This window comes from Solanum lycopersicum, chromosome 12 (assembly GCF_036512215.1).
Source record: "Solanum lycopersicum chromosome 12, SLM_r2.1".
NCBI classification, from domain to species: domain Eukaryota; kingdom Viridiplantae; phylum Streptophyta; class Magnoliopsida; order Solanales; family Solanaceae; genus Solanum; species Solanum lycopersicum.
Genome location: NC_090811.1, coordinates 59822693 through 59966871, shown reverse-complemented (window position 1 = coordinate 59966871; position 144179 = coordinate 59822693). Strand labels below are relative to the sequence as shown.

The window sequence follows — 144179 nt, the reverse complement described above, 5'->3', positions numbered from 1 at the left end:
CTAGTATCCAAGAATTAAAAGTTTCACACATATTGTTTTTAACAATGTCACACTTAGAATGCTCTTAAAATATGCTTTGCACCAAGTAGTTTTTTCATAATGCAACAAGTCCTCACAAATTTTATTACCTAATTTGTTGAGTTTATCCATCTCATCTTCAAATTTCACTTCAAAACTTGACTTAGCACATCTCCAGAACTGTTTCCTTCTTTCTTCACCACTCCATAATTGATGCCAGTTGGACCAGATATGTCTCGCACACCTTCTCTGCTCACTATCTGGTAGCAACTCACATAAAGCTGGTACAAGGCCCTATGTAAGCAGTTGTAGCACAAACATTAAAAAGTATTAGCAACACAAGAAAAAAAATAATAGAACAAGATACAATGCAAAAACCATCTAACCTTCTGCATATCTGACATAACAGTCAGTCCATGTCCTGTGCCTAAGTTCAGATCTTCTATCACGTACTTTAGAAAAAAACTCCAACTATGTTTTGTCTCTGTGTCAACAACAGCCCATGCGATTGGAAACATCTGTTGATTTCCATTTCTACCAACAGCAACCAACAATTCTCCCTTGCAAGAACCCTTCAGAAAACATCCATCAAAACCAATAATTTTTCTGCATCCTTCCAACCACCCCCTCTTCAATGCATCAAAGCAAACATAGAAGTAAACAAACAAAGTTTTTCCTGGCTGAGACTCTCTATCTGTCCTCACCCAACAGGAAGTACCAGGATTAGTATATTTAATCATGTCTGCATAATCACACAATCTTGAAAAATTCCATCTTCCAATCACCTAAGAACTCCTTGACAATCCTCTTTTTTGCCCTATGACAAACAGTTCTTCCAACATATAACCCAAATTTTTTTCTCACTAATTCCTGAATTTCCCATAATCTTATATATGGTTGACAGGTTATTTCATCCTTGAACTTTTCTGCAACAAACTTAGATGTACACAACTTGTTCTTGGTCGATTGAGGACATACATGCATAGGATAATAATTTTTGACAACAAAATCACCAGAATCTTTATCTATACTAGCAAACAGCAACCATTTACATTTCTTGTCCTCACATTTAACTCTAACTGTTTTTTTGTCATTAGGCTTCAATTTTAACCTAGTTTTATATTGACAAGAATAGTCTGCAACAGCTTTTCTAAATTGTTCAGGACTTTCAAACACCATACCAAGCTCAAAAATTGCTACAACACAATCAGGATCAAATCTTACCTTTTTACTTTTTCTTCTTCTTGGTAAATCAACACCCTTCACAAATTCTGAATCCAATTCATCCCTACTGTCTTCACTGTCCAATTCTGAGCTATCTATATATTGCTCATCACCCCCTAGTCTTCCAGTGTATCTACCAGCCTTATTCCTTCCTATGTCTTCAAAGCCTCTATCAACACCAGCTGTTCCAAGCTTTATTTCCTTAGTTTGAGTAGGTTTTTTTCTTTTTCACTTTGTTTCTCCTTTCATTTCTAAGAGATCTTAATTCTTCATCAACCTCAGAGTCATCCACATCAGGAATAGCATCCTCTTGAGAGTCATCACTATTTTCTTCATTTGATCAGTCCATTCCACATCTAGATAGTCATCACTACTTTCTTCATTTGATTCAGTCCATTCCACATCTAGATCTGATATATCTCCTGGCTCAACTTCCACATTAACATTTTCAGATTCAGCCTCATGATTCAACCCTTCACTTGCAGTCACATTTATATCTTCTTCAACGACAGACCCACAAAGCAAACCTGTTGTGACCACTTCTACATCATCCACCACATGCTTTACATAAATATCTAAAAAGTCACCATCTTTTAGGTCTTTGATGAGATTTACTAATGTTATATCAGTGTCCACCTCAATAAAGCCATTTTTTGTGGGGTCTTTAACACAGAACCCACCAACAGTAATATACCCCAATTGTTTAGTATAAAAAAGTAACTCGATTATTGAGAAGTGGTCCTTGTCGATATTAACATATTCCACCTCGGCTTCCCCTTTATAAGTAATTCCAGTTTTGTCCTGAATAAACTTACCACCATGATGAAAACGAGTTATAATAATGGCGTCCATAAGATTCCCTGAAACAAGGCTCCAAATTTTTCTGACAGTTATGAACAATAAAAACCAAAAAACCCTAACTTTATCTAGATATTAACAACAACAACCACATTGATACTAAAACCCAGTATATATCAATAAAAAACACAGGATAAACACATATATTAAAAACACACAACCACAACAATATGCTCGTCACTTACCTCACACTCGTCAACTCGAAAATCGCGAATGAACTCCAAAATCGTCTTCAATCTTCGATGATTCCTTCAACAAAACACTCGAAATCACTTTAAAATGTAAGAATTTCAGCTGTAAAAGTCATTGAAAAGGAGAGATTCTTAGGGTTTTCTCGTTTAGAAACGGGTTAAAAGTGATTTGGGGGAAAATTGATTTTTAGGTTTGGTGACATAATATGTGGCACTGACGTGTAATTTGGTTGGAGTGTATTGGTCAAAATTTCCACGCGGGGAAGGTTCATCTCACGTGCCTAATTACCAAAAATAATTTATTGAAATTTGGCTCCACATCAGCCAAAAATATTTAAAAGGATCAAATTATAGGGGTTAAAGGATTTAATAGGAATCTTGGTTAGTTGAGGTACCTGGGGGAAAAGCGCGAACAAATTTAGGGACCTGCGTATGTATTTGGCCTTTTTTTTTGTATTAGCTAAGTTATACTCGTGATCCTTTCTTCAAAATTTTAATGTTTTGCGTAGAAATGAAAGTTTTGGCTATCAATGACATGAGCTTGAAAATTATAGGTCTTGCTAGAGAGTAATTAATGGATGTGTTTTAAATTTAAAAGAGAAATGAAGAACTACGTATATCATTGCGATCTATAACATGATGATGTGGCATAATTTTTTAACTCCTGATATTATATTTTCCCTTTTATCTATAAAAATGAGAAATTCATAATTTTAATTTCAATTAATTGATTCACATTTGTTACTAACTTTTTATTCCATTCTTTATTTTATCATTTAGTATATATATTAATTTTGAGAAATAATATAGAACAAGAGAACAATATAAAATACCAACTTTATTCTTTCTTCCAAATGTGCATAACATCATTCTTTTAGTACCTTTACTATATGATTACATTGAGAAATATCAAAAGATAAACATGACATAAATCGTTGAGAAGATAGGAAAGATTATAAGGTTGTTAATGATCAATGAGGAGGTGTTGGAGGTTTGCGTATTACTATTTATAAAAAAGAAAATTATACGTAGGTTAGTTAGCAAAAAAAAAAAATTATATGAGCTAGCTTTGAGTTTTTGAGTGAAGATTGATCGAGGGGACTTTCATCATGTACCTGACATTTAAGTACAAATAAAAGGGTTATATTTCATTAATATTAATAAAAAGTTAAGTGTTTTACTTAAATACTATTTTTTGTATATGAATTTTGTGCTACAATAATGTTTTTTTTTTTTCAGATTACGTAATATCATCTAAATTAAATACTAACAAAAAAACAAATTTGTCCTCTGGATCCATGAAATAGAGAGGTATGGGCCATGGGTCATGGGCCTTGGTCCAATAAAGATGAATTTGGGCTTGGAGTATCGTTAGGGTTTTAGGTTTTTGAAGCCTACAATATAATATCGCAAGCTTCTCACCATCTGCATTCCCTCCACACTGCTATCGCATCGTCTCTTCGCTCTCTCTGTAAGTTATTCTTCACTGAATTTATATGCTGTATTTTGCATCTGCATATTAATTTTTTGTTTTGTATATCTGTATTTGTACACATCCGAAAAGATGGATTCAAGGGCTATATGTTATGCAGACATTTCAATGTGGATGTGATTTTCTAGGGTTTATCTGTTGAATCTTGTTGATTTTGAATTTTGTAGAGGTTTCAAGTGTTAATATTTGGATTGTGAACTTAATATATGTACATATTTGATAAATTTCTTAATACAAAGTTGTTGGATTTAACTGAACTCGTATTCGGGCTTCTAGCTACGCCTGTGGAATTAAAACTGCTTCACTTAGGTTTAGATCCCAGTAGAGATAGAAAAACTCTATGTGATAACCTCTGTCATGTATGTGCTGTTATAAGTTAGTAGTATGTACTTGGTGGATTAATTAATTAATTAAGGCTTACCAGTAGGCAAGTCTCACTTATGAAATGAAGGTTTAAATTCAAATTGAACAGGTAAAAACAATTTTAGTACTCATTTGGCATTACTCATCGTCCTGTATTCGGTTGGGATTTATTTTATATAATGATCCTACATGACTAGTCCATGCATCTTAAGCAGCTCTTATTTGGTTTAATAAACTACTTGGAATGATCTTGAATGGAGGAGTCCTATTGGTGCTCAGACAACTCTAATCTTTTTAACTACATGATGCATATTATCAAGATTAGTTGTTTTTCAACCTTTTTTGATGCTTGTGTGTTTACAGTTTTTGACTGTATTTTTGATGGTTTATGTCAGGTTTGGCTTGTATCTGGTAATTAGATTCAAGAAGAGAAAATGTCTGGGTAAGTAGTTATAGTATTACTTCTATGTATTTTAACAGCATTAGCTGATGTTTACTGTCATGAAAATAACTTCTTTTACCTGGAATTTATATGTTACTATGATCCATATGAGGTGAATGTTTTTTGAAAAATTACATAATTGTAATTTCATATTGGTTGGCATCAGCTCTCCGATAATAGGGATGTTGTGTTCTTCGTTGGTTTCTTTTGCTTTGGATGCGATGGGTTGCATACTTTTCAGTTGATTTAGATTCATATGGCACTACCCCTACCCCTACTGATCTTGTCTTGTTTTCAAAATTTTGATTGTCTCTTTTTAAACATCCTTGCTTGATGACATTTCTCTTGTAGTTTTATTTATTCCTTGATTTATTGTAATGCAGTGAAGAGCCTGTTGCTGCTGAGACTCCAGCTCCCGCCCCCGCTCTTGGGGAGCCCATGGATATCATGACAGCATTGCAACTTGTCCTCAGGAAATCACGGGCTCATGGTGGTTTAGCTAAAGGTCTTCATGAGGCTGCTAAGGTTATTGAGAAGCATGCTGCCCAACTTTGCGTTTTGGCAGAGGACTGTGACCAACCAGACTATGTGAAATTGGTCAAAGGTCTATGCGGTGATCACAATGTTAGCCTGATCACTGTTCCTAATGCCAAGACACTTGGTGAATGGGCTGGTGTAAGTAACAAACTATTGATTCTGATGAAAGTTTTAAAAGAACAGTTATTTGCATCTCTTATTTCTGCAGTTTATAAATAGTTAAGTCTGTTTGTTCGTGTTTTTGAAGTTATATTTTGAACTAATTTTCTCTCTATATATTTGCAGCTGTGCAAGATTGACTCTGAAGGCAAAGCTAGGAAAGTTGTCGGATGCGGTTGTGTTGTAGTAAAGGTAAAGAATGAGATGAACCTAATATTCTTTAGTATGAATTTAGGTCCTTTTAAAAAAGTAATTCTTGTGAGTGAATTTGTTGATCTATAGCTATTTTTTTCTTTTTGCTTTTCAGGATTTTGGAGAGGAAACTGAAGGGCTCCACATTGTTCAGGAATATGTGAAGTCTCACTAAGTGAAATGTTGAATTAGAGAGGTTTAGCTTGTTTTTGGTTGTGACATGAAAATTCTTGATTGTTATAAAACCAGATTTTGATAAATTTCAATTTGTAGTCATTTGTGATTCTGGTTATGCACGGCTTCTTGAACTTTATAGGTCTTTTGGATCCCTATGAATGAACCAATTCGATTATAATCTGTTCTGGTAACATTTTGCAAGAATGATATCAGGAATCTGAGGTGAAATTTGATTTGATCATGTTGATTACATGGCGTTATTACATTTGTCGTAGTTTAACTCATATATCTCATGTTCAGAATTAGTACAAAGATGAGGTAAAACTGCTGTATGATAGAATCTTATGGTAACTTTGAATTTTGTGTTTCATTAGAGACGTATTAGTTGTGATGTTAGAGTTCTTATCACTTTTGATCAGTACATAGTAGACATCGGTGATAGAGTAGGGTGCGTTTCAATAAGCATTTGATGATAGCTTAAGTATGGAAGAAAATTATTGGATAGAGTTTCCACAATTAATGAGTTTGAGTTTAACCTTTTCTGCTACTAAAGTATGCTTAATTAAATTTAAGAAAATCATACCATATAACATTATTGCATGTCTTGGTATTGTCAATCAATATGAAACCTAATTAACATAAAGCTACATCTCATAAGTAACTGTTTCTTCCCTAAAAAAAAAACTTTACATGTTTCGTTCAGAAGAATTTTGAATATGTATGACTAAACAACATACAAAATAGTCACTATAGAAGTTCGATAAGTGAGTTCAATTGTATCTCTTTCATTGAAAAATTATACTAGAAGAGCAAAACTTTCTGTATAGGCCAGACTTAACGATCATTAACAGCTCCATAGCGGCAATGAATTTCTTCACCTTGAAGAATCATGTCAACACACCCTGCAGGAAGACCAACCATTTCCATAGTCTTATCCCATATTTCAAAAGAGGTTCTCTCATTATCTACTTGTTTGCTAGGTTCACTAATTCTACAATGGCAACCAATGAAGGCACAACCAATACACCCTTCTGCTTTCAACACACCACAATAATCCAAGATCTCAGCATCAGTAGCTGCAAAAAGTGCACTTCTTGAACCCTGTTGAGCATCGAACATGAAAAAGAACATTTTCTGATAAAGAATGTTCAGAATTCTTGGAAGATCTCGCGTAACATTTGTACGTACAGCTCCTGGCTCTACACACATTACATGAATATTAGTATTAATTAGGAGTTTTTGAAGTATACTGCTAAACTTCATTTGTGCCAATTTGCTACTCGAGTATGCCTTTCTACTTGTGAACTTATTCTTCTTGGTTAAGAAATTCATATCTTGAGGATCCACAACGCCAATTACATGCATAAGGGAATTCATATTGATAATCCTGCTTGGAGAGCCTCTTTTCAAAGAAGGCAAAAGCAGAAGAGATAGTAATGCAGGTGCAAGATGGTTCACTTGTATATGTGTTTCATATCCGTCTTTGGTAAATTTTTGTGGTTGTCCTATAGAATAGATTCCAGCATTATTGATGAGAATATGAAGAGGTTTTGATCTCGAATTCCATTCTTTTGCAAATTTTACAACTGACTCGAGATAAAAGAGATCAAGTTCTATAACATCGATGCTTAAGGGCCTCGATACAGTTTCATTTCTTTGCCATTTTTCAATGAGTTGATGAGCAAGATTTGTGTTTCTTACAGCCATAACAAGATGTGCACCTGACTCAGCCAATTGTTTAGCAATTTCAAGTCCAATGCCACTAGTGGCTCCTGTGACAATGCAATTTAGGCCATTGAGAGGAGGTAAAGGCAAAGGTTCTTGTAAATGTTTAGCATGAATTTTCTGAAACAGTGTCTCATATGTTAAACGAAGCCATCCTTGTAACCATTCTTTCCATTCCAATCCTTTCGACGATGAATTCATCGTATTTTAATATTATTTTTCCATCAATCTTTTATAATCAAGAAAATTTTGTTGGAGAAATGAAACAAATGACTTTGTATGAACCAACAAGAAATTTGAATATGATTTTGAGATTGAGAAATAGACCAATACTAAAATTGCAAAATTTGTTAATTGTTGATTAATTGTTCAAATAATGATCGATAGAGAGAACCAATGGATTGACGTAGATTCCGGAACAGATTCTTTTTTACTTAATGCGTTAAAGCCAACAAAATCACATATATATTATCCTTTTAAAATAAATTGTCCTTTTCTTTTGGTTAGAGGTTTTAAATAAATTGTTAAAATATATAATACCTAAATATCACTCTAGATTTGGCATAAGTTAACAATTGCACATGTCAACTACATGTTGTCTTTGTTAACCTTGTACTATCGGATGGTTTTAATAATTCTTATTCTTGGGAAAAATATTCTTCAGTTTTCAAATTGATTTTGTTATGAATGTGCACTAGTCTTTATATTTTGAGACTACTGAGAGGAGCTTAGGATCGTGCTGTTTGCCGATCAAAAGCTATCATCCCTTTTTAATTTAAATTAAAAAAAATGGTCACTACATAACTTTAAATTTTCATTTTGCTTTACTTCAGCCGATAAATTTGGGCCCCTTCTTTCTCCCTATTCCGCTTCTTTCAATATGCTTTAATTCCCATTTTTTATTTATTTGTGTCTCACAACTTATTCTTTAGTTTTTAGCAAATTAAAATTTTAAAATTAATTACTCCATTTATTATATCTCAACTACAAAATATATTAGAGGCACAATCTTTTCTAAAAAAAATGTAGTTAACTTTTGAAACTTTTTCAGTATAAATGGAATAACATATAAGATTAAAAGTTTATTATTCTGTCCGTTTTAATCTATTTATCTTACTTTTCTTTTTAATTTTTTAAAAAAAGATTGATAACTCTTTAATATTATTTTTCAATTTGAAATCTAATTACTCCATTTATTATATTTTAACTACAAAATATATTAGAGTAACACCTTTTAAAAAAAAATTATAGTTAGTTTTTGAAATTTTATCAGTTTCACATGAATTTAAATAAATGGAATAACATCTAATGTTAAAAGTCATAAAAAAAAACTATAAATCACATAATTAACAACTGAAAATGTTTTCAAATCATATGAAAAAATTGATTCACTCTCTTATTCCATATGTATCATTTATATTGAAATAAAAGAAGTAACATCTATTAGTTGAAGATGACATCAAAATTTTTAAAATTCACAATAAATTAATAATTGAAAATATTTATTATTCATGTAAGTTGAAATAAGAGTAGCATATATATTTAAAAATAACACAAAAAGTATTATAAATCCCAACAAACTAATGACATCAAATAACTTTAAAAAATTAGTTGATTCTTCAAACTTAATTTGCACATAAATTAAGATTAAAAAATTATGTATGTTGGGTCCATCCTGCACGGATACATAATATCTAGTATATTTAATAGAAATAATTATTTCATGTAAAAGAAGATGAGAAAAAAAAACACATTTTTTTATTAGTAAAAAATATTATTGCAACTAAATTAAGAACACTTTAATATATGATGTAGCAAAAAAATTTATACTATTAAACATGAAAACGATGTGATGAACTTTAATTATAATTTTAATAATATATCTATTAAGCAAAACAAAGTTTTCCTCTTTTACCTTCTCTTACATTCAGTTGCCATTTCTAATAATGTAATAATTATAAATAAAATTGATATTAGAAAATAGATAAAATTTAAAAAATAAATGCATCAATATTATAAATACGAGAGATTATAAACTTTTTTTCCACGTAAAAACTCAAGAATGAATTTAAGTCTTCCATTAAAAAATAAGGGACTATTTTCGGTCATTTCTCGTGTTTGCTTCATGGAGATCCAATAAAAATGACATACACGTGGCTAGCATGTGGATTTTTCTGTCCACTTGATACTTTTATAACTAAAATTAGATCGTCAATCAAATATTTATTATGTATTATTTATTTTTAAATTATGTTTTAATAATAGTAATAATTAATAATATGATTTATAATATATTTTATATAATTTTTAAATAATATATATAATTTTTTTATTTTAATTTATGCGATACTGATAGAATCTCGAAAACTAATAAATATTTTATATGTATATTTTATTTTTAAGTATAATAACAGTTCTAAACCATTGATACAATAAAAATGTTATGATGAATGATGATATAAGCTAAGGAGCACGTTGATCCATGTGAGCAAACTTTTATACGAAAGCTACAATAAAATATTTGTTTCATAAAAAATGATCTAATTGACTAGATAAGGAATTTAAGAATGTAAAGAAGACTTTTGAATTCTTTGATTTTAAATTAAAATTAAGTCAAATATATAAAATTATTCTTTAATCTTATAACTTTAAATATATCACGTAAAAAGCTGAAATTAAACGTCGTCATTCCTTTTTAAAGGAAGAACGTACTATTTTGGCCAATAATATTATGTGGCTATTGGAAAGTTTACAAAAATACCTTGAGGGGCCCATAGTATAAAAGATAGGACATACGTGGCATTAAGTAAAAGTTTTTGATAGTTTTGTCAACAAAAGAGTGAAACTCAATTGTTCAATCAAGTGAATGCACAAGAACAATTTAGCTTGAAATGACCATGGTACCTTTAAAATGAAATCTGGATTTTCAGTAGCAAAATACAAAATTCAATTTTCTAAGAATAGGATATTCTTTTTAATGACTCTAAGCTAACATGTTGATCTAGTATGTGCTTACTCCCTCTTATAAGATAGTAGAATAGAAGGAAAAAGAAAAAGAAAGAAAGTAGAATATACTTTCTTTTTAGATTCATTAATATGTTAGATAATCTTTTTAGGGTTAAATTTAGATATTTTTTTGCATTACAACTCCATATTATTTAGGGTTAGCTTTTTTCATTTGGTTTAAAAGAAGGGGAAATTTGATGTGGATGATAAAATATATATAAGTTAATTAGCTAATATAACTATAGTTTTTATCAAATATCACTCATAGAGATATAATTACGAGTTAATATTTTAAAAGGTCACTCAACTTTAAAAATATATCTAGCAAAATTATTGAACTTTATTTTATATCAATAAAATCACTCAATTTATACATTTTAATATCAATAAAATCACTTAATTTATGCATTTGTATCAATAAAACCAATCAACTAAGTTTGACAAGATTATAATTTTTCTATACCATAGAAACAAATCTCACTAGTAAATAAAATTAAAGAAAACTCATTAAGAAATTTTAGGAACAAAATTAATTAGTGAAATCGATACTCTTATGGCATTACAATAAAAAAATATACAAAAATATTATATTAAATTTTCTGCTCTACAATTATTATTTCTAGGGGAAAAAAGTTAAGTACGTATAATTTTCCATGAAATTAAAGGATTTCACAAATATTTTCATAAAAAAAGCATTAAACCCGGAGCAAAATAAAAGTTCAATACTTATTTTTTTTTGATATACTCACCAATACAAATGCAATATGAAATTAGCCAGAAACAGAGCAAAATTTATTTTTTTACAAATTCTCACTACTTTTTGAAATCAGAAAAAGAAAAACTCGTAGACAGAAGTGGGAAAATAAATTTGAATTTCGTGTGCTTCGAGTTTTCGTCGTGAATTTGCTTGAGTATTAGTTTAAATTTGTTTATTGTAATATCATAAGAGTATTTGGTTAACTAATTAAGTTTGTTCATAATTTTAACGAGTTATTAAATTTTATTTACTTGTGGGGTTTATAATTACATGTTATAAAAGAAAATTAATGATAAATTTCAAAGTTGAGGGACCTTTTAAGATATTAACTCTATTATAAGTACGTGCACCTCCCTCCTCTTTTCCCTCTCTCTTCTCTCTCCTGTTTTATACATATACAAATATAAACTATATATATACAATTCACCTCTTTCACCACATAAAAAATGATCATTGACAATTAATTTTTAATTGTCAGTAAATATAAATTTTTAGCAGCAGTTATCATTCTTTGTATATGTCCCTAAAGCTTTCAGCGACAGTGGTTCTTGTTAGGATCGAATTCACGCACACACACTTGATGAATAAAGAACACAAGAACTTTCAAGAGAAAGAGATGAGATATCTAGAGAGAGAAAGAGAAAATCCAATATTTCGTGGTAACACCCCGTGAGTAAACTTCCACGGCGGTGGAATATATTTATATTAATAAATCAGATTATTTTTGGTTACAGAGAATAAATGGATAATAAATAGTAAAGTCATCCAAAAAATTAATCAGGCTCCACAACCTAACAATTCTCCCACTTGGAGACTGATTCAATCATTCAAAAAATACATTCTAAAAAAAAATCTCTTCATCATCAATATCTTTACCGCACCGCAACATCTGTAGCAACAACTACAGAAGACCAACCGAGGTTTTGCATAACCCCAGTTTCTCAACATCAACACATTTCGTCAACATGTCTGCCGGGTTCTTTGCACCCTCTATCTTCTCCAAGCACATATCACTATCCTCCACTGCCCTGCGAGTGAAATGGTATCGCCTTCTGATGTGCTTTGTCTTCGAATGATAGACTGGATTTTTAACCAACTGTATGGCACTCTGGCTATCTGAGTAAATAATCTTCTCACTCTGCTTCTTGCCCAATTCCTCCAGATAATTAGCCAGCCATATCATCTCTTTCCCAGCTTCAGCTATTGCCACATATTCAGCTTCAGTAGATGAAGGAGAAACACACTTCTGAAGACTGGATATCCAACTCACTACTGTTCCACATATGGTGTAAATGTACCCGGATGTATTCTTCCTCGAGTCAACATCCCTACCAAGATCAGCATCCACAAAACCCTGTAGAGTCACCTTGCCTTTGCCAAGAAAAAGTGAAGTGCTGGATGTACCTCTCAGATATCTCAGAAGCCACTTTACAGCTTCCCAATGCTCTTTCCCAGGGTTCGCCATGTACCTGCTAACAACTCCCACTGCATGTGCTATATCAGGTCTAGTACAGACCATAGCATACATTAAACTCCCAACTGCTGAAGCATATGGAACAAGTGACATATGATCACGGTCCTCGGCAGTCTTGGGTGACTGCTTCTTTGATAATTTAAAGTGATTTGACAATGGAGTAGTCCTAAGTTTAGCATCATTAACCCTGAATCTGCTCAGCACCTTCTCAATGTACAACTCCTGAGATAGATTTAAAGTGCCAGCAGATCTATCCCGAGAAATCTTCATTCCCAAAATCTGCTTCGCTGGACCCAAATCTTTCATCTCAAACGCTGCAGACAACCTTGTCTTCAGATTGTTAATCTCCCTCATACTAGATCCTGCAATCAACATATCATCCATATACAAGAGTAGAAAGACATATGAATCAGTGTATTTTTGAAGTAACAACCAGCTTTGCAGAATTCACTCTTGGTCATGAAGGAGTCAAACTTCTTGTACCACTGCCTTGGTGCTTGCTTTAGTCCATACAAGCTCCTGGTGAGCTTTCACACCATATGTTCCTTGCCTGGAACCACAAATCCTTCCGGTTGCTGCATATAGATCTCTTTGTCCAGATCTCCATGCAAAAACGCTGATTTACATCCATTTGCTCTAAATGCAAATTCTCCAATGCAACAATACTTGACAAAATTCGAATAGAGGTTAACTTCACAACAGGAGAAAATATTTCAGCATAATCAATACCTTTCCTTTGTGAATATCCTTTAACCACTAAACGAGCCTTGAACCTTCTTTTGCCATCTGGTTCAATCTTGATTCTGAACACCCACTTGTTCAGCAAAGCCCTCTTCCCTGCAGGTAACTCAAGTCAACACCCATATGTCGTTCTTCTCAAGTGACTCATCTCATCATCCATGGTTTGCTCCCACTTGATCGAATCCTCCGCCTGTAGGGCCTCATCAAAAGACTGGTTCCCCATCATCAGTCAGCAATAGTTAGTGTAATGAAGGTGAATACCTATCTGGTGCCCTGATGGTTTTGGATGATCTCCTTAACACCTGCTCAGGTGTAACTTGCTCCACTTCAGATTCTTCAGTAGGAGTTGGTTGAGTATCTACTTCGACATCTCTGTGATACTCTTCTCCAACTCAACCTCAATTCCCACTTGCTTTGTAATCTCTAGAACCTTCTGCTCTCTGTCCTTGTACATGAAAAACTCATCAAATGTCACGTCACAATGTCTCAGAATTTTCTGTTCTTTTCATCCCAAAACCTATAACCAAACAAATCAGAACCATAGCCTATGAAGTAAGAGTTCACAACCTTGACATCAAGCTTGTCTCTCTTTTCTGGATCAACATGAACATAAGCAGTGCAACTAAAAGTTCTCAAGTGTGAGTACTTGAGTTCTTTTCCTATCCACAGCTCCTCTAGAATCTTGAAACCTAAAGGAGCTGATGGTCCCCTGTTTATCAAGTATGCAATTGTGCTCACAGCATCCGCCCAAAATGTTTTGGGCAGCCCACAGTGTATCCTCATACTTGTTGCATGCTTATTCAATGTTCTATTTATTCTCTCAGCAATTCCATTCTGCCTTGCCTTTCCAGGAACTATTCTCATCAATTTGATTCGCTCAGCTGCACATAATGCCTTAAACTCTGACTTGTCATACTCTCCTCCATTGTCATACCTTAGGCATTTTACTTTCAAACCGGTCTGATTCTCAACTTCAGCTTTCCACTTCTTGAAAATTGCAAACACATCTGATTTATGCTTCAAGAAGTAAACCCATACCTTACTGCTGAAATCATCAATGAGGGTAACATAGAATCTGGATCCTCCAAGTGATGATACTGGAGATGGTCCCCAAACATCTGTATAGACCATTTCCAACCGCACTTCCTTTGGTTCTCTAGGAGTTTTTGTGAAGCTTACTCTTTTCTGTTTGCACATAACACAGCTCTCGCAAAGACCCATATCAACAGACTTCAGACCCTCTAATGCTCCTTTTGCAACCAACATCTTCATTCCTTTAGCACTCATGTGTCCAAGTCTGTTGTGCCACACACATGAACCCGGAGCACCTTCAGCAACAACAACCATGTTAATACACCCTTCAGTGGTGTGCAAGGTTTCAGATTTTGTGCCACGAGCTACTACCATAACATCTTTCACAATCTTCCACGAATCTTTCCCAAACTCTGCTGCATATCCCGTGCTATCCAACTGACCAATAGAGATCAGATTTTTCTTGAGCCTGGGAATATATCTGACATCCTCCAATGTCCACTGATTTCCCGAGGTGGTCTTTATGCAATCATCCCCCTTTTCTTCAATCTCTAAGGCTATATTGTCAGCAAGATACACCTTTCCAAAATTTTCAGATTTGAAATTTTGGAACAACTCCTTGCTTGGAGACGAATGAAAAGATGCACCACAATCCAAATCCATGATTTAACCGGGCTGTTTACACTAAGGATTAGAGCATCCTCAATGTCCTCTGCTGAATTTACAGACTCATTGTCATCTCCAAATTTCTGATTCTGTTTCTTCTTTGGTTTTGTACAGTTCGTCCGAAAGTGCCTTTTTTCTCCACAGTTCCAACAAGTCACGTTTGATCTGTTCAGGAATTTTCCTCAATTCTTTGATTTTGATCGACCATGTTGATTTTGGCCTTTCGTCTTACTTCTCCCCCTTTGGTCAACGCTGAGAGCACTGCCCTATGAATCTCCCACTTCTGTTTGCGAATACTTTTGCTAAGAACAACATCACGAATTTCATCAAACTTCAGTTTCTCAGATCCACGGAAACTGCTAATCGCAGCAACAACAGTATCCCAAGACTCGGACAGAGATGACATCAAAATCAACACCTTAATTTCATCTTCAAAATTAATATCCATAGAATTGAGTTGACTCACAATCATATTGAATTCATTTATACGATCAGAAACGGATCCATTCTCAGACATCTCTAAATTGAAAAATCTACGCATCAAATATACCTTGTTCATTGCCGATGGTTTTTCATACATGTTTGACAGTGCCTTCAACAGACCGGACGTAGTCTTATCCTTCACGATGTTGAACGCCACATTTCTTGACAAAGTCAATCGGATGAACCCTAGAGCCTGGCGATCCTTATGGTTCCACTTCTCCTCCGTCATGGATTCCGGCTTCACCCCAATCAACAGTTCGTGAAGATCTTTCTGGTACAGATAATCTTATATCTGCATCTTCCAAAAACTAAAATCGGATCCATCAAACTTCTCGATTCCAAGCTTTGAACTATCCATCTTCAGTAATCATGTTGAATCTCCTTAGCTCTAATACCAGTTGTTAGGATCGAATTCACGCACACACACTTGATAAATGAAGAACACAAGAACTTTCAAGAGAAAGAGATGAGAGATGTAGAGAGAGAAAGAGAAAACCCAATATTTTGTGGTAACACCCCGTGAGTAAACTTCCACGGCGGTGGGATATATTTATATTAATAAATCAGAGTATTTTTGGTTACAGAGAATAAATAGTACAACCTAAAATTTATATATATTAATCAGGCTCCACAACCTAACAGTTCTAATGACACTTAACTAATGCAGGTAAAGAATTTAACACTCTTTATTAATGTCAATATTTATGGCCACTAAAAGTTATTTTTATTGTAGTGCCTCCGATATCTTCCCTCTCTCCTCCCTCTCCCAATCTCACTAGCCGTTCTCCTCCCTTTTCCAATTCCACTCGCCAGATATACAAATACATTCGTATACTAGTTACATATATATATATATATATATATATATATATGTAGTTATATGACAGACATATATAATTCGTCAGATATACATATATAATTCTTCTCAATCCACTCTCTCGCTCCTCTCTCTCCCTCTCTCCCTTGCTCAACTCTCTCCTCCCTCTCCCAATCTAGCTCACAGATATACAAATACAACTGCAAACGGTCATTGGCTTATCATCTAACGCATCACAAACATCTACTTGAGACCAATCTATTCAGCGGCAGGGTCAACTACTTTATCAAAAATCATGTCACCTTCTTCTAAAGAATAATCAGAGTCAATGGAAAGACACTTAGTTTATTTAACTTAAAGTTAGATGTGTGTAGTATAAAAAGTATTACAAAGACCTAAAATAAAATTAGACAATAACAGAAAAACTAAAAATTCCCATTTTCCCTAAGATTAAAGAGCAAAACTTATTAAAAGTTACTACTTTCGTATTCAAATCTATATGAAACTGACCACACACCATGTGAGCTAATATGTTGCAAGAAATTAAATTTTCTTCTTGTAGCAAAATAATTAAAAAATAAAATAAACTCAACAATATCTTAGTTTACTTTTAAAATATGTAAAAATGAATTTGCAACGTAATAAAGGATATGTAGATTGGGTTCATGGAAATAATAATATAATAAACTATAAATAAAAAGAAGTTAAATAAATTGATGAATAAAATGTAGGTAACCTAATTCTGAAAACATTCTCAATGAAAATGATTTCAGAGTGCTTCAGCCACAACTTTGATAAAGGGTGTTCAAGTGCTAAAGTGAATCTGCTTTTAAAAAATGAAAAAAAAAATTATTACTAGTGAAATTCGAAAACACAAACACTTTAAATTTGTGTATTTTTACTCTTTCAAAACGCCTGAAATCACTATATTACATCATATTATTATGTCAAAAATATCTAAAATATATTATTTAATCACTTATATATTATTTTACTAATATATACGATATAATATTCAAGTAAAGGGTGTCCACACATGTGGCTACACCACTGTTCATACCCAATGACAACGCAATAATTTGATGGATGAGAGTAAATAAATAACTTTATAACTTTGTTAATATCATATGAATTGATTGTTAAAAAAATAAATTAGATGGCCCCTTTTATACAGAAGTGAATGACATAATTTAATGCTTAAAACAATCTACAATTAACTTGAGTACATTGTTGGGTTGACTTTTTTCCCTTTCTATGAGGATAAATAAAAGTCTAATTTGGACCAACTCATTTTTCACCATAGACCCATTCTTATGAGGCAAATATAAGTCTATTTAGATCTTATTTTCATATACACAGAGAGTTTTTTCAGCAGCCAAAGAGAGAGAGAGAGCAGTTTTCGCAGTCAAAATTCAGCTCTAACAACCAACTTCAAATTGCGATTTCCGCTTCGTTTCTTGTACGATTGAGCTAATTTTTGGAAATCATATTATCTTCATCTCAATCTTTGATTAGGAACTGACAGAGTTGGATTTGGTGGCCTGCAACTTCAGTTTTGCTGTCGTGAACAGTAGCTGCGAAATTGGTGATTTTGCTCCTTTAATTCTCTAGATTTGGTGCAATCTTATTTTGTTGTTGCTCGTTGTTTGGCACTTGTTTTGTGGACAATTTTGGAGGACAATATTGTAACTCTTGGTGATTATAGGGGAGCTTTTGGTCCCGTGGTTTTTTACTCTTCACATCGAAGGGTTTTCCACGTAAATCTTGGAGTCTTGTGTTATTGGTTTATTATTGCCTTGTTATATTTCTTTAGTTGAATTACTTGATGCCTTACTATTATATTGCTTGTGGTTGTTTGTCTTCTCTTGGTTCAAATCGAGAAGGGAAAGTATAGACTTAGGTATTCTTCCGCTGTTATCCTGTCAGGCATTCTTTGTTAGTGCCTTGTCTTTCCCAACAAAGTGGTATCAGAGCATTGGTTATTGTTGATTGTCGTTTTGAATGATGGAGGCAAATATGAGAAAAATGGTGTGTTTAAATGGTAGTAACCATCATATTTGGAAAGGCAAGATGAAAGATCTTCTATTTGTCAAGAAGATGCATTTACCTGTGTTTACTTCTAATAAGCCTCAGTCTTTGAATGATGAAGAATGGGAATTTGAGCATGTGCAGGTTTGTGGCTATATTAGACAATGGGTTGAAGATAATGTTAGAAATCATATTGTGAATGAGACACATGCCAAAAGTTTGTGGGACAAGCTCGAGACACTTTATGCTTCGAAGACTGGCAACAACAAGTTGTTCCTATTGAAACAATTAATGAATATCAGGTATAAAGAGGGCACTCCTATTTCTGATCATATTAATGATTTTCAGGGTGTTCTTGACCAGCTGTCCGGAATGGATGTAAAGTTTGATGATGAGATACAGGGACTTTGGCTTCTTAATACTCTGCTAGACTCTTGGGGAACTCTTCGAGTTTCTTTGACTAATTCTGCTCCCAGTGGTGTTGTAACAATGGAATATACTAAGAGTGGTGTCTTGAATGAAGAAATGAGAAGAAGATCTCAAGCCTCATTTTCTTCAGCTTCACACTCCGATGTTTTGGTTACTGAAGATAGGGAGAGAAACAAGTCCAGAGGTCAGAATGATAGAGGTAAAAATAGAAGCAAGTCAAAGTCTAAATACAAGGATATTACATGTGACTATTTCCATAAGAATGGGCATATCATGAAATATTGTTATAAGCACAAGAGAGATATGAGACAACAAAAGAGATAAGGCGATAATGAAAATCGTGTTGCTGTTGTTGCTAATAATGATCTTCTTGTTTCTTGTGATGCAAATTCCATTAATCTTGTTCGTGATGAGTCTAGTTGGTTTGTGGATTCTGGTTCTACTTCTCATGTCACGCCAAAGAAGGAATTATTTTCTTCTTATACTCCAGGTGATTTTGGAACATTGAAAATGGGCAATAATCATGAAGTTGAAGTTATTGGCATTGGGACAGTTTGTTTGGAAAGTAACAATGGTTCCAAACTAGTTCTCAATAATGTCAAGCATGCTCCAGATGTTCGCTTGAATTTGATTTCTGTGTGATATCTTGATGATGAGGGTTATGTTAATACACTTGATGTTGGCCAGTGGAAGCTTACTAGAGGTTTGATGGCTGTGGCCCGTGGTGACAAGTTGTCTAACTTGTATGTATTTCAGGGCTCCATGTCCAGAGAATCAGTAAATTTGGTGGAGAATGATACTTCATCAGAGTTATGGCATAGAAGGCTGAGTCATATGAGCGAGAAGGGGATTGAAAGTTTGGCTAAGAAAATTTTGCTTTCTGGAGTGAAACAAGCAAAGTTAAAGAAATGTGTTCATTGCTTAGCCGGTAAACAGAAAAGAGTTTCTTTTCAGAGTCACCCGCCTTCAAGAAAGCTTGATTTGCTGGAGTTGGTACATTCTGATTTGTGTGGTCCTTTTAAGGTAAGATCTCATGGTGGTGCACTTTACTTTGTTACTTTTAATGATGATCATTCTCGCAAACTCTGGGTATTTCCTTTGAAGTCCAAGGATCAAGTACTTGATGTGTTCAAGAGTTTTCAGGCCTTAGTTGAAAGACAAACAGGGAAGACATTGAAATGCATCCGCTCAGATAATGGTGGTGAATATATTGGTCCTTTTGATAGATATTGCAGAGAGTAGGGTATTAGGCATCAGAAAACTCCTCCAAAGACTCCTCAGTTAAATGGTTTAGCAGAGAGGATGAACAGAACTCTAATTGAGAGGGTTAAATGTATGCTTTCAGATGCTAAGCTGTCAGATTCCTTTTGGGTAGAAGCACTTAATGTTGCTACTTATGTTATCAATTTATCTCATGCTGTTGCTTTAAATGGTGATGTCCCTGGCAGAGTTTGCACTGGTAAGAATGTTTCTTATGATCATCTTAGATTCTTTGGGTGTAAAGCCTTTGTACATATTCCTAAGGATGAAAGGTTAAAGTTGGATGTTAAAACTAGGCAGTGTATCTTTATTGGTTATGATCAAGATGAATTTGGCTATCGTTTCTATGATCCTGTTGAGAAGAACTTGTTAGAAGCCGTGATGTTGTGTTCTTTGAAGACCAAACAATTGAAGATTTTGACAAAGCTGACAAGGCTGATTTTCAGAGTAGTGAGAGCTTAGTTGATGTTGATCCAGTTCCTTTGACTATTGCACCGGAAGAAAATCTTCATAATGATGAAAATTAAGTTGATAATGAATATGGTGATCATGTTCAGAATTACCGGCATGATTTTGTTAATGCTCCAGTGCAAGATGATGTGGTTGTCCAACAACCAATTATAGATGCTCCAGAGAGTTCTCTCAGACAATCTAGTAGAGAGAGAATTCCTTCATCTCGTTATTCTCCCAATGAGTATGTACTCTTGACTGACGGGGGAGAACCTGAGAGTATTGATGAGGCCATGGAAAGTGAAGAAAAAGAAAGGTGGTTTGATGCTATGGAAGATGAGATTAAATCCTTGCATGATAATCATACCTTTGATTTGGTTAAGTTACCTAAAGATAGAAAAGCTTTGAAAAACAGGTGGGTTTTTCGGGTGAAACATGAAGATGGTAATCCAGTTCCACGGTACAAAGCTAGATTAGTTGTCAAGGGTTTTAATCAGAAAGGGGGAGTTGATTTTGATGAGATATTCTATCCAGTTGTGAAGATGTCATCCATTCGTGTGGTTCTAGGCTTGGCTGCAAGTCTAGATTTAGCGGTTGAGCAAATGGATTTTAAAACTGCTTTCCTCCATGGTGACTTAGATGAAGAAATTTATATGGAGCAACCGGAAGGTTTTGAAGTCAAGGGTAAAGAGAATTATGTTTGCAAATTGAAGAAGAGCTTGTATGGTTTGAAACAAGCTCCCAGGCAGTGGTACAGGAAGTTTGGTTCTTTTATGAGTCAGCAGGGCTTCAAGAAGACTTCTTCAGACCATTGTGTTTTTGTGCGAAAGTTCTCTGATGGTGAATTTATTATTGTGTTGCTTTATGTTGATGACATGCTTGTTGTTGGTCATAATACTTGCAGGATTCAGAAGTTGAAGCAAGAGTTGAGTAAGTCTTTTGCTATGAAAGACTTAGGACCAGCAAGGTAGATTCTTGGAATGCAGATTGTCCGTGATAGAAAGGCTAAGAAACTGGTATTATCACAAGAGAAGTACATTCAGAAATTACTTCGCAGATTCAGCATGAACAAAGCTAAGGTTGTCAGTACACCTTTAGCTATGCACTCCAAATTGAGCACGAAACAGTGTCCTTCTAGTGATGATGAGAAGGAAGATATGAAGAAAGTTCCTTATGCTTCAGCTGTTGGTAGTTTGATGTATGCGATGGTTTGTACAAGATTGGATATTGCTCACGTTGTTGGAGTTGTTAGCCGTTTTCTTTCTAATCCGGGAAGAGAACATTGGAATGCTGTGAAGTGGGTTATGAGATATCTCTGTGGCACTTTTAGTCTGAGTTTGTGTTTTGGTACAGGCAAGCCTATTCTTTGTGGTTATAATGATTCAGACATGGATGGTGATGTTGATACTCGCAAGTCTACTTTAGGGTACTTGGTTACTTTTGCGGGGGGGGGGGGCTGTGTCTTGGCAATCTAGGTTGCAAAAATGTGTTGCTCTATCTACTACAGAAGCTGAGCTTATTGCTGTCGTTGAAGCTAGTAAAGAATTGCTTTGGATTAAGAGATTCATGGGGGAACTTGGTTGTGCTCAAGAGAGGTATGTACTTTATTGTGACAGTCAAAGTGCTATACATCTTGGCAAGAATTCTGTGTTCCATGGTCGGTCTAACACATTGATGTGAGATACCATTGGATTCGAGATGTTTTGGATTCTAAGTTGATTGAGCTTGAAAATATTCATACAAATGACAATGGTTCCGATATGATGACTAAATCTTTGCCAAGAGGGAAGTTTGAAGATTGCTGCATGGTTGCCTGGATGGCGGTCTCCTCCACATAGTCGTGAGGGGCAGAATTGTTGGGTTATGGGCCTTTTCCCCTTCCTATGTGGATAAATAAAAGCCCAATTTGGACCAACCCATTTTTGCCCATAGACCCATTCTTATGAGGCAAATATAATCCTATTTAGGTCTTATTTTCATATACATAGAGAGCTTTTTCAGCAGCCAAAAAGAGAGAAAGAGAGCAGTTTTCGCAGTCAAAATTCAGCCCTAACAACCAACTTCAAATAGTGATTTGCGCTTCGTTTCTTGTCCGATTTAGCTAATTTTTGGATAGCATATTATCTTCATATCAATCTTTGATTATGAACTGACAGAGTTGGATTTGGTGGCCTGCAACTTCAGTTTTGCTGTCGTGAACAGTAGCTGCGAAATTGGTGATTTTGCTCCTTTAATTCTCTAGATTTGGTGCAATCTTATTTTGTTGTTGCTCGTTGTTTGACACTTTTTTTGTGGCCAATTTTGGAGAACAATATTGTAACTTTTGGTGATTATAGTGGAGCTTTTGGTCCCGTGGTTTTTTACTCTTCACATCGAAGGGTTTTCCACGTAAATCTTAGTGTCTTGTGTGATTGGTTTATTATTGCCTTGTTATATTTGTGTGGTTGAATTACTTGCTGTATTACTATCATATTGCTTGTGGTTGTTTGTCTTCTCTTGGTTCAAATCAAGAAGGGAAAGTATAGACTTGGGTATTCTTCCGCTGTTATCTTGTCAGGCATTCTTTGTTAGTGCCTTGTCTTTCCCAACATACATGTCTTGTCTATTTTTATCCTATACAATTTTCATTCATGTGTTTGGTTTTTGGAAAACTGACAAGTTTAATATCAGTTTGTCCTCTTGCAAGATTCTTCAGGATTTATTTAAATATAGTGATTATATCAAAAATGATTATTAGTGAAAAGTAATTAATGATCATAGCTTAATAAAAAATAAAAATTATAGTATTTTGCTTTTTCCAATGTCAATATAATACACTTCTAATCTTCTACACATCTTCAATTCATTTGAACACGTGTCTCGTCTATTTTTATCCTATGCAATCTCCATCCATGTGTCTGGTTCTTGAAAAACTAACAAGTTTAATTTCAATTTGTCCTCTTGCATGATTCTCCATGATTTGTTTAAATATAGTTACTACATCAAAAAATGATTATTAACAAAAATTAATTAACGATAATAATTTAATAAAAGATTATATTATTTTCTTTTCAATGTCAATCTAATACAATTTTAATCGTCTACACATCTTCTTACAAGATTAGCTTAACTTAGTAATTAGTTAGTTAGACACTGTTCATTCACAGAATTGGTTAATTACTGTTCATTCACATAGTTAGTTAATTAGTTAGTTAGGAATTTGCAGATTTGGATTTTCAGTAATTAATTGAAGTTGTTAGGATTGTTAGCTCTCCATTCTTGTGAATATATACACATCTACATTGATTTCTTCAAGCTTTTTTTGTGTTCATCGCGAATCTGAAATTGAAGTTTTCCTTCTGCATCTACACTCAGAATTTTCAGTTTTGTACTCTCCGTTGATCTCACCATTGTTTTTCTGGTTTCAATTCGAGTTTGCTCGAGCTCTTCTTCCATAATTTGAATACAATCACATTCTTCCTCACAATTATTTTAATCTTGCTCCATGGGTGATGCTCAAGCGGACGCGACTGCTATGAACACTTCAACTCGACTAGATATCAATAGTCCTTTCTATCTGCACCCCCTGAAAATGCAGGTTTTACTTTACTTCTTGCTATTTTTGATGGAATTGGCGACAATTCATGGAGACGAGCAGTTCTTAGGGACTTACCTGTTAAAAGTAAAACTGGATTCATCAATGGCAAAATTGTGAAACCAAATCCTACAGATCCATCCTTCATGCAGTGGGAAAGATGTGACGATATGGTGACTTCTGTGATCCGAAGTTCTCTCTCCCCAGATCTGCGAGATAACCTACAATATATTAACAATGCCAAGGAACTTTGGGAGGAACTGGAGGATCGGTATGACCAGACTAATGGATGCAATCTGTATCAACTGCAGAAGACAATAAATGACTTGGTGCAGGGCACTTTGGATGTCACTGGTTACTATACTAAGATGAAGAAACTATGGGAGGAAATGAATACTATTGATGTTAATTCACAGTGTAGTTGTGTGTGTACTTGTGGGGGAAAAGTAAAAATGCATAAGGCTGAGCAGGATAGAAGACTTATTCATTCTCTGATGGGTCTAAATGAGATGTACACTACTGTACGAGGGAATATTCTAATGATGTCTAATTTGCCTTTAATGGCAAATGCGTTTGCCATTTTATAACAAGAGGAAAGGCAAAGGGAAATAAAGCCCCTAAATCACATGACTCTGGAGTCTACCTCACTGAATGTTTCTGTATCACCTCAAGAAAATGCAGGTTTCAATACTAATTCAGTTCTCACAGAGGAAGTACAAGTAGAGGTACTAGTAGTTCCAACAACACCAATACTTTTAGGGGAAACTCAAACATTGGAAACAGATCAAATATGTTCTTGTGAATACTGCAAATGAACTGGCCACACCAAAGACAGGTGATACAAACTCCATGGTTATCCAACCAATGCAAGAACCCCAAGAGAAAGATGTAAAGGATCTGCAGCAAATGTGCATACTTCTGAGGGTGATGGAAGCCAATATGAAGAAAATTTTAAGCAAGGAAAACAAGTGCCATATGAATCTGTCCAAAGGCAGTATGAACAACTACTCAACCTACTTGGAACCCTGCAGGTTGGAAATGGAGTTGAATGCACAGGCAGTATGTCAAGTGGAGCTGCAAGCCTAGCAGGTATACTTGCTTGCTATTCTTCTATTACTAAGATAGATGATTTGTCATGTAAATGTGATAAATTGATTGCTGGCTCTTGGATCATAGATTCAGGAGCATCGCACCATATGACTTACACAAAAGACAATCTCACAAACCTTAGAACACAACGTTATCCTTTCTTAATCACCTTACCTAATGGATACAAAGTTAAAGTGACTGAAATTGGTGATTTTTGTTTGAATTCAACACTGACTCTGTACAAAGTATTGTTGATACCTAGCTTCAAATTCAACTTAATATCAGTTCATTGCTTAGCTGTTCAACTTAAAAGAATAGTTAAATTTAATAGTTTTTCTTACTTACTGCAGGGCCTTTCTCTGAAGAGCCCTCTGGAAATTGGTAAGGCAAAGAACGGTCTATATATCTTCTGTCCAAAGTGTCACATTCCACCTATAAATGGTAATGTTGTTTTTCATTAAAAGTGTCAACCAATTTTTCTTCTTAACTACTGTAAGAAAGTTTCAGTTGGAAATGAATGTTAATCTTTACCACCAAATGTAAGATACTCTCATTAAATCAATAAAGAAGCTTGTTCTATTGATCATGTTACATGTTCAGCTGTTAATTCTTCTCTTAGTCAAGACAGTGAATTGTTATGTCATGCTAGATTAGGACATGTACCTTTTGTAAAAATGAGAAACATATCTACCATTCCTCTAAAACTTTCCAACAAGCAACCTTCCTCTTATACAATTTGTCCATGGCCAGACAGACTAGAATGTCATTCACAGAAAGTATAACTGCAACTAGTTCAATATTTGAGTTGCTTCACTTGACTTATAGGGACAATACCCATGTACCAACACATGATGGATATCACTACTTCTTAACCATGGTGGATGATTACAGTAGAGCAACTTGGACACAACTTCTTAGGTACAAAAGTAATGCATTTCATACTATAAAAGCCTTTATATCCCTCATAGAAAACCAGTTTCATACCAAATTGAAGCCCATTAGGTCTGAATGGCCTGGAATTCTCAAGCACCGAGGCAACTTGTTTCTTTCAATAAAAAGGCATAATACATTAAAAAATCATGTTCTTACACACCACAACAAAATGGGGTGGTGGAAAGGAAACATAAGTACCTTCTTGAGACAGCAAGGGCACTCTTGTATCAGTTAAAATGCCCATGAGATATTGGTGGAAATGTGTCCTAACTGCCACTTATTTGATCAACAGATTGCCTACAAAGCTACTACAAGATAAATCCCCATATGATGTACCTTTTGCACCTAGAAGAACAACTAGGTCCCTTCACCCTCCAAGCTACCTAAATGATTACACTTACTCATTACCCAAGCTACATCCTTCTCAACCCATAAATGATGTTTCTAATTCTCAACACTCTCTCACATCATTCATATCTACCCTGATCATGTATCTTTCACTGCATTATGTTATGATAGTCAGCAGTTAATTCATAATGTTTCACATAATATTTAACCTACATCTTATGAATAGGCAATTTTGAATCCTGCTTGACAAGTAGCAATGGACACAGAAATTTGATGTATTGTATGCCAATAATACTTGGGAGCTGGTTAAAATGCCTAAAGGAAAGAATTATATTGGGTGTAAATGGGTGTATAAGATTAAACACAAGGCAAATCGTAGCATAGAAAGGTTCAAAGCTAGACTAGTGGTGAAGGGGTACAATTTACAAGCTGGAATAAACTACAATGAAATATTTTCACCTGTGGTCAAGATGACCACAATCAGAACTCTGATTTCCTTTAAAGTTAAGAAGGGTTGGAACTTATGCCAATTGGATGTCAATAATGCCTTTTTCCATGGTGATTTGAATGAGGAGGTATGTATGACATTACCACCAGGCCTGGCAGTGGACAATAGTGACATGGTTTGCAAATTGAAGAAGTCATTGTATTGTTTAAAATAAGCTAGCAGACAATGGTATGAAAAGCTGGCCAACAATCTTTGCTCAAAGGATTACATTCATTCAGAAAATGATTATTCACTATTTTTATAAGAAGAATGACAACTCCTTGGTGTTTATGGCTGTATATGTTGATGATATTATCCATACTGGTACTGACATAAAGGAGATTGATTCTTTGAAAGTTTTCTTACATGAGAAATTCAGAATAAAAGATTTAGGGAGACTGCATTATTTTCTTAGCTTAGAAATATTGTACAGATTGGATGGTGTCCTCATTTCACAAGGAAAGTTCACTCTTGATCTTCTAAAGGAGTTTGATTCTTCGCATTATAAATCCACCACCTCACCATTGGACTCCACTGAGAAATTGAAGCTCACAGAAGGCACACTTTTATCAGATCCTACTCACTATAGAAAACTAGTAGGCAAGCTTAATTTTCTTACCAAAACAAGGATGGACATAACATATAGTGTCCATCACCTTAGTCAATTCATGCAATCTCCTAGAGAGCCTCATTTGAAGGCAGCTTATCATGTGCTCAAATATCTGCAACAAGACCCTACTTTAGAAGTTTTTATCTCTAATAAATTTGATCTTACCATCAGTACTTATTGTGACTCAGATTGGGCCTCCTGTCCTGATTCAAGGAAGTCTGTGAGTGGTTATTTGGTTCTTATGGATGATAGCCCTATCAGTTGGAAGTCTAAGAAACAACCCACAATGTCACTATCATCAGCAAAAGCAGAATACAGAGCTGTGAGAAAAGTAATGGGTGAAATAGTATGGCTGGAAAAGTTACTTGGTGAGCTCTCAGTGAAACAGGTTACCTATACATGTATTTTGTGATAGTCAGGCAGCAATGCACTTTGCTAAGAACCCAGTTTTTCATGAGAGAACTAAGCATATTAGAGGTTGATTGCCATTTTGTCAGGACAAAGCTGCAACAAGGACTGATTACACTTTCAATATATTTCCACAGATTCACAATTGGCTGATGTTTTCACTAAAGCCTTAACATGAGTCAAACATATAATTTAATTGAGCAAGTTGTCCATAATTAAATCACCTCCAACTTGAGAGGGAGGGTGGGGTGACAAGATTAGCTTAGCTTAGTAATTAGTTAGTTAGACACTGTTCATTCACAGAATTGGTTAATTACTATTCTTTCACATAGTTAGTTAGTTAGGAATTTGCAGATTTGTATTTTCAGTAATTAGTTGAAGTTGTTAGGATTGTTAGCTCTCCATTGGTGTGTATGTATACACATCTACATTGTATTGATTGAAGCAACTTTTTCATTTCTCAATAATATCTTTTTTTTCTCTGATTGTTGGTGAAAACTTAATTTTCATTAATGGAGGAAGGAAACTGTTTCTCAGCTTATACTGCTGGTTTCATCATCTTCAATTAATTTGAGCACGTTGGCTTGTCTATTTTTACGCGATACACTCTTCATCCATGTGTTTGGTTCTTGGAAAACTCATGATTTGTTTTAATATAATCACTACATCAAAAATAATTATTAGCAAAAATTAATTAACGGTAATAGTTTAATAAAAACTAAAAATTGTAGTATATTTTTCTTTCTTCAATGTCTATCTACTATAATTTTAATCATCTATGCATCTTCAATTAATTTAGCACATGTCTTATCTATTTTTACCCTATACAATGTCCATCCATGTGTGTTTGGTTCTTGGAAAACTCATAAAGTTTAATTTCAGTTTGTCCTCTTGCAAGATTCTCCATGATTTGTTTAAATGTAGTTACTATATCAAAAATGATTATTAGCGAAAATAAATAAATGATACTAGCTAATAAAAAATAAAAATTATATTATTTGCTTTCTTTAATGTCTATCTACTACAGTTTTAATCGTCTACTAATCTTCAATTAATTTGAGCACGTGTCTTGTCTATTTTTACACTAAATAATTACTAGCGAAAATTAATCAACTACAATAATTTAATTATCGTTAAATATTTATTTTAAATGACAATTAACACTTTGTATATGTCATTAAAGTCGTTAGTGACATTGATTCTAATGACACTTAGTCACGTCGATAAAAACATTAGCAATATTTATTAATATATATATATATATATATAATTATTTTTATCATAATGATTATATAGATCACACTACTCATCAATGAATTATTGATGCTCATTGCCAGCTATACACACAAAAAATAGTAGCCTCTTATATTTTTGGCCAAATACATACGCAGGTCCCTAAAGTTGTTCACGCTTTCCCCTCAGGTACCTTAACTAACCAAGATTCCTATTAAATCCTTTAACCCCCTATAATTTGATCCTTTTAAATATTCTTGGCTGATGTGGATCCAAATTTCAATAAATTATTTTTGGTAATTAGGCGCGTGAGATGAACCTTCCCCACGTGGAAATTTTGACCAATACTCCAACCCAATTACACGTCAGTGCCACATATTAAGTTATCAAACCTAAAAATCAATTTCCCCCCAAATCACTTCTAACCCATTTCTAAACGAGAAAACCTTAAGAATCTCTCCCTTTCAATGACTTTTACAGCTGAAATTCTTAGATTTTAAAGTGATTTTGAGTGTTTTGTTGAAGTAATCATCTAAGATTACAGACAATTTTGGAGTTCATTCGCGATTTTTGAGTTGACGAGTGTGAGGTAAGTGACGAGCATATTGTTGTGGTTGTGTGTTTTTAATATATGTGTTTATCCTGTGTTTTTTATTGATATATACTAGGTTTTAGTATCAATGTGGTTGTTGTTAATATCTGGCCAATATCTAGATGAAGTTAGGTTTTTTTGGTTTTTTTTGTTCATAACGTGTCAGAAAAATTTGGAGCCGTGTTTCAGCGAATCTTATGGACACCATTATTATAACTCGTTTTCATCATGGTGGTAAGTTTATTCAGGACAAAACTGGAATTACTTGTAAAGGGGAAGCTGAGGTGGAATATGCTAATATCGACAAGAACCACTTCTCAATAATCGAGTTACTTTTTTACACTAAACAATTGGGGTATATTACTGTTGGTGGGTTCTGCGTTAATGACCCCACAAAAATGGCTTTATTGAGGTGGACACTGATTTTACTTTAGTAAATCTCATCAAAGACCTAAAAGATGGTGAATTTTTAGACATTTATGTAAAGCATGTGGTGGATGATGTAGAAGTGATCACAACAGGTTTATTTTGTGGGTCTGTCGTTGAAGAAGACTTAGAAGATATAAATGTGACTGCAAGTAAAGGGTTGAATCATGAGGCTGAATCTGAAAATGTTAATGTGAAAGTTGAGCAAGGAGATATATCAGATCTAGATGTGGAATGGACAGAATCAAATGAAGAAAGTAGTGATGACTCTCAAGAGGATGCTATTCCTGATGTGGATGACTCTGAGGTTGATGAAGAATTAAGATCTCTTAGAAATGAAAGAAGAAACAAAGTGAAAAATAAAAAACCTACTCAAACTGAGGAAATAAAGCTTGGAACAGCTGGTGTTGATAGAGGCTTTGAAGACATAGGAAGGAATAAGGCTGCTAGATACACTGGAAGACTAGGGGGTGATGAGAAATATATAGATAGCTCAGAATTGGACAGTGAAGACAGTAGGGATGAATTGGATTCAGAATTTGTGAAGGGTGTTGATTTACCAAGAAGAAGAAAAAGTAAAAAGGTAAGATTTCATCCTGATTGTGTTGTAGCAATTTTTGAGCTTGGTATGATATTTAAAAGTGCTGAACAATTTAGAAAAGCTGTTGCTGACTATTCTTGTCAATATAAAACTAGGTTAAAAAGCCTAATGACAAAAAAAAGAGTTAGAGTTAAATGTGAGGACAAAAAATGTAAATGGTTGTTGTTTGCTAGTATAGATAAAGATTCTGGTGATTTTGTTGTCAAAAATTATTATCCTGTGCATGTATGTCCTCAATCGACCAAGAACAAGTTGTGTACATCTAAGTTTGTTGCAGAAAAGTTCAAGGATGAAATTACCTGTCAACCATATATAAGATTATGGGAAATTCAGGAATTGGTGAGAAAAAAATTTGGGTTATATGTTGGAAGAACTGTTTGTCATAGGGAAAAAAGAGGATTATCAAGGAGTTCTTAGGTGATTGGAAGATGGAATTTTCAAGATTGTGTGATTATGCAGACATGATTAAACATACTAATCCTGGTACTTCTTGTTGGGTGAGGACAGATAGAGAGTCTCAGCTAGGAAAAACTTTGTTTGTTTACTTCTATATTTGCTTTGATGCATTGAAGAGGGGTTGGTTGGAAGGATGCAGAAAAAATATTGATTTTGATGGATATTTTCTGAAGGGTTCTTGCAAGGGAGAATTGTTGGTTGCTGTTGGTAGAAATGGAAATCAACAGATGTTTCCAATCGCATGGGCTGTTGTTGACACAGAGACAAAACATATTTGGAGTTTTTTACTCAAGTACTTGATAGAAGATCTGAACTTAGGCACAGGACATGAAGTGACTGTTATGTCAGATATGCAGAAGGTTAGATGGTTTTTGTATTGTATCTTGTTCTATTTTTTTTCTTGTGTTGCTAATACTTTTTAATGTTTATGCTACAACTTCTTACGTAGGGCCTTGTACCAGCTTTATGTGAGTTGCTACAAGATAGTGAGCAGAGAAGGTGTGCTAGACATATCTGGTCCAACTGGCATCAATTATGGAGTGGTGAAGAAAAAAGGAAACAGTTCTGGAGATGTGCAAAGTCAAGTTTTGAAGTGAAATTTGAAGATGAGATGGATAAACTCAACAAATTAGGTAATAAAATTTGTGAGGACTTGTTGCATTATGAAAAAACTACTTGGTGCAAATCATATTTTAAAGAACATTCTAAGTGTGACATTGTTGAAAACAATATTTGTGAAACTTTTAGTTCTTGGATACTAGTTGCTAGGCATAAGGCTATCATAACTATGTTAGTGGAGATTAGGCACAAGATAATGGACATAAATATTGCAATGAGGCAATTTGCTGAAACTTGGATCTCAGATATCTCTCCTATGGCTAGACTAGTACTAGAAGAGAATAAAAATCTTACTAGATTTTGTGAAGTTATATTCAATGGTGATATTGGGTATGAAATCTTAGATGGTCAATACAAACATATTGTTGATATAAGAAAGAAGACATGTACATGTAGAACATGGCAATTGAGGGGCATACCATGTCAACATGTTGTGCTTGCATATCAGCACAAAGGTATAGAACCTGAACATGAAGTGGTACATTGGTATAAGAAAGAGACTTTTTTGAAGGCTTATAACCATTTTCTACAGCCAATACCAAACATGAAAATGTGGCCTTACACTATTGGTGTAGTGATTGAACCTCCTGAACCAAAAAGTCATGCCTGGTAGGCCACCAAAGTGTTGAAGAAAGGCAAAGAATAAGCCTAGAAAAAAGTATGGAAAGTTATCCAAAAGAGGAGTAAACATGACATGTTCCCTGTGTCATCAAGTAGGCCACAACAAAAAATCTTTTCCAACATTGGTAAGTTATTATTCTCTTCTAATACATTTATAATAAGCTTCAATTATTTACAATAATCAATTATTATTACTGTATTAATAGGCTGAAATGGGACAACCTGGAGGCTACCCAAAAAGGCAACCAAGCTCAATCCAACCACCAATGTCTAGCCAACCATCAAGCTCAAGCCAGCCACCATTGTTTAGCCAACCATCAAGCTCAAGCCAGCCACCATTGTTTATCCAACCATCAAGTTCAAGCCAGTCACCACTTTTTAGCAGACCATCAAGCTCAAGTCAGCCACCAGTATTCAATTAATAAGGCAGTTCTATGTGTTTTCATTCTTCAGCTGTTAGAAGAGAGCAACAACCTGCTAAAAGCAAAGGCACATGCAGAGGCAGAGGCACTAGGAGAGGTACTGACAGAGGAACTAGTAGAGGCACTGGGAGAGGTACTGGCACTGCCAGTGAAGTTGGAAGAGGCACTAGTAGAGACATTGGAGGTGTATCAAGTCAGCAACCTGATCAACCAAGGGCTGTGGAAGCTTCAATATCAACAGGTAGACAAAAAAGGACCAAAACTATAGGATTTGGCATCTATACAAATGCAAGTGGTAGTCAAACCTTTAATGTAAGTGTATACACAATTTTGTTTATTTCTTACTCTACTATATAAAGTCTCATTTTTAAGATATTTCTATACAGCCTGGTACTTCAGGAGAAAAAATTATCAATTCGAGATTTTATAAGGATGCATCTCCAACAAATATTGATATTGGTTATAAGCCTCGAGGACTCAAGTGGAAAGGTGGAGATTCTGTCACTGGTTCACAGTTGCAACGTATCACTCAGTCAAGGAAAACAAGCGTAGAACATCTAGTGCACCAAAGAATGCCTAATTTATGTAGAAAAGTCACTTTTTGGTTGTGGAATTAGCAGCAAAAATTTGTATTGACAACTTTGAAACTTGGAGCTCACTAGAGAAAATTAATGGCATGAATGATCAATTTTTACTGCTTTTGAGGCACAAATTATCTTCATTCCTTCAATTAAATCATTACAATAAAAACACAAGGCATTTACAATAGAAAAATTGATCTAAATTGCCCATAAAGAACACTAGAATCTACAATACATACTTTTATGAAGGAATCTAATAGAAGACAAATGAATCAACTAAGATTATTTTGTTATACAAATCCAAGTAGCCAATATCACCCCTACGATGATGCATATCACCTATACTTTTCTTGATCGATTCCTCTCCAATTCATATGTTTTGACTCTTTTCAACAAACCCCATATCACCCTCCTAGCTTGAGCAGACACTTCATCATCATACCATCGAAAATATCCACATCCACCTCGTGCCTACAAAATTAAAGAAAAAAATTGAACTATAAATAAGGTGATTCTTTACTATATTGGACAAAAAAATGAATTTGATGTACCTTTGAAATTTCTCATACAGTGTTTGAAGCTCACATTAGAGCTATGAATAAATTTGAATTGCACATTGCAGGGTCCATTTTGGGTTGACACTTATTTTTCCATACTCAGAGCTCTGATGTAGGCCAAAATACATATTTGAAATCATTATTTGTCTTACATTTATTATTTATATTTATCCTTTTATCATGAATTTTATGAATTATACTAAATAATATATTTTATTTGTAGAAGTAACTTGATGTAAAATTGAAGAAATTTAAAATTAAAACGAATTAAATGTGAAAAGTTGAAAAAAAAAATCAAACAAACAACTTAATTGATTAAACTTTATAAAATAATATAAACGATGGTTGAAGTAAAATTAGAATTGGAATTGGAATATCAGGTCGCATCATATGAAGAATGAAGAAGCATAAGGTTGAGGCGGCGAATTTAATTTCGTTTGGTTTGGATTTCTAATTTAGTTTCGATTCAATTATTTTATTCAGCTTTTCTACGTCTATATATAATCCATTAGAATACTTATAAGGCTGAAGAAGAATGTAGAAAATAACATTCTATTTAGAATTTTATGTTTTCTTTCTTTTTTATTTATTTTATATTTGAATGATGAGTTGTAGTTGTTCTATGTCTATATGGATTTAAATTTTTCGTTTTTGAGTTATATGTACTTTAATATGATTGTTTAGTGAGTTTTGATTCGACATGATTCTAATTACTATATACTTGATCACTATTGAAATAAACATATTTTTCAAATTGAACTCGAGAGAGGAATAAGAGGGTAAAACGTGAAATATAATTAGGAGCATGATTTTCTGTTAATAATTAAGGTTAATTTGTATCTAGGATAGGAATATACCTAGAATTCATGCTTGGTCACTATACAATTAAACATCATAATACTCGATATTTAATTCATCCTATTCCCGCTCAACGTTGTAATTAGGGTGTTATTTATCGTAGACGATTAGAGGTCGGGAGATCATGGTCATACTTGTAACGTTGTGAATCAATAACTAAATAATCAAATAAGTTGATGAAATTGATGTTAAACATAATTGTTAGTTCAACTATAATCCTAGATCGATTCATTCATTGATTGTGTAAACATCTATCTTTTTTTAGTTAATTGTTTTTTAGTTATTTTCTCATTATTTTTAATTTAGTTTTTATGTTCATCTTTTGAAATCTTTCCTTAAATAAATAATTAAAATTAATATAATTTAGTAAGAATAATTAATGGACAAGTTTTTTGGGTTTGATAATCTGACTTTTTTAGAGTCACTATATTATTTGCGCTATCACGTACATTTGTGTGTACAATTGAAAGCAACAAGCTCAAACTGAAGACATTTAATTAAGAATAAAATAGAATCAGCACTACATTATAACCGAGATTGATCATCCCTGTCATTCTTGAATGATAGACAAGTGCGGCCTCCAAGTAGCCAAAATAAAATATAAAATAAAAATATACAAACATATTTATTTTCTTTTCCCCCCAAGGCTCTCTTTTATGCCTAGTATTTTCATATATAAAAACACAAGCCATACTAAAACATAGGTAACACAACACACATATCAAAATGACAAATGTTACTCGTGATGATGAGCCACCACATTTTGTATTACTTCCTTTTATGGCACAAGGCCATACAATACCTATAATAGACATAGCTCGTTTATTAGCACAAAGAGGTGTTATTGTCACAATACTTATGACACCTTTAAATGCCATAAGGTTCAATAATGTCATAGCCCGTGTGGTCGAAAAAGGACTCAATATTTATATAATTCACATCAAGTTTCCAAGTTTAAAAGCAGGGTTACCACAAGATTGTGAAAATTTTGACATATTTTTATCAATTGACATGATAAAGAAGTTCTTTAATGCTACTCAAATGCTGGAGACACAAGTGGAACTGTTGTTGCAAGATTTGAAACCAAATTGTCTAATTTCTGATTTGTGTTTTCCTTGGACAACAAATGTTGCTATGAGGATTGGCATTCCTAGGATTGTTTTTCATGGGATGGGAAGTTTTTCTTTGTTATGTTTGCATAATTTGAGAGATGTGAAGTTGTTGGAGAGTGTTGAATCTGAGAATGAATACTTTTTTGTACTTGGACTTCCAAACAAAGTTGAAGTGACTAAAGCTCAAGTAAAAGCATTGGTGGATCCATGCAATCCTGAATGGAGAGAACTTGGAGACCAAATGAAGGAGGGAGAGGCTCAAGCTTATGGAATTGTGGTGAATAGCTTTGAGAAGTTGAAACCTCAATATGTACAAGGAGTGAAAAAGGCCAAAGGTAATGTTAAAGTCCATGACTATCTTATCTCAAAATTTAAAAGTTGTCACATCATATTATGTCTTAATAAGTAGGGAAGGTCTAGGAAGGGATGAGGGCGTTCACCTGAACCTCTTTAGTATACATATAGATTTCGAACCCCTTAACACAAGACTAGAGGCTGACTCAGTAATAAATGGGTTTAAAATGTACTTGAGGTTCCAAGTTCAATTCCTAGACACTCTATTTATATTTTCCGTACCCTCTTAATGAAAAATGTTAGATCTGTAATGGATAGTTGTTAGGATCGAATTCACGCACACACACTAGATGAATGAAAAACACAAGAACTTTCAAGAGAAAGAGATGAGAGATCTAGAGAAAGAAAGAGAAAAAAACAATATTTCGTGGTAACACCCCGTGAGTAAATTTTCACGGCGGTGAGGTATATTTATATTAATAAATCAGAGTATTTTTGGTTACAAAGAATAAATAGAGAATAAATAGGAAAGCCTAAAATAGAGAATAAATAGGAAAGCCTAAAATAGAGAATAAATAGGAAAACCTAAAATTAATTAGGCTCCACTACCTAACAATTCTCCCACTTGAAGACTGACTCAGTCATCCAAAAAATACATCCTCAACAAAAATCTCTTCATCATCAACATCTTTACCACACCGCAACATCTGTATCAACAACTACAGAAGACAAACGGAGATTTTACATAACCTCAGTTTCCCAACATCAACACATTTCGTCAACATGTCTGTCGGGTTCTTTGCACCCTCTATCTTCTCCAAGCACATATCACCATCCTCCACTGCCCTGCGAGTGAAATGGTATTGCCTTCTGATGTGCTTTGTCTTAGAATGATAGACTAGATTTTTCACCAACTGTATGGCACTCTGGCTATCTGATTAAAGAATCTTCTCGCTCTGCTTCTTGCCCAATTCCTCAAGATAATCTACCAGCCATATCATCTCTTTCCCAGCTTCAGCTATTGCCACATACTCAACTTCAATAGATGAAAGAGAAACACACTTCTGAAGCCTGGACATCCAACTCAATGTTGTTCCACCTATGGTGTAAATGTACCCGGATGTACTCTTGCTCGAGTAAACATCCCCACCAAGATCAGCATCCACAAAACCCTATAGAGTCACCTTGTCTTTGCCAAAACAAAGTGAAGTACTGGATGTACCTCTCAGATATCTCAGAAGCCACTTCACAGCTTCCCAATGCTCTTTCCCAGGGTTCGCCATGTACCCGCTAACAACTCCCACTATATGTGCTATATCAGGTCTAGTGCAGACCATAACATACATCAAACTACCAACTTCTTAAGCATATGGAACAAGTGCAATGTGATCACGCTCCTCGGCGCTCTTGGGTGACTGCTCCTTTGACAATTTAAAGTGATTTGCCAATGGAGTAGTCCTGGGTTTAGCATCATTAACCCTGAATCTACTCAGCACCTTCTCAATGTACAACTCTTGAGATAGATTTAAAGTGCCAGCAGATCTATCCCGAGAAATCTTCATCCCCAAAATCTATTTTGTTGGACCCAAATCTTTCATCACAAATGGTGCAGACAACCTTGTCTTCAGATTGTTAATCTCCCTCATACTAGATCCTGCAACCAACATATCATCCACATACAAGAGTAGAAAGACATATGAATCACTGTATTTCTTGAAGTAACAACAAGGATCCTTTTTAGCTTTGCAGAATCCACTCTTGGTCATGAAGGAGTCAAACTTCTTGTACCACTTCCTTGGTGCTTGCTTTAGTCCATACAAGCTCCTGGTGAGCTTGCACACCATGTGTTCCTTGCCTGGAACCACAAATCCTTCCATTTGTTGCATATAGATCTCTTTGTCCAGATCTCCATGTAAAAACGTTATTTACATCCATTTGCTCTAGATGCAAATTCTCCGACGCAACAACACTCAACAGAATTCAAATAGAGGTTAACTTCAAAACAGGAGAGAATTTTTCAGCATAATCAATACCTTTCCTTTGTGAATATTCTTTAACCACTAAACGAACCTTGAACCTTCTTTTGCCATCTGGTTCAGTCTTGATTCTGAACACCCACTTGTTCAGCAAAGCTCTCTTCGCTGCAGGTAACTCAGTCAACACCCATGTGTCGTTCTTCTCAAGTGACCTCATCTCATCATCCATGGCTTGCTCCCACTTGATCGAATCCTCCACCTGTAGGGCCTCATCAAAAGACGCTGGTTTCCCCTCATCAGTCAGCAATAGATAGTGTAATGAAGGTGAATACCTATCTGGTACCCTGATGGATCTGGATGATCTCCTTAACACCTGCTCAGGTGTAACTTGCTCCACTTCAGATTCTTCAATACTATTTGGTTGAGTATCTGCTTCGACATCACTGAGGTTACTGTTCTCCAACTCAACCTCAACTCCCACTTGCTTTGTAATCTCTAGAACCTTCTGTTCTCTGTCCTTGTACAGGACAAACTCATCAAATGTCACGTTACAATGTCTCAGAATCTTTCTATTCTTGTCATCCCAAAACCTGTAACCAAACAAATCAGAACCATATATGATGAAGTAACACTTCACAGCCTTGACATCAAGCTTTTGTCTCTTTTCTGGATCAACATGAACATAAGCAGTGCAACCAAAAGTCCTCAAGTGTGAGTACTTAAGTTCTTTTCCTGTCCACACCGCCTATGGAATCTTGAACCCTAAAGGAACTGATGGTCCCCTGTTGATCAAGTATGCAGCTGTGCTCACAGCATCCACCCAAAGTGTTTTGGGCAGCCCACAGTGTATCCTAATACTCCTTGCACGCTCATTCAATGTTCTGTTCATCCTCTCAGCAATTCCATTCTGCCTTGCCTTACTAGGAACTGTTCTTATCAATCTGATTACCTCAGCTGCACAGAATGCCTTGAACTCTGATTTGTCATACTCTCCTCCATTGTCAGACCTTAGGCATTTGACTTTCAAACCAGTCTGATTCTCAACTTCATCTTTCCACTTCTTGAAGGTTGCAAACACATCTGACTTATGCTTCAAGAAGTAAATCCATACCTTCCTGCTGAAATCATCAATAAAGGTAACATAGAATCTGGATCCTCCAAGTGATGATATTGGAGATGGTCCCCAAAACATCTGTATGGACCATTTCCAACTGCACTTTCTTTAGCTCTCTAGGAATCTTTGTGAAGCTTACTCTTTTCTGTTTGCCCATAACACAGCTCTCGCAAAGACCCATATCAACAGACTTCAGACCCTCTAATGCTTATTTTGCAACCAGCATCTTCATTTCTTTAGTACTCATGTGTCCAAGTCTGTTGTGCCACAGACATGACCCGGAAGCACCTTCAGCAACAGCGGCCATGTTTATACACCCTGCAGTGGTGTACAAGGTTCCGGATTTGGTGCCACGAGCTACTACCATAGCACCTTTCACGATCTTCCACGAACCTTTACCAAACACTGCTGCATATCCCGTGCTATCCAACTGACCAACAGAGATCAGATTTTTCTTGATCCCGAGAATATATCTAACATCCTCCAATGTCCACTGGTTTCCCGAGGCGGTCTTTATGCAAACATCCCCCTTTCCTTCAATCTCTAAGGCTTTATTGTCAGCAAGATATACTTTCCAAAATTTCCAGATTTGAAATTTTGGAACAACTCCTTGCAAGGAGACGAATGGAAATATGCACCAAAATCAAAAATCCATGATTCAACGGGGCTGTTCACACTAAGGATTAGAGCATCCCCAATGTCCTCTGCTAAATTTACAGAATCATTGTCATTTCCAAATTTCTGATTCTGTTTCTTCTTTGGTTTTGTACAGTTCATCCGAAAGTGCCCTTTTACTCCACAGTTCCAATAAGTCACGTTTGATCTGTTCAAGGATTTTCCTCGATTCTTTGATTTTGATCGACCATGTTGATTTTGGCCTTTCGTCTTACTTCTCCTCCTTCGATCAACGCTGAGAGCACTGCCCGATGAATCTCCCACTTCTCATTTGTGAATACTTTCGCTAACAACAACATCACAAATTTCATCAAACTTTAGTTTATCAGATCCACGGGAACTGCTAATCGTAGCAACAACAGTATTCCAAGACTCGGGCAGAGGTGACATCAAAATCAACGCCTTAATTTCATCTTCGAAATTAATATCCATAGAATTGAGTTGACTCACAATCATATTGAACCCATTTATATGATCAGAAACGGATCCAGTTTCAGACATCTGTAATATGAACAATCTACGCATCAAATATACCTTGTTCATAGCCGATATTTTTTCATACATGTTTGACAGTGCCTTCAACAGACCGGACGTAGTCTTTTCCTTCACTACATTGAACGCCACGTTTCTTGACAAAGTCAACCGGATCAACCCTAGAGCTTGGCGATCCTTGAGTTTCCACTTCTCCTCCGTCATGGATTTCGGCTTCACCCCGGTCAACGGTTCGTGAAGATCTTTCTGGTACCGATAGTCTTCGATCTGCATCTTCCAGAAACTAAAATTGGATCCATCAAACTTCTCGATTCCAAGCTTCGAACTATCCATCTTCTGTTATCGTGTTAAATTTCCTTAGCTCTGATACCAGTTGTTAGGATCTAATTCACGCACACACACTAGATAAATGAAGAAAACAAGAACTTTCAAGAGAAAGAGATGAGAGATCTAGAGAGAGAAAGAGAAAATCCAATATTTCGTGGTAACACCCCGTGAGTAAGCTTCCACGGCGGTGAGGTATATTTATATTAATAAATCAGAGTATTTTTTATTACAGAGAATAAATAGAGAATAAATAGGAAAGCCTAAAATAGAGAATAAATAGGAAAGCCTAAAATAGAGAATAAATAGGAAAACCTAAAATTAATCAGGCTCCACTACCTAACAATAGTAATATTTACGAATAAAAATATGTTATGCTTTCGAGTGGAAGTGTGACTCTAAAAACAATTATCTCTAGAAGCTTACGTTGTTATAGTGAGCATATAGTCGTTATTAACTTAACTATTATGTCTCAACAGGAAACAACATTTGGACAAATTGGTCATGTTTCCTTATGCAACAAAGAGGAACAAGACAAAGTTGAAAGAGGAAACAAGGCTTCAATAATAGATGAACACCACTGCCTAAAATGGCTTGATTCTATATTGAAGTATTACACGAATAACACTGACCAAAATGAGCTATTTTAAAAATCAATTTACCTAATTAATACGTTTTTAATTTTTTTTACAAAAATAGTATAAACGTACTTTATGGTAACGTTTTAGGCTTTATTTGATTTTTAAAAAAAATTAATGCCGTTAAGTTAATGAACGTTACTGGCAGTAACGATTTTAAATTAAAACGTGACAATGCCCCATCCATTTCACTGAACGACGTCACTTTGTTATTAACTTTAATGTTATATGGCTGCTAAACCCTTTCACCCCTTTCACTGTAAAAAAAAAATTGGCAGCCGCCATTGTCACTTTCTAAGCCTCCATAATTCCATTTTCGATCGGTAATTTGTGGACGAAGAGGAGGCGTGAAAGAACAAAAACACAGAAAGACAATGAATGGATCAAAACCTCGTTTCGTGGATAAATGGTAGCTGTAGTTTTTCCAAATCAATTTTGGGGATTTCTTGTTATATCGAGTTTCACGATAAATTGCGGCTATCAATCTTCTGGAAAGCTTGGAATCAAGTTAATTTCCTATGTTAGAGCCTTGAGGTATGTTTTTTTCCCTTACAAACTAGTAGATGGAATGCTTGAATTTTAGAATTTCTATCTTCTCGTATTTATATCGTTTTAGTTATATAGAATAATCACTCAAGAAATTCTAATCTGCATGTTCTGTTTTTATTTTGAATTCATGCATCTTTTTGATGCAAAGAGAAACAATGAAAAGAAAAACAAAGAAAAAAAATGTTCACATGAAAATGGAAGGAAGACTATAATAGGTTGACCTGCAATGCGCTTCTACTAAAATTGAGTTTATTTTTCAATTTTTTAATAAAACATTTGGTGACAAAACATTACTTTGATTTTGTTGTTATATTTTGGACTAACAATTATATTTAATTTACTTTCATATGGATTTTTCAGTTTAATAGATATGTATATGACTGGTTATAGTGCATACCGATTGGATCCTGGTCCACTTGAACCATCGGTACTAGCTCAACAACTTACCCATAGGTCACGGGATATATGGAATGAAAGTGTTAATATGATTTTAAATACGAGGAGGTGTGATGAAAAATTTTGGGGACCTCGTAAAGAAATATCTCATTCATCCACGAGTCTTAGAAATGATTGAATTATCAAGACTATATGGTGTTTATAGATCAAATCGACCTTCTATTGATCGTAGCTTGATCACTTCACTAGTAGAGAGATGGCGTCCTGAGACTCATACATTTCACTTTAGAACGGGTGAGGCGACAATCACCTTGCAAGATGTAGAAGTGTTGTATGTCTTACCTGTGAATGGTGATCCAGTACTTGGTGATGAGTCGATAAGGACCATAGGGTATTGGCAAAATATTTGTCAAAGATTGTTAGGTTTAATTCCACGTCCTCAAGACTTCAACCGTAGTAGCCTCAAGGTAACTGCACATATGCTCGAGCAACTACAGTTACCTGACTTTACAACACAAGAAATGATCGATCAAATGGCTGGATGTTACATGTTTTGGATGATTGCTGGTATGATGATAGCAGATACATCTGACAACTATCTAAAGCTTATGTATCTTCCTATGCTCGAGGATATCAATGTAGTTAGCTCTTATAGTTGGGGTAGTGCGACCTTAGCGTGCTTGTCTCGCTTTCTCTGTAAGGCCTCACAGAGTAACCGAAATGAGATAGTTGGCTTTCTACCACTGCTTCAGGTATACTTAATAATTACATCAATTCTTTATAAATATTTCATCTAGTTTATAATATCATAATTATATATTTATATATTATGTTTAGATTTGGGCATGGGAGAGAGTAACCATCCTCAGACCTCAGGTAATAGCACAAAGGAACATCCAAAATAATTTTCTTGCTTGTTTACCTAGGGGTCCACGTTCTACTAGATGTTTTGCACATTTTAGTTGGACTGATACCACTAAGCATGTGTTGAAAGTTTTTAGGGATGCACTTTGATTCCATGACAGAGGATCAGGTATGATGTTATACTGTTTTTCTTTAAAAAATTATGTATATATTATAGTTGAAACTCATGTATTTTTCTTTATGTAGTTTATTTGGGAACCATATTCGGATGACTTAATTGAGAGTCTTCCTGATTATTGTCGAATTGAACGAGACATATGGCGTGTAAGAGATCCAATTTTTTGTTGGGATATCATTGAGGTTCACTTGCCTGATCGAGTTATGAGACAATTTGGATTAAAACAAATGATACCAACTCCATTTCTATTTGACGCCACACATTTTCACCATGATCGTAGGGGCAGACCAAATACAAATTGGAAGTTGGAGCATGCACAATGGTTGCCTTTTTGGAACCAACGACTTCAATATGTTTGTGATGCTCTGGTCAAACGTGAACCACTTTGATATGACGACCCTTACCTTATTTGGTTTAGACGCATTACTCGTCTTGTTATTGGTAATCCTACTCAGCGTCCTCAACAACAAGAAGGTTATGTGCCCAATTGAACGGCATATGAAACAATGGTATCTATTTGATTTAGTGTGTTTGTGATTTATCTTTTGAGGATAATATTTCTTCTTCTTGAAAATTGTGACTTGAAAAATTGTTACCTATGTTTTTTCTTAAAAAATATAAAATAAGTGCTTTAGTTTGATCTTTGTTTGAGCATCTGTTAGAAAAAAGAATGGAAAATGTTTGTAAGAAAAAAAATTGATCTTTGTGTAGGTGCGTCATATTTATTCCATGGTTGATAGAGCAAAAGCCCTTGGTAATCAGCCATCAATGGAGGATTTATACATATTTCGTGCAATGGTCCGAAATGAAGGAGAAAAGTGCTTGACATATGTGCACGAGGCTACTAGTATTAATGTACAAGCCGATTATAGAAGAGATGAGGTACATGATGATCATTTACATCATCCGGTTCGTAGGCGAGGAAAAGGTGGTGTTGCCGGTAGGAGGGCTCGTGCTGTTGAGAAAGGACGAGTCTCCGAAGATGATCACACAACTTGTGATTTTGGTTCCATTTCAAGGGGCCAAACTCAAGAATTCACTCCCAGGGCATCAGGTATGACATATCAACCAACAAATACTGATATTATTCCATACATGACATCACAAATATTAAGGAATTCTAGTATTTCATCACTTGAGAATGTGTTTGGTGGTTCTAGACCTCAACATTTTGAGAATGCCCCCAACTTTAATTCATCACCTGGGCTGCCAATGTCCATTGAGACCCCTGGTGTTGTTAATCATTTAGAGGACTCCAACGATGAAGTGGGGAATGCAAACGAATGTGGTGAACCATCAATGAAGGAGAAGCGTAGGATTTTTCGTAAGTGTTGTGGGACTGGTACTATTAACATTTTTATTTTATTTTTTTAACATAAATTCTCCTCTGTTTATTCGAACAACTGAAAATTATTCTTGTTTGTCAGGGAGTCACTATCTTTACCAGCATGGTAAAAAAAAAAGCAACGAGAAACAAAGAACTGTAATTGAGAGGTTTCAGGTATCCAGATGTGGTACTCCTTGTTAAATTATTGTTTCTTCCATGTTTGGAGTATGAGGAAATTTAGTGTTTTGTGTGTGTCTAAGGAATCAATCATATTTTCTTACAATGACAGTTCTCTTTTGGTTTGAAACTTTGTAAACTCGAGATCTTTCAAGAAGAAACGTTCTAATAGTTGTACCAGATATTCTTTCTAACAGTTTATGAAGAAAAGGATGACACATTCAATAATGTTATATATGAATCTTTATACATATGCTGGGATAGTGCTGATTTTTTTTATAAAACAATATCCTAGCCATATTAGAATCTCTCGAACCCTATAAGACTTATCGCTTATGTATAGGCTTTTATATATGCAAGAAGAACTTTGACATAACTCTCAGATTATTAAGAGAATTTTTTGATCCGAGTTATTTTAATGTTAGTGTCATTTCATCACTACATAGAAATTGGAAAACTAATTTGCATTGATTTTTAGCCTTTTAGAAACTACAACAATAGTAATAGCTACCAAATCTGAAATGCTTCAATTGTTCCGAGTTAATTTAATGTTTGTGTTGTTTCATCTCTCAATAGATATTGGAAAATTGATTTGCGTCGAGTTTTAGCCTTTTGGAAAACTGAAATTCTTTAGTTTTTCCAAGTTATTTGAATGCTTGTGTCGTTTCTTCTCTGGAAAAAAAATGAAAAAACTGTTACTCTTTCAGTTTTAGCCTTTTAGATATCTTGGAAATTGTTGCTTTTTGTGTGCTAGCATATATAAGTTTTAGAACCATTGTACTCTACTGCTACTGTACATCAAGTTTCCATCCATATACAGAATCTCTGTGCCTAAATTCTAGAAAATAAGAGATTTCAGTTGCACCTTGATCTAGTTTAGAGGATAAAGTAACTCGCTAAATCTGAATAATTAGAATTGCTTAGCAGACCATTGCCTTCTTTATCTCCTTTTAATTTTCTATACGTACAGTTGCAGGCACACAATTTGAGATTGTTTGCCTTCTACAAGGATTAATGATGAGAAGAAAACAATGATAACTTGTTTGTTTCCCCTGCTACAATAATAACCTGTTGGTTTATAGTTGAAAGAGTGATATGTATCATGCTTGTTTAGTTACTCTACAAGGACTTGTTACCCTAAAACATAATATGAATCTTCTTGCTGGACAATTTCTCCATTTATGCTAGCTTGTGCCACTGAGTTTGTGCTTTCAGTATAGATTGAGATTCTTGGTGAATGTAACTCGTCAATGTTTTCTTAATCATTTTTTCTTAGGTTGGTGCAGCTTGTTGATATTCTGGATAACCCTTGGTGAATAGTAGAGATTTTTTGTGAAGAATGAAGCTACTAGTTATTATTTTGTAAAGCAACATGTTCTATGAATACATGAATGTTTAAATTATTTTCTATTTAGTTTGTGTTTTTCAAGTATTCCTTAATGTAACTTCAAGTTTGTGAAAAGTGATGGGATAATGCCCAAGTACCCCCTCAACCTATGCCCGAAATCTCAGAGACACACTTATACTATACTAAGGTCCTATTACCCCCCTGAACTTATTTTATTAATAATTTTTTACCCCTTTTTAGCTTACGTGGCACTATCTTGTGGGCCCAACGATGGTTGACTTTTTTTTTTGAACTAGTGCCACGTAGGCTAAAAGGGGTAGAAAATTACATATAAAATAAGTTCAGGGGGGTAATAGGACCTTAGTATAGTATAAGTGTGTCTCTGGGATTTCGGGCATAGGTTGAGGGGTACTTGGGTATTTTCCCAAAAGTGATAGATAACTTTATGCACTAATAATTGAAATATGAAATATGAAATTTTGTTCGGAAATCACCAAGGTTGGCAGCTTGGGAATCACCAAGGTTGGCGACAAATATGAAATTGTGTTCAGCTGCAAACCTCTTGAGATTCTGAAAGAGGTGATTATCAAATATTTCGAATTATTTGAGTATTAGTAATCTGAGAATTTCTAAGTTAAGTTAGTTTTTTCCTCTAAGATTCTAAGCTTATGTATTAGATAACTTTATGCACTAATAATTGAAAGGAAATTAATATAAATGGAAATTTGGAAATTAACATTAATAATTTTCCTTTATTAGCGATCTGGAAAAATTCACATTACATTAGATAACATAAAGAAAATTAACACCATTAGACATTGACCCACAATTATTCACTTAAATTTAATTACGATTGGGACATTGCCGCCTATCATGTCCTGTCTACCTGCATACTCATACACTGTACAATTACGATCCATTTCATTATGTATTCTAGTTGTCCTTGGCCGATTAGGACGATGATAGAATTCATTACTTCTCATTGTAAAACTTGGAGATGGCCAGTATGACTCATGACCAATTGGTGAGAATGACCCGGAATATGTTGCAACATAATTCTCTATTGTGAATTGCTCGCTAACAAAATGTCTAGCTAGGCCTCTCATTCTATCAGTTACCTTCATGACATGTGAACACGGGAAGTGCAGATGAACCCATTTTTCACAATCACATTTTCTTTCATTTATTGAAACACAATGAGGATTACCACCAGTACCATCAACTTGTATAGATCTAACCTCGTATACTCCTGTAGGTATATTCCAATCAAAAACAAAGTGCCTCTTTGAACTTTCATAATTCTTCTCCCACTTAATTTTGAACCTCCCGGTCCATAATTCATTTTGCTCTGCAAGCTCGTGTGCTATTTGAGACCTAACAGTATACCATTCAATAGTTGCTCCAATGAAAGTCTAATCATAGCAGTGACAAGCAAACCTCGTGCTTTTTTCAACACTCCATTGAATGACTCTGAAAGATTTGTTGTCAACACTCCCCATCTTTTTCCATCATCATGGCTAACAGTCCATTAATCCAAGGGAATTTCCATGAGGTATTCATGTGCTTCGATATTTTCTTCTTTAATTTGCCACATCATGGACTCAAACTTCCTTACTTGATGGGCTGAAGCAGCCCTCCACATCAATCTGCTGAGGTCCTTGTTTGGAAATTTAGATTGAAAATTGCTCTTAAGATGTCTTATGCAAAATCGATGGAAGACTCGAGGCTCTTGAAATCGCCGCAACTCCTGCAAACTAGTCAAGATTCCTTTTGCCCTATCAGATATAACACATACATTTTGTCTACTTTTTATCACATGTGCACTCAAATTTCAAAAAAAAATATTTCCATGTCTCTTTTAATTCTTTGTCTACAATAGCAAACGCTAAAGGGAGAATGTTATCATTTCCATCAATTCCAACAGCAATTAATAATTTGATCTCATATTTTCCATAAATATGAGTTCCATCTACTGAAATAATTGGGCGACATGTTTGGAATCCATCAATGCATGGCTTGAAAGCCCAAAATACAAATTTAAAAGTTTTTACCTCCGATGAACTCATAGACTTTTGGTGTTTTCATTCCACAATTGTTCCATGGTTAAAGTGTTGAAGAGCTGCAAAAAATTTAGGTAGGTCACTAAATGATTTCTCAAAGTCACCATACACCAATTCAAATGCGCGTTGACGTCCAAGCCATGCTTTTCTATATGTCACTTGATTTAGAAGTAGTGATGCAATCAAATTGGTATTTAGGTTGGCGTGACCGCTAGAAAATCCCTCAGTCTCACATCTATGGTTTTCAACATATTTTCATATCTTCCAAAATTTATCTCCAACTTATCGTCCTCGAAGAAACCACATGCAACCCAATAAATTATAAAACTTACATCTCACAACCCATAGACTTTTGGTAGATGTTACCACCTTGAACTCCTTATTTTTGTGCAAACTCCAAATCGTTACAACCATTTTCAACTTTTCTTTGCTACTAAAAAGCAAACCTTTTTTAAATCTTTTTTTGATTGCTCAGACCAAACTGAACAACATTTCATCTCAGATTCACATGTAGACATGAAAATGTCTTCCTCATTCTCTAATGTCCTGAAATAGGGTATGTCATGAGACACACCCTGATCATGATTATGAAGATTTACACCATTTTGAGAAAAATCTCTAATATCATCGATATCTTCATCAGGTTCACTTTCATCACCATCTTTCGGAGGTTCATCTTCCTCCGAACTTTCATCACTAATTTCAGCATTTACATCATTATATAGATCAACATTGATATCAATATCTCTGTAAAAAAATATTAGTCAAATTCTAGCAAAATTATAAATATACAAGCTTGTTTTAAAAGCGATAATAAATATTCTAAAATATTATTTCTTCTATTTATAAGAGATAATTTGTGTATACTGACAATAAAAATTATCTTATTAAATTGTTGGACTAAAATTTAATAAAATAAATATTTGTTGTTTACCTAACCTCATATTCCATGTGACTATTATCAATATGCATTTGACTACTTGAGCCTTCACCAAATGATCGATGATCATGCATCAACAATTGTTGAAATGGTGGTTGAACAATCGGTTCTACAAAATGAGGTTGATTGATCGTGGTAAAGCCATAATTTTGAGCCAACAAATTCATGTGATAACCATGATGACCACTAACTTGAAATGCAACATTTTGGTCTGTCGATACAGTCTTTACATACGGCTTCAAAACATTTATATCAATCTTATCCGCAAATTTTTGAGGTATGAAAAGAAATTGTAACAAAGATTGGTCGTTCTCAATTTTAAACTCAATGAACTTGTATTGTTACCTTGAATTGAACATGGATATTTTCCAGAAATATGCATATGAATATTTTCACTATATGTTCCCATTTTCTCATGCAACAATCCAACCAATTCAACATAGGTAGTTGAAGTCGACATGCTAATAATCGTTCTAGCACATTCAGTATACCTAAATCCGTTCATATCCGTAATTATTTCTCCACCCCAATACAAAGCAACCATGACATTATGTTCAAAGCTCGTCATCTTAATCCTACACATAAAGATAAAATATTTTTTAAAACAATATTATTAAATTAGAAAGATAATTTTAAAACTATAATAAGAACATAACAAAGGATAAACTTCACTTATTTAATTCATACCTGATGAAATTTTGTGAATATTATTTTTAAAATGGACCACACAAGGAAAAATTTTGCTGCATTATATTTGAGCATGCAAAATATTACAACAACATTTATTTATAGTCACTTTGGTCAGTTTGAAAAATGGAAGAATATGACTTTAACAGAGTGTTGTAATTGACAGCAACGTTTTTAAGGTAAAACATCACTATGAGTAACGTTTTATAGCTAAATATATTCTAAATTTGCAGAAGTCGAAGGTCCGTGATTGGATTCTTAAGAAACGGGACTCAACATAACATTTTAAGTGTAAAACATTACTCATAGTAACGTTTTACAGTTGAATGATTTGACTCCGCCTTTGCAAGATTGGAGTCACTGGCCCGTGATTGGATTCTCCAAAAGCATACTCTTGAGTAACGTTTTACACCTAAAACGTTACTCACAGTTACGTTTATGCGTTTAATGTCGCCAACCCGTTAACTTTTTGTCCGTTGAACTTTTATTATGAAAATATCCTAAAACGTTACCATGAAGTACATTTATACTAGTTTTGTGAAAAAAGTTAATAACGTATTATTTTGGTGAATTGATTTTAAAAATAGCTCATTTTGGTCAAAAACTCCGAATAACACACACTAAATATATTATTAAAATATATACAAATATGCGACCTAGTATTAATATGAACTAAATGTCTAAAAGTTGAAGCTTTGACAACTCTATTTTGATTGACAATTAATTGATTAACAACAGGAGTTGTTTGTACTTTAATTTTGAATATATATATTTCTATTCGTATAATGTGTTAATATGATACAATTGATTATTTTTTTATTGTCGAAATCATAATACTTCATTATAAAAATACATATTTGTAGAAGTTGAACAAACTATGTTTACCAAGTTATCATACCATAGAATATCAAAATTGAACTTTAAAATACCAAACCATATCAAAGTAAATTGATATGATATGGTATAATATCTTAAAAATTAAATACCAGAATTATGATATCAACACTTTAAAGGCCTAACCCATCGGTGGTCACCTAAGGTTGACACAAATTTTCAGTTAGACACGTTAATTTAGTTTTGTTCATTCTTTACACCTCATGTCATGCCTTGTTGTGTCAGTTTGACACTTTTTGCTGACTTGATATAGTGAGTGAGTTACACTCACAATCAGCACGTGAAAAACTTATTTGATTCATTTTTATTTTATTTTGTCGTCCTTTTTCCCAGTTTTTAAGCATCATCTCTTAAAACTTAAACTCTTTCCATGGAAAAATAGAGTTGATGGTGTTAATTAATTAAAACAAAAACAACCAATATTATAATAGATCAAGCTATAATTATTTTGAGTTATGAAAAAACATAGAAATAAACAATTAAAAAAGATAAAACAAGAGAGTTTTGCGTCTTATTTTAAGAACTACTCGTAAATTTGAAAGAAAGGATTTCACCGAAAAAACGATTTGGACGGGGGAGAGGAGGGAAGTTTGGGTGGTGGGGCTGATGGGGGAAGATTGTTTGGATGGGGGAGGGGTTTGGGGATCGGGTGGTGGGGAAGGGGTTGGCAATCGGGGGGTGGCGGTGGGGGCGGGCTTGGGGGCGGAGGGGTTCTTGAGAAGATGATATATGATAGGCTGCTTTGTTTTTTCAAAAAAAAAAAAATTATTTAAGCTTTAAAAATGACAAATGTCAATTGACTAATTGTTGTTTTTTTTCAATACAAAATTCATTAATTAAAAAACTATTTTTAACATATATATCACATGTCTTTATTTAATTCGTCATTTTAACATGTTATTGAATGTTATTGATGAGTGTGTTACACACATCATATATATTTGGTTGATTGTTAAAAAATATCAAAAAAATATTACAAAATATGATATGAGATGTTTATAATAAACAAAATCTAATTAAAATGTCTAAATAAAAATTTATGTCAAATTTAAATGACCATCGATGAATTAAGCCTACTCTAAAATATCGTATTGTGCCCCCACCCCCCTAAGATGACACTAATCATCCATAAATTATTGATGCTCGTTGCCAGTTGCCACACAATAAACAGTAGCGTTTACTTTTTTATATCATGGCATAGAAGAGTACAATTGTCAGTGTGCTTATGTTTGCTCTTACGTCACTTTATATAACCTTGTATGAAAATCAAAACTACAATCATCTCAAGCTTTTTATTCGATTCACAATTAATTAATTATTATTATTATTTTAATTTATATGAATTTCTTAAATTAAATAAAAAAATATTCTATCATAATCAATCACATGTCCTTTAAATATTTTACATTATAAATTAATATGACTTATAATATTTTTATGTAATTTATTTTTACAAATCTTAAAATTATATTTCTGAGTGCATAAAATATAAAGTTCATAATTCAAATGATGTCATATAAGTTGAGGGTTGAAATAAAAGCGATTAATAAAAAATAAACGTCTGATATATATAATAAGATAACGTAACAAGAATATAAAGAGAATCAAAAAATTTACGCAAAAAATCATGCACCAAAATGAGCTATAATAAAATCACTATAATGTAATAAGAAATCACATTTATAAACTCGAGTAAAATATTCAAGAGATTTAAAAAAAAATATTCAAGAGTTTACCCTCTAACAAGTAAAAACACCTTTAAGCACATCTCATCAATGTAGGGTCTTACGTTATCTTTACTTGCAACATTTTTTAAAGAAACAATTTAGAAAGTGAAAAGTAGCTTTTAGTTTATGTCCTCAATTATTTTTTTAAGAGATTTTTTTAAAGAGATATATTATATTCAATAATTCATTTAATATGAATCAGAAGGAATATGTGAATAATTAAAGACACATTTATATTATTATTTTGAGTTGATTAATTTGATTGATAAATAAATTTGATAAAAAATAATGAATTTGGTGAATATAAATGATAAGAAATCAATTTGAATATATATATATATATATATATATATATATATAAAATTATTTTGAGTTGATTAATTTGATTGATAAATAAATTTGATAAAAAAATAATGAATTTGGTGAATATAAATGATAAGAAATCAATTTGAATGAATATATATATATATATATATATATATATATATATATATATATATATATATATATATAAGAAATGGTTTAAAGTAAATAAACATATGAATTGTAAATTTATTTACATATGAAATAAATGGTGAAAAAATATAAATGTGGTGTTGTTTTTACCAAATATAAACATGTGATTTAATTTTGTATTTGAAAAATCTCAAATTAAGATTTGAAATTCCCAAATTATGATTTTCCGAAAATATGAGATTTTGGTTGTGTTTGGTATGAAGGAAAATGTTTTACATGGAAAATATTTTTCTCCTGAAAAACAAGTAGATTTTTTACTTATTTTCTCATGTTTGGTTGGCAAGTAGAAAAAAAATTCGAAAAAGATTTTTAGTGTTTGATTTATGAATGAAAAATATTTTTATTTTTACTAGAGTAGAAAATAATTTTTGAAATTAAAAATTATTTTTTAAAAAAAAAATTAAATATTTTTTGGGTGGGGTTTTTTGGGGGATCGAGGGTAGGGGTGAAAAAACAAAAATTTGAAGTTGAAAATATTTTTTAAAAACAAACTTAAAGTTTTTTTTTGGAAAGTGGGGAGGGGGGGTTGAGTAAAAAAATAAAATTTTGAAGTTGAAAATATTTTTTGAAAAACAAACTTAATTTTTTTCTTTTGGGGGGAGGGGGGGCTGCTGCGGGATATCGAGGGTAGGGTGAAAAAATAAAATTTTAAAGTTAAAAATATATTTTTTAAAAAGCAAATTAAAATTTATTTTTTTGGGGGGTGAGGGGGAGCCGCGGGTGGGAGTGGGGTTAGGTGAAAAAAAAAATAAGAAATTGAAATTGAAAATATTTTTTTAAAGTAACTTAATTTTTTGGAGGGGTTGGGGTTGGTGTTGATGGCGGTCGTGGGTAAGGGCGGGGTGGATTGAAAAAATAAAATTGGAAATTGGAAATATCTTTTAAAAATAACTTAATCTTTTGGAGAGGGGTGAGGGCTGATTGGGGGGGGGGGTCGTGGGTAGGGGCGGGGTGGATTGAAAAAATAAAAGTTAGAAATTGAAAATATTTTTTAAAAAAAAATTTAAATTTATTTTTTCAACAAAAAAATGTAATTTAAAGTTGGAGGAAAATTTTGGAAAACGTTTTCCTTAATTTTTGAATGGAAGTTATTTTTCTCATTTTTTTCAAAAACTTTTAACCCAATCAAACATGAGAAAATTTAAAAAACATTATCCAATTTTATTTTTTTCATACCAAATACACTCTTTATTTAGTAAGATAAATCAATATAAAATTACTAGTCCAAACAATAATTTTGTCTCATAATTTCATATGATTTCATATTATCATAACTAAATGTCTTACTTAATATCAATATTACTTCAAATAGTAAGATGGAGCCCTTTAAGCTTCTGCCATCCATATCTTTCTTGAATAGACAAGCGTGACCTCCAAGATCCCAAAAATAAAACATAATAAAATAAGTATACAAACACAAATTTTCCTTTTCCCCCGAGGCTTTCTCCTAAGTGTTTTCATATATAAAACCACAACCCATACTTAAAACATAGGTAACACAAAACACATATCAAAATGGCAAATGTTACTCGTGATGATGAGCCACCACATTTTGTGTTACTTCCTTTTATGGCACAAGGCCATACAATCCCTATAATAGACATAGCTCGTTTGTTAGCACAAAGAGGTGTTATTGTCACAATACTTATGACACCTTTAAATGCCACAAGGTTCAATAATGTCATAGCCCGCGCAGTCGAAAAAGGACTCAATATTCATATAATTCACCTCAAGTTTCCAAGTTTAGAGGCAGGGTTACCACAAGATTGTGAAAATTGTGACATGATTTTATCAATGGACATGATAAAGAAGTTCTTTAATGCTACTCAAATGCTTGAGACACAAGTGGAACTGTTGTTGCAAGATTTGAAACCAAATTGTCTAATTTCTGATTTGTGTTTTCCTTGGACAACAAATGTTGCTAAGAGAATTGGCATACCTAGGATTGTTTTTCATGGGATGGGAAGTTTCTCTTTGTTGTGTTTGCATAATTTGAGAGATGTGAATTTGTTGGAGAGTGTTGAATCTGAGAATGAATACTTTTTTGTACCTGGACTTCCAAACAAAGTTGAAGTGACTAAAGCTCAAGTAAAAGCAATGGTGGATCCATCCAATCCTGAATGGAAAAAATTTGGAGACCAAATGAAGGAGGGAGAGGCTCAAGCTTATGGAATTGTGGTCAATAGCTTTGAGGAGTTGGAACCTCAATATGTGCAAGGAGTGAAAAGGGCCAAAGGTAATTTTAAAGTTCATGACTATCTTATCTCAAAATTTAAAAGTTGTTACATCATATTATGTCTTAGTAAGCAAGGGCGGATCTAGGAGGGGGTGAGGGTGTTCACCAGAACTTTCTTGGTATATATATAGATTCTGAACCTTTGAACATAAGATTAGAGGTTGACTCGGTGATTAAGGAGGGTTTAAAATGTACTTTGAGGTTCCAATTGTTCAATTTCTTGACACTCTATTTTTATTTTCCGTGCCTTCTTAATGAAAATTCTAGATCTGCCATTGTTAGTACGGATGAAAATATGTTATGCTTTCGAGTGGAAGTATGATTCTTAAACAATTACCTCTAGAAGCTTAAATTGTTATAGTGATCATATTTGTTATTAATTTAATTATATTATGTCTAAACAGGTAAGAAAGTTTGGTCAATTGGTCCTGTTTCCTTGTGCAACAAAGAGAAACAAGACAAAGTTGAAAGAGGAAACAAGGCTTCAATTGATGAACACCACTGCCTAAAATGGCTTGATTCTAAGGCACAAGACTCCGTGCTCTACGTTTGTCTTGGAAGTCTATCACACTTGCCAACATCCCAAATGATTGAACTTGCACTTGGCTTAGAGTCATCTAAACAACCCTTCGTATGGGTCATTAGACACATATCAAATGGATTTAGAAAATGGCTAAATGAAGAGAACTTTGAGGAAAGAGTTCAAAAACAAGGGATTTTAATCAATGGTTGGGCACCACAAGTACTAATACTATCTCATCCTTCGATAGGAGGATTCCTGACACACTGTGGATGGAACTCGATCTTAGAAGGGATATCGGTTGGTGTCCCAATGATCACTTGGCCATTATTTTCTGAACAATTTTGTAATGAGAAGCTTATTGTGAATGTACTCAAGACAGGAGTGAAGGGTGGTATGGAGAATCCAGTGATGTTTTTAGAGGATGAAAAAGGATGTGCACAAGTGAAGAAAGATGATATTAAGATGGTTATTGAAAGATTAATGGGTGAAGAAGAGGAAGCAAAAATGAGAAGAGAAAGAGCTAAAGGGCTTGCAGATATGGCAACAAAGGCTGTGGAGGAAGGAGGTTCATCTCACATTAATTTGACAAAACTAATAGAAGATGTCACACAACAACCAAAAATTGGGGGTTTAAAGTCTAGATAATGTTTCTTGATCAAGTATAAGAAAGGCAATATGTAGACAAATGTTGGAAAATCGATGTGAAATCTTATGCTGATTTACGTACGAATATTCAATTATGATTTACCGCTATAGATAAATTTGTAAGAGGTCAAGAACATACGATTTTGTTCAACTTGTTAAATCCAGTTACCAGCTGAATTGAATATTATGATATAAGTAAATAAAGGAGAGAATCATATGAATCTTTAGACGATGCCATGAATGTTGTGTTCAAGGACGTTTGTCTTAGATAGTGTCTTTACAAATGAAAGGAAATTAATAAAGTATTTATAGGTCACAAGAATGAGGCACCAACTAATCAAAAATAAGGTCCACTTTGATACTTAAAATGCTAGCACCAATGTATGTTATGCTAATTAATATTCCAATGCAATTACTAAGATATGTTGGCTTGAATATTTAAACCTCTATCCCATATTTTTGAATATGCTTCTCTCATTACTTTGCTATTTAATCTAAAAAAAGAAATCCTACACCTATATTGTATACGTTCTTTTTGTTGGGCATTTGTCCTGATTTCATATCATAAATAGTTTTTCTTTTTCAAAAATATAAAATTTTTATATTTGGCTAGTCAAGATTTAGAACTCTATAAATAGATGTTTGTTCCTTCTAATATATCAGTATTCACAATGTAGTCCTATGAACTTTGAGAATTTAGTTTAGGGGGAGAATTTGTGAGATAGTTTATCACTCCTTTGAGGAAAAAATTTACGCGCATCGGGTCTTTTATCCAAATTAATTCAATTTTCATTATTATGTGATTTAATGAACTAAAACACATGTTAATTAATTAAAGTCAAGTAAAATGAACTATAAACTTAAACACATGGCATGCACATAATGAATTAGTGTAAACACCCGGAGCGGGTAAGTTTTACCTCTTCAGTGAACCTCTTTGTATTTCAAGTGAATTGGATGATGTTATATCTCTATATATTTTGTACTCTCTATTATATGGTGAATTGCTCATCTCACATAGGTCTATTGATCGGACTACGTTAAATTTTTGTGTTTTATGATATATTTCTCGTTTGTCTTCTTACTCATGATTTTTCAAGATTTGCTTTGTTACTAACTTTCACATCACACCTGTTTATTTCGATCCTAACACTTTTTCTCCTTGAAATCTTGATCATTTTCTTTCATATATACAAGTAGATAGATGGATTCATGTCAAAATTATAATAGAGCCTCACAAGCACTTATCTTTTGTTGAGTGATATTTATCATGCTTGACTTTCCATTACAAGAAAATATCTTTGGAATACGGGTGTGTTTGGTATGGAGGATTTCCTGGAAAATAAGTAAATTTTGTACTTATTTTCTTATGTTTAGTTGATGACTAGAAAATATTTTTCGGAAATGATTTTTAATGTTTGATTTATGAATGAAAAATGTTTTTGAAAGACATGTTTTATTTTTACTAGAGTGAAAAATAATTTATGAAATTAAAAATATAACAATTTTTTTTTTTGGGGGGGGGGGGGGGGGAGGGAGGGGGATAGGAATAAAAAAATTAAAAATTTGAAGTTGATAGTATTTTAAAAAAAAAAATTTGGGGGGTTGGGGGTGGGCGGGGGCTGCCTGAAGGAGGGAGGGGGAGGAATTTAAAGATAAAAAATTGAAGTTGAAAATATTTTAATAAATCAAAATTAATTTTTGGAGGAAGGGATGGGGTTGTGAGGGGGGAGGGGTTGGCCGGTGGTGGGTGTTGGAGGTCAGGAATCAGGTGAAAAAATAAAATTTTAAAATTAAAAATATTTTTTTAAAATCGATATTTTTTCCAAAAGAAAAATATAATTTGAAATTGAAAGAGAGTTTTAAAAAATATTTTCCTTCCAACCAGACACGGTTTTGAGAGTTGTTTGGTCACCGTCCATCAATGTGACTCATATACTCACTCACCGTCCACATTTTTTTTTTCTTTTTTCAGTCCAATCAATTAGAACCATTTATTTTATTATCTTGATTATAAGACTAAGTTCATTCAAACAATATTTTCTATTTGATTTCTATCGTACTGTCAACTCAAACAAATATAATTTGACCCTTCTTAAAGTAAATGAATTTTTTAAATCTATTACAATTAAAGATAATAATAATAATAATAACAATAATAATAATAATAATACTTCTCGATCAAGAGTTAGATTGAGTTTTATTTATATTAGACTGTTTTTGTCTTTTAACAACTGATCAGTTATTTTAAACTTACAAAATATTTATAAAAAATTGATGACTAGACTATTGTGTGAATTTTTCTTTTTCTTCTTATGCTAATCAGTTTGTTAATTAACGAGTCTAATAATGTTTATTGGGTCAAACAAGACTTCGAAATTCATATCAATTTACCTTTTGAGTTATTAAATAATGTGATTTAAATGTCTATACTATATGTTATTTTTTAAAACTCGTGTGGTATTATTGAGATTTTGAAATTTAAAATTTCAAACTTTAATTATATATTTGAACATGTATAAAAACTAGGGAAAATTATATATAATAGCAAACTAATAACCTAAATCAAATAGAATAGCTAGGGTTTGATTTAATTGTGCTCCATAGCAAACATTAGCTAAAATTTGTCAGCGTCTCTCTCCCAAAAATCTCGCTCGCCACTCTCCATTCTTGCTCGCCTCTCTCGCTTTACACAGAACTGTATAATTCTGTTTCTGTTTTGTATAAAGCGAGAGAAAATTGTATATACACATGCAAAAATGTATATCTTCGTGTTATACACTTAATTATACAATTTACAAATATTTTACTTCAAATATTGCAGAGAAAAAAGCCAACGAATTATACAATTGCGAATTATACAATTGCAGTGAAATACAATTTTCTCTAGCTTTATACAACAGAAGTGTATATATTGTGTTTCTGTTTTTGTATAAAGCAAGAAAAACATATATCTTCTTGCTATATACTTATAATTATGTAATATACATACATTTTAATTCGATTCAACTGTATGCAAAACAAATTATACAATTACAGCAAAATAGGCCAGCGAATTATACAATTTAGGCCAGCGAATTATATAATTGTATATGTATAGCAAATTATACAGTTTTATATTTGCTATGGAGCGCAATTATGCAAAGTTTGTTATAGCATACAAATATAAATTTTTTGTTTACTATATGTGAAAGTTGCCCAAAAAAAAAAGTATATATATATATATATATATATATATATATATATATATATATATATATATATATATATATATATTCTAATTGGAAAAACTAATCAACTCTAAAATTATAATTTTGCCACGTAATTAGTAGTTAGTAGGACATGGAAGCAAGAGTTTAAGTTACACATTGTTGTTGGTTTGAAAAAAAATTACATAAGGTAAATGAAAAGAATATCCACATTTTGTTTCTTTAAAACGTGAGATTCTTAATTTTAAAATTAAGACGAATTATCTATTATATTAATAAAATTCATCGCTAAATGTGAAATTAAGATCCGTATATGATGTATGATTCAAATTCATCCCATAGTTGGTTAGTGTCTTCTCTCCGATAACTATTTTAAACAATGTTAAGTCTAAATATGCTCGTAGTTATGCTACTTATTAATTAAAAGACCGATCAGAAAATAAAAATCATAATATAATATAACAACTGTAAATAAATATTATTTTCCTTCTCTTTTCGACTTTAGTTGACTTGTAAAAATTTGTTATGTCTTATTCCCTCCTCTGCCAACTATTGGGGATATAATGTCAACAACAATAAAAGCTACTATTCATGCTAATCGACGTGAGTTGTGATATAGTGGTAAATTTGTTTCACCCTTAATTAAAAGTTTTGAGTTTGAGTCCTAAATATAAAGAAAAATTTTGTTGGAAGCAGCGTCATTCCTAAATGATTCCTCCTGCAGTGGGCTACAATGTGAATTTCAGACATGAAAAACTACAAAAAGAAAAAAAACGCTAATCAAGCTAAGACCGGAAGGGACAAATTTACATGTGCTTTGTCTCCTTTCTTTGAGATCAAGGCTCAAAAAGACGACTCTATTTTACTAAGAAGGCACCATATTCATTACCAAGCGTGGGGTGACTAATAATTTCGAATTTCTCTGCTTTGCTATTATAGGTTATACTTGTCATTGATTTTTATCATCCAATTAAATTACTCGATTCTTGAGTGTTTCCTTGTCAACAACATTACTGATAGAATATATATAACTTTGAACTCAATAAGACTAATGATGTGAAGTTGAAACGGTGGAAATACTATTTTTAAATTATTATTTTCTTCAACCTTTTTTTGAGCATATATAAACGTGTCTCTTAACTAACCTCATTTCATATTTATGCCTTTCTAACTTTGGTTGTGCTCAAGTATGCGTTTAAACTTGTATGTAATTGAACAAGTAGACACATGAATATTATACGTAGAACATCAGGTAGGATGCAAATTGTCACATAAGGTGTAGCGTAGGAAATGTGTGTACTCTTCCTGTTTTACTTTACACAAATTTAAGTGTCTGCTAATACACATATAAAAATCAAAGAATAATTAAATAACGTATTTACCTTAGCACGCTCTTAATTACCAACCTAAATGGCTGGCTAATATAATAACAACGGAGCAAGTATTTTTTTCTTTTGGCTTTTAATTTGTACACACACATGTTTTCTTAGGGCTGGCTTGACTTTGACTAAAAGGGGAAATAAATTCAACATATGAACAAGAAAATAAATTAGTACTAAGATATTTCTTGATGAAGTTTACATTCATCAACTATAAATTTTAATAAATATAAGCTGTGATCCTCCATCTCAGCCTCTTAAATTTGCATTCTAAGTACTATAATTATTCCATTCTCTTCATTTATTCAAATTTAATTAAATTTTTGCTTCTTCTTTTTCCAATTAATTAGTTTACTTTACTTTACTTAATTGATACATTTGATTTGAAGAAACAATTAAGGCTATATATATGGAATTCACTTTGCTTGATACTTGCTTGGATTTAAGTTTGAATTCTACAACATCTCTTGATGAACTACCAATTGTATGTCCAAACTTTTCAACATATCCATCAATGAATGAATTTCTACACTACTATATGCTCTACTTAATATATTCCTTTCATATTTTTTTGCTTTCAGAAACATCAAGAAGTGATTGGATTGGGAGGAGACATGCCATCAAATGATGAGGTTTGTCAATCTTCTTTTTAGTGTGTATCAACTGACATTTATGTTTTTCAATTTTGGGTATACGAAAGTTGATACTTAGATTATTTAAAAGTTAAGCAAATAGAGACACACGTCCTATATATGTGACATAACATACATAGAATGCCACATGGGACATACATTTCTACTTATTCACCTTCTGGATCATTTAGTTACTTACTTTTATATACTTAAAGTTGGAAGACATATAATGTCACTCAATGTTAAGTTAAAGGATGACATGTTTATGTATTATGTCCTATTTATACCGTCAACATATATAATTAATTAGTTAACTAACTAAATCTGTTGATCTAAATGTGTGTTTAGGCTGCAAGTGATCATTTTGCAAAGGAAGTAAAGAGATTGAGTGGTGAAAACAAGAAGCTACGAGAAATGCTGAGTGTAATGTATGACAACTATAATACTTTGAGAAAACAATACATGAACAATTGTAGTACTAGTGGAACTTCAAGAAAACGAAAAGCTGAAAAAATCACCTCTAGAGTAAATTCGGAGCTAAGTGATGAAGACTCTTCGTGCAACAAATCAAGAGTACTAGTACAGCATCACCGCATTCAAAGATCTGACCATACAACTCTCGTAAGCTGAACTTGCATTATCAGGTTACCTAAAAGATAGTTATCCATGTAATATGTCACTAGTCATCCCAAAAATAAAACAGATATCTCGTTAGGTACAATCAATTAACTTACACCAATAGTAACAAATTTTTTAAAAAAAATCGTACATAAATCAAGTTAAATCCAATTTGGCCTAATTTACAGAGTCCCTTTAAAGTAAATTTTTTTTTTTGTATATCATGTATATATGCTAATGTATACAAGACATAATGCAGCTAGTGAAGGATGGATATGAGTGGCGTAAATACGGTCAAAAAGTAACAAGAAACAACCCGTATCCTAGAGCGTACTTCAAGTGTTCATTTGCTCCTACTTGCCCCGTTAAGAAAAAGGTAACAACTCTAAATAAAACGTACCAAGTTTAGAGGGGTCTTTAGGTATTTCGATATGTCTTTCCTAATATGTATATTGATCGCGTATGTATAATTATATATACATTGTGTCTAATTATACTCCAAGAGTATAGTCAAAATAGTTGTTACAAGTTTTAACTTATAACTACACATTTTTGTAGGTGCAAAGAAGCATTGATGATATGTCTATTATAATAGCAACATATGAAGGAGAACATAACCATTCAAAAGTAGTACTAGAGGCTGGTGAGGGCTCTAGTGCTACTACAATTGGGCATAGTCACAAGCAGCCAGAGTTTAACAAGTTGTTGATAGACCAAATGGCGTCATCCTTAACCAGAGACCCCAAATTTAAAGCTGCCCTTGCTGCTGCCCTTCACGAAAAAAACTACCCTTACACATAAATAGAGGGTTGTTATACATTGGCTACACGCAATTATTCAATATTAAGAAGGGCTCACTCGAGAGAAGACAATGTAACCAACTATTCATACAATATTACAGTGGACTTAAAGTCTCACATTGCTTGAGGAATGAACTAATGGTCTACTTATATGAACTTGAATAACTTTCCTTCATGAGCTAGCTTTTGGGTGAAGTTAGACCCACGTGTCATATCCAATAAAAACAGGGAGTATGTGTGGACTAGGAGGCTCAAGTGTGAATGGGAATTATTAGAATTGACTTATTTTCAAAGTGCAGCCAAATTTTGAATTCCCTTTTTCTATGCTATGAAATGCAAGTTCATGATGTGACAACATTTCTTAATATACATAGCCTTCATTTCTGCTTTCTTTGAAGTATTAGAATCCTTTCTTTTTAGTATTAGAATCATTAAGTGTCAATGGTATCCTTCTATTATTACAACTTAATTTGTATGTGAGTGCCTTTGAAGTTTTAATTCTTGTCCCAAATTGATGTTCCTTCATACTATTTTCAAGTAAAGATGTAAATATACACATGTTCTATATTGATTTTTATTATTATTAGGCTTAAGTCATGTGTGGCCCCTTAAAGTTGTTCGTATAATTCATTTAGACATTTTAACAAACATTGTTTTCTATTAGACACTCTAACCTTAACAAATACATACCTATTGAACATTTTTCTGACACTCAATCAAAAGAGAAAGTGCGTGTAATACACATGCACATGATGTGACAAAATAGCAAATCAAATAAAAACACGTGGCATTTTAATTTAAAATAATTATCAAAATAAATTTTAAATATTAATAAGTCAAAATCTTTAAGAAAAGACTTTAAATTTTTCTTTAAAAAAAATATAAAAAAAGAAAGAAATTATACAACCCCCCTTCACCCACCCCGCAGTCCACCCCATACAAATCTTTCCCTTTCTTTTCTTTCTATAACAGCTCCACCTTCCACCTTCCACCATTGTTAATTCTCCATTTAGAACAAATAGATATTTAACATATATTAGGTATAAACTTATCATTTTAATATCTTTTATGTCTTCTTGCTCATTTTCATTTGAATTGATGGTGTTTTATTAAAAGATTCTCATTCTTCCTTTGTTTATTTTGATATTTTCAAATTTGTATTTTTTTTTGTTTTTATGTTTCTACTTAGATTTGGGAGGAAGAAGGGGCGTAGATCAAGGTGGTTTGTGGCGGGAGAGGTGAAGAGGGAGAGAGAAGATATTTTATTAATGATCTTCATTTTTTCCGGCAAAGAAGTTGTAGATGATTTCCATTTTTTTTTATAAATAAGGCATCTTCATTTTTTTGATAAAAGATTGTGAATGGCAATCTCCATTCGGAAGTTGACAATTATTAGAATATTAAAAAAAGAAAAAGAAAACATGAAATTTGTAAAAGTAAATATAAAATTAAAAATTACCATGGATTTGTAAAGCAAAGTGGTCTCAGATGGTGAAAGTGAAGAAGATAAAAAAAAATGTTACTGTTAAAAAAATAATGAGAAAATTAAAGGGAAAGATTAAAAAGGAAAAGGAAAAATATTAAAATATGAACTTCACGCGTTCACCAAGATGTGAATTACACTTTCTGTGCCACTTCAGCAAAAGTGTCTAAATGAATCAAATTCGAGTTAGTAGAGGTGTTTAATCGGTATTAGGCCTAGTTAAGGTATCTAAGTGAATTATGTGGACAACTTTAAGGGGCTATAGATGACTTAGGCCTTATTATTACTATTATTACTATTATTATTATTATTATTATTGATGAAGTGGGGTCTCAGCCACTAAATTTAGTACTAATACAGTGTAGGCCAGAAACCATACTAGGAATCTTATTAGTCAACCACCATATAATAATGACCTCACTAATCCTTTGTTCTTTTTAACAAACTAATACTACTCTAAGTTTAAAAAAGAAAGACTTAGTTTGATTTGATATTGAGTTTAAGAAAATAAAGAGGACGTTTCAATTGTGTAATCCTAAATTAAATTTATGTCAAAATATAGGAAAAATGCACAAGTATTTTCTCAACATATGTCCGAAATCTCAGAGACACACTTATACTATACTAAGGTCTTATTACCCCTTGAACTTTTTTTATAAATAATTTTTTTTACCCCTTTTCGGCATACGTAGCATTAGCTTGAAAAAAAAATCAACCAGTTTTGGACCCACAAGACAGTGTCACGCAAACCAAAAAGATGTAGAAAATTATTAAATAAAATAAGTTCAGGAAGTAATAGGATTTTAGTATAGTTTAAATGTGTCTCTGAGATTTCGTGCATAGATTGAGAGGTAATTGTGCATTATCTCCAAAATATAATTTAATCTTATAATTTTAAACATAACACGTAAAAAGCTAAAATTAAAGTGTTACAAAAAAAATGTCATTTTTATTAAACAGACTAAAAAAGAAAAAAAGACATTCTTTTTGAATCCCGGAGGACTCCTATTTTAAAAGCTTGGACACTAAGTCTGAGAGTGCTATAAAATAAGAAGATTGATAACAAAGGCAAATGGAGTACCTATTAAATGGACATGACTTACAGAACAATAACAGTAGATATATTTCAAACTTAAAACAAATTTCAAAGTACCAATTACACAATAGTACTAGTGACTTAAACAAACAATTTCAAAATCCAACTACATAACCTTCTTAGCCGAAACCCATTAAATCCTGAAACATACATATGATAGTCCAACGAACACCAATATCGACCCAAAATTACCATGAAATGTCACCGGAGCATCAGATTTTTCGGAAGAATGCACCGCGGAGACGGCGTCTGACCTAGGAGGAGGTGAAAGAGGGTGAACAAGAACAGAGACCTTCATGCCATTAGAACATCCACCAATGCCACAAATGAAGTAGTACCTCTTGGACTTGTCAAGTAAAATGAAGTCTTTTCCACTACTCCAATTCCTTAGTGCACCTTCTATTGTGCAATTATTGTATCCTACTTTGTCCACTTGTAACACATTGTGTTGTGTCTTTTGATACCTAAATGCTGCCACACCAAACAAGGGATACATTTTATGCATTCATAAATCATCCCATTAACTATAAAATCGGAGTTTACTTTTAAATAGGGAAGTATGCCATTTTCTTGGATTTGTACATGTATGATGCATAAATTGAGACAGTAATATTATTTCTTTATATAAAAAAAAAAGGGGAAAAGTGCTTAAATATGTAACTGAACTTTGAGAAAATGATATGTAGGTCATAAGTGATTCATTTACATTATTTTCATTTGAGAAAATATTCATCCATGTCATTATTTGTTAACTGAAAACAATTTCGATTGTGTAAAAAATAATATTTACACGTAGTCAAGCTATAATTCGATCACGTCACTCATTTTTAACGGTAAAAGACTCAAATATGCATCGAACTTTTAGAAAAAATCATCGATGTCATTCATTAAATAGTTGGCTAGTATATGTCATTTTTTTAGTATACAAATGATGACATGAATGAACCTTTTATCAAACACAAACGGCATAGATAAGTCAAACTTTTAATAGATGACATAAATATTTCTTTTCTCAAAGTTCAATTGAAAATTTAAGTCTTTTCAAAAAAAAAAAAACTATAACATTACCTTCTAATTAATTGGGAAGTATAAAGTAATGATACGTTTAAGGAAAGATAGAAAGGTAATTTAGACAAAACAAAAATTATAAGCACACTATTAACTATCTAGGAAAAATTATAAAAGATAGATAATATGAATAGAACGTCGTACATATGAAGTCACCAATGTAGAAGGTTTGGTTGTTGCTCCAAATGGTGTAATTGATGCCGGGATTCCAACCTTTGTTAGCTCCGACTATGTGATCAGTGGCGGAGATGGTGGTGGCAACGATGGCGGTGGTGACGATGAGGAAGAATACATGAAGAGCCATGTAATTGACCAGAGCTAAGTCCTGTTTTTCATTTGCTACTACTTATTAACCTTAAAAATTAAGGCTGGATGGCAACCTTTATATAAAGGACTCCATAGGTAAAAAGTTAGATAAACCATCATTATAGATTGTACATATTTATTAGGTAACAATTCACTTTTACACACACCTCCTATATATGATGTAAAATTTTTTCTTTATTTTTACCTAGCAAAAAGTTTTATGGTACAATGGTGGCTAACAAATTTCATAATGGAACATACTATTTTAAGTTAAATTTATTCTTTTACGCCATTATTTGATAGCTGAATAAGAAATAAGTTATTTATATATTAATTTTTGAATAATTTATATGACATTTAATATGCAGCAAAAAATAAGTTATTCATTATAAAATTAATATGATGTTGGGCTGACATTAAAAATAGACATAACTAAAATATGTACAACTGTCACATGAATAACTAACCCTATCATAATATCCACATAAAATAATACACTCTATAATGGTAATACATGAATAACTCTATATTGCACGCACTATTCTTGTTTAACGAGTGATTTTATATTAGGCATCACTTATTGCAAGTATGTACGTACATTGTTATTGTATAAAGTTCATTAACCACATGTACTATATTACTTTATAAGTATGTACGTGGATCCACTGCTCATGATTGATGATATCTAGCCCTGTATACACCGTGAGTTTAAAGCAAAGTCCCAATGATGACCATTTTAATAATGAAACGGAGTGGAATAGTAAGTATTTATCCATTTTTAACTAGAGATTTCGAATTTGAACCTAACATTATAACATATCATGAAAGCACACTAGATGGTCCCGGAGCGCAGTTGAATGTAGATATCATGAACGTAACCTGAGCAACCATTTCTCTGTGTGCCAATCGCTAGCGCATCTAGAGCCAAAGAGAAGCAGTCGCAGAGCCAGGAATTTCACGAAGGGTGTTTAAGTGCTAAATTGAGCCTGCTCATTCTTAAAAAATAGCAGAGTCAAAAATTTCACGAAGGATGTCCAACTGATAAATTGAACCTGCTCTTCTTTAAAAATGGAAACAGATTTTGCTAGTAGTGAGATTTGAACACACAAGCACTTTAAGTTTGTGTGTCTTTACTCTTTCGAGACGCTTGAAACCACTAGGCTACATTCATGTCAAGGGCGTCCAAAATATTTTATTTAGCCACTTTGTTTACCATTTTGCTTGTAACAGTATACGAAGGGTGTCCAATTGAACGCCCTGACATAACCGTAGGTACGCCACTGTAGAGAAGCTTAACCGATATGAGAAGTGCTAATTCAGTTCAGATAGACTTCATGTCACGCCCCACCGCCCAAAAGTAGGACTTTGTGATGCTAATTCAGATTTTACTCGGCCGCCAGATACCAGACATCGGGTGGAGAGACAACAAAATGAAAGCAGGAAGCAACAACAAAAATAAGATGAGAGAATCAAGTGTGTAGCAGCACGCCTCATGTGTAAAGAAAGCCACGCCTCAATCACCTTGCCTCTTAAAAGTAAATGGTCTACTATTACTAGTTGTCTACTCTACTACTATTTTTATTTTCATGATCATGACACTAAAAGTAGCAGACCAAAATTAACTCTAATTAATCCCTACCACTAGGCACGTAATAATTTTTATAAGTACTAATAATAATAATGTTCGGTCTACAAATAAACCTGTATCCGATGATATGGGACAACTACAATTCCAGGATAGGGATATTGATCTAGTCTTTATAGGATAATTTAACTATTCATTAAAGAGTAAAAAGCTTATAAGAAAAACAAATTTAGTCCTACAAAACAACTTAACCAGATGAATCAGTCATCAATATGGAAGCCTATTTGGTAGTTCGATTTCACATGAACAAATTAGTATCTCCATACCAAAAGAGTTAGGTAGTTCATTGGAACAAAAGACACAACTCACTTCCCAGAACAAAAGTTATTGCAAAAACAACAGATCTTACTGAATATAGGCGTATTCCGCAGAGCAAACAATCAAAATCCACATTTAAGTTGAACAACTAATGGTTCTTCTCTCTACAACAGGGAAAACGCTACACTCATCAATTCCACTAAACTGAAAACATCTTTGTCCCGTGTAAATTATTGGCCTATCTGAAGCTATACATACAGATCTTCTGATATTATCTAAAATGCTACCTTTTTATTTATCAAAACTTCAAAAGCTTACAGCAACAGCATGACTCTTCCTGTATAGGAGATGATAAGTGTTACCATTTTTAGCTGCATTATCATTATAGTGAGATCCTGCTATGGCATATCGTTAGATGTTGCTGTGCTTCCGTTACATACAGAATTTTGATTAGAGGCCAGTGGTTGCTCCTCGTTGGATGTGGAGATCTTGAAAGGTTTCTTGAATTGTACCAAGATCATGGTCATGTTGTCGCATCCTTCTCCACCCGTGGCTGGGGCCAAACATTTGTCCATCACTGTCTCACAAACAGCTGATAGCCTATTTTCCTGCACAAATAGTGTGACATCATTGATTTTTTACAAGCTAAAAAGCTGATTTTAACTGCAAACAGGATAAATAATGACACTTACATGTTTTAACTGTTTCCCAACGAAGTCCACGACTTCTTGGCTTGACATGCAATCCCTAATGCACAAGAAATACAGATATGAAATTCTAGTGTTATGATAGAAGTAATAACTAAAAAAGGGGTGCAAACAGGCCTCGAAAAGGTACTCACATCTAACATAAACTGAATTCCTACGTACAAGAAAATAACCACGTGGCAGAGAATTTCTAACTACACTGAAAAGATGCAAGTTCCACCTTCCTTGGTTGACTTCATCATTTTTCCTCTTTTGGTATGGAAACAACCATTTAACTTCAAAAAGACCAATAAAAACCCACACCAATATTTTCCCTCGTGGATCTTGTCAACCTACTAGCAAACAGTATGCAAATTCATGTACTCTAAGCCAGCAGTCTAACAACTCCGGAAGAAACATAAGCTGGTATTCCCCTAAAAATCATCGAATGATGGTTTCAAATACAGTTGACCAAATTGGGAAGATAAAATTAAAATGATACAATATACTTACCATATGCCATCACAAGCTAGAACAAGGAAATCATCATCATTGCAGAGCTCAACCTTGTTTGAGAAAAATTCGGAAAAAAAATGTTAATTACACAAATCATATCCTCAGCTAGAGAGGAACACATAAACTCTCAATTCTGATCAGTTATTAATTTAAGAAAAGCAATAATGCTTTCTTCAGAAACGACCTTTCATCTCACTGTACACACTACACAAAAAACATAATGTAGATCTTCCTCCACAAATTACATATTTATACAGATTCATAAGCCATTGAATTTACTTACAGTGCAGATATCAGGATTAGCAGTCACTATTTGTTTTTCAGCAGGCAATGATTTGTTCTGTTTCAGCTCCATGTCTCCTGAAATCATCAAATTGATCAGACCGGGAATAACACAAAGAGAAAAAAGGAAACTCGCTATAGTATATTTGAGAAAATGCAATATTTTTCAACTACCGATTGCTCTTGACATATTTAGAGTCCCGTTGACCCGTCCACACCGAACATATCCACCGGCATTTCTAATCCTTTCCTTTTCAGCTTGAAGGTCAGGCTTATGGTCACTAGACATATCATATGCCTGCATAACATTTTTTGTGCTTAATACAACTGTGCCTACTTAGAAGAAAGACATGCATCATGTACAATGATGCAAAATCACTCTTAACCTTCCCAGACGACAACATTTTGATGAAAGAAAATTTTCCTCTAGGATACGAAGACACACCAAAGATCTGCAAATTGCTGGGAATTAAATATCTTGGGCAGAAAAAGAGAACATGGAGTTTCTGCAAAACCATGAGAAAGAAAGGTTACATGCAGAAAGTTTTCTTCTGCAAAAGATCCCTCCTCTCCACATTCAAAATTTCCAAGAGGTCAAGAATAAGGTATTCAGTCCAAAATTTGTGAGCAGGCCACCAAGGGGTCAGGGGAAGTTCTCACTTTCTTCTCATAAATGAACCTTAAAATACTATCATGGAATATTATGAGGGTTGAATGATTTCACAAACCTCATCAAAACTCTCCTACTCAAGCGGAAATTGATATATGTTTCCCTTCAAGAAACAAATTGAGGTTTGGTCTCCTAGTTGGCTGGAAAATTACTCTTTGGTAGATGGACTGGTTATGTAACATTCATCTCTGAGGGTATTATTATACTGTAGGATAGGGGAATCTCGAGGGGAAATATAGATCTCAAAGGTCTTCACTCCATCTCCATTTCTCTGTCTGATTTAATACACAACTTCTCTTGGAACCTGACAGGAGTTTATGCTCCACAAAAAGACTGGCCCAGAATTTGCTATCGCTCGAGTTAACGTCTGCCAGGGGCTTATCGGAGGGACCTTGGGTTATTGGGGCTTAGAACTCTTTCTTTACATTTTTTTGGTGCAAGTTGCCTTAGCACAGGATGTAGATATTTTGTCAGACATGATTGAAGATAGCACAATTTGTAACTTCACTCTTTGCACTTGCTTGAAGTCGATCGTTTATCTAATACTATTTCTTTGTCATTATCATAAAGAAAATCCTGGACCAGAACATTCAACTGCTTCAAACATAAATGGTACCTGACCCTTCCGAGATAACACACAGCGAGAATCACCAGCGTTTGCTACAAGAAGTTGGACATTCTGAATGATTGCTATACAAGCTGTGCTTCCTGCAGATGGCCCACGGTAATCAGAGTTGGCCCCCTACATTGGAAAAAAAAAAAGAAGCAAAATGTTAAAAAAATTGAACTCTAGTATATTGATTAAAAATCGTTAGAAAATAAATTTTTAGAATCTTAATATTTATAACTATGAGCAGTCTATTGGAGTAATGAGACCACTGCAAAACTAGAAGTTCACAGTACTTTCTGTAACCTCTTATTGAGTCTTATACCCTTTATTTTTGGATAAATATATCTCAGACCTCTGAGAATAAAAAGACTTGAAAATAATATACCTGAAGATATTTTCAACACTTCTGTTTCTCATTCTTTCTTTTATTACAAATATATCGCGTCATTTGTAGGGGGGTGGGATTTGAAACGAGCACAAGCATTTAAAATGATTCAAAATAGATTTTCTTTAATCTAGAGTACTTCAATCCCAATTATGAACCAACATGGTTCAGTACAATGTTCAACAGAAGTCGGACAATGGCAAGAGTAGAATAACCTCCGTTCATGCTGCTAGAATGATAAAGATACTACGACATTTAATGGGAATTGATACTAGATTAACCAAAAGATCAAATTACATTCGCCTATGGGGCGGGGGCGGGGGGCGGGGGAGGGGGAGAAAGGTGATTGTTAAAGAACTAATTATGAATCATATAGAAGATACAATTCCTGTCATTGTATAGCATTTTCAGAAAAATCAACAACAAACACAGTGTGATCCCACAAGGAGTACATAAACTTCACCCCTACCTTGTGAGGTAGAGAATGGAGATTTCGATATACCCTCGGCTCAAAGAAAAAACTTGAAATAGGTTTAAAAAGTACAAGGTGAGAGAAGCTCTGATGAAATTACTAACCAAAAAAAAAAGAAAAGAGAGAAATATTGGTAGCAAAAATAGTAAGACAACAAAGAAAAAGAACAATAGTGATATAATTGATGAATAAGAGGATCCTGAAATAATAATGATAATACTAAAAAGGAGAAGAGGGAGCAGCTAAGGTACTCCAAGCGGAAAGAGAGAAATCGCTCAACTACCTGCTAACCTTTTACCCTAATCCTTGGTCTCCATGCTCTCCTATCTAGGGTCATGTCCTCGATGAGTTGAAGATATTCTATCTACTATCTATTCACCTCTCCCCAATTCTTCTTCGATCTACTTCTAACTCTCCTTAGGCCTATCACTATCAACCTCTCGCACCTCTTCACTAGGTCATTTCTGCTTATCTCCACAAGACAGAACCATCTTAGTCTTAGTCTTAGTCTTGCTTTCCTGATATTATCCACCACAGAGACCATTTCAACCTTGCCTAAATATTTCATTTCTAATCTTATCGCTCCTGATATAACCACACATCCATCAAAGTATCCTTATTACTGCTACTTCTTTCATCTTTTGAACGTGTGAGTACTTGACTGGCCAACACTTTGCTCCATACAAAATAGTTGGTGTAACAACTACTTTGTAGAACTTACTTTCCTCTAAATATGGGAGACACCATCGTACTACATAGATCATCAGATGCAAGCTTCAATTCCTTCTACTTTGCTCTAATACAATACGTAACATCATCATCTATCTTCCCGCTTCCTTGGATCCCTAATGCAACACCATCATTACTGAGAAGTGTTCCGTGAGAAGTGTTCCGAATTTCCCCCACGATTCTTACTCGGGTCTTGGAGCAAACATAACCTTAATCACTCTAATGTAAGCCACAAGTATGGTTCTCGACACCAAGCATCTCCATATAATGTCCCGTGGGACTTTAATTGCATGCCTTTAAAACTTGTCTACAAACTATGTAGGCCCAATAGGTACAATTCTCTTTTCTCTTCCTCCCTTCTACACAACATTTCTACATGGCATCAGAGCCAATTTTATTTTTTTTGATAATGGTAACTTTACTTCTATATATTCACAGGTATACTATAACCATAGTGTAGTACCCCTTCAAAAGTATTACAACTTGTAATTCAGTTCTGTGCCTTACAAAAAGTTAAAAACATCACAAATATCTTCTGTTTGAGCTAGTAGTTTTTGCTCACACCAAAAATAATAAAGGCCTAAACAATTCATTTTAAGATTCTGAATGTTGTTCTGTGTCCCCTCAAAGCACCTTTTGTTCCTCTCAATCCAATTTGACCACCAAATACATGCTGGGACGATCTTCCATTTTTCTTCCTTCTTGCTCACATTACCATCCATATTCCAGCATCTTAAGACGTCTGCAATGCTTCCAGCTTTCACCCGATTTATCCCTTTCCAACTGATGAACATCCTCCAAAGTTGATATGTCCATTTGCAGTGCAAAAAAAGATGGTTGATTGCCTCAGCTTTTTCCCCACATAAAAACAGCTAGCGGTTAGTTGGTGACCCCTTTTGTTCAGGTTATCATGAGTTAACACTGCTTCTTGACCAGAAGCCAGATGAAACAGTTAACTTTGTAGGGAATTTTCAGTTTCCATATCATCTTCGAAAGCCAATCTCTTTCCTTCACCACTTCTACATTTAGCTCCCTATATGCAGATCTGATAGAAAAATATTGTTTCTGTTCCATTCTAGTCTGCCCACTTCGTCAGTCAGATTGTTGAAACTTGCTACTGAGTTATAGAATTCTGTTATCCTCCCAATCTCCCAATCATTCAGATATCTCCTTAGATACAGATTCCATCCTTGTCCAGTCCACATCATGGCAACTGTGGCTTCTTGTTGCTGGCTTAGAGTGTATAGCTCCGGATGTTGTTGTTTCATTGTTAAAAGCCCTGCCTAAGCCCTGCCTACTTGTCATGCCAAAAAGAGGTTTTCTACCCATTTCCTATCCTCACCTTAGTTCTGATCTGCATCTTTGGCCAAAGATTCTTAATAGCTCTCCAGATTGAACATCCATAGGGTGTTATGACATTCTTAGTCATCCAATTATCTCCCATACCATACTTTGCAAGAATGGCTTCTTTCCACAACATTTCTTCTTCAGTAGCAAATTTCCACAACCATTTCATCATCAGGCTTTGATTCTGCTTTTTCTTATTCTTGATACTTGGACCTCCTGCTTTCTTGTTCACTAACAGCTCCTCCCACGTAACTAGGTGATATTTCTTCTTATCTTCATTCCCCTGCCATCCAAAATTCCATCTCAGGACATCTATTTACTTGCTGACACTAGAAGGCATCCGGAAAATGGATATCAAGTAGGAAGGTAATGTGTTTAATACACTGTTTACTAGGGTTAGTCTGCGTCCCCTGGAGAGGTGTTGACTCTTCCAATTTGTAAACCTCTTTGTACAAATTTCCACCACCCCGTTCCAAAATGTTGTGGATTTACTTTTAGCTCCCAAAGGCATTCCAAGGTATGTGGTAGGAAGTTCCCCTACTCTTCCTCCTAATTTACTTGCTAGAGCATCTATCTCACTGACTGTGTGAATAGGATATATAAAACTCTTCCCCCAGTTTATATGTAACCCAGATACTGTTTCAGAAATTATGAAGATGACCCTTAGTATCAGAACTTGTTCATCCTTTGTTTCACAAAATACTAAGGTGTTATCTGCATACTGTAAGTTAGTGAGTAAATTCTCAAAATTCCTTCTCTTCTCTTTTCTATAAAGGCAACTTGTTCATGTAAAACAATGTTCAGGAAAACATGGTTTTGATAGAACACTTTGTTTCACTGTTTCCTCAAGCAAAAAGTATCATTCAGCATTTGGTTGTACCATCTGTTTCACTATTCCCTCAGTGCAAACATATCATTCAACATTTGGTTGTAACATCTCACCTCAAAAATATTTCGACCCAAAGTCTATCATGTGCTTTCTGAAGCCCCTTTCACTTGTAGATAATTAATTCAACTTTTTGGAAGTTGACATTTAGCCATGACATTTGTGTTTGTGTGTTTAAACTTTAAGTGCAATATTATATTAAGTTGAAATAATGATCTGAAAGTGTATTTTAAGTGAAATTATCTAATATTCAACTTCCATTCAAAACATCATGTTTACAAACTTTTTTTAAGCAGAGTTCCTATCAAAACACAACTTGAACTTGTGATGCCCCTAATGAAGGGCGAGTCAAGCAGGACTATTAGGCTTCTAGGCTAGCAAGCTTCTAAGGTTGAGGTACACATGACAACTTAAAGAGAATCTCACAATAGAATGAGAGAAGAAAGTGAAGATCTTTATAAGGCATATTTCTAGTTCACACAGTACATGTACTTTTGAGGCTCGATTGGTGTAGCCTGCAAGACAAATTCATGCGGACCTAAGCCTAAGACGGCCAATACGTGTTATGGACTTGGTTCAGGAAAAATATGGTATCAAAGCTTGTACTCCCTCAGTACAATGGTGGAGAACCTCAGCATCCTCGCTGAGTCCCTAAGAAGGGTATATGTGATGCCCCTAATGAAGGTGGGTCGATGAGGCCAGGTCAAGTAGGACTGACAGGTTTTTAGGCTAGCAAGCTTCAAAAAATGAGGTGCCATGTTCTATGTCAGAATAAGGGAGGGGCCAATGAAGACATGACTCAAATTCACATGGTACGCATACTTTTGGGCCAATGTCTCAAAGCGAACAATACATGTCATAGACTTGGATTGTGAAATATGTAGTATTCAAACCATGTCCTTTGTCAGTACGATACTGTGGGCAAACCTTAAGAAGTATGTTGATTCCCCAAGGGAAGTATACGTGATGCCCCTGACAAAGGATTGGTTGATAAGGGCAGGACTGGCAAGCTTCAAAGATGAGATGCATATGACATCTTCCCATATCAAAATGGGGGAGGAAAGTGAAGTGTTTTATAAGGCATAGCTCAAGTTCACATAATACACACTCTTTTGGGACCCAATGCGGTGTAGCACAAAAGAAAAATTCAACTTGGCCTAGGCCCAATTTGGACAATACGTGCTATGAACTTGAGTCATGACAGAGCTTTTAAAATTTCTTTTCAACTTCACAGTCTTCATCAAGTTCAACTCAATTTTTTGTCAAAACATATTTAGCCTAAAAATGTTGTCGTTACACTATTTCAATGGACATTATTTTTTAGGATTGATATATATATTTAGCCCCCCCCCCCCCACACACACACACAAGGAACTTCTTTTCACGAAATCCCTACTACACAAAAATTGTTCAAACTGGTAAATGTGTATTTCTCAGCATTAAGGACATGTTGTAGACCATCAGAAAGTGTTAGATACAGAAAAAACAAAGAGAAAAGAAGATACTTGGATCTTGAAAAAAAAGAGAAAAGAACATACTGGGATCTTGATAAATCTACAAAATGATCTAGATCCTCTAAACCTACTTCTTTACACCAAAAATAGAAAGATCCTATACAATGGAATGAATGGAATTGTTTCTATAAAACATCTCCTATTTCTTTCTCTCCAAACTGTCCACCAATGCATTGTGGAATAGTTCTCCACCACTTCATTTGGTTTTGCTACCTCCTCTTTTCATCCAGCAGCTAAGCAATCTGGAGTATGCTCAGAGGCATAGCCTAACTTGTCTCTGCTGATATTGAGGATAAGGACCAAAGTTGTGCTGTGAATGTGCAGTGTAAAAACAGATGGCTATTGGTTTTATCTGTCTCTTTGCACATGAAACACCTGAAAACTATGGTAGCCTCTTTATTCTTCAACACTTCTTGTGTCAGGCATGCTCTTCATACCATCTTATCTTCCTCCACCATAGCTCTCCTCTCTACTCACCATAAACTATATTCTTGAACTCCAAGAGAAAAAAACCAGAATTGCTCCGTTCTCCTCCTCGCTACTGACAGTCAGATCTTTCATCAGGAAACAACAATTTTAGAGCATACATATTCATCTTCTTCCTCCATCACTGAAGAAAAGCTTCACCAGCCGGCCCTCCATTTTCTTCTCCTCCTTTATTTTTTGAGAAAGGTAACAGTATTATAAATCTTCAGCACAAAGACTATACAGGAAACCATATTTTAAAGTTCAAAACAAGCAAAAGTATACATTCTTCCTTTCAAGGATCCAATAATATCTAACAGGGAAACTACATCTTGTAAGAGTTCTTCTTTACTTCAAAAATGAAAAGTAAAAAAGGCAGTTCATCTTAAATTTCTGGATAGAGTTATTTCTTCCTTCAAAACATCTCAAGTTCCTACCGTCCACCAGATACTTGAAGCAATTGCATTCCACCATGTCTTCTTCCCCACAGTCCCTCTCATGTTGTTCCAGAATATTAATAGTTCTCCAGTAGCCACTGGCATGACGTATTTGATCTCTTTCATGCTTTAAAAAATTGTCATAACCCTCTGTTACCTCAAAAGGTAGGAATACGTGGTAAACACTTTCTGAATCCTTCCCACATAGATAACATTTTGAGCACAACTGTGCTCCCCTCTCCTCAGGTGACCATGTGTGAGGCTTGCTTCCTTCGTACAAGCCTTTCCTTCTCTTATCCTTCAACTTAAAAACTATATTTCCGATCAAAAGATCAACCTAGAACCACCGCCAGAGTACTCCACAACACCCATGACCAGACCATGATAATCATGAGAGGAAATCGGCAATTCACAAATATTAAATGCAGATAAAGAAAAGAAAAGCCTTGCAACTGAATCTTCAACGTCATGACCAGTTATGCCCTTTTAGATGATTCCATACGATCACATTCATAATAGAACATGATGACTGACTTAGGGGGCGTTTGGCTTGGCTTTTTTTAAGTAGCCTATAAGCTAAAAGCTAAAACCCATAAGTTGATCTTACCCTACTCTTGGCTTTTAGCTTATCTTTGTACTTCTTTTTATCTAAAGAGAGGTGCTTCAAATCTCTGTCTTTCCCAAACACCTCCAAAAAAAAAAAAAAAAACTTAAAAGCTACATAAATAAGCCAATCCAGACACCTCTTAGACATGCTATGGCATGGCAACCTGGAGTAAGATGCAGGAAATTACAAATTGAAGTGCTCAAAAGATGAAAAGTTCTTCCAAAATTTTGACGTCGGTCTTCAATTTATTTACGACGAATAGGACCCTAAAATTCATTGATAGAAGAAAGAATGTGTGTATAGCAACAAACAAGTGTATGGCACCTTGACTTGTAGCTATAGGTCGACACAAAAAATAAAGGTCGTGACAGATACCTCCTCTGAAGACCCACCATCTGTTTGCCCCTTGGATTCACCATATTTGGGAGGAGATATCAAACCCTCTATCATGTTCTTAGCTTGGTCCTTTTCTGCCATCAAAGAGGCTAATTCTCTCTGACCTGTTTGGCCACACATCATCTCGTCCATTCTGAATGAAATACCCATAAGGTCAGACTAATAAACGAAGAGACAAGAAGCTCATAACACTGAAAAAAACTATGATAACAACATGGAAAACCCCTTTTAAAGTAAAAGCCACAACAAATTTCCACATTAACACTCTCATATTGAAAAATTATGGTAGAAAAGTTCAAGAGCAACAGCTAGTTGTTTAACGACAACAACCCACCCAGTATGATCCCACATTGTGGTGTCTGGGGAGGGTGGGGTGTTAGCAGACAGAGACTACCCTGCCTTTTAGGAGTAGAGAGGTTGTTCCCAACAAACCCCCGCTAAAGAAAACGTGGAAAAGAAAATGTTTGACAAGTGCAAAAGTAAAACAGCTAGTTGTTAACATGCAATATCTGGAGGACTCAAAGGGCTAATGCTAGAAACATTATTAGCAATGAAAATGCTCAATTTTGATCAAGGGGACAGCTTAATCATCATCATTAATCGGAAGAAATCTCATAAAAGTACAAAAATATAAGCCCATCCCAACATGCCTCATACTTTCTTAGATCAAAAAGCTCAGCTACTTGAATATGCAATTGTCCTTGCTCAGAATCTCTGGCTGATGAGAACACGAAAATCACACGAGAACGAAACCTTCCAGCTTCCTTGTGTAGACTAGGTCAATGATACATTGCGGCACAAAGATGAAAAGTGAAATTAAATTTGAAAAGACTAGGACTGAGGCGACCTGAGAAAAGCATGCCGAGTAGAAGTGTCTATATCCCCAGCTGAGTATGCTTCATGATTAAGAACCTCTTGATGAAGAAACTTGGCACAAAATTTAGAAACTTCATCCCCTACAAAATGGAAGACCTTATTAAGTGTTAATACGGGGTCTAAGCAAAATGTGACTACAGCAAGCTACTTAATAAAGTAAACAATGGAATGGAACTGGAAACTGTTCCCTCAACATAGTTGCAATTATGAGGAGATAAAATTGTTTTGAAATCCAGCAGTATTGTTTGAAGGAAGTAATCATACATTGTAAGTGATCCCCCTACTTGGTAGGCTAGAAGGACAGGTGATAAATATCCAGGAAGTAGACAAGTAAAGCTGGCTCAGACAAGGATGGTAAATACTCAACGAAAGAAGGCTATGCAAACTCATATGGTTCTAAAGAAGAACTTGATAACTGGTCATGGAATGGAAGACTAAGCTCCCAACAAAGATCATATGCTTCAGCTGGACAGCCCTTCATGAAGCCTGCCTCACTCAAGATGACCTTAAGAAAAGAAAATTTCAGATTGCCAATAGATGTTACATGAGCCAACAGAACCTTGAGTCAAACAACCATCTATCTGTATATTATACAGTCACTGCTGACTTATGGAATACGTTTTTGTCTATATTTGGTATTAATTAGGTATTGACACATAGAACCAAAGAGGCCTTTGACTGCAGTTGCAATTGGAGAGTTGATAAGTCCATCAAGCATTCAAGGCAATCTTTTTTTGTTGGTACCTGCTAGTATCTTTTGCTGTGTATGGTCATAGAGGAACAACAGATGCTTTGAAGGTTTATCAACTCCAAATCACTCCCTTAGGGCCAGATGTTTTTTGTATCTGTTAGTTGGCATCTTTCACCGATAGATTCCCCTGAGAACTTTTTGAGCTTTGTTAGCTCCCTAGTACTAGTTTAGTCTTTTTGTAATTGAGCTAATGATGTTTTGCCATCTTCCTAACTTTTTTACTATTCTGCATCATCTTGATGCCCGCAATAAAAATTTCTTATTACTTCGCCAAAAAAGAAAGTGAGGAGACGCAGAATTTCCTGGTCTCATTGCCTCAAAATAAATTTAAAATTTTGTGTCATAAATCTGAGCTGTTTCTCAACTAAGAATTATTGAGAATAACCTGAAAGAGACCCTGTTCAAGAAAATGATAATCTGTAGAGGACTGTGGAAGACATGGCCTATGAAGACTCACTGAAGAACAAAAAAATTCGAGATGCAGCAAGAAATGTGAAAAAAGGGATCTCAAACTACTACTATTTGTAGCTAACATAGATTTCTGTGATGGATACAGAGCTTTGGCACATACTGAAACAACTAAAAAAGAAAATGAGGAAAGAGAACGGAGACATGTCAATCGAGACCCTATCCTCTCAAAACTTATTTGAGAGTTTAAGATTACTGACAATATTGCAATTGGAAAGGGTCTTAACATATCCGACTTAAGAAGAAATCTGTTTCAAAATAATCAAAGTTGACACTCAATATCTATATGGATAATACTTCATTTGGATTTCAATATACTGAAAGTGATAAAAAAGAAGACAATAGAATTACATTCAGTAAATTGCAGAGAAATAAAGTCACTCGATAGCTATCTGAAACAACGGAGGTGGTGCCTATTAGCAGAGCCCTAAAATATTAAAATAAGTAAAACAGAAGAGCTTTCATCAGCCTTTTAGGGCCAGGAATTGAAAGAAGTGCCATGTTGAGAAACCAGATAGGGAAATAAGGAAAAATGGGTCATGGAAGATGCTCTCAGTACTAGTTAGGACCAGGAACATGAACTACCAAGTTCAATAGAAAACATGACGATCAGTTCTTCTTCTTCACTAAAAGGAAGAAGTGACTCACTTTTATGAGAACTTTCTCCATCGAGAGAAGAGCATGTGCGGATTTCGACACAAAACCTAGAGGACCATTTTTGGGTGAATAAAGTTAACAGAAGTTAGTAATAAGAACTGGTCCACTATAGGAAATAACGGTGAAGGCATTCAACACCAGGAAATGGCCTGAGGACAAGTTGCTACGGGAAAACACTTCACTTTAATCAACGTCAAGTTTATGATAAGAAGAACGTTCATGAAAAGTTCTGATTCATTTGGAATTGCATGAACATGCAAGATGTAACTATTTCATAGCATCATCATCCATGTCCAAATTATTTTTATAACTTTGTTGGAGCTGGGGACCTCTTGGAGGGTGAAAGAATGACAAGCTAAAGATTGTTCTCGCAAGAGGTTCATGATGTATAACGGGAAGGCAGATCACAGAAAGTAAATGGAATTGAGCAACTGAAAATGTAAAACGGCATAACCACTGTCCTGGGACAAGATACGGCAATTGAAGAGCTGTTAAAAAATCGACAATAACCCTCTCGTAAGATATTAAAGAACCATGGAATGAGAGGACATCCAACTTCCAAGGAGAAAGTGAAGGATAAACAGATACTGAAGTTTAAATTTCTTCTTCTTTTCTTTTTACTTCTTTAAAATACGCTTACACACATGGTCATACGCTTTTCCCTGTTTTTGGATGACATTGATGAGATGAGATTTCTATAAACAATTGCACCAATGTAATTATATGTCTACAATACAACAAAGAAACATATTTAACAAACCATTAAAGTGACTTCCTGCTTCAATGCAGGGAAAACTTGAAAAGAAAAGAAGATGTAAAGCAACTATACAAATATACATGACACATGCAGTCAAAAGATAGAAATTCCTCAATTTCGTCATATCTGTAACTAAAACATTACCAGATCTCAAAGTTTCAGCGAAGTAGAAAAGAGAACTAAACATTATCTTCAAGAAAAAACTTTGGTCAGTAAAAACATGGGAACCAAAAGCTCATATGTTGCCCAAAAGAGAAAGAATGATAGTAAAAACATAAGTATCAAATATCAAGTGCCACCTAATATGCATACTCAAACAAAGACCAGCATTGTTAGCAAAAGAAAGTTATAAAGTCCTGTATCAGAAGAGTAAGATTCTTACCTCCATGTCCATCATAAACACCAAAGAAGGAAGTGGAAGAGTCCAAATTTGGATGAACTGCATGCTATATAAAATCTCAAATCAGCATTTTTGTTCACCGCAATTCCTAAGCATGATCTTACGACACTGAGTAATAAAATGAAGCCAAAGCTACTTGGGAGTCGCCATCATGTCAGATAAATAATAAATTGGCAAAGCACGATGGCTAAAAGGGATGAATAATGACGATATGAATATCTAAAAAAAGGCATAGGAACCATCATACATAAGTTTAGAGATTACAGAAGCACACATGCATGCACTTACAGCATCTTCCATGGTTGCACGCCATCCTTGCATTGATGACAAGCCATATCTTAGTCTGTCATTCTCACCATCCTCCGACACTTTTTCAGTTTTTGGACTACTCAAATATATTCCCATCTTCACCTGCATATAGAAACCATACAATAAACATATTTACATGCACAATCAACACTATAAATTTAACCTTTAGTAAATAAATAAATGCTTATATATAATATAGAAAATACACAAACTCGATAGATACATCACACAATACAAGTTAAGCACATACAATGGAGAAAATAGCTAAATATACAAACTTAATTCTTCTTTTGTGTCATACTCATTTTATCTAGTGTAGAATGCCTACAAAAACAGAGAATCACAACAGAATTGATTTGTTTACAGAAGAAATAATTACTTATTGCAAGAAAAACTTTTATGTAAGTAAATTTCTATATTTACACAGACAAGTTCACTATATTCAAAATTAGGATTATTCAAATTAATACATAATAAAATGAAAAATTACAAAATTTGTTACCAGTACAAAGATCGATCGATAAAATAGGAAAATAGAAATGAATCAAAAAAGGGAAATATTGTGCGTTAGGGTTTGAAAGAAAACTTACTCTCCAATGCCGAAGTCGGTGAAATGATTAGAGATCGTTTAGCGGCCAATCGGCGGTGCATGACACTACTTTTTCATGCTATTTTATTTTTCTTTTTGCCTTTTCATCTAAATATTATCTGTAAAATATTTCATAGGTATAATATATAATTAATTATTATTATAAAATTAGAATATTATTAAATTGTAATGAAAAATTATCCTATATCCTGTAGTCCAAGCACGCCGTTTTTGAAATTTTAGCGCCGTAGCACACATTTCGTACTGGAAAACTTACCTATCGCTATCATATATACTAAATTTAATTTTTAAAAAGAATAATAATCACATATATTATTATTTTGATATTTTATATGGTATATTTTAAAAGATACAATTGAATAAACAAATTTCTTAAAATTAGAATTAATTAATTATATTTACATATAAACACTAAAACTAATGGCCCGATTGCAACTAATAATTTTTGTCTCTCGTTAATTGTTTTCCTTTACCAGTCCTCTACTCCAACATTATCTCTAATCCCTCACGCCCTCCTCCATTTCTCTCCCTTAATTAGGAACAATTCATATTGGCACAACTAATTAAGGATAAACGTCGAAATGTTATCATCGAGTATGGAGATATATATATGCAAAAATTATCATCGATCGTTTTTTCAGTTTTAACATCGCTAATGCTACATTTGACTATAGAAGGAGGAGGATAAGATACACGTTTTTGGATATATGTATTCGAGATACATGTTTTGGATATAACATATGAAATTGAAATTTGATATTTCAAATTTAACTAGATACATATTTCTTTAAAGTTCAATTGTATAAACTTTTACAAATTAGATTGTGAGATATATGCTCGAGATACATGTATTATTTATGGCGAGATTCATGTATCCAACAATTTTTATAGTTTTTATAAATATTGATACATGTATTTGAGATGGAGTTGATGTTTCTCTAAAGTTCAATTGTATATATTTTTACAAATTAGGTTGCGAGATATATGCTTGAGATACATGTATCATTAATGACGAGATACATCATCCGACCTTTTAGAAGTTGGTGTAGGATTCATGCTTACAATTGTAAGGAGATGCCTCAACAATACTGTGATTGACTATTTGAAAAATAAATTCGATCCAAACTTTCAATACAAAGGAATAAATAGATGAAGAAGATGAAGAGTACAATACATAATTAGTTGATTTTATGATTTCATTATCTAAGGAATTACAGTTGGTATTAAGGATCCTGTAAATCTGTTGAGTTGTTAATTAGTCATCAATTAATTTTTTAATTAAGGAAATAAGTTCACTCCCTTTAATTCATATTAATAAATTATATGTTTCGGCTTTAAAAATGTTGGAGGCATGTATCTCGTCATTAATACATATATTTTGAGGCCAAAATATGGTATAAAATAATATTATGAACTATCAGGATTTCTAGTAATTAAAATTTATAGTAGCCAGATTTATGTAATATGCCTTATTTGAAAATATGTATCTCACTCGTCTCTCTTCCTATTTTAGTGTATCTGGTAATAAAAATACATGTATCTCAATGTATTTTCCTCAACATAGGGTAGGAAATTCTTAATTAGTGATAAGATATGTAATATTTTGAAAACATAGATGATAATAGTATATATGTTAATAGAATATGTCTAATTATCTAGTTTCTCGAAATTTCAGAATTTAATATTAAATTTTAATGTTATATGTAGAAATAATATTGAATTCAATTAAACTCGATATGGCACATTAATACGCTCATTTATGTACTAATATCATTTTTATTCCAATATTCTTTTATTATTTGATCAAATTAGTATTTCAAAATAAAATTAAAATATTGAGCTACTTTTTCCAATTTGAGTTTAAAATAAGCTTTTGTAAAGAAAATTATTGATGTGGACTAATCAACTACTATTATATTAACTAGTATACGTATTCGCGCATTGTGCAAATATTTTAAAATATGATTATGTTTTAGATTAAAATAATTAATAAGACGCATTTAGTAATGTATATTTAAAAATAAATAAATATCTAACTTATTTATTCGAGCAAATTAAATTTTCATTATTATTACACAATTTAATTTTATATAATATTAAAATATTACATTTTATAAATTGTTTTTTGATTATTTTACATTGATATAAACTATACGATATTTTAATTCAAAAGTTAATAATAATAAAATCAAATTCCATTCTGCTACCTATACGTTCATTACTTCATTTTCTTCCAAAAGCCTCCGTTGTTTCTATATAAGTTTTTCGTCATTCAATCGCCATTGACCTTCAATAGATATGAATCTATTAAAATTAACAAAAATAGATCATCACTATCAAATCATTGGGTAAAACTTTCTAAAAAAATTTAAACATTGCATACAAAAATTATTTTGAAACTTTAAAATAATTTTATAAATTTATTTTGAAACTTTAAAAAGTGTTGTGGTAAAAAGAATATAATTTGCATATAACTTCGATATAATTTTAAATGATATTTTAATATTTTACTATGTTAAAAGAAACACTATCCGTATAAATATAATTTTTTTCAATTAATCAAGTTTTAGAGTTTGTGTGTGAATGGAAATTTAATGAGGAATTTTAAAACTGCCAATTTATATTTTTGTTTTTAATTAAATAAAAAAAAATTAATCTGATTCGCATAAAGCTCTATCTCAAGCATTCTGTGTGACGATCAATGAATCAAACGTTGTTATGCAGAAATAAAAATCCTCCATGAAGCAAGTCGAGCGTGCGTCTGGTTGAGATAAATGACACACCATATTCAGGAAATGTGTGGTTTTTCCTTGAAAAAAAATATGCCAACCACAATGTACGAAGATTGAAGACATTATTGCAAGAAATTAAGTGACGTTTTAATCAGGGGAGTACAATACGCGTTGCACTCTTTTTCCCTTGATCGAGGTTTTTCCCCCATTGAATTTTCCTGGCAAGTTTTTAATGAGGCAACAAATAATGCATATCAAAAGATATGTGTACTCTTTTTCCTCCACTAGAATTTTTTTCTTACACGGTTTTTTCTAGTAAGGTTTTAACGAGGCACAATATCTATGGACATCCAAGGGGGAGTGTTATAAATCCATTAAAAGAGTGGATAGTCCATAAAGTAAGTATATGAACAACTATCCATATTCACTAGGTTTCATGAACCTTTTTGGATAAGAATGTAACTATTTATGATGATACTTAATATGGTGACTTTTGGAGTGATTTCTCAACCTATAAATAGGGTTGTTCATTCACTATTGTATGATATACAGATGAGACTTACATATACTTGAATAAGAAGAAAATTCCTCTTCTTCTATCTACTTCTCTTGTCTTCTTCTCTTTATGATTATATTCTTATAGCTTGATTTTATAACATGTTCATATATTTTTTTAAATAAATTTTAAATTATTATTTAAAACAAATCGAAACATAAATAGAATAAGTTTTAGAACTTCCCATTAAATCCCTACCGAAACATAAACTCAAAAAGCAGATTATGAAAAATAAATTACAATAAATTAAATGACTTTTAAAAAATATGAAACTTCACACGGAAAAGATTTACAAAAAATCTCTAATAAATTGTCATTTTAAAAACGAAAATAAAAATTGTAAATATTTAATATTTATCTTTAAGAAAATTACGAATTTAAATAATTTGAATTAATTATAATTGTGATATTAATTCTCACTTATTCATTTATTGTAATGCAAAGAATACAAAGTAAAATATGTTACAAAGAGAATAATTTTTCCGTTCCAAAATAAAAAACAAGAGTTTCTGTCGAATGTGATGTAATGGCCTTTAATGCCATTAACATTCATAATGCGTTATAAGATTAACTCTTGACTCTAAAATAACTCTTATAGAAATTTCGTATATAAATATTGTCTTTGTGAAAGCTAAAAAATAGACCATTATCAACACAAACAAAAAGAAGAGAAAAACATTTCTGTCTTTTCTTAGAATATTTTTTGGGCAATTGGTTTTGAGAAACCTCCAAACTCTCAGCCATGAGTGCAGGTGTTTGAGAGTAACTATGGAACCTTGGGGAGCGACCGGCTGTAGCGATTTGCACCGGAGTCGAGCCGAAATCGCTTTCAAGGCAGTGGATTGCCACGACACACTGTTTGTGATAAGTTATTTACTATTTTATAATTCCATTTTAATATCAATACTATAGAATTTTTCCCAACAATTTGAAAGCGATTTACTAACATACAATATTGATAAATGATTATTTCATTGAACAAAACTTTTAATGATTTGTCAAAACGTGAACCTTTGGATGGAAATAATTTTAAACGATGGTCAGAAAAACTTTTAATATTTTTTGAACAATTAGAAGTTGATTGTGTTTTATTTGAAGAACTTTCTATGAATGGTTCTAATACTAGTACTGATTCTAGCAATGTTATAACTGTTGATGATGTTGTTAAAAAGAAGTTTGAAAAGGATAACAAAATTGTTAGAGGACATTTGCTAAATCATATGACTAATTCTTTGTTTGATTTGTTTTTAAACTATAAATCTGCCAAAGAAATATGGGATAGTTTGGAAAAGAAATATGGTATGGTGATGTAGGAAAAAAAATATGTTGTCGGTCAGTGGATTAAATTCCAGATGGTTGATAATAAGCCAATAATGAAACAAGTTCACGAAGATGAGAACTTGACTGCTGATGTTCTCAACGAGGACATGAAGATATGCGAGATATTTCGCTTGAAAATTTTCCACCATCTTGAAGTGATTAAAGAAATCAATTAAAATATAAGAAAAATAATTTAACCCTCCGAGAACTTATCAGTCACATGAGGACTGAAGAGGCGAACCATCTCAAAGATAAGATGGAAGAACTTTCTCTTAATTTTTCTAAAGCTAATCTTGTTGAATCTTCTGGTACTGTTGTGAAAGACATGTTAAAAGGAAAACAGAAGAAAGTCTCAAAAAAAGAACTTATGAAGAAGAAAAATCAATTCAACAAGCCGGAGAGTCAAATTCAAAAATTTAAGGGCTCTTGTTTTGTTGTGGAAAAGTTGGTCACAGAGCTGCCAGGTGCTATCAAAGAAAAGGGCAAGACTCAAAGAAGGAACGACAAAGTGATGTCCAAGTCAATCTTGCTGAGGGTAATGAAATGATTGTTGCTGTAGTCGTTGAGGCAAATCTGGTGGCAAACAAATTGAGTGGGTGCTAGGCACAGGCGCCTCAAGACATTTCTGTTTCAATAAAGAGTCATTTCATAACTTTGAGGAGTCTACAGATAGAGAGTGTGCATATATGGGTAACTCCACTACTGCTTAGTAATGGGTAAAGGAAAAATTTTGCTTAAATTAACTTCTGAAAAGACATTATCCTTGAACAATGTTTTGTATGTTTCCTCCGGAGCACTTCTCAACAAAGTAGGCCTTAAACTTGTTTTTGAAGCTGATAAAATAATTATTTCTCGCGGAGGAGACTTTGTTGGGAAGGAATATCTCAGTGGAGGATTATTTATATTGAATATTGTTCAAGAAATTGTCAATAATGCAAGCATTTCAAATTCTCCTTATATTGTTGAGTCTATTAATTTGTGGCATGGTAGACTAGGTCATATTAATATTGTTTCTATTAAAAGGCTTAGAAAATGGAATTAATTCCAATGGTAAAAAATGATTATTTTTCTAAATGTCCTCTGTGTGGAGAAGCAAAGCATGCCAAGAAACCTTTCAAATTTGTTATTAGTAGAAAGACTAAATTACTTGAACTAATACATTCAGATTTAGCTGATTTCAAAAACACTGTTAGCAAAGGTGGAAAAAAGTATTACATTATTTTTGTTGATGACTTTTCTAGATACACTAAGGTATATCTTCTTAAGTCTAAAGATGAGGTTGAAAACATGTTTTGAAAATTCAAAGCAGAAGTGGAAAATCAATTAGACAGGAAAATCAAGAGGTTTAGATCTGATAGGGGCGGTGATATAATACTAAAACTCTGTTGACATCAAATTTTTGACTGATATTTTTTTAAATTAATATTTTTTGAGTATTTTATTTTAAATAATTCAAAATACACATTTTTGTCATTTTAATAAAATTTGTTGATAATCATCTTCTTTCTCAAAGTATTAGGATTTTTATCGATTGTTATGTTTATATTATTTTGTCACTACCAGACGTTCAAATATTTAATTTTTTTTAAATTATTATTTTTGTTAAATTGTATTTTTACATGCTATTGATTACGTGCCTTACATTTTTCAAATTTATTTTTCTCTGTTATATTATTAATATTAATTTTGATATATTGTGCAGTCTAAAAATTCATTCAAATCCGAATACATTTGTATACACAAATATTTTATCAACCGACAAAAATTTGGGTCACAATCTTATTATTATTATTTGTTGTTGTTGGTTATTATTGTCTTATATAGATTAAGAATGGTGCATCGTGCCATTTGTGTGGTTTATTCTTATTATTATTATTTGTTGTTGTTGGTTATTATTGTCTTATATAGATTAAGAATGGTGCATCGTGCCATTTGTGTGGTTTATTATTATTATTATTATTATTGCTTTTTTTTCTTCTTCTAATTGTTGTTACTATTGTTAGATTTTATTTATTGATTATGATTCTTAGAAATTGATTTGAATTATTTTCCTGCATTTATTTTTTGTTTCCATGTATCTTCTTTTTTGTTGATTTATTTTTGCATTTATTTTTTGTTTCCATGTTTCTTCTTTTTTGTTGATTTATTTTTGCATTACTAATCACTTTTTGTTGTTATTGATTAATGTTATTATTTAATTATTATATTTGTAATACATTATTTTCTTTATATTATTTTATTTTTTTGTGGTTGGACTGTTTATCTCTTTATTTGTTGTTTACTTTTGTACTTCTCATTATTTATGTACTAATATTCTTAGCAATTTGTTTGAGTTTTCAAGTCTTATGTTTTATTTTATTTTTTTATTGCCTCTTTGATATATATCCTCACCAAATACTATTTATATTACATCATATATATTATTATTTTTTAATTGGCCGATGAAAAAATTATCGTCGATTTTCAAGGCCTTCTATGTTAATAAGTTGGGTTTTTATTTTTTAAGTTATTATATCATATATTCAATTTTATCCATATTTATTTATTACTAACACTTATACTAAGTGTATTTACAGGTACCCAAGACTTGCTTCCTTGGAGCTATTCGAAAGGAGTTCGAATTATATTTTTTAATTTATTATTTTGTATATATCGATGTTAGGCTAACTTTAGGCCAAGATTATTATTTTATTTTATTGTGTACATTGCATGTTTATTATATTTATACATTATTTTTTTTCTCCTCCTCAATTTGAAAAAATAAACTCGGTCGGGAACTACAATTGTGGATTTCGAAGGGTGCCTAAACCCTTCCCTTCGGAGTAACTTGAACCCCTTACCTAAAATCAAATTGGTTTCGTGGACATTTCTTTCAAGTTAATTAATTAATTGGTTTTCTAGTTTTCCAAAAAAATTAGGTGGTGACTCCCTTTAATCCCTTTAAACTCATTTTACCCCTTTTAACCCTGTTTTAAACCTTTTAAAATTCTTTTAACTAATTCTTTTTTAATTGAGTCACCGCGACGTTACTTCCATTCAAAATGTCAACAAACTCTAGAAGCTTTTTGTGAGAAAAATGGTATCATACATGAGGTTAGTGCTCCATATACTCCCCAACAAAATGGTATAGTCGAACGAAAAAATAGAACCCTTAAAGAAATGATGAACACTATGCTTTTTAATAACAGATAGTATTAAATAAATAGTATTACATAATATTAGTATTTACTGTGTACTAATACAAGTCTTATTAGGATTAGTACTCCTTAATCCTAGTCCTATTAGGATTAGTACTCCTTCCTATATCTCCTATATATATCTCCCATGTATTCCCTTATTAGGTTAACACTTCAATACAATCAATATTCCTTCATGGTATCAAGAGCCAGAAAACCTAGATCTTCTTTTCTCTAGATTTTTTTTTCTCTCTTTAGGGCACCGATCGTTCCCTCTCTTCTCTTGGGCGGCGGCAGCCATGACAACCGAGGTGGATCCTCTCGATTCACTTCCTTCTGGCGTTAAACTCCTTCTCAGGCATCTTCATGCCCTGATTCCCGAAAAATTATCAGACATAAATTACCCTACATGGAAAATCACCGTTCTTACAGCCCTAGAGGCCAATTACCTTCTCAAATACGTCGATGGAAGCACAGAACCACCGCCGGCAGTCATCACCGCCATGGACAAATCATAAAAAACCAATCCGGCCCATGCCGCCTGGAAAGCTGTGGATGGCCAGATCCGATCATGTTTGATTGCGGTCATCTCTCCCACGGTTCAGAAACACGTCCGATCCTACACAACTGCTTCAGCCCTGTGGACGGCCCTCGCAACACGCTATGCATCAATTTCTCACTCTCATATTTTTCAATTGCGTAATCGTCTCCACACAATTACCAAAGGCACGAAAACTATGGCGGAGTATTTAGACGAGGTCTCCACCATCATCACAGCCCTCGACACCGTGAACGAAATCATTTCCTAAAAAGATCTCGTCATGTACGTCGTTCGGGGGCTCCCATTAGCTTACTCCTCCATTAAACAGGCGGTTCGCATCAGTCCAACGCCCGTTGACCTGGCTACTCTCTCCTCGTGGCTAAAAAGTGAAGAAATCAACGTGGATCTGGAGAGCAAACTTCTTCTCTGAGAAGCCGCTGTTATGGAGCCGGCCACCGCCCTCACCGCAAGCCAGAACTATCGCGGGGGGCATGGTGGCGGCCGGCAGGGGAGCTGCGGCGGCTACGGTAGAAACAGCGGAGGCCGCGGGCGCGGCGGTCGGCAGGGCAGTCGTCCGCCGTACGACGGTCAGCAGCACGGCAGCAACAACAGCCTGCACTCCTTCGGCAGCGGCGGGCAGTCATCTTCCAGCGGGATCGTCCAACTTGTCAAATCTGTTAGAAAACAGGACACACCGCTGCTCTTTGCTGGTTTCGGTATGAGGAGAGCCGAAATAGTGATAACCGTGCCAATTATGCATCTCAAGCCGGCCCTTCCTCTGAATGGCTGTTGGATACTGGGCCAACATGCACGTTACTTCTGATCTATCCAAGCTTAACGCTCCAAATCCATATCATGGCTCCAATGGTATTACTCTTGGCAACGGTGAGTCCCTTAATATTTCTCACACTGGCATGGGTACCATTAAAACCCCCACCGCTATCTTTCACCTAGGTAACCTTACCCACGTCCCTTCTATTAAAACCAATCTCCTTTCAGTTCACCAATTCACAAAAGACAATAATTGCTCACTCTTGTTCACCTCTAATAATTTTCACATCCTAGACAATACTACCAAGAGGGTGATTTTTCAGGGCCCCTGTGAGCATGGTCTGTACGTTCTTCCTGGCACAAGTTCGTATGCCCACCCAGTTTCAGAAAGCGTTCCTGTGGCTCCGGTGGCTCTTTCGGCTGATGGCCACAGTCTGTTGTGGCACAGTCGTCTGGGTCACCCGTCTACTCAAATAATAAATTCTTTAATGTCTCAATTAGGTTTTTCTTCCATTCATGTAAACAATTGTGACTCCTGTTCAATTGCTAAATCTCATAAATTACCTTTTACTTTATCTGAGAAGCGTACAACTGCACCTTTTAAACTTATTCATTCTGACCTATGGGGTCCTACTGTTGTTCCTTCATTTACTGGTTTTCGCTATTATATTTGTTTTGTGGGTGATTTTACAAAATACACTTGGTTGTGTTGACATCCTTTGAATGGGAGCAACGTCGCGGCGACTCAATAATAAAAAAAGAATTGGTTAATTGAATTTTTAAAAAGGGCAAAGGGGTCAAAAGTGGTAAAAGGGGGTTAAAGGGAAAAGGGAGTCGCCACCTAATTTTTAGGAAAACTAGGAAACCGATTAACTAATTAACCTAAAAGAAATGCCTACGAAACCAATTTGATTCTAGGTAAGGGGTTCAAGTTATTCCGAAGGGAAGGGGTTAGGCACCCTTCGAAATCCACAATTGTGGTTCCCGACTGAGTTCATTTTTTCAAATTGAGGAGATAACAATAATATACCAGTAATATAAATAAAAAATAATAATAAAATAAAACAACAACATGAGAAACGGCCTAAGGTTTGCCTAGCATCGATATATACAAAATAATGAATTGTAAAATATAATTCGAACTCCATTCGAGTAACTTCAATGAAACAAGTCTTGGGTACCTGTAAACACACTTAGTAAAGGTGTTAGTAATAAATAAAAATGAATAAAATTGAATATATGAAATAATAATTTAAAAAACAAAAATCCGTCTTACTAACATGGGAGGCCTTGGAAATCGACGGTAATTTCTTCGTCGACCCTTTTAACAATTTAACAAACAAGTTATATGAACTTAAACTAAAAATTTCCGTCTTTTAATATTGGGGAGGCCTCCAAAACCGACGGAGTGTTTTTTCATTGGACAATTAACAAATATATTTAATATAACCTGAACATCAACAAAACATAACAAACTTATCCCAAGAGAATATGGAAAACAACAACCAAACTAAAACAACACAATTAGAAATGAAAATAACAATAACGTAATATATAAAAATAACATTAAAATAAAATAATAACAAAACCCTGAAAAGTTAAGATAGCAAATAGTTGACTAACAATTTTAAAAATAATAATAATAATAAATAAATAAACATCAAACCGTAAAATAATGCTAATATTAAAACTACAATAAACACAAATATTAATTGACTTTTAGAACTACATTAAACTAAAAAAAAACAAAACAAACTACATAGAATAAACTGAAAACATAAAATAGCTGGGAATTAAATAAAACAAGGCTAAGAAAAAAAATTTACCTGGTTCTGGACGGCGAACCGGAACTACGAGTTTGAGGGAGACGACTCCACCTCCTCAACTCGAAAAACCACAAAAACACTTTAAAATTTTTGAACTATGGGAACCAAGAATTCTCAAAATTTTATGAGTATTCTTTTGTTTTCCTTTCCAAATCCTCCCCTAAAAATAGTGAATGAAGTGGGTTTATATAGAAACTCAAAATTTCTCAAAAAGGATGAAATACCGATGTGGGACAGTTGCAAAATTGAAAATTATTTGAGAAAAGATGTGGGAAAGGCAGATTTTTTTTATTTTTTTATATTATTTATTTTTTGTATTTGACTCAAAATGTATTAATTTTAAAACCATCGGATCAAAATTTGGTGTCAACAACTTGCCCCTTTGTTTTATTAGGATCGATGAAAGAGATCTTGGTCAAACAAAGTTGACGAACCAAATTTGGTTTGATAAACATTGAACAAAACAATTGAGACGTTAGTAGAACTTTTGAGCAAGACTCCACATTGATCGATGGGATGAAAATAATAAACAAAAGACGGAGATTGATTGCAAACTGAGAAAATTCACATACCCTTTGATGTTACTTGCAAAATTGCACAATGAAGGTGATGTACCTTTTGAAAGAAGGATGATGCGAATAACATGTTACTTTGAATGAGGTGACAACCCAGCGTGTCTCGTTGAAAGGCGGACAACCCTACTTGAACTTAATATGTCATTTGAAGGGAGATGACAACCCATCGTGTCTCTTTGAAAGGCAGACGACCCAACTTGGACTTAACATGTCATTTGAAGGGAGATGACGACCCAATCATGTATCTTTGAAAGGCAGACGACCCAACTTGAACTTAACATGTCATTTGAAGGGAGATGACGATCTAATCCTGTCTCTTTGAAAGGCGGACGACCCAAATTGAACTTAATATGTCATTTGAAGGGAGATGACTACCCAATCATGTCTCTTTGAAAGGCGGACGACCCAACTTAAACTTAACATGTCATTTGAAGGGATATGACAACCCAATCTTGTCTCTTTGAAAGGCGGATGACCCAACTTGAACTTAATATGTCATTTGGAGGGAAATGACAACCCAATCTTGTCTCTTTGAAAGGCGGACGACCCAACTTGAACATAACATGTCATTTGAAGGGAGATGACAACTCAATCTTAAACTTAATGTGTCATTTGAAGGGAGATGACATCCCAATCTGAACTTAACGTGTCATTTGAAGGGAGATGACAACCCAACATGCCTCTTTGAAAGGCGGACGACCCAACTTGAACTTAACATGTCATTTGAAGGGAGATGACAATCCAATCTTATCTCTTTGAAAGGCGGACGACCCAGCTTGAACTTAACATGTCATTTGAAGGGAGATGACGACCCAATCCTGTCTCTTTGAAAGAAGGACGACCCAACTTGAACTTAATATGTCATTTGAAGGGAGATGACTACCCAATCATGTCTCTTTGAAAGGCGGACGACCCAACTTGAATTTAACATGTCATTTGAAGGGAGATGACGACCCAATCCTGTCTCTTTGAAAGGTGGACGACCCAACTTGAACTTAATATGTCATTTGAAGGGAGATGACTACCCAATCATGTCTCTTTGAAAGGCGGAGGACCCAACTTGAACTTAACATGTCATTTGAAGGGAGATGACGACCCAATCCTGTCTCTTTGAAAGGTGGATGACCCAACTTGGACATAACATGTCATTTGAAGGGAGATGACAACCCAATCATGTCTCTTTGAAAGGCGGACGACCCAACTTGAACTTAACATGTCATTTGAAGGGAGATGACGACCCAATCCTGTCTCTTTGAAAGGCGGACGACCCAACTTGAACATAACATGTCATTTGAAGGGAGATGACGATCCAATCCTGTCTCTTTGAAAGGCAGACGACCCAACTTGAACATAACATGTCATTTGAAGGGAGATGACAACCCAATCTGAACTTAACGTGTCATTTGAAGGAGATGACAACCCAACATGTCTCTTTGAAAGGCGGACGACCCAATTTGAACTTAACATGACGTATAACAAAATCTGCAATATTAATGTTAGTAGCAAATATAACATAAATTATGCAAACATGACTATTTGACAAGGTATTAACCAATGCAATGATTCAAACTTAGTAATATCATGGACTAAATAAAATGTCAACTTAAAATGGAATAAAAAAGTGTCATATTGAACGGCATGACAAACCAATTTCGAAAGAATTAATTTATTTAAGATAATAAATTGATTTCTAAAAGATATCATTTTGAAAGGCATGATGACCGAAAAATAAAAAGATGTCGTTTTGAAGGATGTGACGACCCAAAAATGCAATTTTGAACTTTGAAACGGTCCACAAAGTTATTTGGACAAATATGAGCATAAAAATAAAATGATGTCAGTTTGAAAGGTATGACGACCCAAATTTAAAAGATGTCATTTTGAAAGGTATGATTACCAAAAATAAAAATATGTCATTTTGAAGGGCATGACTACCAAAAATTCAATTTAAACTTTGAAACAGTCCACAAAGTTGTTTGGACAAATATTGGGCAAAAATTAAAATGATGTCAGTTTGAAAGGTATGACGACCCAAATTTAAAAGATGTCATTTTGAAGGGTATGACTACCAAAAAATTAAAAAAATGTCATTTTGAAGGGTATGACTACCAAAAATGCAATTTAAACTTTGAAACGGTCCACAAAGTTGTTTGGACAAATATCAACAATGAAACAGTCCACAAAGTTGGTATGGACAAATATCAACAATGAAACGGTCCACAAAGTTGGTATGGACAAATATCAACAATGAAACGGTCCACAAAGTTGGTATGGACAAATATGGGGCATAAAAATAAAATGATGTCAGTTTGAAAGGTATGACGATCCAAATTTAAAAGATGTCATTTTGAAGGGTATGACTACCAAAAAATTAAAAAAAAATGTCATTTTGAAGGGTATGACTACCAAAAATGCAATTTAAACTTTGAAACGGTCCACAAAGTTATTTGGACAAATATTGTAAAGTGGGTTTCAACCCATTTTTTATTTTATGAACAATGAAACATATTTTAACTTGGTTGGCGCCAACAATAGTATTGTATAAAAATTTCTCACAATTTTCTCTTTCAACTGAAATTGACATCGAGGTAATTCCTATGGATTCAAGTGGTACCTCAAACGTACTTAAGCAACAACAAGATTTGTCCATCTTGCTATAAACAAAAGCTTTGAACTAGACCTAACATCATGTTTCAAGTGCCCTCACAAGAAAGAAACTTTCAATTTGCGCACATTTAAAGTGTTTTGATTTGGAAACATCTGTTAAAGGCACACTCATACTCGAAAAAAATTTTCAATGCATGCAATTGTGATACCATAGGCTTGACCTTCATGTAAATCTCCGCTAATGTGGAACATTTGAATTGAAATCATGTAGGGCTTGTTAATAGCTTGTAATGTCGGCTTAGGAACGGATAGGATAGTCATTTGGGATTAAAGTGACTTATTCCTTCTTGAGCATTGCACTAAATAGATGCTTTCAACATTTATTATGCTTTAGCGTTTGATTCTCTTTGTTGTCCCTTCTTTTCGCACTTTTGACTTCTTTGAAACTTTGTTTGTCTGAGTTTTCCCCCTTTTTGAATTTTCTCCTTTTTGTTTGGAGTGTTTTTCTTCTTTTTGAAATTTTGCTTTCTTAAATTGGTGGAGAATTTTGAAGCTTTTTTTTCTTCTGAAGTCACTGTTGTTTTCTTGACACTCAGGAACTTTGATAACTTTTGTCTTTGACAAATTTGAATTTTGTATCTTCTCTTATAACTTGCATGTCTTCAGTGCGCTCAAGAAAGTCTGGTCAAAAGAGAGATAGTGCATAAAAGCACTCAGAAAAGGTATAGGCTAAGATGTGGTTGTCCAAAGAAAAGGCTTAAGGCTCAAAGTGGGGACATCTAAGGATTAACATCATTTGGTAGGCTTTGAAAGGCTCAAATGGATCAAAGAAGGCCTACAATCATTTTTCAAATCAAACATTACTCAGAATTTCGCCTCAATAACATTTAGGCCAAGTTCTAGATCAACAATGCAATATAATTGAATTTGATTCAAAACTCACCACACAATGCACATGAAACAATGAATCTGATTTTGTTCTGATCTTGAATTTATACAAGACAACATTTGCAAGTGTAACAAAGTATGAATGAGAGGTACCAAAAGAATCCATTGTTTAACAAGAAGTCAATCTTCATTATTTTTCACATGCACACTTGAACTGTGTTGGCACCAACCTAGTTAAAAATAATTTCGAAAATATAAACATTCAAAGAATAAAAAATAAATAAATAAAAAAAATCTTTTGAAGAAAGAATACCGAACCCAATAAGGGCTGCCTACGTATCTCATTGATGAGAATCAGGTTTGCGTAGTTCTTCCAAATATGACATAAAATTTATAAACAACAAATTACTTTTTGAAAGGAAAAAATAATGAGAATAAAAATCAATGAGCCACATTGAAAGGCGGGCAACCCGAATTGAACAAAATATTTTTTATTTACTATTTAAAGAAAATTTTTACAAGAACGAATGAATCAGTGAGTCACATTGAAGGGCGGACCACCTAAATTTAACAAAAGTAACAAAAATAAAATAATGAAATAATGAGTCGCGTTGAAGGACGGACTACCCAAACTTAAAAAATGTCAATTAAACTAATTTTTTCAATGGAGTATAATAAAAATCAAAGATATACAATGAATGTGACATCATGTAAAAAAAATTAATGCAAAATAAACAAACCAACTCGGAGTGAAGCCTCATAAATACTGGAGTCTGCGTACAATCTTGGTGAAAATTTTGAGGGCATTCCTAAAAATTTTTGCCCCTGTTTCAGCTTCGACAAACCTCCGGTATTTAATATTGTAACAACTATCTCCATTATAAAATTTTGGAGACTTTTACAAAATTTTGCCCCAGTTTCTGTTCTTAAAATTTGGAAAACTTATGGGGAAGATGACCGAGCCTTAATGGCGCCTACGTATCCCGTTGAAGCAGGAATCAAGTCAAACGTAGTTCCAACAGCTTGTAACTTGAATAAAACAAGACTTGAATTATGAATATTCTAAAAACTAGGTTAACAAAAATAACTTTGAAATAATGAATAATACATCACGTATAACAGATATATCATATAATATACAAACAATGAGTGCATGTTATGCAAATATGTCTTGAGTGTCATGCTTAATACGATGCTTTGGTTTCGCTTTACACTAGCTGACTAAGAGTGGGCTTAAAAAGAGACTTGTTTACCCGAGTTGGACAAACTACGGGATGAAGTATAATAAACAACGTTGGATGACCGCAAACCAACTATTTGTTTATCACTTCCAAAGAATTTCAAAGGTGTTTTTCTAAAGGACAATCGTGGAAAGCCAAGTAACCGCCTTTATCCTAATGCATTCTATTTGCCGTTTGACAGAAATTATGTCATGAAATACAAATATACAATAAATAATGAATAAATAACTAGTACGACATGCAAATAATTAACAAAATATACAAGATATAATGAATAACACAATAAAGAATAGTATCTACAATTTGAAAAAATGAACCCAGAACGGTTAGAACCTCTAATGTCCCCAGCGTAGTCGCCATTCTGTTGACATCCTTTGAATGGGAGCAACGTCGCGGCGACTCAATAATAAAAAAAAAATTGGTTAATTGAATTTTTAAAAAGGGTAAAGGGGTCAAAAGTGGTAAAAGGGGGTCACCACCTAATTTTTAGGAAAACTAGGAAACCGATTAACTAATTAACCTAAAAGAAATGCCTACGAAACCAATTTGATTCTAGGTAAGGGGTTCAAGTTATTCCGAAGGGAAGGGGTTAGGCCCCCTTCGAAATCCACAACTGTGGTTCCCGACTGAGTTCATTTTTTCAAATTGAGGAGATAACAATAATATACCAGTAATATAAATAAAAAATAATAATAAAATAAAACAACAACATGAGAAACGGCCTAAGGTTTGCCTAGCATCGACATATACAAAATAATGAATTGTAAAATATAATTCAAACTCCTTTCGAATAACTTCAATGAAACAAGTCTTGGGTACCTGTAAACACACTTAGTAAAGGTGTTAGCAATAAATAAAAATGAATAAAATTGAATATATGAAATAATAATTTAAAAAACAAAAATCCGTCTTACTAACATGGGAGGCCTTGGAAATCGACGGTAATTTCTTCGTCGGCCCTTTTAACAATTTAACAAACAAGTTATATGAACTTAAACTAAAAATTTCCGTCTTTTAATATTGGGGAGGCCTCCAAAACTGATGGAGAGTTTTTTCATTGGCCAGATTTAACAATAAAAATATTAACTTTAATAAAATTTCCGTCTTTTAATATTGGGGAGGCCTCCAAAACCGACGGAGTGTTTTTTCATTGGCCAATTAACAAATATATTTAATATAACCTGAACATCAACAAAACATAACAAACTTATCCCAAGAGAATATGGAAAACAACAACCAAACTAAAACAACACAATTAGAAATGAAAATAACAATAACCTAATATATAAAAATAACATTAAAATAAAATAATAACAAAACCCTGAAAAGTTAAGATAGCAAATAATTGACTAACAATTTTAAAAATAATAATAATAATAAATAAATAAACATCAAACCGTAAAATAATGCTAATATTAAAACTACAATAAACACAAATATTAATTGACTTTTAGAACTACATTAAACTAAAAAAAAAAAAACTACATATAATAAACAGAAAACATAAAATAGCTGGGAATTAAATAAAACAAGGCTAAGAAAAAAAATTTACCTGGTTCTGGGCGGCGAACCGAAACTACGAGTTTGAGGGAGACGACTCCACTTCCTCAACTCGAAAAACCACAAAAACACTTTAAAATTTTTGAACTATGGGAACCAAGAATTCTCAAAATTTTATGAGTATTCTTTTGTTTTCCCTTCCAAATCATCCCCTAAAAATAGTGAATGAAGTGAGTTTATATAGAAACCCAAAAATCCTCAAAAAGGATGAAATATCGATGTGGGGCAGTTGCAAAATTGAAAATTATTTGAGAAAAGATGTGGGAAAGGCAGATTTTTTTTTATTTTTTGTATTTGACTCAAAATGTATTAATTTTAAAACCATCGGACCAAAATTTGGTGTCAACAGGTTGTACCCACTAAAACACAAATCATAGGCATACACCACCTTTGTCATGTTTGAAAAAATGGTCAAAACACAACTCAATTCTCATGTTAAACTTTTTCGAAGTGACAATGGAAAGGAATATGTAAATAACATCTTTAGCCAGTTTCTGCAATCCCTGGGAATTATACATCAAACCTCCTGTCCATACACTCCCGAACAGAATGGGGTGGTTGAGCGTAAGCATCGCCATCTCATTGAAACGGTGGTTACTCTTCTACATCAATCTCATCTCCCTGTCTCATTTTGGGTAAAAGCTCTAGACACCGCAAACTACCTCACTAACAGAATGCCCAGTCACACCCTCTCCAACAAATCACCCTATCAACTCCTTTACCAAGAACTTCCCAATTATACCAACCTCCGCGTCTTTGGGTGTCTTGCCTACCCTTGACTACACCCTCATATTACTCACAAATTACAACCCCGTTCCCGTCCTTTTGGGCTATCATCCTACCTCCAAGGGTTATCGCTGTCTTGACCCACAAACTCATAAAGTCTACATATCTCGTCATGTCAAATTTGTCGAAAATGAGTTTCCCTACGAGTCTATTTCCTCCTCCACAAATACATCATTCATTGGCGTCCTTCCTCTTTTTCCAACATACTCACAGGGTCCCTCACCACCTTCCCCCACACCTCCACCCACTACCCAACCACCCTTCATCACCCCTTCGACTGTCACCCACAATACACCCGCAACCACCACCCACACTCACAACCAACCCGAACCACGTCATACCCACAACATCTCCAGCCCGATCCATTTTGGGTCCTTCCCGGCCACCCCCGAATCACCACCACCCGTGCCACCCCCACTACTCATCCCATGTTAACCCGTGGCAAAGTCGATATCTTTAAACCCAAAACCTTTCAGGCTACCATACTACCAAATACACCCCTTCCCGATAGTAAACCAACAACCTACTCTGTTGCCTCAAAAAATGCTTATTGGCGTCATGCTATGGATGACGAGTTTAAGGCTTTGACTGATCAGAAAACTTGGGTTCTTGTACCTAAGCCCCATGGGCGGCACCCAGTGGGCTGTAAATGGGTGTACAAAATTAAACACAATGCAGATGACAGTATTTCCAGGTACAAGGCTCGTTTGGTTTCTAAAGGCTACAATCAGGAGTATGGGCTTGATTACTCCGAGACATTCGGTCCTGTTATTCGGCAGGAAACCATTCGCCTGGTACTGTCACTCGCCGTGCACAACAATGCTTTTCTTCATGGCATGCTTGATGAAACTATCTACATGACGCAACCACCGAGCTATGTTGATCCCTGCTTCCCTCAACATGTTTGCAAACTCCAGAAGTATCTGTATGGGCTCAAGCAAGCCCCCCGTGCTTGGTACACACGTCTGAAAACGTTCCTCCAGGGACTCGGCTTACGTGTTACGTACACGACACGAGTCTGTTTACTCAACATTCAGCATACGGTACAGTCATTCTTCTTGTCTATGTAGATGATATCATTATTACAGGCTCTATTGCAGCTCTCATTCAGGATGTCACTCGAGCTATGCATACTACCTTCAAAATGAAGGACCTTGGCCCGTTACATTATTTCCTGGGAATGGAGGTTTCTCGGACTGGCAGCGGCTTGTTTCTTCATCAGTCAAAATATGCTCGAGATCTGTTGCAGAAAGCTGGACTGGAAAAATGCACCAGTCAACCAACACCGATGGCAGTCTCTTTGTCTACGAATGGAGCCGACACCCCCTTTGCCGATATCACCCACTTCCGCAGCCTCATTGGGGCTCTACAGTATCTGGCCATTACCCGTCCTGACATCCAGTTTGCTGTCAACTGAGTTTCTCAGCGCATGCATCAACCAAGTGAACATGATTACCATTGTCTAAAACGCATTCTCAGGTACATTTTTGGCACTCTTGGTCGTGGTTTACTCATTCGACCCGGGGACTTGGAGCTTCGGGGTTTCTCAGATTCAGATTGGGCGAATGATAAAAATGACAAAAAATCTACATTGGGGTTTCTCATTTTTTTGGGGCCGAACCTGATCTCCTTGTGTATAAAAAAACAACCCAAGGTCTTTCGGTCCTCGACTGAAGTTGAATACCGCGCCCTTGCTCTTCTTGTTGCTGAGACCATGTGGGTCACATATATTCTTCGCGAACTCCGCGCCACTCACACTGTTCCTGCTCTCTATTGTGACAACAAATCAACCATCTGTGTGGCCAAGAATTCCGTCCTACACACCAGAATGAAGCATGTTGATACCGATTGTCTCTTTGTTCGCGATGAAGTTCAGGCTGACACCATGACTGTGCAGTATGTACCCACTGAAGAACAACCGGCTGATATTCTCACCAAGCCTCTCCCGAGCCGACAGCACGATTACCTCAGTTCCAAGCTTCCGTTCGCTTCCGCTCAACTCAGCTTGAGGGGGGATAATAACAGATAGTATTAAATAAATAGTATTACATAATATTAGTATTTACTGTGTACTAATACAAGTTCTATTAGGATTAGTACTCCTTAATCCTAGTCCTATTAGGATTAATACTCCTTCCTATATCTCCTATATATATCTCCCATGTATTCCCTTATTAGGTTAACACTTCAATACAATCAATATTCCTTCACTTTTAAGCTCTGGTCTATCTGAAAATATGTGGGGAGAAGCATTTCTGTTTGCATGTTATATTCTTAATAGAGTCCCGCACAAGGAGTTAGACAAGACGTCATATGAGTTGTGGAAATGATTTGCTCCTAACTTGAAATTTCTGAAAGTGTGGGGGTGTTTGGCTAAGGTTTGTCTACCTGATTTTAAACGAGTAAATGTTGCTTCTAAGACTTCTGATACCGTCTTTATTGATTATGCTCAAAATAGTGTTGCATATAGATTTATGTGTCTAAATTATCATTCTATTTGTGAATCTAGAGATGCGAAACTTTTTGAGCATATTTTTACTTTGAAAAACAATTCGCCGAGTGATGTGCAAAATAATGCTTCTACGTCTGTCTACTAATTCTCATGTTCTACCTTCTTCTAGAGTTATTTCTATAAGCATGAAAATGAACTTAGAAGGAGTAAGAGACGTAGAATTGAGACAAATTTTGGTCCTGATTTTATCACTACTTTCTTAACTGAAAATTTTGATATTAATTTTAAATAGAAATGACATAAAGACACCATCGAAGTGTCTCACATTTACATAAAGACACCTAAACTTATAAAGTGTTCTATCACCCCACTAAACAACTATATATCATTGTAAATTGACCATTTTTTACTCATTAACTCATCTGGGTTGTTTACATGCACGTTAGGCGCGTCATGGGCCATTTTTTATTTTTATTTACTAGTTTAAAACAACCACATGTCATTTTCTTTCTTTAATATTAATTATTTAATCAATTTTTGTATCTTCCCCAATTGAAACTTAAAAATAACCGTTGCTAGCCCTAAAATTTTGATTTCCATGGCAAGAATAATATTGGTGCTCTCTTTTTTACGACTCCATCATCTTCCTCAAAAAAATAAGGTAGGAATTCGTCTTTTCTCTTTTAATTTCCAGTAGAAACGTTAATTTGAAGTTTTTTATGGTTGAATTTCTTCTCAATTTTGTGATTAGTTTTTGATCGAAAATGTCAAATGCAATGTTGAATCGTATTTTTAATGATGAGAATGATCCGATGTTGCGAGTGAAACTGCGATGCAAACATGTTGACTTACTATCAATGCAAACTTCATGGTCGGAGCATAACCTATCTCGAAGATTTTGGTCTTGTCCATGCTATCGTGTATGTGTACTAATTCTTCTATGGAGATCTTTTCTTTATGTATTTTTCTTTAATTTGTGTTTTGCGTATTTTAGGAGGATGCGTGCAGCTTCTTTAGATGGAGGGATCGAGAAGAATTTGATATACGATTATTTCGATATTAGCAAACAGAATTAAGGAGTTGGAAGAAGTATTGACATCTTATGAAAGTCGTGTTGAAAGTAACCAAGTCATGATGAAGGAGAAAAAGAAGGGCAAATGTTGTAACTTGAAGCTAATCGTCTTGATCATTATTGTGTGTTTTCTATGTTTAAGTCTAACCAAGAATGTGAACGATGAAAGTTGTCTTCTTTACAATGAAGGAAAACCTTTTATTTAAAGGGAAAACCTTACTTGGTCCCCAAGTAGGATTCCTAACCATATCCTACAAGGACTCCACATAATTAGACATTCACTATAACACATTGTTTATAACATCAACGAATTATTTAATAACCAATGAATTATTACATGCGAATTATATAAAGTACACATTATATACATTTATATGGTGTAATTTACATGTTTATGAAATATTAAATATATAAAGGAGTGACGATCAAGATTTGTTATGTATTTCAAATACATGTTAATTTACTTGGATACAATGCACCTAGAATGACCCATTTATCCTGAGATACACATATATCTAAACATATTTGAATATAATTAAACGTACAAAGATCTGATAAGATACGTAATATTATAAATTAGAATATATCGAAAGAATTAGTTTCTAATCTAATAAAATTTATGTAAATTTACTACTGAACTAGTGGGTTTTGTCTTTTTCATCACTTGTATAAGAAAACCAAATAATTTCACTGTCGGTATAATATATAAATATGCCCTTTAACTTTGTTTTGAATCATAGTTATGTCCTTAAACTTTGGGTGTGATCAAGTATACACTTAAACTTGTATAAAGTTGAAAAAATAGACACACATGTCTTACATATCATCCTATATGTCATATTTGTCCTACGTATATTGTGTCATATAGGACTCATGTATTTATTTATTTAAAAATTGGATAATTAAGGTATATGTTTGTACATCATGAAAGTTGAAGTTAAAATTTGAAAAAAAAAAAGTTAGGGTCATCAATTTGTTACTCTCTAGTCCTAATATCTAATCCATCATGAATTTCCCCTTCTATGCTTCACTCGAATTCTATATAATACCCACAATTGCAATACCCTTTTCACCATTCAAACAAAAAAAACAACATTATCTGTCAAAAAAGATCAAGTCTTTTTGTTTCATGAATCTGTGTATAATGGCTAAATCTGAAGGAAAAGCAATTGGGATTGATCTTGGTACAACTTATAGTTGTGTTGGTGTATGGCAAAACGATCGTGTTTGAAATCATTCCAAATGATCAAGGCAACAGAACAACTCCATCTTATGTAGCATTCACAGATACTGAAAGTCTTTATTGGTGATGCAGCCAAGAATCAAGTTGCTATGAATCCCCAAAACACTGTCTTTGATGCTAAACGTCTTATCGGTTCGACGTTTCTCTGATCAAACTGTACAGTCTGATATGAAACATTGGCCATTTAAGGTTGTTCCCGGACCTGGTGACAAGCCTATGATTGTTGTTTAATTTCAAGAATGAGGAGAAACAGTTTGCACGAAGAGGAGATTTCTTCAATGGTCTTGATTAAAATGAAGGAAATTTCTGAGGCTTTTTTGGGACAAAATGTTGATAATGCTGTGGTTACTGTTCAGCTTACTTTAATGATTCTCAAAGACAAGCTACTAAAGATGCTGGTGCTATTGCAGGGTTGAATGTAATGAGGATTATTAATGAACCTACTGCAGCTGCAATTGCTTATGGTTTGGATAAAACAAGATTACTATTACAAATGACAAAGGGAGGCTAAGTAAAGAAGAGATTGAGAGAATGGTTGAAAAAGCTGAGAGGTACAAGTGTGAGGATGAGGCAATGAAGAAGAAAGTGGAGGCGAAGAACGCGTTAGAGAACTACACGTATAACATGAGGAATACTGTGAGGGATGAAAAGATATCAGGGAAGTTGGATTCTTCAGAGAAGCAGAAGATTGAGAAAGCTGTTGATGAAACTATTGAATGGTTGGATAGGAATCAATTGGCTGAAGTTGATGAATTTGAAAACAAATTGAAGGAGTTAGAGAAGTTGTGTAATCCAATCATTGGAAAAATGTATCAAGGTGGTGCTGGTGATGATTATGGTACTGGAAATAGTGGTGCAGGATTAAACAGATTGAGAATGTGAGCAAATAAGCACAATGTAAGTTTTAGAGATATCAAGTATTGTGACATGTAATGTGAAACAAATTGGTCAACATTTTATGTTATGTAATAAAAAAAAGAAATCAAATATATTGAACTATTTGTGAGTTGTCTGATAGTGTATCGGTTCCATGTTTAAGGCCTATATTGAATAACAATATAATCTTTTATGCTGCTCAATAAGTCTTAGCATGACATGATAAGATTTGTTTAGATGAGTATGAGGGCATAAGCATCATATTCCTTTAGATTGGTGAAAATTAATCAACTAATGAATTATTACTTTCTTGAAAGGAAATGAAAGTATCATATTCTCTTGAATGGGTAGATTTTCATGTCTCCGTCTCTAAGGGATGCGTCTCAATATAATTAGTGGTCTAAAGTCAACTTCTATTAGAGGCATTATTTTTCTTATTAATAATTTCTAAAAGAAAAATTTAACATATAAATATATAGATTGGGCCTCATTCTTACTTTAATCAGAAGTTTTGAGTATAAGTCTAGGATGAAATTTATTTTGCCATGAAGAGCTCTAATTTCCTCTTTAACCAGCTTTATGTGTCTTATAAGCTATAATAAAAAGTTTTTGTACAAATATAATAATCAGATAAGGAAATTCTCCATTGGATACACAATGACTAGATTGTTTATAGACAAAGCTAAAATGGTGGGGAACTTCTGAAGTGTTTGGTTGGCCATATACCCAAAAGTAGTGGATGGGGACTCGAAAAACAAAAATACAACTCAGAAGGTGAGTCAAAAGCAACCATATATGAACTCTCTTCGTCCTAATTTCAAGTGTCTAAGTTTGGCTTGACACGAAGTTAAAAGAAATAAAAGTAGACTTCTTACATTTTGTGGTTTTACAATTAAAGATGTGTATAATTCTTTGTCTTAAACTTCTCGTGTAGAATGTTGAAATTAGAAAACATAAACATAAAGAGAGACATTTTTTTTAGACAAAAGAAAAGTAAGAGACTTAAATTGTGACGAAGGAAGTAATATTTATAAGATGATATATCCTATATAAACACCCTCTAATACTAGCTTATCATCAAGAGTAGGCACAAGTACTTTATTGTATATCCATCACCACCACATTTACTATTCAACTTTTTTCTTAGCTCCATCAATGAAAATGACAACTATTGGTCTCTTTCCTTGTTTCATCATCCTTTTATGTTTTTTAGCCTTATTAACAAGCATGTCATATGAAGAATCATCTCATGTGTCAATAAGTGAGAATAACAAGTTTGGAATCAAAACTAAACATTCCATAGTTGATGAAACAAAGGGACAGAGAGGAAGGGCACCATATAGTGGAGCAGATTTACTACGCCGGCCACGACCAAATAAAAATTCAGCAATATCACTCAAACAACCTTCAATGTTTACATCAACAACCAATACCATTTTTATATTCTGTTCTTTTCTTCTTGTATTGATGGTGTTGTGATTTGTGAGTCTCTAAGGCTAATGGTTTCATGTTCTGTTGTAGTACTATTTTGTTTGTTTTGTAAATGAAAAGATGTATGTAGTAACATACATTTTTAAGAATGGTGATGCATAGTTGTCTATCTTCATTTTCACCTCAAATTTCTACTATTACCTATTGTGAATTTGTGATGATAACTTAGTGAAAATGTCTGTTTGCTGAAGTTGAATAGGTAAATGACAGATAACTAGATCAATCGGATACTGTCACACAGGACAATCACAAGTTGATGAATGGTCACACTTAATTCATTTAGAAGATATCGAGTTCATAATATCTCGGTGATCATGTAAGCGACATCATAAATATTGGATTTTATGATTGTTGGTTGGTTCTCAGAACACCAAGACTGCAAAACCAGTACTGAACTGAGAATTATCAGGACATCCAGCCCGATCAGCATTTAAGATCCCTATAGGCTATAACAGTAATGTTTCACTATCGCAGCTTAACCCTCTTCTTGCAATGCCTCTATAAGAATGAGAGTTAATAGTATGGCTACGCAAATATAAGTGTCCGTATGGACAAACATTCGTAAAAGAAAGATCTCTCTAACTATAGAATTTATCTGTTCATTCTCACCCGAGAGATGAATAGATATGCTTGCCTTCCTCCTCCAACAGTCGAAAAGTATTTGTCAAGTGTCATTTCAACTTTTTGAAGAGACAGACAGCAGACCATATCCATATTCCTTCACTTTCTCCAGAAACTAGTAAAATAATCAATAGGGACTTGTCGGATAAGATATTCTCGAGTTAAAAACCTTAATATATACCATAGGATTTAAAAGAGGATTCCAATTGTTTTGCTTAGTTGGCTTTTAGAAAACACAATTCTTTAGGATTCATTAGGAGTTGGCTAGGAATCACTGTCATTATAGTTTGGAATAAATCATAAGAAGCTTTTAGTTTAGTATAAAATGAAATATTTAGCCAAATCAAATGAACAGTGGCTGAGTTGTTTATAATAGTTGGTCCAGAGTGCCAATGTTAAAGGTGAGACAAACAATATTTTCTTGTGGAATGGACATATGCCATTAAAAAGTAGAGGCAGACCAAAAGAAAAGAAATAAAGTTGAGCTAAAGCAACTATAACACCACTTAGAAGAAGATCATATTCTCTTCTTCTGTTTTTTCCCCTTTATATCAATGGTTATTAGGTTTGGTTACGTGTACCTCATATATTCCATCGAGTATCTGTTGCCTCACAGGACAAGTATCAATTAAAATTTTATTCACCAAGGAATATTTGATTCTATTGAAATTTGAGTCATGGTTTTGTATGATTTATGCTCACTTCATTGACCTTTAGATCACATCTTTAGTTGTGTTATACATACACCCTTTGATGAGTGTAGCCAAAGTCCGGATGACTTAGTTGGTTTGGAGGGTGGATGACCCGGGATCGATCCCCTCTCAATGCCTTTTGAGTTGAATGTGTCCTAGAGGGTTTGCCGTGCGGTTTAGTGATTTGCAGGCTATTACACCACACAGTGGGGGTTTACCAGTGTGCATGAAGTGCTCACCCGTAGAGGCTGTGGCAGAGGTGTTAGGACCGAAAATAAGCAGGTGTAATGCGGAAGCTAGTAAAGCAAACCTCGTAAGACCACGAGTAAGAAGATAAACGAGAAATATACCAAAAGACACAAAGATTTAACGTGGTTCGATCATCCGATCTACGTCCACAAAGGAGATGAGCAATCCACTATAAATATGAGAGTACAAAATACAGAGAGAAACAAACTCAACCAATTCACTCAGAATACATGGGAGGTTCACACAAGTGATAACATATCAAGCTTGTGACCCATAAATTCTCCCTCTAACCAAAACTCTCAAAGCTCTTAAGAAAATGTTGTGAATGTTGATTAAGTTAGAAGGAGCATGCCTCTATTTATAGAGTCCTAAACCTTTTCCTACCAGAAAAAGGACTTGACAATCCAAAACATTTTCCTAAAAGGAAAACTTATTTATGGTAAGAAATTTAGGACAAATAAAACCAACAAGAGGTGGAAACAGTTGCACGTTATCTTGGGGTTCCAAAAAAAAAAAAAGGCTTAGTCATGAACACTTGTACAAGTTTCCCAACAATATTCTGTTTTCTGTCTCTTTTTGCAACTGGCCACATAGAAGGAGAAAACCACACAGACCACCAAAGTCATTTAGCTCCATCCAATGAGAATAACTATTGTCTTCCTTCCTTGTTTCATAATCTTGTTATGTGTTCTAGTCTTCACAAGTTTTGCATATGAAAATTCTCATGAATCAAGAAACAGAGGGATTTGCATCTTGAAACATGTATCTGGAGTGCAAGAAAAAGAGAACGAGGGTGAAAGCGCAAGAAGAGGAGGTAAATTCCATTTAGATACCTATAACAATGAGTTTGAGTTAAAAACTAAGCACTTGATAGCTCATGTAGGGAAGGGACAGAGAGGAAGAGGACCAAATGGAGGTTCGAACAACCTTCATCATACGCGTCCTTATAAAAGTTCAGCGTGAAGCAGCCCTTCATCTTCACATCAACTGCTGATGCCATATTCAGATTCTCTCTTCTTCTTGTAGTGCTATTTGTCTTTCCATGATAAGTTCCACTATGTTAGTAAATTTGTAAGTGGACAGTCTTATTAACATGATTTATAAGATTGTTGATGCATTATTTGTCTTTCTTCCTCACGCCCCCTCTCAGGGCGTGGAGTTAGTAAGGGCCCGGGGGTTCATCCAACCTCCCTTCGGCAGTAAATTATACTTTCTATACATGTTAAAATTACTTTTTTATGTATATGTAGTAAAAATGGAACTTCCTTTTGACTTTTCCTAATGTTTACTTCTTCATATTTTAAACCCTTAATGAAAATCAGTAAGTAGCTAAACAGTCATGCCTTAGAACACGGTCCCATATATAGGTAGCCCATCCCAAGATTTGGTACGAAGCTCTTTGAAAAGATTGGTAAGATACTCGACTTCAGTTGAAGATCGGGTGATTGTTCTCTATTTCTTGTATGACCAACTAATATGTGTTAAGCCAAGATAGATAACATAAGCAGAAGTACAGGTAAGATTGTGGTCTCTTGATGAATTGATATCGATATAAACATGAACGGCGACATTAGATCCGATCCATGTGAATAGTTGATTTGAGATACTAAAGGAGACGTTTCACTGCTTGCAAATGTGTGTGATATGGTTGATGCATAAATTAGGAGATTTTATTAACAACATAACAAAGCTTATGTTTGGTATAATAAATGTAAGAGAGTGACAGTGACTTATGTAGGATTTTTAGTAAGCAGTCATCTTTGAATAAATAAATAACATAACATAATATTATATACGACAAAAAGTTTTTGCCTAAAATATATTTAAAGTATTGAAAATGGTATAAAATTACCCTTCAACAACCTACTGACTCCAAAATGTCCTTTTGATCTACTTATTGGCTCCAAAATACCCTTGTCATCCATCTATGGTTCAAAATTGACCACTTCTTTAATTTTTTTAAACTTAAACTCTTTAAATATTTTTTAAAATACTTAACGTTCAACTACTGGTTATAATTTAATTTATTAATATAATTTATAAATCATCCCATTACTCACTCATTACTAGCTAAACCCCATCAAATTAATAATCCAATTATAATATCAAAATCGCCATAAACATTACTAAAACACGATGAAATTATAGATTCCTGAAAATGACATCTAAATTTATTTGAGTCAGAATTGAAGTCCCAATTAAATTTAGGTTGAGCCGCTTATTTAGGAGGACAGTTTCAATAGGATTCTTTTTCAAGATTGAATTATAAATTTATTATTAAAGGTAAAAAAGTAATACATTCCGAATTAATTCATGCACTTTTTTAAATATAATTTTATAAATATATATAATGCAATTGGCAAGCTTATCGGTAACTTTTATTTAAACATTTGAATGTATGATAATTTACTTCTATAGATAATTTTCGCCTCAAATTTTTAAATACACTCAATTGGCAGTAGCTTAATAGTTGTTGCATTAATAATGTGACGAGATTATTTAATTTTGAGGGGTTTAATTAGTAATGGATGGGTAGTGAATTGATTTATAAATCATATTAATAAGTTAAATTGTAACAAATAGATGAGCACCACATATTTAAAAAAATATTTAAATAGTTTAAATACAAAACCGTAAAATAAGTGGTCAATTTGAACCAAAAAGTAGATGACAAGGGTATTTTGGATCAATAGGTGGGTGAGAAGCGTATTTTGGAGCCAATAGGTGGATGGAGGGTAATTTTGTACCATTTCCAATACTTTGAGGATATATTAGACCCTTTTTCGTATTATATATTACTATGCCTTTTTAAAAAAATTAACAACTTTCAATGATTTTAAAAAAATATATATTCAAAATAATACCATATGAGAGGAGAGGAAAGAAAATAAATAAACAATATAACATCATATATATATATATATATATATATATATATATATATATATATATATATATATATATATATATATATATATATATATATATATTGATTTTCTTCTTTTCTAAAAAAATGTATTCAAAATTATACCATGGGAGAAAGAAGGCGAAAGAAAAAAAAAAAAAAGAAAGAACATAAAAACAGTAATACCTAATAAGTTTTAACACTACACACAGAGTTGATTAAAGGAGTATCACATTTATAATATATAACTGTATTTCTATTTTTTTATTCTTCACACTAAACATATTTTGTAAAAAAATTTGATGAAGCAGCGTCACAAGACACTCTATAACCCTTGCTAAATCTCCGTTAGATATTGGAGCTTGCCAATTGCATTATATATATATATATATATCGCAAAATTCCTAATCTTAAAGTTGATCACTATTTCGCCCTTATCTTACCCCTAAAATAAATCAAATATTAATATTTATTTAATTAAATAAATATTAAGTAGTAGTTATATTTGAATTCATGCATCAAAAAAGATTACAATGCAGCCATATATTCATGTATTAAATGTGGTAATGAAGAGTCCATTAATTTTAATTATCAGGGGGTAGTGAAGAGTCTATCAAAGACGCTCACACAACATTATTTATATTTCCTTCTTTCGTCCAAATTTGTGATCATCTTATATTTTATATTAGGTTAATTTACACCATTTTAAATTTTTCATTCCAATTTGTAATTGTAAGAATTCTACCATTTCATTTATTTGTATTCTTTGAAAAACATTAACCCAATAATACAATATTATTAAATTAATAACACTTTTTCAATTCGATTTATCAATTGGTTCAACTTTGCAGATCCTTAATAGGTCAAATGTATTACCTTTTCTTTAGAATATTTTGTTAGTCGTAGAGGTGAATAACTAATTGAAGAAATATTAAAAACTACTAAGACTACAAACATGATTAGACTCTTAGTTATAGTTTCTATAATTACGATTAGGGGTGCACATAGGTCGGTTCGATTTGACTTTTTATTTTAAAAAAATTTAAACCAATTATGTCGGTTTATCAAATCTAAAAATTAAATCAAATCATATAAAATCAGTTTTTTCGATTTCGGTTTTAGTCAGTTCTTTCGGATTTTTTCACTTACATGTGTGATAAACTAAACTTAAAAAATGTTAAGTGACTAGAAACTTTCGAAAAGACTGTCAAATTCACATGAGTACAAAATATTTTTTTTTTGAAATATCATTATGCTAAACTAATAAGATTAAAAGTTAGATCCAAACTGAATACAAAAAATATTTACAAAGTAAATTGTTAACTTTGAATTTGAAAAACTGTAACAATATAATTATAACTTCGGATCTTAACAAAAAACAAAATATTTACAATTTTTACAAGTCCAAATTTAAAATAAAATAGATAAACATTGAAAACTATTTAAAATATATGAACAAAGTAGATTATAAATAATATTTTTTAGTTATAAATAAAAATTTTATATATATATATATATATATATATATATATATATAATTTAACAAATCCAAATTTGAAATAAAATATATAAAATTGAAAATCATAAACTAACTAAAACTATACCACCAAAGTAGATTATATGTAAATAATATTTTTTATCTATAAATAAAATAAAGTATGTGTATATATATGTGTGCGCGTGGATTTGATTCTTTTTTTTTAATACCAAACCAATCAAGAATGGCCGGATTTTTTTTTTCAATTGCCAAGCCAATTAAACCAAACTACAAGTCGATTTTTTTTTTTGATTTGATTTAATTTATTGATTTGGTGACTTAATAATGTGGTTTGTACACCCTAATTATAATATATAGCTACATGTTAAAAGAAAAAGAGAGATGAGGAGAGACAAAGGAGGAAGACATACCATGATTTATATATTAATAGATATTTATATTACAAATACAACTAATCATTACAATTATATTAAACCGTGATGCAAATCAATTGTATAAAGTATATATATAACAAGAAATGCAATATTCCTAATTAATAAGCTTAGGTTAGAGTGGTTGAGCATTAAACTAACATGACTTTGGTCTCGCAAGTGTGCGACTGTGGTGTCGTTGCGGGGATCTCTCCTCACCATTGAACAAGGAAAAGGAGGAGCTCTCCATTCTCGCATACACATTGATTATGTTTTTGCTCGGAAAAGGACCTATGTTCGACGCCAATATCTCCGCCATCCATCGGTTGAAGGTAACGGACTTCCGCTTTCATTTCATCGTAAGCTCTTTTTCCCTTTCGCATTTCAATTCTCTCGCATAATTATATGTTTTTGCTTAAGATATATGCCTACGGTTTTGCAGATCTGTTGTATTACCATTGATTTGTCCAATTCATTCGTTTATTTTGTTTCCTGTTAGATGATTAATTTGAGTAATTGTCTAATTACTTTCTTTGGGAAAATCTGGGTTTTTTTAATGCTTATTCGATTGAATAAGAAGTATCATAAAATTGAGATCCATATATACCTTTACATCCATTTGGAATAGAGGAGTTCAATTTTGTGCAGTGAATAGTGAGCTTGAAAAAGTTTGCATTACTACAAACTCTAACTAGGGCATATCGTAGTTAAGGAAAGGAAGTGAGGCACTTATTCGAATCGAATAGCTGAAACTACTATAACTCCTATATTTTCTGCTTTAAGAGAAGCCTTCTAGCTAGTTTTGAAGTGTTGAAGAGAGAGATAGGATTTTCTAAAGGTAGTTGTTGAGGAAGCAATTTCTAACTGGGATTGAGGCACACGGTCTAGTGAGTTCCAACTTTGTGAATTATACATGCTTAGTTGGGAAGGGATTTAAGGTATTCAGTTTTTTTCTTTTTTGAAGAATAAGTATATCAGGCTTAAGTGCAATTATGGATCAGAAAGAGGTCTTGGTCTGATAATTCTAGAAGTTTGATACAATCAACTTCCAGAAAAGGTGAACAACATGGCAGATATAACTTTATTGAGGAAGTACAGATAGATGAATGAGAATTGAGAATATGTTGGGGCTGGAGGAAATTAAGGAAGGTATAGTACAATTTTACAAGCATTTGTACATGGAAAGGGGGAATATGGAGACTGACATAGGACGGAATCTCATGTAGGAGTATCACCTTGATGGAAAAAGATACTTTGGAGTAAAGTTTAAAGAAAGAGGAGGTAGAAATGCAGATCACATTGGATTCACTATGATGCTCTTCATTGTTAGGTAATTGTTAGTGATATGGAATGTAATATTTAGACCACTAACCACTTCTATGACACATGGACTTTTGAGAAGAGTTCCACTGCTTCTTTCATCGTGCTCATCCCAACAAGACTGAAGGTGATATGAAAGAATTCAAACCCATTAGTCTTGTAGGGAGTGTATTACAAGGTTCTAGCTGGTTGGATGAAATTGGTGACCGATAATCTTATCTCAAATCTTAGAATTCCTTTGTTGGAGGAAGAAAAATTCATGATGCATCCCTTACGGCAAATGATATGAATGATTTAAGGTATCCATCCTAGTGAATGGTACTCCAAGAGGATTCTTTCGAAAGTTCAAGGGAATTAGACCAGGAGAATCCCTAACCATTACTATTTCTTTTTTTTTAATAGATGCTTTCAGTAGGCTTATAAACTAAGTTGATAGGATTCGGGTGTGGGTGTTAGATATGGGTGTGGATCTAGAGGTTGAATCCTCCATGATCTATTTTTTTAGTAGGTTTATAGACAGTTGGTACAATTTGGGTGTGGGTCTAGAGGTTGAATCCTTCCTGATCCAATTTTTTCGGAGGTATGGATTTAGTTAAGGATACAGATGCAAGGATTCGGTTAATAAACCTCAAATATCTAAAACTAGAGTTATACGTCTGAATTATTAGATATTATAGGTGTGTTTGCTATGGAGGAAAATATTTTTTCAGAAAATGTTTTTCAATTTTCTCATGTTTAGTTGGTTACTTTGCTAAATATTTTCTCTAAGAGAGCAAGTTCCTTAAAAATGAGAAATATGACTTTCCTAATGGAAGATGGGAAAACAAGTTCTTAGTGACATTCCAAGTTCATTGTTTCCTCCTCACTTACTCAAAACCCCCTTTCATTCGAACTCCCACTCACCACCTCATCTCACCCCATAAATGTTCTTATGATGATTTGTTTTTTCTTACTTACGAAACACTAGAAAATAAGTTAAAACATCACTTACTTTTCAACAAAACATTTTCCATGGAAAATATTTTTCTTCATACCAAACACACTTGTGGAAAATTAACAGGGTATTCCGAGGAGAAAATATTGATACAGAGGAGGATTCCAGAAGGAGATATAACAAAAAGGAATGACATAGAAATTTCTGTATAAAAGACATTCCATTTTCTTCAATTTCACCTTACGTTTTGATTTAATTATAGAAATTATTGTATTTTTCTCAAATTTCTCCCTCGATTTTTGTCAAAGTACCCAAAATTGGATGACCATATTAATTCCCACACCCACATGGTGTCGACACAAATGTAGCACTGAAACTGAAGGATTCGAGGTAGATGATAAGAGGAGGGGTAATATGTCTTATATTATTTATTGTTTGTTGACAATACACTAGTCTCGTCCGAACTACAATAGAAGGAATCAATTGCAAGTTGGAGATTGGAGAGGATCGACATTCAGCAATGAAAGGAACACGAAACCACCCTATCTCTTTTGGAGTATATGGAACTAGCAGAATAGAAGATTGTTTCATGATGTTGAAATTGCTGTACAAAGAATTAAAAGAACTTATTTTTTACTTGTATTTTTGGGGTAAGGAGAAAATAAATTATTTCTTTTTCCGTAACTGTGGTGTCTAGGCCAACTTGCTTTTACTTCAACTAACTTTACTGGATATCTATTATCTTCCACCCACACAGGTACCAAATAACTCTATCCTCTAAAACCTAAATAGAAATGAAGAAATCACTTACTCCCTACGTCCCAATTTATGTACACCGTTTGACTGAGCATGAAGTTGAGAAATAAGGGAAGACTTTGTTTTTTTACCAAATTGCCCTTATTAGAGTCACTTTGGTACTAATTTTTACTTTTTAGTAGACTTTTCTTCACAATAAAGTGTTAACTGGGATCCAATAAGGATAAAGTGAGGATGATGTCATTTAATAGTTGTCAATTAAAAAAGTGACATTCTTTTTGGGATGGACTACAAAGGGAAGGGTGTCACCATTCCATATAAATTGAGACAGAGGGAGTAGTATTTTTTGCCTCTGCTGGGATTTGAACTTGGTGTGGACTGTGGAGACACTAGGACTCAAGAGAAGTGACACCATGTTGTATTTGATGGTTAAAGCTTCGGCGGAAGACTATGTATGACTCAAGCAGAGTCACACACACTTATTTTTTGACACCTACTTACTGTTAATTAATGAACTTTTTGACTTGTAATCAAAATTGCATTTGCTAAAACAATCCGCATGCATAGCCAAAATGCATCAGCACTATCTCACCATCTTTTCTAAAGAGCCTCAGAGTGTTGCCTGTTGTAGTGTAAAACTGTCTTTCCAACACATTATGTGTTTGAAGAAAAGTGTTTGATCTGTTAATTGCTGCTGATTAACCTCTTTTATAGCACTCTTAATGCTTATCATGTCGAATTTATGTAGGTGCAGCAATTGTGTCGAGTTGCAAAAGATTCAGTGAATAAGCTATGGTTCTTGAAGTTAATATATCTTCACCTCATAGGAGGTCACAGTCACTGACTGCATTTTCAACTTCATCATCATCTAAAAGACAACCACCACGAGGTGATGAATTTGGGAGCTGTGCCACTCTACTTCAGCGCCACCGCTTCCTGTTAACAGCGCTTTCCCTCCTAGCATGTCTCTGCACTATCTATCTCTACTTTGCAGTCACTTTAGGGGCTGCTGACTCATGTTCTGGCTTGAAAGGAACTCAAAAAGCAGCATGCTATGTAGAGCAAGGAAAAACATCGATGGGTAAAGGAAAACTCAAGTTCTTCTAGCACATTGATAATTTTCTAGCTGAAAGAGCGTTTTGCTGAATGACTGCTCCTTTCATTATGAGGGGCATATTCATGTAACTCAGTCTAACTATTCCTCACATGTTATTTCAGACTTGTGTGCAATAGTTTGTTTATATATATCAAATTCCACAAATTTTGATCCAGGAAACTGTTTTGACATGGGGGAAAATTCTCTGTTGCTAAGGAATCGATGCGACTGTTTGAGTTGCATTTTCTTGTGGTATACAGATGTAAATCTGGAAATGTAGCAGTATAACTGGCAAGAGGTCAACTATATATACAGATACGATCAATCGCAGTATATAAGCTAGAAATATAATTAATTGGAGAATTGTGATAAATGATTATGGCTCGACTGGCATCCAACAAGATTAAATCATATAAAGAACAAAATTGGACATAATATTGCTATGAAGCTGAGTAAACAAGTAGAAAAAGAAGTATTCCTACACTACTCTCCTTTTAAATGCTGCTGGCGACGATCATGGAAGATAATGCAAACAGAGGATGCGATCAGCCCCAGCAAGTAGCCAGCCATAGCTCCATAACTCACACATACAGGCCATTCCTACAATCACAGATTTTGCATACATCAGAACAAACAAACAGAGAAACCCAACCTATCCAATTTACAGCCCGGATAGTTCTGCAGAATAGCAAATCAAAAGTACACAAAGACCACAACACGTAACACTAACAGAAGTTTTGCCTGCAAAGGTGGAAGGGGGTAGTCTAGATTTCATCGAACATTGGCTACATTATAAGGTAAAAGGTTGGCTACTTTCTCTAAAGAGGATACTAAAGTTTAGAACACTACATTCAACCAGTTCTCAAACTCAAGAAATCAAAAAGCATGACCATCTCATCTAAGGTCTAATGGAAGAGACACACTTTTACTTAATTATATTTGCAGCAATGACAAACACCTAATAGATAAAAGCACAAAGATGGAAGAACTTGAGTGCTAATCTAATGAATTTTGGTTAGATCACGATAAGGCAGGAGCTATTTTCTAACTATAATTCAAAAACATTCAAGACCTTGTCCAAAAAGTGGACTTACAACTACGATTGCATTCACCAAAGGGGAGCATAATTGTAACACAATGCATATCTCATTTCCTCCCAAATAAAGAATCCAAAGAATGTAAACTTCTTCACGCTCTCTCTCTATGGTTTATTTTAAAGTAGGAAAGCAGAAAAGTTTTCCAACATGTGCCTTTCTTTTTCAGACGAGAAAAGGACATGTTGGTGCCAAGAAGGTATAATCCTATACAAGGAAACGGAGAAAGAGTGAATACAAAAACAAATTATACAAAATGTACAGTTCTTGGAGACGTGGGCTGTTCGGAAAAAAAGAACGAAGTACTATTCAGATTTCATGTTTGATCTACCAAACTGCAGTATGCTAAAGGTGAAATTTTAACTGATCTGAGTTTACAACTTCCTTGTTCGAAAGCTCAGACAAATAGGAACATAGATGCTGATGGATTAGGTTTGCCTTGTAACTTTTATGTTTTTCCATCACAAAACAATTTTAGTTAGTAGACTTGTCAAACTTTGGGCAGAAATAGATTTACTGAATCACATTATTGAATCTGAAACTCAAAAGATTGAGGATGAAAATAGACCATAACCGTTACTGCAACTGGACTGACTTATGGACTGATCATTAGATGTCCCAACTATCCAAGTTTACAGCAGCGTACCTGCCATGGCCTTCCCCAATCAAGTGGCATAGCGCAAGCACCGAGCCATGCTCCAATAACAGCTCCATAGGCTGGTAGGCGGATCATGTAGTCTATGAAACTAAATGCCCTGCAAGAATAAAACATGCATAAAATATATCATGGAGAGTTCTTAGATCAAGATATTAAACGCCCATTAATCAGGGGGACAGAAGTTACTTTGTTGAAGCAAACACTCTGCGCCAATGAGTCCAAGCTGAACCAAAAGCGCAAGTTGCTGGGACAAACTGCCAAGCAACATAATAGAAAACATGAAAAGGACAACTATCAAAGCCGCAAATACAAAAACAATTTTTTATCGAAGTGGCCAACATAGATAGAAAGCATGTTTGTTCTTGCTTTTCAATGATGAATGAACAAAGAGAGAATTTTCAGTACAAAGTGAATGAGCCCCTGAAAATTTCTTTTCCTCTTCAAACTTCAAAGTATTTTAAGAAAAACATAAAATAAAATCACTACATAAGTGGAGACTTATTTGATATATTTTAAGGAGACAACTTTTTCGCAGGAAATAGAAGTCCACAGTTTGGATACTCACAGTGAATGATGACATCAGAAGAGACCAATTCAGGGTCTTGGTAAAATACCTACAGTAAGATAACCAACCAAGGACAAACTGGAGTAAGGACCATTAACTTAGCTCAACAACATCAAAGTAACTTCTTTCTGATAAATAAAATCAAAGCAAATAAACAGCCATTAAGAATATTGATAGAGTAGTATAACGAGAGGGAGAAGGATTCACATATGGTATTCATTGACCTGGAAAAGCCTACGACAAATATCTATGGGTGTTCTTTGGAATAGTTTGGAGCTAAACATGTATAGGTAGATCACATTGGAGCAATTTAGGACATGTATAATGGAGCCAAGCGCTAAGTGAGGACAATGGGAGGTCACTCTAATTAAACTTCCAAGTCGTGATGGGACTGCACCAGGAATCACCTTGGTCAGTTTCAAATTGCGTTGGTGATGGATGTACTAACAAAGCATATTCAGGGAGATATGCCATAGTGTATGCTTTGCCGATGACATGGTTTTGATTGATGAGACACATGACAGAGTTGACCATAGATTAGAGGTTCGGAGACCGAGCCTGCAGTCTAAAGGGAGAGTTCAGATTGAGCATGGCTAAGACAAAACACTTCAAGTGCAAGTTTAGTGATATAACTCACGTGGCAAATGTGGAAGTAAGAAAGTATCAAGTACCTAGGGTAAAAATTTCAATGAGATGGGGAGATTAATGATGATGGTACATGTCGTATTGGAGGGGGTTATGGAATGTAAGCTTGCATCTGGTGTCTTGCGTGACAAGAATGTGCTATCAAACCTTAAAAGTAAGTTTTATAAAGTGGTGGTCAGGCTAGCTATATTGTATGTGGTGAAGCATTGGCCGGTCAAAGAACTCACATGTTCAAAAGATAGGAGTAGCTGAGAATATTGAGATGGATGTGTGGGAACACTAAAAAGCTATGATCCGGAACGAAGTTACTTGAAACAAGGTGAGAGTGATCTACATTGTAGACAAGATGCGGTAGGCAAAACTGAGATGGTTCATACATATGAAGAGGTGCATGAGGTTGACTATAGTAGCAGGTAGATGTAGGTCAAAAAATTCTTGGAGATAGATGATTAGACAAAACATGACTCACATGTAGTTCAGCAAGGACATCACGGACATCATCTTAGATAAGAAGGTGAAGAGGTCGAGAATTAGGGAAAAAGTTAGTAGGTTGCGTTGTCTAGTTTCTCTTTTCAGTATTGTAATTATTACTCCATTCAACCTCATTCTTCAATTTTAGTATTACTTGTTAGTTCCTTAGCTTTAGTTACCATTATTTTGTTGCTGCTACAATTTTTTTCTTCATTCTTTTGAGCATGACTTTTCGACTATATTTACTTTATGTACTTGATTTATTATGTGTTTTACATGAGCAGAGGGTGTATCAGATATGTTGTAAATTATTCACGTAGTCAATGAGATCAGACATTGCGAAGAAATGAACCTTGGCCTTAACTCCGCCTCAAAAGCCAACTCATGAGGGGAGGATTCGGATTGCTCACAACCATAAAAAAATACCACAGCCCATTCCCCAACCAATGTAGGAGGTGGCACTCCCCTTACGTCCAGTATTAAACAACCAAAGACTGCGGTGTGGATAACACAACACAAACATTGAAAAAAGTTACAACATGGATTAATGGATCTGACACTTATAACATGTAAAAATGTAAAATTTTGGCCTAGCTCAACCACAAAAGGTAGCTCATGAGAGAAGATTGTCCAAGACCAAACAAGGAGACCAAAATGCATTTCCTCAACCAATACGGGGCATGACAAACAAAAGCACAAGATAACTCCTATGTTATAAGAGACAAAAACACAAAACAACATCTCCGTTTTAGAAATATATAAGTTCTATTCAAAAGAGAATGTGTCTGAACGGTAAATGGAGGTCATTTTGGAAACTCAGAGAACACTTAGTGATCTATGGTGTATGTAGATCAAACCCTTTTCGCCCAAGCTCAAGCATAGATCACTAATTTGAAATACTTATAACAGAGAGTAACAAATGCATATATGATTACATACTCGAAACCAACAGGTGCTCCCAAGATAATAGCTCCCAGTGCATTAACAATGGCCCCTACAAACATAAAATAAGACAAAGCATTCGCAATATTGAGTACCGACAATATTGGGGATAGAATATTGTTGATGTAGTCCCAGCTAATGAAACCTGCTTCACTTGTCATAAATATTTTGAGGTATACTAAAGAGGAAAGCCCGAATAAAGGCAACACACATGAATACACAGTTAATAGATGAATCATTACTTCAATGGGCAGTGGCGGAGCCAGGAATTTGACAAAGGGTGTCCAGAAATAACAACTTGTTATGTTAAGGGTATCCAAAATATGTTATTTAATCATTTCGTATATCATTTTACTTATATATATGGTATTTTTTTCCGACGAAGGGTGTTCAATTAACCCACCTGTCAAGGGGCAAATACTGTTCCCAAGGACTTCATGCAACAGATGCATTCCGAGAAAAAAGACATGGTTCCAAACCAAGTAATAAACTTATACAGTACCACAACATAGAGTCTCAATCCCTGCGTTGGCTACATGAATTCTCATTATCCATTAATCTATATTTGTTCTTCAATACAGAGAATTCATTCAGAAACTTCCACACATCTTTCACTGTAAATCATTTCAAAATCAAAATGCAAATGCTTATTTTTCTTTAAAAAAAGTTTCTTTTGCCAATTCAAATCCTTAAACTTCATCTGACTGCATGGAAGAAGGTTTTTCATCAATGTGATTCAGAAAAACGCTCTCTTATGTTTAAGGTATTCAACAATTATTACTCAACATTAACAACAATAATAACAAACCCAATGTAGTCCCTTACAACGGAGTCTGGGGAGGGTACAGAGTGTACAAAAACCATACCCCTTATCTCGAGAAGATAGAAAGTCTGTTTAAACAATGTATTACTCACAAAAAAATCAATTTAACATCATTTCAGCAAGTATTTCACCAAATCACCACATATAGAATCCAACCCAAAACATATATATATAGAAAAAAAATGTAGAATTTTGTTTCGAAGAATGACTAACCTACAACAAGACCCACATACCCTCGTACTACAGCTCGGAAATACTACAAAAACACAAACAATTTCAAAATTGAGAGATTTACGATTTTCCAAAATGTTAAAATTCAATATAATCAAACACACACACACAAAAAAAAAAGATTAGAATTATTACAGAGCATTGCTCCTTATCTTGTTGAAAATTAGCGAAAAGAATCATCAGCCCAGGACCCTCAAATGCCTGGGGAAAAAAATGAAGCCTAAATTCAAAATCGAACTACACAGATTAGTCTCTATTTGTACCATATAAGTTAATTTTATAGATACCCAAATCATGAGAAGCGTCGGTGTTGGATGCGTAATGGGATTGGTAGGGAATACAGTATGAGCAACCATGGAAGTTAAAAGCAGTATAACTCCAAGAAGGTAATGAAGACGAACAGCATGCAATGGTGGAATGGGCAAGAATACGCCATTTTCACTGATTAAAGTATCCATGACAACTGCAGTTTTCTTCTTCTTTAATTATGCTGTAAATCACCAACGATTATGTAATATCAATGGAAACACATATTGATTTTGGATGATAAAATAAATAGAGAAAATGCCATAAATAGTCCATATCAATATGAATAGGTGATTCTTTAATTATACGCTTACCAAATTTAGTATTTTAAAAATTAGACTTTTATTCCTTAAATGTATTTATTTAGTAAATAATCATTTTAATTATGGTTAAGATTTTATTTTAATTAATGTATCTCGTTCATAGTTAATTGTGTACAACTAAGAATTTGAGGAAAATAAAAAATTAGAAACGGAGAGGAGTCAAATCCTTTCTTTAAAGTTATCTTTTCTTCAAAATGTCATCTTTATAATTAAAAATAATTTAAATTTTTATTAACTCATTTTATTTATTTATTTATTACTTTTTATTAAAATCTAAAAAACCGACGGACACGATCCTTTAGTTCGTCATTTTTATCAAATTTTCAAAAAAGTAATGGACAGCGTCTTATTGTCCGTCGCCATTCAAGATTCTAAAAAAATTAATTAAATTCGTCTTTATTTTTTAAAAATAAAAAAATAGTAAAAATAAAAAAGCGATGGACGGCATTGCACTCTTCAAAAAATATGAATTAAAAAAAATTAAAAGTGACGCAATCTGTTGGTTTTGAATAAATGACGAGATTGAATGCGTTATTTCTCGATCGCTTTTGGCAAAAAAAGTGATCCAATCCGTTGTTTTTTTCGTCTCTTTTAACAGTTTTTTTAGTAATGGTTGATCCTAATGGCACACTTGGCCTGCCTTCCTATTGTATGAAAGACTGAATAACTTTATACATAATCTTAGAGCCGTCAATATGGGTAAGGCCCGTTGGGCCAACCTGACCTAACCCGGGATTTAATAGGGCTGAGCTAAGACTTTTAGAGCCCATTTTAAAAAAAGATTTTTTAGCCCAGCCTGAATAAGTCTGCTCATTTGGGGACTTGAGAAATATCGGTAGGGCCGGCCCGTGGGCCAATAAAAATTAATTAAAAATATATTATAATATTAAAATGTAAAAATAAAGAGAGTCCAAAATCAAAACAAATAGTTTGATATTTCTATTTACATATTTATACTTTTAGTTGAAAAAAAAATTAATAAATATCAAGGAAAATGCACAAGTACCCCCTAGACTATAACCTAAATCCCAGAGATATACATTAACTAAACTAAGGTCCTATTACCCCTGAACTTTTTTTTTTTTTGTAATTTTATACACCTTTTGTCTTATGTGGTACTCTATGTAACTCCACGCAATTGAGGCGCGTCAGAGATATTTGGATGCCACGTAAGCAAAGAGGTACACAAAATTACAAAAAAAAAAAGTTCAGGGAATAATACGACCTTAGTAAGGTGTGTCTTTGTGATTTCGGTCATAGTCTTGGGGGTACTTGTGCATTTTTCCTAAATATTATAAAAATAATTTTATTTGTGAATTTGATTAACAAGTAGTGACATTAAGTCTCATTTGTTTCCATTAAGATTAAGACGTCTAAATTTGAATACGCGCTTAAATATTAAGATGTGCATTAAGATCTAGATGTGTAAATCTGAATATTAAAATATTGTCTCTGAATCTGAACACTAAATTATTGGGACACTTTTTTTTCAATATATGAATGCACATATGAAATTAAACATTATATCAATAAAATATTATCAAAACCTTGTTAGTAAAATAGTTTTTTTTCATATAAAATAATATTTTGTTCATTTTTTACAGTAACAAGGTAATATGATTTATCTTTTAAGAACTCTACATCAAGTTACATCATTAATATGACTATTTTTTGCACTCAAAATACTTTGATAATCTAATATAATGCAATTTAAAATAGTTTATATAGAGTAGTAAACATATAATTTAGAAGAATATTTTATTTTATTTTATTATAGAAATTTATTATTGTTATCGATCGAATAACTAATACTTTCTTATTTTTTGAAATCATGCTAAATATTATATCATGGGAGTGCTTATCAATTCAAATATGTTGATTAATTTATGAAAGTAAAAGATGTATATTAAGTTAATATGAATAAAGGAACTCATAATGGCAAGCATGTAATTAAATAAGAACAACTTTTATGAGTTGTTGTGATTTAGTTTAATTAAGATAGGAGTCTTAATTTTTTTGTCTGAATAGTGTTAAGGGTGTGTTACATATTTGATTCATTCAGATATATCCAGACCCATTAAGAGGTTTATAAAAAAATAAAACAAACGAACTTAATAAATTGAATCTGAATAATTAAGATTCAATTCTTAAAAACAAATACATGAGGCAAATCTGAATGATTAATGTCACGCCCCTTTTTTCCCTCTCAATATTTTGAATTTTATTTGTTTCGAAAGAAAAAGAGTTTTTCCAATTAAAGTGACATTTTGAAAAGTGATAATTATTATTCAGAGTCGCCACTTGGAATTGAGTTTTGGTGTTCCAAGTCGCCTTATTTAAATCCCTAATCAAAAGGAAATTTGACTCTATTTTTATTGGTCTGCGAACTAGAAATCCGGGTAAGGAATTCTGTTGACCGAGGGGAAGGTGTTAGGCACCCCTCGAGTCCCGTGGTTCTAGCACGACCGCTTCATTGACTTTGATATGACTAGACTTAATTTTGAATATTATATTATTTAACTTAATAATAAAAATATTTTTTTTTTACTTTATTTTCTCATTTATTTTAAACCTTTCAAAATCATTTTATTTATTTTAAATCTATTGAAAATTATTTTATATTTATAGTGTGTGTTCATTAATTCAAAATTTGAAACACTCATATTTATTTATATATTTATTATTTATTTATTTATTTTTGTTTTTACGTTTTTTTTATATTTTTTATGTTATTATGGGGATGAATTTATATAGGTATTTTATAGTTAGAAAAAAAATTTAGAGTTCACGTTATTTTGGGATTTCTATTTTTTTTTAATTTAAAAATAAAAAGATGAAATTTTATGAGATTTGAATTAGTTTTAAAATCACAAAAATTCTAAATAGATTAGGACTATATTTATTTTTTAAGAAATGTTTAAAAATTTTATTTTTTTTAATGCATGTAACAATTTAACATTTTGTCTCTTTTTAAAAAAAACAAATTAATCATTATTTTAGATCAATTTTTTTGTTTACGTTTGTTATCTTTTTCTTTTTTTGATATAACTAATTTTTTTTACGTTCCTTACCAAAAAAACAATTTTGTGCTACATCTTTTTTGTTATCTTTTTTTTTTTTTTACTTTTTGTTCTTTTTTATGTTTTTAACTTTTTTTTTTAATCTTTTTACGTTTTTTTTCTGATTCTTTTTTTTTCTAGTTTTTTTACGTTTTTTTTTTTACTTTTTTTTTTTAAATTTTCTGTTTCTTTTTTTTTAAAAAAATCTGTTTTTTTTCTTTCTATCTCTTTTTTTAAAAAAAATTTATTTTATCATTATTTTTTATTATTATTTTACAGATTTTGTCTCTTCTTTTTTTTTTCAAATTCTTTTGTAATAATTTTGTTACTCTTTTATTTATTTTTTTTAATTGTATTTTTTTTTTACATTCCATTAATTTTATATTTGTATTTTTTTCATTTTTTCATTTTCCTTTTTTTTTAAAATTTTTTTTTTATGCTTTTGTATCTTTTTTTTAACGTTCTTTCTTTCATTTTTTTTTTCTACATTTGTTTCATTTTTTTTTGCTTCTCTCTCTCTCTTTTTTTTTTTCATTTTTCACGTTGTTTTCTTCTTCTTTTTTTATTTTTATTTTTTAAAAATTTTCTGTTTCTGTTTTTTTTTTTAAAGTTCTGCTTTTTTTTTTCTTTCGTTGTTTTTTTTTTGTGCTTTCTTATTTTTTTTTCTTTTGTTATCTTTATATAATTTCTCAAATTTTACTTCTTCTTTTTTTTTTTTTATTATTATTATTATTATTATTAGTTTATAATAATAATCCCTAAATAAAATTTATTTCTTCTTTTAATTAGAATTCTACTTAGATAATTTATTTATTTATTTATTTTTAAAAAATTATTTATTAATTATTATTTTATATCCTAATCTAACAAGTCTACAATAAATTCAACAAAAATCTTCCAAAGTGAAAATAGATGGAAAGATATATTAATCTATTCAAATTCAACAATTCAATATCATGAAGCCACATAAATTGCAAAATGTATCTAAAAAAACATAATAATAATAATAACGTAAAAATAATCAATATAATACATGTGATTTGAAGTATTTCATACTATTGGAATCAAATTTTCCTAGAAGTAATATTATTTGAATCACGCGAAAATTTATAGTTACCTCGCTGCGAAAATTTATACCACAAAAGCGAGTTGTTCTCCATGAATTCGGAATCACGATCAAAGCGCTAACTCTAACCTAATTCTCAAAAGAAATAACTCATTTTTCTGCTCTTTGTGTTTGCTCTATATCTCTCTGTGTCTCTCTGTATTTCTCTATGTATCCTCTATCCCTCTTTTTACATCTCTCTCTATTCTTTTCAACTGAACGTGTTTTTTTTTATAATTATTTTGGCTGAGAATTTGGTGCTAATTAAAAAAAACATATAGAATTGGATTAGGATTTAATTTGAAATATTGTTGAGGGAATTGGGGTTGAGATAAGGATGGATATAAAATGAATAAATAATAATAATAGAAAATTAAAAAAATAAAAAAAAATGGAAATAAACGTCCAAAGAGAGAGAGAAGAAAGAAAAAATAAAAAATAAATGGGATGAAATTTTTTAGTAAAATAAGTTAGGAAGTTGGGAATAATTAGGATAAGGGGAAGGTAATTTGAATATTTAGGACTCCCCTTTTTTCTTCTTCTACCATTATTTTTAAACTAATTAAAAGTTGAAGATTTAAAACAAATACCATATATTCATAATTTTTTATTATTAAAGTAATTTACAAAATTTATTTATTTATTATTTATTTTAAATATAACCCTTTTTTAAAAATTGGTGTTTGACTCTTTATATTTTGGTAAAAAATATGCCCCTCTTTGCTTGAAAACATGAAGAGTTTTCATGCAAAGACGTGAACAATGTGACTAATTTTTTACTGAAATATTTATGTGAAAAATTTATAGTAGAGAAGAGGTTTGACTGTGTCCTAACTTTTAAAAACTACCTATCCTATGTTGAGATGATAAGGAGTCAGGCGTAGTTCCAACGAGTTAGGTAGTCGAGTGAGGTTTTGTTGAGATTCCGATTCGTAGCTCCAGCTATTACGTAAAAAACAAAATGCAGAAGTAAAGATATGAAATCCTATCTACTCCGATAGTGCTAAGTCTTCATTTTGGATTCTCAGATATCGCTTCACCCTCTTTGGGTAGGTTCATCGATTCCGAACTTTGCTCTGGACTTCTGAGTTTAAGACTTGAAACTTCATGACTTGACTTCAACTACTGACGTTCTTCCGCATGATATTCTTGAAAACTTATTTTCTTGAAAGGATGAATCTTTTATTTTTGAACTGCAAATTTGTATACTATGTAGAAACCTGCACACAAAATAAAATTTTCTGCCTAGTTTGCACTAGAAAATTTTGTGAGTTATTTATGAAAGCTATAAAAGTCTATACTAATAATAAAAATAATATTTTTGCAGCCTATTACAAAATGTAAAAATAAATAAGACAAAAGGGAGTTTTGTACCCAAATTGCAATCATGGGTTATTGTGCCATGTGAAGACATGGAAAAAAAATAGGGGTTATTATGCCCTATATGCAACCCAGAGGTTATTGTGCCCTCTGAAGTCATAAAAAATAAAATAGAGGTTATTGTGCCCTATATGCAACTAGGAGTTATTGTGCCCTATGAAGAAAAAAATGATAGGGGTTATTGTGCCCTATATGCAACCAGGGTTATTGTACCCTATAAAGACATAAAAAAATGATAGGGGTTATTGTGCCCTGTGAAGAGAAATGATAGGGGTTATTGTGCCCTATATGCAATCCAGAGGTTATTGTGCCATGTGAAGACATGAAAAATAGGATAGAGTTATTGTGCCCTATATACAACCAGTGGTTATTGTGCCCTGTGAAGACATAAAAATGATAATAGGGGTTATTGTGCCCTATATGCAATCCAGGGGTTATTGTGCCCTCTGAAGACATTAAAAAATAAAATAGGGGTTATTGTGCCTTATATGCAACAAGGGGTTTTTGTGCCCTGTGAAGAAAAAAATATATAGGAGTTATTGTGCCCTATATACAACCAGGGGTTATTGTGCCCTGTGAAGACATAAAAAAAATGATAGGGGTTATTATGCCCTATATGCAATCCAGGGGTTATTGTGCCCTGTGAAGACATGAAAAAAAGGATAGGGGTTATTGTGCCCTATATGCAACCAGAGGTTATTGTATCCGTTGAAGACATAAAAATGATAGGGGTTATTGTGCCCTGTATGCAACCAGGGGTTATTGTATCCTGTGAAGACATAAAAATGATAGGGGTTATTGTGCCCTATATGCAATCCAGGGGTTATTGTGCCCTGTGAAGACATGAAAAATAGGATAGAGTTATTGTGCCCTATATACAACCAGGGGTTATTGTGCCCTGTGAAGACATAAAAATGATAATAGGGGTTATGGTGCCCTATATGCAATTTAGGGGTTATTGTGCCCTCTGAAGACATTAAAAAATAAAATAGGGGTTATTGTGCCCTATATGCAACCAGGGGTTTTTGTGCCCTGTGAAGAAAAAAAAACTATAGGAGTTATTGTGACCTATATGCAACCAGGGGTTATTGTGCCCTGTGAAGGCAAAAAAAAATGATAGGGGTTATTGTGCCCTATATGCAATCCAGGGGTTATTGTGCCCTTTGAAGACATGAAAAATAGGATAGGGGTTATTGTGCTATATGCAAGCAGGGGTTATTGTGCCCTATGAAGACATGAAAAATAGGATAGGGGTTATTGTGCCCTGTGAAGACATAAAAAAAATGATAGGGGTTATTGTGCCCTATATGCAAACCAGGGGTTATTGTGCCCTGTGAAGACATGAAAAAAAATGATAGGGGTTATTGTGCCCTATATGCAATCCAGGGGTTATTGTGCCCTGTGAAGACATGAAAAATAGGATAGGAGTTATTGTGCCATATATGCAACCAGGGATTATTGTTGAGGGAATTGGGGTTGAGAAAAGGATGGATATAAAATGAATAAATAATAATAATAGAAAATTAAAAAAATAATTTTTTTTTGAAATAAACGTCCAAAGAGAGAGAGAAGAAAGATAAAATAAAAATAATAAATAAAAAGTAAATGGGATGAGATTTTTTAGTAAAATAAGTTAAGAAGTTGAGAATAATTAGGATAAGGGGAAGGTAATTTTAATATGTAGGACTCCCCTTTTTTCTTCTTCTACCATTATTTTTAAACTAATTAAAAGTTGAAGATTTAAAACATATATTCATAATTTTTTATTATTAAAGTAATTTACACAATTTATTTATTTTTTATTTATTTTAAATATAACCCTTTTTTAAAAATTGGTATTTGACTCTTTATATTTTGGTAAAAAATTAGGTGTTCACAATTAAGATTCAAAAACAAATGAGACCTAATATAATGTAATGTTATTTTGTTGGTATTTATGATAATATTTTTAAATTATAATTTAATTTAATAATTATAAAAAATATAATTTTTTAAAAAGTGGGTTGGCCCGGCAAGCCTGTAGCCCACGTACTTGTGGGTTGAGCCGACCACTTTCTGACCCACACAAAAAATGGGCTAATCCGGCCTAATCCGTAAAATGTCAAAGTCTGTATGAGTTAGCCCGAATGAGGTAGGCTAACCCATATTGACAGCTCTACGTATCTTTGTAAAGTATGAATGTCAAAACATTTTAGATATAAAAAATCATCTTAACAACTTTATCTAAAATCTGAACAATAATAACAATAGTGTTAGAAAAAATATGAAAATAAGGACTTGATTGGCTTGTCTAACTTGTCTATCAAGCCTCAAATGAACTAAGATAGGTATCATGATAAGATCCACGATTACATGACTATTCTACTAGTAATGACTAATTATCAAATAAATTAAACTAACAAACCTGCAATCCTCTAAAAAAATGAGATCTCACCAAAAGCTGATAGAAAGATATTTTATTCGACAATAGTATGATCATCAACACACTTGTTAAATAAAAAATTTAATAAATCATGAAATTCATATCCACATGATGATCATGCCCTTCGATTTAGGAGGAAACTAAATTAGAGGTTGAAAATATAGATGAAGAATGATTTTATCCCTAGAAAGAAAAATTTATAAACCTTATAGAAGTTGTCTAAAGTTCTTATTTTAACTTTTGACCAAGATTGGGTGAATATTTTAACTTCTGACAAGGTATCGTAGAAAGTTGGAAAATTGAGTTTAGGAAAAAAAAAATTGTGAAGGAAAGTGCAGAAATTTCTTAAGCAACCATTAAGCGAAGCTTCAAGCTTTAATTTTGCATTTCGAGTTAACACAAATACGCTTTTGCCGACTATAACAAAAATCTTCAACATGTGATGGACTAATTCCTCATACTTCTTCTAAATCACCAAATCAAAATACTCTCCTTAGCAAAATCAAATACATATCCGAATTTCCGTAGGGAAATTCAATTCAATTCAAAGTCCGTCTATGATACTTACGTAACAATGAGCATCAAGGAAACACCTAAAAAGCTGAAGCTTTTGCCGACATGAGTTGAGTAAGATGAGTGAGCTAAATTCTGTTTGAGGATGCATTAATTACTATGGATTGGAGTAATGGTTGCGAAGAAACACTATGAATGGAGTCAAGTTATCTTCGATGGTGTTTCAGTGGAGGAAGAACAGTAGAAGATGGGTTTGGGGTTTAATTTGGTTTTAGTGGATCGGATCCGGGTTAAAAGAGAAAATCGGGTCATTTAGAGTGTGTTTGGTATGAAATGTTTTCCAATTTTCTCATGTTTGATTGGGGCAAAAGTTTTGGAAAACATTTTTCAAAGCTCTCCTCCAATTTCCAATTACATTTTTTTTTGGAAAAAACATCAATTTTTTTTTAAAAAATCAATTTCAAAATTTTATTTTTTCACCCGATCCCTGACCACCCTCTTTTGCTTTTTAAAAATATTTTCAACTTAAATTTTTTTTATTTTTAAACTCCTACCCCCCTGGCCAGCCCCCCTATTTTGCTTTTTAAAAATACTATCAACTTCAAATTTTTATTTTTTCATTCCTATCCACTCTCTCTGCCCCCACCCCCACTATCCCCCCACATCCCCACCATCACTACCCAAAAAAAAATTATTTTAAAAAAATATTTTCAGTTTTATAAATTATTTTCTACTCTAGTAAAAATAAAAGATGTTCCTCAAAAACATTTTTCATTCATAAATTAAACACTAAAAATTTATCTCCAGAAAATATTTTCTACGCACCAACCAAACATGAGAAAATAAGTCCAAAATCTACTTGTTTTCCAGGAAAACATTTTCCATGGAAAACATTTTCCTTCATACCAAACACATCCTTAATTGAAGTTGGGTATTTTTAGCCGATTTTGGCTTTTCATCTAATTGAGGGGTATAAATAATGAGATTGATAACGATAGGGATAAAAATAACTTCTTTTTAACGACAATGATATAATTAATCAATAAAACAAAATTAAAGAATATTTTTCATCATTTTCTCTATCTTAAAAGATTCGAAACATCATAAGTAGTTCACATCTAACATTTGAATTGATTTGGTGAAGACTTAAGATGGATTGGGTTGAAAATTAAGATTTGAGTTTGAAAATAATTATTTTTAGGTTTTGATGAAATAAGCTCATTTTGCAACACATTTTTAACTGTAGCCCTTTTTTATAATTAATTTACTACTCTAATTTCAAATAGTCTTTTTGATTTATTGTTGTAAAAATGACAAAAATTCCTACCTTAAGTTCACTTATTACCCTTTTCTCTATTATTTTAAAAATATTTAAAATTTCTCATTTTTAAGTTAAATGAGGCACATACAAAAATATGATAAAAAAATAAGGCGGATATAAAAATGTGACAAAGAATGAGGTGGATACAAAAATGTGACAAAAAATGAGACAAAAATAAAAATGTAAAATTGAGGCGGATACAAAAATGTGACAAAAAATTAGGCGAATACAAAAATGTGATAAGAAATTAGGGAGATACAAAAATGTAAAAATGAGGCGGATACAAAATGTGACAAAAAATGAGACGAATAAAAAAATGTGACAAAAAATATATAATGTATCCACCACCTTATTATTGTATCAGTCCTATTATGTATCTGTATTTTTGTATATTATTTTTTAGAAATTTTGATCATTAGAAATTACGAGGAACAAATGATCATTTAGCCCCAAAAGTATACTATTTATGTCATTTGCTCTTTATTGTTTGAGTTAATTTTTGCATGTGTTTTCCTTTTCCGAGCTGACTGAAGAAATGAAAAAAAAAAGAAGAAGAAGAAAAGAAAACGTAAATAATATATATATATATATATATATATATATATATATATATATATATATATATATATATATATATATATATATATAATACAAATTACAATGAAAAAAAATTATGCTGAAATTACTTTTCTTGCCACTTCAATTCTTAGAGTGATACTTATATTTCTTTTTAAAAATATATAGGAGGGTACCAAAACAGTAATTGAAATGTTTATTATTTTTTAAATTTTTTTTATGTAATAATCAAAACAAAATAGTTATTATATTTCAAAAACGAATAGCTTACAATACCATAGGTAACAAGTATTCAAACAAGCTGTAAAAGCTCGATGGATTTAACAATAACATAATATAAAATATTCAAAAGAACCCCATTTGTTCACTTAATTTTTTTTTCATAATAATCATTTCTGTTTTTGATTTTTACAAACAACAATTGGGGTAAATACTAAAGAGTAAGTAAATTCAAGGGCATTTAGGCCCTCCCTTAGAGTTCTTCTTGTCTCTATAGCAAGGGCACTCATCTTTATGCCCATAAGTTCCAGAAGGAAGGCAATGACACTCCTCACAACATATTCCACAGTACTTTAAGCATCTGTCTTGTCGTCCTGCTTTTGAACACCTTACGTTACACTTTGAATCACAAAAATCTTCTTGCAAAAAAAAACAACACAACTCCATCTCATTAATTATAAGGATATAATAAAATTCAAATAAAAAAATATTATAAGTAAAGAGTAAACATGATTAGTAGATGATCAAGAAATTGTCACACATATTACCTGAACCAGCTATAGTGGCTGGAATGAAGAAAGTAGTAAGAAAAAGTGTCACCAAAAGCAGAGTTGCAAAACTTAGCTTCATTATTTAAACAATAATTATATTTCTAAGTGAATAAATTTCAAGTCTGGATATACTATATATTTATAGGGGGTGGGGAGGTTGGTAATTAGGGGTGTGTTTGATAGGAAGAAAAATTGATTCATTCAATTGTTAGGAATGAATCAATATTGAATAATAATTATTTTTTTCTTAAATTGAACAAATTATATTTTTTCTTAAATTGAACACAGTATATTTTTTTCTTAATATTAAGCACCATTATATTTTTTCTTAAGACTAAAACACTTTATATTTTTTTCTTAAGATTAAACACATTATATTTTGGGTAAAAAAAACAAGTATACAAAATAAGCACCTTAATAAGTAATAACCACTGTATAACAATAGTTTTAATTTTTCACCAATATAACAATAGTTTTCTTTCAAAAATAGAAAAGAATATAATAAATTAAGAAAAAACGGAATAGTTGGAATAAAATAAAAAACCGGAAAAGTAGAAAAAAAAAAAAGGAATAAGAGAGGCGTGAGTACCCACGTTTTTTCTCTCATTTTTTTTTTCAATTTTAGTTTATTTACCTTCCACATTTAATTGAAATTGTTGCACATTCTCTCCTAGGTATCAGCATAACGGACGATGACATGTATGTGTAAATAAAGAATGACGAAATTGATGAATGATTTACATATTGAATTTAAAATATTTAGTGTTCGTATTGTATTTCATGACATATACAATGTAAACATGTTCTCATGGTCTACATCTTATCCTAATTCAATTATTATTGTTATAATTTTTTGTAAGTGTTGGTATATGTATTACTTTTTAGTTTGTTGGTACATAGACTATGATGATGTATGAAGTGTGGTAACTACAATCTACATAAAAACCTGGTTGTTATTTTATACTTTGTTTGGATCATTGTTATTCATTGTTTCATAATATATTGTACTTTATTGTAATGTATTGTAGGGTAGATACAATGTTTGGTAAAAATATATTGTTTGTTATTGTTTAATAATATTTTAATTGTTTGATTTGATTATATCTATTGTAATTTATAAATTTACTAAAATATCCTTAATTAAATAACAATGGGAACACACCAAAACTGTTGTTCCATAAAGTAAGGTTTTTCATTGTTACATAACAACGAAATTTAACAATATAATATAATATATTTTGAGTAACAATTAAAATAAACATCGTAGCTATAATGACAATACAATACAATATAATAGGTAACAATGGTACAATCATAATGATCGTATACAATATGGTGTTTTAATCAAATGATATAAATTGGGGTCGGAAATTAAATTAGTACAAGATTGGCTAGTTAACTTGATACTCCCATGTCTACTTTTATTTATTTGTCATATTGCGTTTTTCAAAAGTTAATTTGACTAATTTCAAAGTTAAATTAGATTACATTAATTTCATATTTTAAATAAAAAATTTAGATATTAAAAAACTATATGAAAAATACTATAAATTGCAGTTTTTTGCATATCAATATGATGTTAAAAAGTCATCTTAAAATATTGATCAAAGTTCTTATAGTTTGATTCTAAAAATGAAAATCATGACAAATAAAAAGACGGGCGGAGGGAGTATATTGTATGATTTGTTTATATCTAATATTTAACATCGTAATATGCATAATGGTTTTTGTCATTTAAGTTTGTATAAAAGATTGGTTGTTATTTTTTGTGTTCAATATGATTTGTTACTATCAAATGATTAATTGTGTTGACATTACAGAATGAGCTTTAAATTCATGAATATTTAAAAGTTTTGGTTTGTATTTTGGTACTCTCTCCCTTTTAGTATTGTTTGTTATGATTTCTACGTTTAGAGTTAAATTAAAAAAAAATTAACTAACATTTTAAGATGTATTTTTTTCATCATATTAATATGTAAAAAATTACAATTTATAGTACTTTTCATATAGTTTTAGTATATCTAATTTTTTTTATTTAAAATATCGAATTAATGTGATCTAATTTAACTTTAAAAATTAGTCAATTTGACTTTTAAAAAACGCAACATAACAAACAATTCTGCAAAGAGGGAGTATATGTTATTGTTGTGAAATATTTTGGTATTGGGTAAAGTATGTGATTATTTATTGAATTGAGGTATATATATTGAAATTTTAAAATAATAATATTGTTTAAATTGGTGATTAGTTAAATTTGGTGAATTTCATATCAAAATAACAATTAAACTATTATACTATCTTATTCCCTTGGTCCACAATTGTTTGGCACGCATACTAAACATGAATGTTCAAGATTAGCTGTCAATATAAAAAATAGTTGTAACTATTATTCCATCTATCCACAATTGTTTGTCAGGATAAGGTCATGCACTTCCCTCAAATAAAATTTTATACAAGATATAATTTGACTAATACAACCCTACTAAATAAGAATATAAAAAGTTTACATAACTTTTCAATTAAACAAAATGAAGTAATTATTAAGTGCAGAATTGAAAAAAAAAACCTAAATATTTCTTAATTGTTTAAATTGATAATTAATCTTGAATATCATTTTCAGTATATCTGCCAAACAATTGTGGACAGAAGGAGTATGAAGTAGATGTATTAAAAACTTAAAATTTTTAAAAATCTATTATTTTTTAAAATAATTAATTAAAAATATAATAAATCAACAAAATTATCCTTCCATAATTCATCAAAATAAATAAGTAATTAAGGATAAATAAGAAAAAAAGTATAATTAAGGACAAGAAAGTACAAAGTAACAACATTAAATGCTATTTGGTAGAATACAGGGTAGGAAACGGAAAAAAGCTTTTACTTATTTGCAAAATCAATGCTATTGGGAGAATAGTGTTGGTAGGATACGAAAAAAATATACTTACATGTGACAAAAATAATAATGAAAAAAGAAATAGTAGCACTCCATGTGAATAAAATATTTTATATTAATAAAAATAAATTAATTATTAATATTAGTGAATTTTTACTTCATCACTCCCCTCCCCTCCTTCCAACAATATATATTTTTTAATATTGATATTAGTTAATTTTCCTATTTTTATTTCTTTAGAAAAGAATTTCTATCCATCCCACTTCTGATCCCAAACTTATTTTATTTATCTCCTTTGGGGTAAGTTATATGTATGTTTTTTTCAAAAGTACGTTTTAACTTGCCGCAAGATTTTAAATATAAACAAAAAGTTATTTTTTAACTTGCCGCAACATTTTATTTTTTGAAATTAAAATTTGCATTTTTGTTGTATTCCATACGCAAGTATAAAAAATACTTTTAAAAAAATATAGGTATATGTCTAACACAAAATAAGAAAATAAAAAATTATGTGTGTAATATATATAGAGAGAACGGAGAGTTAAATTGGGTGGGGTAGAATTTTTATATTTAAAAAAAATAAAAATAATATAAAAAAATAATTGGAAAGGTGTGGTGGTTTTTTTTTTTGGAGGGAGGGGGGGGGGGGTTGGGGGGAGGGAGTTGAAGTAAGAACTTTTAATATATTACAAAAGAAATTTAAAAAGAAAAATTTGGTGGTGTAAGAAAAATGTTTCAAAATTTATTTATTTTTAAGATCAATTTCATATTCTTTTGAGGTAGTTATATTTTTAATCTTTTAACTTTTCACTTATATAAATACTTTATTTATCCGCATAAAATATCATGTGACAATATTTTTTAAAAAATAAAAAATAAAATATATATTTAGACACAGTACTGAAATGTATTTTTTCAAACTAAATTTCAAAAAAAAAAAAATTTACGTGTATTTTTGATCATTTACTAAATTAATAACCATCCAATGCAATATTAGTGCGCTAAACCACCACCTATTATACTAAATCAATTGTCTAAGCACTAGACTCTCAATTACCCACTAATGCACCCGCATGAGCTGTAGTGCACTGGTGAGTCCTTATTAAAAAGTTTTAAGTTTGATTTTTAGATATGGAGAAAATTTTCTTATTTAATAAGTTTTGCTGAGCATGATTTAAATTTAATTAAAGTTTCAATACAGATATCGAGTAAAAAAAAGAAAGAAAGTACCTGCTAATGCCTTTTGACTAATTTAATGGGGTTTTTTTTTTGAAAAAATAAAAAATAAAAAATTGTGACAGTTTACTGGTAGGATTTTAAGAATTAGACTATTAAATTATGACGGTAGTTCTAACTCCCCAAAATAATCTATTTTGTGGTGGTTTTATGAGGGATGTTTGCAAACTGTGACAAATTTATATAATTTGCAATGGTGACAGACTCCTACAATTTTGAAAATTTTGTTGGTAACTTTAGTTTTTTTTCTTTTACAATTGTGTGTGCATAATTTGGTTTATTTTTGTCACGACCCAAAGCGGGCCGCAAGTGGCACCCACACTTATCCTACTATGTGAGCGAACCAACCAATCTAAACCCCAACATTTCAACCATAAATAACATAATAATAATGCGGAAGACTTAAAACTCATTAACGAAATCAATAATCAACTTCTAAAACTCAAACTTATCATTATCCCCAAAATCTGGAAGTCATCATAACAAGAACATCTATCCTCAAATTACTAAGTCTAAGAGTATCTACGAAACTAAAATAACTAAAACGATAGTCCATGCCAGAACTTCAAGGCATCAAGACATGAAGAAGAAGATCCAGTCCAAGCTAGAAGCGTTAGCTCACACTGAAATCCGGTGTAATGAAGACTGGCTAGAGTTGCGGTTGAGTTGAAGACGACGGTACATTCGCTGTACCCCACAAATAACAAAGAAAGAAACATACAAGTAGGGGTCAGTACAAACACAAGTACTGAGTAGATATCATCGGCCAACTCAAAATAGAAAACAATATATATCAGATAATATCATAAAATCAACTACAATACTCAACATGCGGCATTTACAATTACCATAACCCTTGGTCACAACACCAAGCACATCAATGAGGACTCACGCCTCCCCATCATACTCATTTGGGAATTAGGTTCATTAAATTGAGTATATTAACATCTTTCAAGATTCATTATCTTTATTTCTCTCGTGTCGGTACGTGACACTCCGCTCCATATACTATCCTGGTGCCGGAACGTGACACCCGATCCATATACTATCCTGGTGTCGGAACGTGACACTCCGATCCTCATCATACTATCTTGGTGCCGGAACGTGGCACCCGATCCTCATCATACTATCCTGGTACCGAAATGTGGCACCCGATCCATATACTATCCTGGTGTCGGAACGTGACACTCCGATCCTCATCATACTATCCTGGTGCCGGAACGTGACACTCGATCCTCATCATACTATCCTGGTGCCGGAACGTGGCACCCGATCCTCATCATACTATCCTGGTACCGGAACGTGGCACCCGATCCATATACTATCCTGGTGTCGGAACGTGACACTCCGATCCTCATAATACTATCCTGGTGCCGGAACGTGACACCCGATCCTCATCATACTATCTTGATACCGGAACGTGGCACCCGATCCCCTAATCTCACTACTTTCGTTCATCAAGCCTTCTTTTATACCAAGGCATCATCATTAACAAAGTAGATTAGGGTTTTTCAAGATTTAGGATTCAATAGCTTCATCATGCTTATTTTATCACAATTATATAATCACATTCATGCAAGCATACAATTAAGCATATAGAAGGGTTTACAACACTACCCAATACATATCATTCGCTATTAAGAGTTTACTACGAATAGCATAAAAACCATAACCTACCTCCACCGAAGAATTCGTGATCAAGAATCTACTTTTCAATGCTTTGCTTTCCTCTTCGTTCTCTCCTCTTGATCGATCGTTTCTCTCTCTCTATGTTCTTTCTATTTTTCTTATTCAAACCCTTTTTCTTTTACCCTAATTAGCATATAATTAAGTATAAAAGATGACAAAAGTAACCCACTAATTAATTCAAGGTTATCTCCTTTAACCCCCAAGTAATTGAATTATTAGTATTACCCACTAACTTTATAATTATAAGCAGGAATAGTCCAAAACGCCCCTTAAAACATTTAACAGAAATCCGACCCAGTCAGGGTTACGTAGCCTGTGACGGGCCGTCGTGCCTGCAACGGTCCGTCCTGCTGAGTCGCCACAGAGTTCAGAGACTCACTTTTTATTTAAGACCCTGTGACGGTCCGTCGTGCCTACGACAGTCCATCCTGCCATTTCGTCGCGAAGTTCAGAGAGTCGATCTCAGTATCCAAATTTCAGAATTCTAAGTGTTTTGGAATGAGACACCCTCTACGGTCCGTCGTGCCCATGACGGTCCGTCGTGGGATCCGTCGACTCAGACAGTTATTACCAGAAAATACTCTACTGGTCAAAACGACTAAACAGGTCGTTACAATAGATATTAATTTACCCATCGTTCGTCTCCGAACGATCACAAGAAGAAAAACAAGGGCGAAAAGGAGTACCTGAATCTGTAAACAGATGTGGGTATCTTTCTTGCATATCAGCCTCTTTCTCCCAAGTGGATTCTTCAACCGGCCGATTCTTCCATTGAACCTTGATGGATGCAATCTCTCTTGACCTCAACTTGTGGACTTCTCTATCTAAAATAGCAACATGCTCCTCCTCATAAGACAAATTCTCATCAAGCAGGACTGAATCCCAATGAATGATGTAGTTTTCATCCCCATGGTATCTTTTCAACATAGACACATGAAATACCGGATGCACTCCTGACAGTCCTGGGGGTAAGGCCAATTCATAAGCTACCTCCTCCACGCGCTTCAGA

At 33.2% G+C, this 144179-nt stretch overlaps 11 protein-coding genes, 2 long non-coding RNA genes, 1 other non-coding gene and 1 pseudogene across 18 annotated transcripts; 10 read left to right on the top strand and 5 right to left on the bottom strand.

Moving 5' to 3' along the window:
* The first annotated feature begins 3620 nt into the window (after positions 1-3620).
* LOC101257841 (small ribosomal subunit protein eS12) lies at positions 3621-5831 on the top strand. Its single transcript, XM_004252257.5, has 5 exons — positions 3621-3762; positions 4542-4588; positions 4972-5263; positions 5411-5476; positions 5592-5831. The coding sequence occupies exons 2-5, from the start codon at positions 4581-4583 to the stop codon at positions 5649-5651; spliced, it is 426 nt and encodes a 141-aa protein (XP_004252305.1). The 5' UTR covers positions 3621-3762; positions 4542-4580; the 3' UTR covers positions 5652-5831.
* A 497-nt stretch (positions 5832-6328) lies between these two features.
* On the bottom strand, positions 6329-7695 carry LOC101257543 (dehydrogenase/reductase SDR family member FEY-like). The gene has a single exon (XM_004252256.5). It carries the CDS (start codon positions 7577-7579, stop codon positions 6488-6490), a length of 1092 nt encoding a protein of 363 aa, XP_004252304.1. The 5' UTR covers positions 7580-7695; the 3' UTR covers positions 6329-6487.
* Positions 7696-35660: 27965 nt separating this feature from the next.
* LOC101247412 (UDP-glycosyltransferase 73C3-like) lies at positions 35661-36600 on the top strand. The gene has a single exon (XM_069292476.1). It carries the CDS (start codon positions 35662-35664, stop codon positions 36454-36456), a length of 795 nt encoding a protein of 264 aa, XP_069148577.1. The 5' UTR covers position 35661; the 3' UTR covers positions 36457-36600.
* A 6075-nt stretch (positions 36601-42675) lies between these two features.
* Positions 42676-43936, top strand: LOC109119085 (serine/threonine-protein phosphatase 7 long form homolog). The gene is made up of 2 exons (XM_019211404.1): positions 42676-43257; positions 43616-43936. The coding sequence occupies exons 1-2, from the start codon at positions 42676-42678 to the stop codon at positions 43934-43936; spliced, it is 903 nt and encodes a 300-aa protein (XP_019066949.1).
* A 10583-nt stretch (positions 43937-54519) lies between these two features.
* LOC101257246 (UDP-glycosyltransferase 73C4-like) lies at positions 54520-56859 on the top strand. Its single transcript, XM_004252255.5, has 2 exons — positions 54520-55459; positions 55864-56859. The coding sequence occupies exons 1-2, from the start codon at positions 54739-54741 to the stop codon at positions 56625-56627; spliced, it is 1485 nt and encodes a 494-aa protein (XP_004252303.1). The 5' UTR covers positions 54520-54738; the 3' UTR covers positions 56628-56859.
* Positions 56860-61428: 4569 nt separating this feature from the next.
* LOC101246806 (probable WRKY transcription factor 40) lies at positions 61429-63852 on the top strand. The gene is made up of 5 exons (XM_010315949.4): positions 61429-61699; positions 61797-61847; positions 62196-62468; positions 62725-62841; positions 63024-63852. Exons 1-5 carry the CDS (start codon positions 61625-61627, stop codon positions 63264-63266), a joined length of 759 nt encoding a protein of 252 aa, XP_010314251.1. The 5' UTR covers positions 61429-61624; the 3' UTR covers positions 63267-63852.
* Positions 63853-64198: 346 nt separating this feature from the next.
* Positions 64199-64655, top strand: LOC138340742 (uncharacterized). Its single transcript, XR_011213506.1, has 2 exons — positions 64199-64305; positions 64455-64655. It is a non-coding gene; the product is annotated as an uncharacterized lncRNA (long non-coding RNA).
* A 1192-nt stretch (positions 64656-65847) lies between these two features.
* LOC101256952 (uncharacterized) lies at positions 65848-67328 on the bottom strand. The gene is made up of 2 exons (XR_011213505.1): positions 67057-67328; positions 65848-66315 (listed from the first exon to the last, which is right to left on the bottom strand). It is a non-coding gene; the product is annotated as an uncharacterized protein (transcript).
* A 1859-nt stretch (positions 67329-69187) lies between these two features.
* On the bottom strand, positions 69188-84108 carry LOC101256659 (probable protein phosphatase 2C 60). 2 transcript variants are annotated; one of them, XR_011213504.1, is made up of 12 exons: positions 83932-84068; positions 83321-83443; positions 83015-83078; positions 79971-80079; positions 79103-79256; positions 71892-72017; positions 70780-70903; positions 70607-70683; positions 70321-70373; positions 69963-70241; positions 69814-69868; positions 69188-69729 (listed from the first exon to the last, which is right to left on the bottom strand). XR_011213504.1 is itself a non-coding variant. In XM_004252253.5 (11 exons), exons 2-11 carry the CDS (start codon positions 83435-83437, stop codon positions 69520-69522), a joined length of 1089 nt encoding a protein of 362 aa, XP_004252301.1. In that variant the 5' UTR covers positions 83438-83443; positions 83932-84108; the 3' UTR covers positions 69188-69519. The 2 variants fall into 2 exon arrangements, 1 of the variants encoding a protein (XP_004252301.1); XM_004252253.5 differs by lacking the exon at positions 69963-70241 and having other exon boundaries at positions 83932-84108.
* A 4671-nt stretch (positions 84109-88779) lies between these two features.
* On the top strand, positions 88780-107808 carry LOC138340474 (heat shock 70 kDa protein 5-like; annotated as a pseudogene).
* On the top strand, positions 106410-109773 carry LOC101256362 (heat shock 70 kDa protein 5-like). The gene has a single exon (XM_069292544.1). It carries the CDS (start codon positions 107829-107831, stop codon positions 108177-108179), a length of 351 nt encoding a protein of 116 aa, XP_069148645.1. The 5' UTR covers positions 106410-107828; the 3' UTR covers positions 108180-109773.
* A 1979-nt stretch (positions 109774-111752) lies between these two features.
* Positions 111753-112508, top strand: LOC104645016 (uncharacterized). Its single transcript, XR_738926.4, has 2 exons — positions 111753-112040; positions 112110-112508. It is a non-coding gene; the product is annotated as an uncharacterized lncRNA (long non-coding RNA).
* A 3723-nt stretch (positions 112509-116231) lies between these two features.
* LOC101255864 (uncharacterized) lies at positions 116232-120325 on the top strand. 4 transcript variants are annotated; one of them, XM_004252252.5, is made up of 2 exons: positions 116232-116371; positions 119798-120325. In XM_004252252.5, exon 2 carries the CDS (start codon positions 119842-119844, stop codon positions 120154-120156), a length of 315 nt encoding a protein of 104 aa, XP_004252300.1. In that variant the 5' UTR covers positions 116232-116371; positions 119798-119841; the 3' UTR covers positions 120157-120325. The 4 variants fall into 4 exon arrangements, with proteins under 4 accessions (XP_004252300.1, XP_010314249.1, XP_010314248.1 ...); XM_010315947.4 differs by having other exon boundaries at positions 116235-116371; positions 119804-120325; XM_010315946.4 differs by having other exon boundaries at positions 116259-116398; positions 119804-120325.
* Positions 120326-120480: 155 nt separating this feature from the next.
* On the bottom strand, positions 120481-126144 carry LOC101255565 (uncharacterized). Its single transcript, XM_004252250.5, has 8 exons — positions 125862-126144; positions 125710-125775; positions 125557-125599; positions 124518-124572; positions 122463-122511; positions 122084-122151; positions 121886-121994; positions 120481-120745 (listed from the first exon to the last, which is right to left on the bottom strand). Exons 1-8 carry the CDS (start codon positions 126030-126032, stop codon positions 120629-120631), a joined length of 678 nt encoding a protein of 225 aa, XP_004252298.1. The 5' UTR covers positions 126033-126144; the 3' UTR covers positions 120481-120628.
* Positions 126145-136807: 10663 nt separating this feature from the next.
* LOC101255275 (peamaclein) lies at positions 136808-137466 on the bottom strand. Its single transcript, XM_004252249.5, has 2 exons — positions 137347-137466; positions 136808-137214 (listed from the first exon to the last, which is right to left on the bottom strand). The coding sequence occupies exons 1-2, from the start codon at positions 137426-137428 to the stop codon at positions 137030-137032; spliced, it is 267 nt and encodes an 88-aa protein (XP_004252297.1). The 5' UTR covers positions 137429-137466; the 3' UTR covers positions 136808-137029.
* Positions 137467-144179: the final 6713 nt, after the last annotated feature.

Bases quoted from the DNA above. Each gene is read 5' to 3' on its own strand.
- LOC101257841 (XM_004252257.5), top strand. The intron at 5,264-5,410 runs GTAAGTAACAAA...ATATATTTGCAG, and splicing joins CACTTGGTGAATGGGCTGGT to CTGTGCAAGATTGACTCTGA. The intron at 5,477-5,591 runs GTAAAGAATGAG...TTTGCTTTTCAG, and splicing joins GCGGTTGTGTTGTAGTAAAG to GATTTTGGAGAGGAAACTGA.
- LOC101257543 (XM_004252256.5), bottom strand. From the start codon at position 7,579: ATGAATTCATCGTCGAAAGGATTGGAATGGAAAGAATGGTTACAAGGA.
- LOC101247412 (XM_069292476.1), top strand. From the start codon at position 35,662: ATGACAAATGTTACTCGTGATGATGAGCCACCACATTTTGTATTACTT.
- LOC109119085 (XM_019211404.1), top strand. From the start codon at position 42,676: ATGATTGAATTATCAAGACTATATGGTGTTTATAGATCAAATCGACCT. The intron at 43,258-43,615 runs GTATACTTAATA...TTCTTTATGTAG, and splicing joins GCTTTCTACCACTGCTTCAG to TTTATTTGGGAACCATATTC.
- LOC101257246 (XM_004252255.5), top strand. From the start codon at position 54,739: ATGGCAAATGTTACTCGTGATGATGAGCCACCACATTTTGTGTTACTT. The intron at 55,460-55,863 runs GTAATTTTAAAG...ATGTCTAAACAG, and splicing joins AGGAGTGAAAAGGGCCAAAG to GTAAGAAAGTTTGGTCAATT.
- LOC101246806 (XM_010315949.4), top strand. From the start codon at position 61,625: ATGGAATTCACTTTGCTTGATACTTGCTTGGATTTAAGTTTGAATTCT. The intron at 62,469-62,724 runs GTAAGCTGAACT...GACATAATGCAG, and splicing joins GATCTGACCATACAACTCTC to CTAGTGAAGGATGGATATGA. The intron at 62,842-63,023 runs GTAACAACTCTA...ACATTTTTGTAG, and splicing joins CTTGCCCCGTTAAGAAAAAG to GTGCAAAGAAGCATTGATGA.
- LOC101256659 (XM_004252253.5), bottom strand. From the start codon at position 83,437: ATGGGAATATATTTGAGTAGTCCAAAAACTGAAAAAGTGTCGGAGGAT. The intron at 80,080-83,014 runs GTAAGAATCTTA...TCCATTTTGTAG, and splicing joins TGTTTATGATGGACATGGAG to GGGATGAAGTTTCTAAATTT. The intron at 70,374-70,606 runs GTAAGTAAATTC...TTCTCAAACAAG, and splicing joins CTAATCCTGATATCTGCACT to GTTGAGCTCTGCAATGATGA.
- LOC101256362 (XM_069292544.1), top strand. From the start codon at position 107,829: ATGGTTGAAAAAGCTGAGAGGTACAAGTGTGAGGATGAGGCAATGAAG.
- LOC101255864 (XM_004252252.5), top strand. From the start codon at position 119,842: ATGGTTCTTGAAGTTAATATATCTTCACCTCATAGGAGGTCACAGTCA.
- LOC101255565 (XM_004252250.5), bottom strand. From the start codon at position 126,032: ATGGATACTTTAATCAGTGAAAATGGCGTATTCTTGCCCATTCCACCA. The intron at 124,573-125,556 runs GTTAGTCATTCT...TTATGTTTGTAG, and splicing joins GTATGTGGGTCTTGTTGTAG to GGGCCATTGTTAATGCACTG. The intron at 122,152-122,462 runs GTGAGTATCCAA...GTTGCTTGGCAG, and splicing joins TTCTGATGTCATCATTCACT to TTTGTCCCAGCAACTTGCGC.
- LOC101255275 (XM_004252249.5), bottom strand. From the start codon at position 137,428: ATGAAGCTAAGTTTTGCAACTCTGCTTTTGGTGACACTTTTTCTTACT. The intron at 137,215-137,346 runs GTAATATGTGTG...TTTTGCAAGAAG, and splicing joins AGCCACTATAGCTGGTTCAG to ATTTTTGTGATTCAAAGTGT.